This window comes from Phodopus roborovskii, unplaced genomic scaffold, assembly GCF_943737965.1.
Source record: "Phodopus roborovskii unplaced genomic scaffold, PHOROB, whole genome shotgun sequence".
NCBI lineage: Eukaryota > Metazoa > Chordata > Mammalia > Rodentia > Cricetidae > Phodopus > Phodopus roborovskii.
In genome coordinates this window covers 1-144179 of record NW_026126072.1, presented here as the reverse complement: position 1 = coordinate 144179, position 144179 = coordinate 1, and the positions used below count along the sequence as shown (strand labels likewise).

The following is a 144179-nucleotide window of genomic DNA, read 5'->3' as shown; positions in this document are numbered from 1 at the left end:
TTCCTTTTAACTCTGGGAGGCAAACAAGGGAAACAGCATAACTTATAATGCTTTGGGAGTCCCTTGGACAACCCTGACCAACAATGCAAAAGAGGGATTCCCATGCCTAAATTTCTATGTGCATTCTCATTACCTTTTCTCTGGTTCCCATGCTCATGCTGAAGGCATTTTACACATTAAGATATTTTCCTCCTGTTTTGTTTCTTTTAGACTAGAAGATCAACCTTTATTTGTACTTCAGTTTTAAATTCTGTCCTTCTTTTTGCCCACCTGTTAAACTTTCCAGCCTATAGCAATTAATGATATGCACTTTCATCAAAGAAATTTAAAACAATGTACATGTAACAGAAAACATGTAGTATATGTTTGTCTATGCCTGGTCTGTGACAATTAACAAGTTTAACTTTCTAGGTACTCTACTTTAGTCTAGTCATTCATCTATCCATTCTACATAAATCTCATTTTCTTTTGAATATAACAGCTTTGGAATGTGTTTTGAAATCCAGTACTATGATGTTCTTTTTTATATTTGCTCAGAATGACTTTGGGTATTCAGGAGTTTTTATTGTTTTGTATATTTAGTATTAATACTACATGTTTTCTCAGTATTTGAAGAACATGTTTGGAATTTCAATAATAATTGTATTGATTTTCTTTAACACTGTGTAACAAATATTTTGATTCTTCAAATATATGAACATGGGTTTTTTATGTGGTGTTTCCTCATAATATTACAAGTAGTTCTATAATTTTTTCATTGCTACTGCTTTCTCTGATTTTTATTAGTTTTTTGATAATTTTGTACAATATATTTTGCTCATATTTACCCATCTTCTGCACTCCTCCCTATCCACTCTCCATGTCCTCCTTTTTATTTTATTTTTGGTTAATCCCACAAAGTTTAGTTCATAGTGCTCGAATACTCCTCTATGTATGGCCTTCATTGATGGATGGTTAATCTACCACAGACTACATATTAAAGAAAACTGACTATTCCCCTCTCAATAGTGATCAACTAACAATAGTTCCTTAACTAGGGGTAGAAGACTATTTCATAAAAGGGTGAGATAGATTATGAGGAATAGATGAAGGATGACTAAAAGGCAACAGCATTATTGATCATATGAATTAATAGCACTTTGATGGAAAATGTACCGTATATCCACAGAATAAGGCCAGAAAAAATCCCAGCAGGGAAAAAGAAGTGAGCATGAGATCCATTCTCTAATTTTCATTGCAAGATATGTCAACTCCTTGCAATATTTGTTCTTACTTATTTCAAATTTTGTAGCTATTTTAGATAAGATTACTTTCTTCATTCCCAACTCACAGAGGTCACTGTTTTACATGCATCAGTAGTATTACTTTTGTGAGTTTTTTAGTACCTCTTTGGGGAATATGTGTATATAATCTTGTCATCTACAAAGAGTCAAATCTTAAATTTTTTTTAACTTGATTGACCTACATTATTGTTATTTGCATGACTCTTCTGGATTGGACATTGAACAATGTGTTTACTAAAAATATTGATATATTTTTCTTTCATTTTATTGGTATGATATACTATTTTTATTGACATCCACATTGATTTATCCTTATAATCCTAGAAAAAAAAGTCACTTAGTGATGACAAATAATCTTTTTTTTTCTAATGTTCTAATTAGGAATTTCTGCATTTGTTCCTTAATGAAACTTACATGCAATTTTCTTGTTTTGATCAATTATTATCTAATTTTAGTACCAGGGTAATAGTATCATTATACAATTTTTTTGGAAGAATTTCTTTCTTTCCAATTATGGAAAACCTTATTTGACTTCTTCATTCTGTTTATTACTTTTCTTATTGGTGAAACTAGATAAATATCTTATGTAACTTAAAGTCAGTAATGATTTGTTTTACCTCATTGGCTTAGTGACACCAGCCTATGGCTCTTTAGCTAGATATGATTAGATAGAATGCTCTAGTGACATAAAGATGTGATGAAAATGTTGACAGTGTGATTGGTTGCCTAAGCATTACTTGTAAAGTGACAATACCAGTTAACAACATGTCATGATAAATGATGGAGATTTTACAACAACCACAGCTGTAAAATGATACATACATGCAATCAGTGATACTGAAAGAGGCAGACTCAGTTTCCCCCAGAATCAGACACTGATAGGTTATTAAATCACAAATATCCGATCAGAAATGTATGCATATATAAACACACAAGCTATAAGTGGACACAGTAGGAAATACATATGAAATCACAGAACAGTAAATAAATGTGAGAAGGAGTGAAAGAGGTTTATGAGAGGAGTTACATTGGGGAAAGGAATGGGTGAAAATGAGATAAGTACAATACCTATGGAAGCAATTATGAAAAAACAGAAAGAAAATTACTAAAAATTATATAAAAATGAAGCCTGAATCCAAAGCCTTGTTTTTATTGATAGTATAATTATAAACATGGCTGTCTTCTAACATTTCTTCTCAGGGAAAATGCTTACCATATATTCCTTGTAGAAATAAGAAGAGAAAGTTACATACATCAAAAATATAATAGCACAGACTTTGCATTCTCATTCCAAAGCAAAAGATAGAATGTAAAGGAACATTGAGACCAACAAAACAAAACAAAGACTGAATTCTGTTGATGCATTTCTGAGACCAGGCTGGCAGGAAAATTGCTCGTAACAAAATGGAGCTTACAATGTGGGTCTGGAGAACTTTCACTTAAAACTTGAAAAAAGCTTAAAAAGTTGTCTTAGAAACAAAAGAATCCAGACAAGCAAGGCTCCTTGGTAGCAGAATTTTTCTCAGTTGGACTCTGTTGTGCTAGAGACAGAGACTTGACTTGAGCGGCTGCTTTTCAAGGAGCTTTCCTAACTCAACATAAGCCACACCAAAAAGAAAAAAAAAAAAAAAAAAAAAAAAAAAAAAAAAAAAAAAAACAAAAACAAAAAACCTCACAGCATTTAAGAAGCCCTGCTAACAATTGAATGGTGTGTATGAGAGCTGGCAATGGCAGTGACCACATTTCCAAGATGGCAGCATGCTGCTGGGGGATAGTGTAGACCAAGGCAGTGAGCATAAGCTCTCAGTTCTGGCAGTAAATGTAACCCCCACCATGTTTAATAGAGACAGCTAATACAGATGTGGCTTTCATTTTCGCAATGTTGTTGTTTACCAGATAAAAGATTTGTGGCCAAAAAAGATAAAGATTTACAGTAAAGACTCTAAAGGTTTAGCTTACAGTGGGTTTGAAAATACAAGCAGGTTTGGGAGAGAAAAAAAAAAAAAAACAGGATAAAGCAGATTAAACAATAGAAATAGAGTAGCTGGGTGTGATAGCACATGCTTTTAATTCCAGCACTTAGGAGACAGAGCCAAGCAGAAACTTTGTGATTTCAAAGCAAGCTGGTATACGGAGTTAATTCCAGGACATGCAAAACTTACACAGAGAAACCATGTCTCAATAAATGAAAAAATTACAAGTAAAAAAAATAGAGAAATAAAAAAGCCAAGTAAAGATGGAAAGTACACAGAGAGTCTGGATACTGTATGTTATTGTGTTGTCTTTCTATTGTTTGACTCCTGAGGCAGTAACAACAACTGTTTTTAAAATGCTGCTGGATTATTCCAATTTATATATTTGAAAAATGCTTTGACTTCCAAATTTAAGTCTAAGGACAAGTTAATGGGGAAAATAATTTCTGCTTTTGTTTCCACAGAAAATGGAAAGCTGTCGATTCCTTCCAGACTAACATGGATTGATCAAGCAAGACCCCCTAACACAGTGTCTCAGGTTTTCCAACATTCAAAACACCTGAGACAAGGCAGCTTTACAGAATACCACATCCAAGATTTTTACATCTTTTTAGGATCCCCATGACAGTCCTCCCTACTAGCTGAAAGCAGCTTAGAAAGAACGATGCCCAAATTCCCAAATATTGTCTATAAATGTTTGTTTTCATTTAAATGGGCTTGGTTATAAATGGTTAATATTCACAACCAATCTCTTTTTAAGGTAAAAAGGGAATTATGATATAAAAATAAATACTTTGTTTTAAAATAGATTTTCATTTATTTTTTATTATTTTTTTCATATTTTACATATTGACCCCAGTTTCCTCTCCCTTCCTCCCTCCCTGCCTCTCTCCCTCCCATGCCCCTGGAACACCCTTCTATCCCACCCTACCCACTCCACAGGGAAGATGATGCCTTCCAGGAGGTATCAACAAAATCTGTCAAGGCATTTGGAGTAGGGACTAGGTCGTCCCTCCTGCCTCTAGGTTAGGGGAGTATCCCTCCATGGGGAATGTGCTCCCAAAGTCCTTTCATGCACCACGGATACATCCTGACTTTCATTTATTGATACAAATTTAAGGTCAATTTGTGATAAGTATATTTCTCCTCTTGTTTAGGTGTGCTTATATAGCTTATTTTAAAATGTAATATATGATTAAGTACACATTGTAGATAGTTACCTATGATAGTCAAAACTTCTTACAGTTAAATTAGTTAGGTTTTCTAGATATAAAAAATATATTTCAAATGGATAGATATTCTTCAAACCTTTTAAAGACCTACAGAACATGGTTTAGGATATTTCTTAACTGTAAGACATAATTGCTCCTGACAACACCACTTTTGTCAAAAAGGAAGATGGACATCAAAAAAAATTCGTTATGGAGTTTACTTTCAATATGACAAAACTAGCCATTTAAGCACAATACTGCTCTTGTCTGAAATGTTTGACCTGATGCTATATAAATTGAATATGCAGGGACTACAAAAAGTGACTTATGAATCAAGATGAACAATGCTACAGGGTTCCTGTTTCAAGGAAGAGTCTGCCAGACATTCTACAGGACACGTACAAAAAAGTGTCTATCAAACTTCCAACACAGGTGAGACAGTTAAAACTTTCCTGCTTTGCTAATGAGTGTGCCAAGCACACTGTGGCCTATAGGCTAAAGATGGAATATTACAGAAAAACTTCAGGTGACTGACCAGGTAGCAAGATGTCTCTGTTAAATACAGATAATTATGGTTATACTTTTCCTTAGTTAGGATTAAATATAAGCTACACATAAGACTTTAGACTCACAAAGATAGGATAGATGATAAAATATTTCCTTAATTCTTGGTAATGTTAATAGATTAAATATTATGAACTGTAGTTCTTATTTGATAACTGTTTTGTTATATATTTTACTATGTTATAGGTAAAACCCTTCTTTTTATTTGGACAAAAAAGAAGAGATGATGGGAGATATCATTCTGTAAATATTCTGTAAATATTTTTCTCTTATTGGTTAATAAATAAGGCACTCTTGGCAAATAGCCAAGCAAGATAGGTGGGACTAGGAGGCAAGGAGAATTCTGGGAGTTGTAGTAAGGACAGTCAAGATATAGAGACTGGGGAGAGAAGAAGTCTGGACCACATGGAAATATGTAGATTAATAGAAAAGAGTTAATATTTAAGACAAAGCTAGCTAATAAGAAATGCTAGTAACTGGCCGACAGCGTTATATCTAACTCAGTATTTCTCTGTGTTATTTGGGGCTGATGTGGCTCTGGGAACAGGCTGTCAGGAAAATTGCCAATAACAGTCCATATCTAGCATTAAGAGTACACAGTGATGAGCTTTCAGCATCCTCACTTTTGCAGTCTTGGTATCTTCAGTGGAATAGTCCGTTTCTTCTTCTGGGTTCACTTATCTTCTATACTCTGTATTTCACCAATTGTGTTGGTTTGAAAATGAATGGCCCCATAGACTCATGTAGTTGAATCTTTGGCCCAATGGGAAGTGACATTATTAGGAGTGATGGTAGTTTTGGAGTAGGTATGGCCTTTTTAGAGGATGTATGTCACTACGGAGTTTGGCTATGAGGTCTCATATGCTCAAGCTAGTTCTAATGTGGCAGTCTCTTTTTTTCTGGCTGTATATCAAGATGTAGAACTCTCAGCTCCTTCTCCTCCACCATGTCTTCTTTCATGCTGCCATGATAATTGAAAAATCCTCTGAAACTGTAAGCCAGCCTCAATTGAATGTTTTCCTTTATAAAACCTGTCATGGTCATGATGTGTCATCACAGCACTGGAAACCCTATGATAGCACCAGTCTGGTATTTATATTGAAGCATAAACATATTCTGCATCATCATTTCTTCACTTATCAGACTTTCAGATACTCCTTAAAGGGAATTGAATCCTACTACATATTGATATAAGTCCAAGGCCTTCCTAAATATATGACGATGGAAGCTTCTTTAATACCTTAACTCTTGTGTTCTTCATGCCTTCAAAACCAACATCATCAGGGTAATAGCAAGTGCAGCTCCTTGTAGATTGTCATCCTGAGATCATAGCTGAAATGGTTTCTAAATATGTTTGTAATTAAGAGCAGATTAACAGTTCCTTAAGTGTGCCTGTAGAAATTAATGGATATAGAATGGGATGCAAAACAGGAGTAGTGTTATGTCTCTCCTCAAGAGAAAGCATTTCAGTTGTCTTTATAATTTTACACTTCAGAGCTGTGCTGAGTGTGGTCTGACAAAAGAATGAATTGCCTTCAGGGCATCTTTTTTAATGTCCCAGTGCAAAATGACTTCCTTTTTTCAAAGGTAATAAGCTCTTTAATAATCTTATTCTAAGTAAAAATTTCTTCTGAATCAAAACATCTCTTACTGAATGGAGGAGAGAGACCTAAGGCTCAGGAAATAATTGCATCTTCCAAGCTTTGGCAAAGCTCAAACTAGCAAGAATCACTCAACCAAAACATTGTAAAAATAATAAGTCACTTCAGCAAAGAGGAGACTGACCTGTCTAGCATCCTGAAAATGACTTTGTGATTGGCTGAACTATCTGTAAATTGTGTAAAGTTGGGTAGCTGTAACACAGCTTTTGTGAATTGTCATCCAGTCTGGTGTAGGTTTTTGGTAATGCACTGTCTTTGACTATCCTGCTAAAGCCCTAATCTCATTGGTTCATGAAGGTGGGCTTTGGCATAACCTTTAATTTTGTCTACTGTTGATACACTCACTGGAGTGAGTATATGTTTACTCACATATGTCCACAGAAACATGAAACATTTAATGTCTGATCAGGAAAAATAATTTAACCAATAATGAGTTGGGGTGAAATGGTTCCACAGTGGGTGCTGAGATGTACAACTGAAGCTGATCTATGTGGTTGTTAGCCTCTACATTGGTTTCTGTTTCAGATAATAGGGAAAAGGGGGAATTAGACAGATTATTTTCTTGCCATTTATTATAGTTGACAGGATACAATGTAAAAATATTATAAGTAAGATAAGTGCTAAATAGCCTGACCTGGGTTCCAAAGTCTTGGAATTTGTTGGAAGAATCAAATAATGAGAAATAACTGAAAAAAGAAAAGGTTCCACCTCATATCTAAGTTTTAATACAGAGAATGAGAAAAATCCATTATTTATTATTCTGATGATAGCTTTACTATTATTAGCCTAGCACAATAATCAATGATATTCAGCAAACTCTCATCACCTGACTAACTTGAGATAGGAAAGACTTTAAAGATTTATTTATATATTTAACTGTGCATATGTGGTAGTACTAATGCAATTGGTCCCCATTATCACAAAGGGAGTGGTTCTATTAGGAGGTGTTGCCTTGTTGAAGTAGGTGTATCCTTGTTGGAGGAAGTTTGTCACTTTAAGGCTTTTTTTTTTTTTTTTTTTTTTTTTGATCAAGCTTCCCTACTTGTGACTTTCTGTCAATTTCCTGTTTCCTGTACCTACTCCAGCAGCAGGACAGATGCTCCCATCATAATGATAATGAACTGAACTTCTGAAACTGTAAGCAAGCCACCCCAAATACATGTTTACATTTATAAGAGTTGCCAAGGTCATGATGTTTTTGTATTGCAATAAAAACTCTAAGACACCATGCATGTGTTTATTTATTAGTTTATATACATGTGTGCTTGCCTGAGTACATGAATGCATGCTACAGTGTTAAGGTGCCATTGGAGAGTGGAAGACCTATCTGGATCCTTCTGTTGTTACAAGTTGTCATGAGTCATCAGATGTGGATCCTTGGAATTGAACCTAGGTGCTCTATATGAGCAGCAAATACTCTTACCTTCTAAGCTACTTCCTTAGATCAAGTGGCTAAATTACTTAAGGAAAACTCCTGTCGAACCTGACTCATGAGCCCAGCGGACATGAACACACATAGATATTCTGAGTGCTGGGAATGCAGAGAAATTGAGTAGAATTCCCTTCCCCTCTTGGAGACACAGGATACACAGAAACAGCCTAAGGCAATATTATCTACATCAGCACCAAATGAATTGGCTTCTATAAGCCATTAGGGACATGTAATTATCACCATCTGAGGTCCCCATAAATACTTGAGGCTCAACAACAATAGATGAGGAACATTCACTGCTGAGGAAAATGGAGATGAGAAAGTTAGTGTTATTTGATGCCTTATTCTCTGGGCCAGATTCGGTGTGTTTACAGGACACTTAAAAAAAAAAAAAAAGAGACTAATTCAACATGGGACCCAAAAATAATTTGGAGCTTTAAGAGCTTTGCTGAGACCCATAGTAGAATATAATCTTTATGATTTAGGAGATGCTCTGTAAAATCTGAATGATTTTGATTGACATGGAAATGGGGTTCATAAAGTATAAATATAATCAAGTTAGAGAGCAGAAAAGAAAGCAGAAAAGGGGGTAAATCTACAGTTCCTTAAAAAATGTTAACAGAGATTCCCTGGAAACCCAAAGCTACATTGACAAGGAAAGCAGATGAGCAAGTCTCTGTCTCTTAACGGTTCTACAATTTTCCCAAACTGTGCCACTCTCTGAGGACAGTGAGCTTATAGGTGCTATTTTACAATCAAACCAAAACAAAAGTCTTTTGATAAAGCCTGTTTTAGAGGTGACATAAAATAACTACCTGTATTGGTGGTGCAGTGTCTGTACATCCAGTCATCAATGACATATAGGCTGTCCTTGGGCCAGTACCTTTTAAAAATTAAATTTATTTATTTTACACACTGAGTGAAGTTTCCTCTCCTTGCTCTCCTTCCATTCATTCTACTTACCTCCCCTCTGCTACCCCTTCAATCCATTCATACTTTTTCCATTTAGAAAGGTACAGGCCTCCCGTAGGTATCAACAAAGCAAGGCATATCAAATTGCAGTAGGAATAAGCTCCTTTCCTTGAATTAAGGCTGAGAAAGGCAACCCAGTATGAGGAATAGATTCCCCAAAGCCAGCCAAACCATTACAGATAGCCCCTGTTTCCACTGTTAGGAGTTCCACAAGTAGACCAAGCTACACACATATCACATATAAAGAGAGAGAGGGCCTAAGGCAGCCCAATGCAGCCTCCTTGATGTCGGTTCATTGTTTCTATGGGGTTTCTTGTGATGTCCTTGGCAGCCCTGGATCCTACAGTTTTTCTTCCCTCCCTCTCTGCAGCAGGATTTCCCAAATTCTCCCTAATATTTGTTTGTGGGTTTCTGTACCTGTGTTTTTCAGTTCCTGGATGAAGACTCTCTGATGACAACTAGGGTTGTCATCAACCTGTGAGTACAACAGAATGTTTTCAGGCATCATTTTGTTAACATTTTTTTCTCCAATCATGTTTTCTTATATACCAGGTCTGTGGGCTATCAGCCTCTGTGTCCTGACACTGTAGGCCATGTCACAGGTAAGTCACTCCCACAATCTCTGGGCCACCCTTACCCCAGCACATCCCACAAGTAGGGCAGACTGTAAGACAAATGTTGTATAGCTAGGTTGATGTTTCAATTCCTCTATTCGAAATCTTTCCTGTTAACAACAGATTGATAGTCCAGGCTATGTATCTGCTATTTCTTGGAGTCTTATTTGGAGTCATCCTTGTAGATTTCTGGGAATTTCTCTTGCACAGATTTTATATCTGTGCCCTGAAATACCCACATTTCCAACTATCTCTTTCAGTACTGTTCTCTAACCTTGTCTCTCATGCTCTCATCTCCACCTGCCCTCAGTCCATCCATAAGGTATCTTCTATTCTCCTTTCCCAAGGAGATCTATGCATCCTTGCCTTGGGTCTTCCTTGTAACCTAGCCCCTCTGGATATGTGAACTGTAGTATGGTTATCCTTTACAGATAATACCCACTTACAAGTGAGTACATATTATTTTTATCATTCTGGGACTGGGTTTCCTCACTCAGGATGATTTTTTTAAAGTTCATTCCATTTAGCTTCAAATTTTATTATATCCTTGATTTTAACCCCTGAGTAATGTCCCACTGTGTAATTCCACCACATTTTCTTTATCTAGGTTGTTCCCATGTTCTGGCTATTATTGAAAAAAAAAGCTGCTACAACCATAGTTGAACAAGTGTCCTTGTGATTGAGCATTTTTTAGGTTTATGTCCAAGAGCGGATAGTTGAGTCTTGAGGTAGATTGATTACCCATTTTCTGAGAAACTGACACATTCATCTCTAAAGTGGCTATACAAGTTTTCATTCCCACCAACAGTGGAGGAGTGTTCCCCTTGCTCTACATCCTCTCCAGAATAAGCTGTCATCAGTGTCCTTTGAGTTGTTTTGATTTGCATTTCCCTGATAAACCAGTGAGTTTTAGAGCCACTGAGTACCCTCCAGTGATTGGGTCAATAGGTAAAGCAGATAGCCTATTAAAAGAAGATACTTCCCGTCCCTGAAGACGACCTAAACATAGGTGATACAAGTAAGATCACTAAAGGGAATGGGTAGCCATAACAATGCAAGTAACCACCGACACCATGTTGCTGTAAAAAATAGAGTAGCTTAGCTTTCATGATGCTGGAAGTTGCGAGGTAGTCTGATGGGTAAAAGTTTGTTACCAAAGATCCTGCCTGGCTATAAGTCTTATGTGCTATAGTGTTAACATGATAGACAAACCAACCTCGCTAACAAAAGTGTGGCGGGTTTTATAGTCACAATCACCATTTTTTCTCTTTTAAATTCCTGGTTTATATAAGGGAATTAATATCTGGTAATATAAACAAATGCAAAAATGTCTGGCTAGCCATTCACAGACCCCAGTGGAGAAGACAACAAGAAGTGTTTTTTTTTTTTTTTTTTTTTTTTTTTTTTTTTTTTATAGTGGATTGATGGATGTGTTATTCTTATCAAATGGTCTTCTAAATACATGTGTTTATATTCATAGATTACTGATTCTGTCAGTCTCAACAGATCATAGAAATAAACCTCATTTTCCAATCAGAACTGTGACATAGAGATTCATGAACATCTTTTTCTGCTTCTGTGATATTGGCTACATGATTAGCCATAATTGGACACCTATATTACCACTCCAAGGCTAAAGAACATCACAAAAGAAAAGGGGATATAAGAAACAGAAGTTGTAGTCTGTAATAATTTCTTCCAAATTGAAAATATTCCTTCCTTAAAGGAGGGAGAATCCTCATAAAACCCAGCAAGTAAATCTTACAGATCCTAAAAATCTGAAGCTAATGAGATTTATAAGCATCTCTCCAAAGTCATGAATGCAGGAAAACACTGTTAGAAACAGATCTTCTAACAGTGTAGCTGTTTGGATGATTGTTCTTTTTAATCTTATAAGCTTCATACAAGGGACTTTCCATTCAAATTGAAGAACTCCTTGCAAGTCATGGGGATAAGTCCAAGGATATGTCTCTTGTAAATCATCTCTGATGTATGTTTTGTGGTTGATTTTCAGGCAAGATTACAACATTAAAGTGATTCTGCTGCCATAAATAATCCTTCCCCATATGCCTTTCAACAGCTCTAGCAAACTCATTGATTCACTAAGTTGGAATTTAGATGATTTATTAACTAGTTTGATTTGGCTGTCTGTTTCCTAGGTAGGATGAATAAATATTTGATCATATCTTCAGAAAATATGATATCACTTACAGTCTGTCTTAGATACTTTTCTTATTGCTGTGACAAAAAAAAAAAAAACCTCAAAAATGTCACCTCTAAGGAGAATTGTTTTATTCTGGATCAGTGTTGAACACATTCTATTGCAGTGGGAAAATGAACATCACCTCCATAATTAGTAGGTAGAGAAAAATTACTAATGAATGCTATTGCTCAGGAATCTAATTCTTCCTTTCTCAGCAGTTATTGTTTGCTGGTTGTTGTTTGTCTGGAGTGGTACATGAAATTTCACCTTCACAATTTACTGTGTTTATTGGTGTTATTTTGTTAGGTAGCTATATAATTGACATATGGTGTAGCATCCTTTTTTTTTTCTAGGGGACACAGTCTCACAGCAGACTTCCTGGTCCTGTAGAACTTCCAAACTTTCCATTATATATTCTGTGATATTCCCTTAGCTTCAGGTGCCAGAGATTGTGTACTAGATGTATCAGTTAGTCTTTGCATTTTGTGCAGTTGTGGTTTTCTGTGAAGTCTCCATGTGCTTCCAAGAGAAGTTTCCTTGAGACTATAATTATCTGTGGATATAAGGATAAATATTTAGAATATAATTAGAAATTATACTAATATACCAAAGTTCTGATAGTAAGTGCTCCTATAAGATCCATGATATTTCTAGTCCAGATACTTGGCTATATTTCCACTACCAGGCATGATTTAAGCCTAACTAGACAGCCATTAGTTACCAAGATAGAAAGGCCACTATAGCATCATTAGAGCTGTCTTGCTAAGATGATCTTAGTTGTACATTATAGCTGTCACTGCTAGGTAGGAGTATTGCTTAATTTTCTCCTTCAGCAGCTTCTATAGTAACCTCTAGTATTGTAAAGACACCAAGAATTAGGTTTTTAGGACAGATCCAGCTCTAGTCTTTCTAATTCTCTCTCAAAAGGTTAGCAATGCCTTGAATAATAGAGCCCCAAATTCATTTTCCAGGAAGCAAATTTATTTCTTGAGCCTATCATATAAACTATGGCTCTTTATTGTGGGGGGACCATTCTCAGTGTGTGGTAGGAGACCTGCACAGTTTTGAAGACACTGGTACCAGATGATAGTCACCAAAAATACCAGCTACAATGAAATTTAGCTTGCTAAAATATATACAACAGGCTGTGTTTGCTGCCTAGAGCAAGGCCAGAGAATGACCCAAGCTGCTTGGAAAAGCCCTAGAGGAATCCCAGATATTGATCATTGACTTGATAATAGTGTTGGAACTTGGTTTCACATTATGCAGATTATAGTTGTGCCCTGTATTTTCATTATTGAAATAAACAAGGTACTTTAATTTAATATTTCAGGATGACCCAGTTGAGAGATTTTAAACTTCTTTAAGAAGAAAATTTGGAATTTTACAGAAAATTTAAGTGAAATCAAACCTGGATTTTTTTTCAAAGAAACAATATATAAATATTTAAATTTATAAGGCTGTGTGGTATTTTCAACTTTTAAGAGAGCCTATTATGATGTTTTTATAATCTTCATAAAGAGGCAAATAAAAGGCAAATTTTAGGGCCACAGCTATGAGAACCAAACACTACACAGCAGAGACTAGGGTATTTTAATCTTATGATGCAGCAAGATAATGGCCTAAGCAATCTGTCAAAAGGTCTCCCCTTACCTTAGGTCTATTCAGGGTAACAGAGACTGACTAAATGATGTCTAACATCTTTGTAATTGCTAACATTTTAAGATGTAGCTATTTTGAACCTGAGTCAAAGAAAAACAAACCAGAAAACCCAACTGTGATGTTCTGTAATGGTGCACTATTTAACGGACCAGAAAAGTAAAGTTGCCAGTGTTTCTATGGACTATACTCTTTTTCATTTTTATTATTTTACATGTCGATCCAAGTTCCCCCTTCCTCCCTCCCTCCATCCCTCCCTTTTACCCTCTCTGCCCTCTCACATGCACCCTAATCACCCTCCCCTTCCATCCCCCACCCCAATTCCATATATAGGGCAATGCCATACAGTTGCAATCATGTAGATCTGACAGATCATTTGAAGTAGGGACTGGGACTTGTCTCCTGTCTCTAGGTTAAGGCAGATATCCTTCCATGGGGGATGTGCTCACAAGGTCCTTTTGTGTACCAGAGATACATCTTGGTTCCACTGTCTGAGGTCCTTTAGACTGCTCAGTCCTTCTGGCTGAGACCCATATTCAGGGGGGCCTGAGTCATTCCCAGGCTGGCTACCCAGCTATCAGTCTGGGGTCCCGTTAGCTCCTTTTTGTTCAGGTCAGCTGTCTCTATGTATTTGTGAAGCCTGGTCTTGTCCTCTCCATCTGCATCTGGGTTCTAGTTCAACTCAGTGTTTATGTATAGGTGTTTGCTTCTGTTTCCAACAGGTATTAGATGAGGGCTCCATGGATAAGTTAGTTGTTGATCTCAATATTCAGGAAGGGCATTTATGGTAGCTGTTCCACAGAAGCTCAAATTGTTAGTTGGCAGCAGTCATGTAGGTCTCTAGACCCTTCTTTGGGTTGAAGTTACTCTTCAAACCAGTATTGGCTCCCTCTTTTATGTTCTCTCTCTCTCTCTCTCTCTCTCTCTCTCTCTCTCTCTCTCTCTCTCTCTCTCTCTCTCGTCTTCTATTCCTACCCGGACTCAATCTTCCTAGTCTCATGTGTTTTCCTCTCCTCCCCCTCTCTTTCTCCTACTTCTTTCTTCATTCATTGCCCCCCCACTTCACCTGTGCTCTGGGGAACTTGTCCCTTCCGGCTTCTGTGAGGGACTTCATAAGAATCTCTTAGAATACACATTGTATCCTAGTTCCTCTGGTGGTGTGAATTATAGGCTGGTGATCGTTTGCTCTAGGTCTAAAATCCATATATGAGTGAGTACACACTATGATCCTCTTTTTGTGACTGGGTTACCTCATTTAGGATGGTTTCTTCAAGTGCCATCCACTTGCCTGTGAATTTCAAGATACCATTATTTTTTTCTGCAGAGTAGTATTCCATTGTGTAGATGTGCCACATCGTCATTAACCATTCTTCAGTTGAGGGGCATCTAGGTTGCTTCCAGGTTCTTGCTATTACAAATAGTGCTGCTATGAACATAGTTGAACAGATGTCTTTGTTACATGGATGTGGATCCTTTGGGTACATGCCTAAGAGGGGGATTTCTGGGTCCTGTGGTAAACTAATTCCCATTTTCCTGAGGAACTGCCATACTGATCTCTAAAATGGCTGTACAACTTTGCACTCCCATCAGCAGTGGAGGAGTGCTCCCCTTTCTCTACATCCTCTCCAGTATGAGTTGTCACTGGTGTTTCTAATTTTAGCCATTCTGGTAGGAGTAAGATGGTATCTCAAAGTTGTTTTGATTTGCATTTCCCTGATAGCTAAGGATGTTGAGCACTTTCTTAAGTGTCTTTCAGCATTTTTGATTTCCTCTATTGAGAATTCTCCCTTCAGTTCTGTACCCCATTTTTTAATAGGGTTATTTGGTGTTTTGTTGACTAGTTTCTTGAGTTCTTTGTGTATTTTGGAGATCAGCTCTTTGTCGGATATAGGATTAGTGAAAATCTTTTCCCAGTCTGTGGGCTGCCGTTTGGTCTTGTCCACTGTGTCCTTTGCCTTACAGAAGCTTCTAAGTTTGGAGAGGTCCCATTTATTAATTGTTGCTCCCAGTGTCTGTGCCCCTGGAGTTATGTTCTGGAAGTGGTCTCCTATACCAATTTGTTCAAGGGTACCTCCTACTTCCTCTTCTAAGAGGTTCAATGTAGCTGGATTTATGTTGAGGTCTTTGATCCATTTGGACTTGAGTTTTGTGCATGGAGATAGACATGGGTCTATCTGCACACTTCTACCCACCATCATCGAATTGTGCCAGCACCATTTGTTGAAGAGGCTGCCTTTGCCCCATTGTATAATTTTAGCTGTTTTGTCAAAAATCAGGTATTCACAGGTGAGTGGGTTAATATCAGGATTTTCATTTCGATTCCATTGGTCTACCTGTCTATTTTCGTGCCAATACTAGGCTGTTTTCAGAACTATAGCTCTGTAGTAGAGCTTAAAGTCGGGAATGGTGATGCCTCCTGAAGTTCTTTCATTGTATAGGGTTGTTTTGGCTATCCTGGGTCTTTTTTTTTCATATAAAGTTGATTATTATCCTTTCAAGGTCAGTGAAGAATTGTGGTGGGATTTTAATGGGGATTGCATTGAATCTGTATATTGTTTTTGGCAAGATTGCCATTTTTACTATGTTTATCCTACCTATCAAAGAGCATGGGAGATCTTTCCATTTTCTGGTGTCTTCTTTAATTTCTTTCTTTAGAGCCACAAAGTTCTTATTGTATAGGTCTTTTTCTTGTTTGGTAAGTGTTACCCCAAGATACTTTATGTTTTTTGTGGCAATTGTAAACGGTGAGGTTTCTATGAATTCTTTCTTTGTCTTTTTGTCATCTGAAAAAAGTAGGGTTTCTGATTTTTTTTTTTTTTAGTTTATCTTGTATCCTGCTAGTTTGCTGAAGGTGTTTATCAACTGTATGAGTTCCTTGGTAGAGTTTATTGGGTCACTTATATAAACTATTATATTTGCAAATAGAGACAGTTTGACTTCTTCCTTTCCAATTTGGATCCCCTTGATCTCCTTTTGCTGTCTTATAGATTTAGCTAGAACTTCAAGCACAATATTGAAGAGATATGGAAATGGCAGCCTTGTCTTGTTCCTGATTTTAGAGGGATGACCTTAAGCTTCTCTCCAATCAGTTTGATGTTGGCTGTATTTTTTTTTTTGCTGTATATTGTTCTTATTATATTTAGGTATGTTCCTGTTATCCATGATCTCTCCAAGAACTTTGGCATTAAAGAGAGATCCAATACAGAATTATCTTTTATTATAAACTGTTAAAGTTTATATATAATTATCAAGTTCATAATAAAAGATATTTAAGCCTTAATATGTTCAGAATTATAAGTGTACTCATGGTAAGTACTAATTCAATTCATTACAGGAAACATCCTTATTTTGATTCCTGTATATGTTTTCAAATTTAAGTCTAAAGCAAGCAATAAAAATAAGCAAAGTTTATCTCAGATATTCTTAATAGATAATGTTCCTCAAATTTGTCAAATAGCTGCTTAATATATGGCATTTAGAATGTTTAACAGAAAAAGTTACTATGACAGAGACACACCCTCCTGCCCCAGTTCCTAGCAGTGACTCCAATGTCTTCAATAAGATGATGGGTGCACAATGACAACTCCACCTGGATTGTGGTAATGCTAACCACTGGGACAGTCTGATCTAATGCCTTGCCTGCCTCCAGGATTTAATGCAATCTGTTTGACCAGGACACTGAAGTGTTGATTGCCCTGCTTTTTCTAGGCAAAGTAAAGTTAACCTCTCCAATGTACCTCCTCCATAGGAAAACTTCTCATTTTTTGAACTTCATTCATGAAGACTGATGCTGCCCTGGTACCCCTGCCTCCACAAGAAAGCCATGGAAACCACAGGAGCCTGGCATGAAAGTCTAGGTAATGGAACAATCTCTGCCATTTTAATTACTATGTAGGCCATTTGGATTATACTTTTTGCTATAACTTATCCTTCTCAGATTTCTGATGGTACTGACAGCTAGATAAACTGTAGCTTTGTCAACTTGTCAGCAACAGCCACCCAGCTCTTTCCCCCAGGATGCAGCCACATTGATATTTCATCTAGAGTTACCAGTTCTCTTCTTAGAAAAGGAAAACAGGGTTGCTTTACTAATAGGCTTCATATTTGAAAGGATAAACAGGTTTCAAGTATGGCTTTTTACTGAAGGAATACGCCTTGCAATGGCTTCTCTCAATAATAACTACTCATGCATCTTATAAGTGATTAGATGGAAATAAAAAGGTCTAAAGTCTATTGAAATGCTGAAGGTATAAGAAAATTATCTAAGGTATACAAATAATGGGAGATGGTTTATATTCTTTTTCCCCTCTATAGTATTGTTATACTGTGTCTTCTTACAGACAACTTTTAGCTATTTCTGCAATGTGAATTTTAGTACAGATTACAAACTGAGGTAAAGCTAATAAATATAAAGCTTTTTCCCTTTTTGTAAACAGAAGAAAATTCATGTAAGCTTCAGGGAAACAAATGCGTTGGAAAAATTGGCTCTCACAGGTCAAAGGTATTGCAGATAAGTACAACCTAAGTTTCCCCAACTGCCTGTTCCCAAGAATGGGATCTCTCCCCTAGTCCTGGGACTCCTCCTGTTCCCCAATTCCTAGGACTAGGTCTGAAAGTTCCAATGTAAAATTTTCTTTTAAATTTCTAAATAAAACTTTTGTCCCTAGTCTGTATTTGTCTCAGCATATTTCTACATGGCTGACAGACACTACCCAGGAATCATCTGTGGACTGCAAACTGCTGAGCCATGTACTTGGTGAAAGCTACTGTGAACCAGTCCAGCCAACATGATTGCTCCCTGTCTCCTCAGCTGGGTCAGCTAAACAACTGCTTCTGATGAATGCCCCATTGTTGAGCCTTTGACTAGCCTTCCTAGGCCTGACAATATCATCCTAGTTTTAATTAGAAGAAGTTATAGAAGAAAATACTTCATCCCTTGTCCCCCAATAGGTTGAAATTTTAAGTCTAAGTCAAAAGTAAACTCCCTGGCATAGGGTACAAAACGGCTACCTATAATGGCAATTGGCATGCCAGGTATGTGGGCCCAGATTTATCAATAGGTAGATTCACTGACTAAAACAGTTCTATAATATGATTGGCACATGACCTGCTTTTTGCAGAAAAAAAGAGGTATTATATAACATTAAGGGAAAATTGTTTCTATATAAACCATGTGGACTTAAACTCTGGTTGTACTCAAAAAAATTGCAAAAAAGGGGACATGAGATTAATTACTGGTGCCCCATCCATTTCCAGGCCCTACTTGATAGTAACTATGATGTCATCCACCACAGGGCCTTTGACCCTTCTCTTTCTACTAATTACTGTTGACTTTTGCATCTTTTTGATGCCTTAACTAAATGGTATTTCCTATGCTGGACCCATTAAGTTGATGGTTATTAGGTCCTAATATAAACAGATACCCATCACAGAGTCAAGGATTTAACTCAGGATACAACTGAGGGTAGGGATGGGGACAGGTTGTAAGAGAGACAAAGTTAACTGTAAGTTCCACTTGCCCAAGGACAAGGTAACTTTATGGAATCCTGGGAGTTGTAATTCTTGGGACATAACAAGGCACATGTTTTCACTCCATTAAACAAGTTTGTTTGACCCACTGTACTCTACATGTTTGAACACATGTTGGTTGGAGGTATATAGACGGGAAATACATTAGGGTATGTGCTTGTTCCTGATTGGACCTGATGATAAATGAAATTAATTGTGGGTTTTGCCTTTTATAACCCCTGGAAAATGTGCCTTAGGGACATTTCCTAGGAACACAGATGTAGACTTGGCCAGAGACTATTTTTTTTCTGGTTATTGTTTAATTAATGCTTGCTTCATATTTGGCTCAAAATTTTGGAACTGGGTTTTCTTTTGCAAATTTCAGGATTAGCAGCTCCAGATTTTTTGTCATAGTTTATATTATTTATGTTTCCATATGCAATTATTTTAGGAATTTTTAAATATCCAGTTTCTTTATATCATGATTGAACTGTTACTACCTATATATGCCATTACGATATATAGAGTATTAGTGAACAAAATGTTTTCTATTCTTCCTTTATGACATATTATATAATTGATCTCAGAAAAAAGTCCTCTATATGTTAACAGGAAAAATTTTCATTCTTTGGTCATTGAATATGATGCTGTATACTATTCTTATGATGTTTTTTATATACACTGTATCTAGGATGAACGTTTATCAGGCTGTTTCTTTGTGGAATTTCTATTTAGATTATTTGTCAATTTCTCAAAATGTGAATTAAAGATTCCAATTATTTTTGCATCAGCTTATACCTATCTTTTTAGGTCTTTTAAAATTTTCTTCATATATACCTGTGTTATGATATTGGGTATATGTATATTTAGACTTGTTATTTCATTTGTTGAGATGTATACTTTATCATATGATAACCCTTGGATCCTTTGACTGCTTTTGATTTAAAGATTATTTAACATTTATCTAAGAGAAGTGTGACTAATCTCGCTTTCATTTATCTTGTATTTGTGGAGACTATCTTATTCTTGAACTTACTTTCACACTATGTATTCTGAGAGGTAAAGTGTACTTGAATCTTGAGTTTTATACTTGAGTTTTAAATTTTTATATGTTTGTGAAAATTAATGGCATTTCCTTGTAAACTGTAATATTTATTCCAAAATGAAGAAAAAATTTGTGCACTCCTACATGCTATGTGTTTATTTTTCCTCATAAAATGGAAATATTTTCTTTATCTTGTACTTTTGTGAATTTGTGTCTATGTTATAATGGAAATGTGAAAGTATTTTATTTTAAAAACTTGTAGGATGCCTTCATTATTTATCTTAATTTGCTTCCAAATTCCTATTTTCAAACATTGAATTTGAGTTCACTGATTCTTTAGTTTGACTTATCCCACAATGATTGTTAACACTGTCAACTTGACACATCTGGAATCATTTAGGAAACAAGTATCTGGATATGTGTGTGAGGAGTCTTAGATGCTGTTAATTCCTGGGAAAACTATACAATTGTGGGGTTTGGAAATTTTGAAGACCATCAAAAATCATGAAATTGAACTCAATGTATTTTGCCCTAATAATTGGCTATAAGCCTATTTGTAAAGATTATTATATATATATTGATGTGTTTTGATGTTGAGAAGGGGTGGACTTCTGATTAATTTGATTGTCCAAGTGACAGGGTCTAGAAGCATCTAGGAGACAAGCCTGTGAGAATGTCTGTGAAAGATTTTCTAGATTGGGTCAATTGAGTTGGGAAGACAGACACATAAACACACACACTATGGTAGTCCCATTCTTTGGACTGGATTTCCAGCCTGCATAAAAAAAGAAAATGAGTTAAGCACTAGCAATCATCTCTCTTCTTCCAATATGTAATTTTCATGTGATCCTGACTTATATTCCTACTACAAGCAACATAAACTTCATGGATTATATCCTCCAATTTTGAGCCTAAATAAACCTTCCCCTCCTTCAGTTGCCTTAGTGTGATTTTTGGCACAGAAATGTGAAAAGTAATGATGTATCAAATGTTACTTTTGCCAAGTACAGCGTGCAGCTAAAGAATTTCTTCTTGATTTTTAAAAAAAAATTTAAAAAATCCCTCTAAATTTGCTTTGTGGATACCAAAACATTATTCTGTTTCATTCAAACTCATTGAATTTCATTAAGTAGCAGTTTTAAACTTACCAAGAGTTATCCTATACTAATTACCATCAGATAAGTTTGTTACATGACCAGGTGGTGTTTTATTAGTTTTCTGAACATACCCAATGCTTTATGATATCACCTATTAATTAAAGGTCATTTTTGACTGATTTTCTTCTTGCTGAGATAAAATACCTAATAGAAGAAATGTTAAAAAGAGAAAGGACTTGTTTTACTATATAATTTGAGAGTGTCCATAATACTGGGGAAGACATCGTAGCAAGAGCACAAAGCTATTTGCTCACACCTGGGTAAATGGTAAAGCAGAGAAAAAAATAAACGTGGTTATTCATCTGTCTTTGCCCTTTGTCTCTTTTCTTTCAGTCTGAGCATCCAGCAGATAGGATATTATTGTTTCTCACTCAAAGGTGAGTCATCCCTTTTCAGTTAATTGTGTCTTGTAAACACCCTGGCAGACATGCTCACAGGTGTGATACATCAATGCCCAAGGCATTTCTTCATCTAATTAAACTGCCAATCAAAGTTAACTGTCCCCAAGTGTTAGGCATTTATTTCAGTCTTCTTAATATAGATTTCTTTGTACTTGTTTTCTAGAAATATAAGCAAACTCTTAACTTTCTCTGAACCTATATTCACTCCCACTATGACAACACTGAATACTAGGTAACAATTAGCAGTGATTCTCTTCAAAGGCAAGCTGTCATGGACAAACTTCCAACAGGGTTTCACTAAGTCCTAATAATCTTTCAAAAGTTTAAAAATCAATAGTTACATCTATTGATTAACTAAGATCATTCATTCATAATGTAACCCTGTCTAGAAATATACCCAAAGGTCTCTCAATTACACACCTTCCAGTACAGTCAAGTGTCAAATTATGATGAACAACTATGGGTTATTTCTGCTTTTATTCTCTTGTCAGAAAAGCTATATAGATCCATGGTATGTAGAAGTTTAAATTTGTTCTATGGCCAGTTTGTAGTCTTTTCCAGGAAGCATTTTATGTGATCTTCACATGGATTTTTGTATTTGTAAATATTCTCCTAGTGCTTGCTTCCTTTAATTTTTTCTGTATGTAGGACTCTCAATCGTGTTTTCCAGCAACTTTTTGCTGAAACTGCCCCCTCCCATTAAGAAACATAGTTAATTATTTGAATATTCATCAGATATATAGTTATTAACATAAAGACACATATTAATAGTAAGAAAACACTAAGGTAAATTATAATTTAAATAAAAGAATAGATAAGCCTTCAGTTAATATATTGATACAATAACTTAAAAACTACTAAGAAAATGAATAAAATACTTAGGAGACTAAGAAACCTACTTGATATTGAGAGAACTATGGATAGAAAAGGCAATGAGTAAAAGAGCAATTGTGCTTAAAGTGCAGCTGGATACTTTGTAGGGATTGGTTTGGTAATACTGACTGATTAATGGAGATTTGTAAAAGTTTAGAAATTCAGGTATTTTACAGTGATTAAGATGCCACTGTAAAAGATATCAAAAAGAAAAAATAAGCATCATATAGTTAAAATGTCTACTTTTTAAAGGAATGAATAGTTAAGCTTCTTTAGCTAAGGTCCTCTCTTTCCTGCCAAATATGTTCACAGAAAAATACATATTCTATTATGATCAACATTTTCATATCTAGATTTTATTCCATTTCATACATTTACCCATTTTCTGTCTTGAATACAATCATTTGCATATGCATTATTTTTTAATTGTGAATTATTCCAAATCTGTATGATTAGCAATATAATTGTTGGAAAAATGACTAGTATGAACAAAGAATAATGATTTAGGGGTACACAACAGGTGCATAATCAATGAAAAATACTATTCTAATTAATCAACAAAGCACGATCAAAAACTCAAATCATTTATACATGTTAAAATATGACTTCATAATTTGCTTCAGACAATACATTGCATACAGCTCTACACATACTTTCTGTGTTCTGTAGGAATTTAAAATCTCTCTGAAATATTAAAACCTACACATCTAAAACATAATATCACTAAATAAAGGACCCATGTAATAACTAAAAATTCAGAGAATCCAAGATACTTTGGACGGTGTTGGCTATGGGGCAAAATGGGTATTTATTGACTATCTGATATGAAATCTAAATCAACAGAGTTTCAGAGGAAGAGGAAGTATATGTGAACAATATCAAATTGGTGCTTGGCACTGCATGGAGTAAATGAAATTGGTGGTTAATAACATTGTGCTTTATTATTATACAAACTTTTTAATCTAACTATTACTGTTGTATATAGGACATATTCATATATTATAATATGAATTATCTAATTTAGTATTCATGAAGACTATAAATGAAAAGGAATTGTGAGTTTCATTTTATAGATGGGATAAATGTCAAAATAGAACTTTTAAAAATCAGTGAAATGTAGCACAGCTGTGGTAGAACACTGACCATTGGTCCTCTGAATCCAAAGTTCACAGTTGTAACCTCTTGATTTTACTGGCATTTAACATTAAGACTTTAAATTTAAAATTTCAAAAAAAAAAAAAAAACAGGTTTTCTAAGGACACATTTCTAGAAAATCCTCTTACACTGAAATTCAAAATTGTCTCTTTTCAAAATTAAACATTTTTAGATACTTGAGTGATACCTATTTTTACTATTTTTATCATAGTACCAAGGAATATATATCACTTTTCTATGTCTGTTTTTATTATGTAAAATGGGATTAAAATTAGAATTTGAATCCTAAAGTAGCTGTGAAAGTAAAATGAGAGGACATGGAGAAAGGTTAACACTGTATTTGATATATAATAATGCATTTGTAATTACATTATGGTAATTTGTTATTATAAAATAATCATATGTTAAATATGTACATGCAAATATTCATATACCCTTTTGGGCTCGTTTATAATTCTTACTAGGAGGAGACTGAATTTTTACATTTTCCTTTTTGACTGCAATTATTTTTACAAATTATTTGTGTAGTCAAAGGGTGAATCAAACTGTATAATACTGAAAATTGAATGATTAAGGGTGAGAGTAAAGATAAATAAATTCATGAAAAACAATTAGGTATTTCAACAGAAGACTCAATACCAATAAATACCACTATTCATAGAAATGAAGAATATTTCTATTTGTCTAAAGTCACATGTTTCTATAAAACTCCTTACATCAAGAATGAAAGCTTATTGAAATAATATCTATTAACATTGCTGTGTTTCATGTAGAAACAGAAAACTTTCCTCATTCTTATATAATGTATTTCCCCTCATCAATAGTTATTCTTCTAGAGGTCTTAACAGTATTGATAAACATATTCCATAGTTAAGCCATAATAATACATGATATTTTCAAACATGAGTACTTAAATTTTAAATTTTTATTTTCAGTGTCTAATCACCATTACCATTTTTATTAATCCTCTTTTAGTTGTCCAGTCAGATGAATCTAAGATTTATTATTAAGAATAGCATAATTTCTGAATAGAAATCACATTCCAATAGTCAGAATATTGCTAGATAATTGACCTTAGAATGGAAAAAGGAGCACATATTTTCATAGATTATGGTCACTTTAGTGTATGCTATAAAAGTATCTTTTGGCCAATTTTATATACATTGAACCTTATTTACAGTTAGCTTACTGTTTCTCTTCTTAGAATTACATTTTTTACTGCAATAACCAAGAAAATAAAGCAATATCACAGTATAGATCAGGAATTAATATTTTTGACACAAAAGAATTGTCTTTTGAGTCATTAAAATCTGATTAATATCTGGGAATAAGCATATGTTGATTATATATATATATTCTTGATTGAACATTGAAGATATGTGAACCAGTAATAGATATAAATGATTATTACCAAGCATATCAAAAACAAGCATATTGTAATTTTATCACTAACTTTCAGGAAGATGTTTTTAATAATAGAACTTATACAACAAATAATACTAGGTTACAATATTTAACTGTCTGTAGAATACAGCTAGCACCCAGGAGGCTAATTTGTTTGCATTAGTTGGTCAGGTCAACTGCTTAAAAAACGCAGATTGTAGAACTATTGGTAGATTGCATTACACCATTTAAATAAATAGTGGCAATTTGTCAATGTCATCTTAACTTCAACATTTCCTTTGAAACATCAGGAAACAGTAATTCCTACTAAACTGGCCTCCTATTTTTTTTAATGTGATGACCTAGAGCTTGTTCTTTGTAGATCATGCTTGTAAGTCTGTTAAAATTTATTTTCAATAAGCATCCTTTTGAAAAGTAGAGTAAAAAAGCAATGGAAAGGGTTTTGGTGGCACCTAAATAAATTAAATGTTGGATTAAAAATGAATTATTTTGCTGATGTACTTTCAAAAGAATTGTATGTATGCATGTATGTTTGTATCAACATTCCTTTTCCTGAACAAAGTTGTTTTTTTTGTGTGTGTGTTTAGTATAATTTTAGTTTTGGTATCCTCTATTATCTATAAACTTTATTGTGAATAGTATGTACCCAAAATACTAGTGTAGATATTTAGTTCATTCATTAATGTAATCTAAAATAACATCACAGGAGGAAGAAAAGTATGATATTCTTCCATCTGCTGATACAGAAAGTAAAAAGAGGGAATTTTTACAAGAAACATTACCTTAACCAAATCCTGCTTAAGTAGAAAGGGTTCTTTTGTTACTTGGAAATAGGAAACCCAGAAAAATTAAAATGTGCCCTATTTTATGTAATAGGAAAATTGAGTGAGTCACTTCTTGAGAAATAATCAGGTTAAGAATTTAATTTTTGTAGAATTCTCAGTTAAACAGTAGTACTCAAGAATCAGAAATCCAATTTGGTTTAAGACTTCATTTTATTTATTACTTTTGTCATGTGTTTTCTGAATGCCTACTATTTACTAAGCACTATATATAAGACGGCCAATGAGATACCTGGAACTCATCATGTTAAAGTCTACGATCTAAGAAAATGGAAATATATTTATAAAGTTAACAAACATTATCAATTGATAATTTTCAAGTTAATGTCTTTTGAAAGAAAGTACAAGTACCTAATTGTGAGAGTTAAGTAGCTATGATAACCTGGTGAAAAGTTCTGAGCAAAAGCCAAGAAAATTCTCTGTGAGAAAACATTTAAGCTATGTCTTTTAAAAGTGTGTCAAAGTAAAGTTGAGTAGGCAGGAAAGCATTATAGCAATATAAAAACTATGGGAAAAGCCCCAAAGTAGAAAGGACATAGGTTTGTGACCCTAAAGAAGGCCATTGTAATGTTTACTTTCAGTTGTTCTTTCAGTAATGTGGAAAATTTACTCAAACACATTTATCATTCCTTTTCATTGTTTTGAGAATTTCATACATACATCCAAAGCATGTGGGTCAAATCCACCCCTATTCTATCCCTCTAATTCTTCACCTATTGCACCACCAGTTTTTTCTAAGTTTATTTAATAGACTTTGAAGTTACATTGATAATGTTCAAATGTTCATTTTCCTTCCTGGTAAACTGAAGCCTCTATTTTTATACAGTGTTTCATTGTCTCCAGAAAAAAAAAGCCCATTGAATTTAAAAATAATTAATTTTTCTTTTTCTTACGTGGTGTATTAACTATTCTAGTTGTTCTATACACTAGTATCAGCATTATCTACATTTTCGTCCTTTTTACTTTCAGCATTCTGTTCTTCATTGCTAAAGATATAACTTTTGATCCAGTATACCATTTTTAATGTGTTTTGATATGGATTATTGATAGTTAACATAGTTTTTATATATTTACCATTTGCTTGAACCTGTTCAAATCCTTCTTTTTCCTTCCTTTCTCTTTTCCCATTTTAATTAGTGTTTGTTCAATCTATTTTTATTAATATATATTCCTAGCTTTTATTTGTATTCTTTATGCTATTATCATCATGAATTTTATTTACACACTTTTGTAATATGTAAAATATACAGGACATTGCATTTAATTATCAACATATTAATTTATATTTATAAATTAATAAACATTTTCAATAATCTTCATTAATCCCTCTTTGTATTATTCAATCTCATATACCTTTTTAGAGTTTGAAGACTTTTTTTTATGTATAAGTCTATACATGCCTCAGTTTTTATCTTTAAGAAGCTTTCTTTTGTTTCTTTATCACTCTTATTTTTCTTTTTTATAGTATGTGTAATTCTTCAATCCCTTTGTTATTTTAAATTCACTGTTCCATAACTGAGGAGCAGGCTCATTGAGTAAACTTGTCTACCAAGTACCTGACTTCATGTATTTACTTCCCCCAAAAGTTGCATGTACCCAATGCATATGACTAAAGCCAAGACCTGTGAGGTACAGAAATAGGAGGATCATTATAGATGGTAACCTAGATCTAGGTCAGTGACAGAGCAGTTCACACAATGCTTCCACCGTGTGATCATATACCACATAATTGCTCAAAAATCTGGTATTTTGTCTGCATGCATTTTTGTGTATCACCTCTGTGCCTGGTCCCCATAGACCTAGAAGAGTGTGTTGGACCCTGTGGAACTAGAATGCTGACAATTAAATCCAAGTTTTATCGAGGGAGCTACCAGTGCCCATAACCACTGAGCAGTCTTTCCATCCCCAAACTACTTTGTTTTAAATAAGCACATTTGAACTTTGTTTCTTTTGTGCAACAAATATTTTTATATATAATTATTTAAAATGTTAATTTGCCCAGGTTGCATAAAATATTTATATCTGTTCCACTTGCTCAAGAAATATGCTAAGATATATTTCTTGAAAAAGACAGACAAAACTAAACACTCATTTGGGTTGAATTTTATAACTAAAAAAATATTGTTACTTGGCAATTGCCCATACGTTTTTATTCATCCTATTTCAAAATGATTAACAAATTTTGTCCATGTAGTCAAGAAAGAAATCCAGTGGTTAAAAAGCAATATGTTTATTTACATGTCTGATTATATATATGTATTCTGATTGCATGTATATATCACTTTTATTCCTGGTCAAATTGATCACAGAATTATTTATACTAGTTTGGGTATGTAGATGCAACCTTGACTAAAAACTTGGTGGCAATGTGTTGTTGTAGTGCATTTCTTTAATTCCAACACTCCATGGAGGGCAGCAAGCATATCTCTGTGACTTTGAGGCTAGCCTGGTCTACATAGAGGGAGAGCTCCATGATGACCAGTGCTACATAGCAAGGCCATATCTCAAAACAATAACAACAACAAAAATTCATTAGCTGTAAGTATATATCAAAGAATAAACCTAGTTTGTTTTATATTATTTTTAATTTTTGTATTTTAATTTTATATTATTTTAATTTTACATCTAGTTGACTATGTTAATATACATGATGTTATTACATATATTTCCCTGAATTTCTGCAAAGACTTGCTTTTCTCTATTTATCATTTAACCCTTATTTTCAACTTAGGCTGTATATAGAGCAAGTGACTGAATACAGAGTAAATAGCAGTCATGGATAATTTAATTCAAAGTCTTCTGTAGTGGTTAGAAAATGGAAATTAATCCATGATATTATATCTCTATCTCTCTACCTCTGACCAGAAAATGATCAGCTTCTTCCTGTGATTGTCACTCTATTCAAACAGTGAATGCTTTAATAAATTTTCACATGGAGCAAGAATTACAGAGAGGGCAGTTTTTCCCCAGCAAATCCATACACATCTGCATATAACCTCTGAATGTCAGAGTAGTTGCAAAAGACACATCTAGATAAACACCACTCTAGGCACAGTTGGTGAAATAATGAAGCTATCTTATATAATTTGCGGTTATATTACATGATTATTAATTACATTGTTATGGCTAGACTAAAATTCAGCATGTAAATGATATCTCAAAAAGAAAATGAAGGCTATAAATCATATTTTGAGAAATTTTATTATAAAGAAGAAAATCAGCTAACTGGGTGTGCTAACAGGTTGAAACAGATGGATGTTATATATCATATTAAAACATTTAGCATTTTGTATCTTATAATTTCTTCATCCAATGAGAGAAAATTTATGTAGAAAGGAAAGATAAAAAATGATATTCTTGAGCAATACACATCTCAAGAAATTTGACTACAGCAAGAAATAAAAATAGAGAATTTCAACTTCATTCAGCATCCCCAGAATTCAGTGTGTCCTTTTTCTGAATGATGTTTGTCAAAACTTCAAAATATATCTCAGATATGTTAGGGAATATTAGGTTAAGATTTGTTGTATTTGTTTTTGCTGTAGAACATTTGTTTAGTGATGCAACTATGTGTTGCATTCTGTCATATTGCATTTGCTAACTTTATAAAGCTTTGCCTAAAACTTTGTTTGGTTGGTCTAATAAAGAGATGAATGGTCAGTAGCTAGGCAGAAAAGAGTAATAGTTGTGGCTGTCAGACAGAGAAAATTAATAGGTGAAGAAATCTAGGTCCAATAGAGAAGAACAAGGAATGAAAAATGAGGAGAGGAAGATGCCAGGGTCAGCCACCCATTCACATAGACAGCCATGGAGTAAGATGGATAAAAGATATGTAAAATAATGAAGGGTAAAAAGCACAGAGCAAAACATAGTTAAAGAGAAACAGGATAATTTAAGTTAGAAACAAGTCAAACCAAGACCAGACATTCATAAGGCATAAGTCCTCTGCCCTCTGCTGGAGACCTCCAAGAGAGCTTGGGTCACCAAGACATCAAACTTCTGGAGAGCAGGGAGAGAAAGAGAGAGAGAGACTCCAATTATACCCATATGACGAAGCAATGGGACTACAACAACACAAGAAAACACTCAACAATAGAAAGACCCGTATGACATCATCAGAATCTAGGAACACTACACAAACTAGACCTGAACACACCAAAGCAGATGAAGCAGAAGATATCCATTTAAAAAATAACTCCATCAAAATGATAGAGGCCCTCAAAAGATGATATGAGAAAACCCCTTTAAGAAATGGGAAAAAATAGCAGAAATAGAGGGAATAACCAAGCAATAAATGCAAGAAATGAACAAATCTCATAAAGAAAGTAAGGAAAGCCAAGAAAAAACAATCAAACAGATGAAGGAAATAATTCAAACTGAAAACTGAAACAGGGAAAATAAAGAAACACAAACTAAGGGAATGCTGGAAATAGAAAATCTGGGCAAATAATCAGGAACTACAGATGCAAGCATAACCAAGAGAATACAAGAGATTGAAGAGAAAATCTCAGGCACTGCAGATAAACTAGAGGAAATAGACTCATTAACCAAAGAAAATCTTAAATCCAACAAATCCTTAACATAAAACAGTCAGGGAATTTGGAATGCCATGAAAAGATCAAACCTACGAATAATAGGTATAGAAGAAGGCGAAGAAGCCCAACACAAAAGTACAGAAAACATATCAACAAAATCATTGAAGAAAATGTTTCCAATCTACAGGACATGCTTATGAAAGTACAAGAAGAATACTGAACACCAAATAGACTGGAACAAAAAAAGTCCACTTGCCACATAATAATTAAAACACCTAACAAACAGAATAAAGAAAGAATATTAAGAGCAGCGAAGGAAAAATCCAGGTAACATATAAAAGCAGACCTATTAAAATTACGCCTGATTTCTCCATGGAAAATCTGAAGGCCAGAAGGTCCTGGATATACATTCTACAAATATTAAGTGTCCACAGATGCCAACACAGGCTACTATACCCAGCAAAACTCTCAATCACTATAGACAGAGAAAACAAGATATTCAATGACAAAGCCAGATTTTCACAATATGTATCTACAAAACCAGCTCTACAGAAAGTTCTGGAAGGAAAACTCCAACCCAAGGTAGTTTAATGCAAGATGTCATTCTGTAAATATGTTTCTCTTATGGGTTAATGGAAAAGGCACTATTGCCCAATAATAAAGCAAGATATGTAGGAGGGGTTTCAAAATGCAGGACTGAGAGAGCACAACTCCAGATCCTCTTTTAAGATAATACTATGTGAAAATACTTACATTAATAGAAATGGGTTAATATTTAAGACAGAAGTGTTAGTAACAGGCCAACAGCATTATATCTAATACAGCATCTGTGTGTTATTTGGGGCTAGCATGGCACTGGGATCAGGCCAGTGGCAAAACAAATTGTAACAAAATGGCACTGCAACATAGACCTGAGAACTTCCACTTAAAACTTAACAAAAGTTTGTAAAAGCATTTTAGAAACAAAAGAACAAAAACAAGCAAGGCTTCTTGGTAGCAGCATTTTTCTCAGTTGAACTCTGTTTTGCTAGAGACAAGCAGAGATTTGCATGGCTCCTTTAAGGGAGGTTTCCTGACTCAGCATAGTAGCAAAAGCACTGCTAACTCTTCAGTGGTGTGTATGAGGAGGTGAATTAAAAAAAAATCAATAGACCAACATGACCATTGTAGTCCCTAATAGTGACAAAAGCCTTGAACCTGGTCCGCTAGCCAGCCCTTGTCTGCTTCTGTACTGGCATGATCTTTAGAACCTCATCCTTAAGAGATGCCCCCAAGAAAAAGTCAATAATCTTGAATTCCTTAATGGGCAGAGAGAAAAGATAGACATCCTACAGGGACGTGTTCTTTATGTCCTTAACCAGGCAGCCCAGCTTGGTGACAGGGATCCACTCCTTGTCTTTGGTTTTACTTCCACAAGCCCCGCAGCCTCGACGTGCTTCAAGGACGTAGCCACAGCTATCCACTATCTAAGGGGCCATCATCTTGGCCAAGCTTTCCATAGATCCTGTGAGGAGAGGCTACTGGAGGAACAAGATTGGCAAGCCCCAAACAGTTCCATGCAAAGTGACAGGCGACTGTGTCTCTGTGTTGGTGCCTTTCATCCCTGCCCCCAGAGGCACTGGCATCATGTCTGCTCCTGTGCGTAAGAAGCTACAGGTGATGGCTGGTATTTATGACTGCTACACATCAGCCATAGGATGCACTGCCACCCTGGGCAACATTGCCAAGGCCACCTTTGATGACATTGCTAAGACCTAGAGCTACCTGAACACTGACCTCTGGAAAGAGACTGTGTTCACCAACTCTTCTTATCAGGAATTCATTGACCATCTTGTGAAAGCCCATACCAGAGTCTCTGTTGAGAGGACCCAGGCTCCAGTTTTTGCCATCATATAAGGGGTTTTATATAAGAAAAATAAAGTGAATTAAGTCTGTTAAAAAATAAAATCAATAGGAAGAGTGTAGCTGCAGCATTGGTGGCACATGCCTTTAGTACCAGCACTTGGGAGGCAGACAAGCAGATCTCTGTGATTGCAAAGTAAACCAGCTATACAGCATGAATTCCAGGATAGCCAAAGTTACACAGAGAAACCCTGTCTCAAAAACTGGCTATGGAACCAGGCAGGCAGGAAAATCTGCTTGTAACAGAAGTTAAGTACACTCACAAAGACATAGGCAATAGATAATTCCAATCTACCAGAACCCAAAAGGAAAAAAAAAAAAAAAAACAGAACAAATATACTCACAATACCACTGCCAACAACAAATCAAAAACAAACAAGAATTAAAAATCAATGGTCCTTACTCTCCCTCAACATTAATGGTCTTACCTCGCCTATAAAAAAGACACAGGCTAACAGAATGGATACGAAGACAGAATCCATCCTTCTGCTGCATACAAAAAAAAAAAAAAACACATCTAAGCTTCAAAGATAGACATTACCTCAGGGTAAAGGGCTGGGAAAAGATCTTCCAATCAAATAGACCCAAGAAGCAAGCAGGTGTAGCTATCCCAATAGCTAATAAGTTAAACTTCAAACCAAAATCAATCAAAAGATATGAAGGTCATTTCATATTCATCACAGTAGAAAGCCATCAGTACAAAGTCTAAATTGAGTGTCTATGCCTCAAATAAAATGTCACCCACATTCGTAAAAGAAACACTACTAAAACGCATACCTCACATGAAACCTCACAGACTCATAGTGGGAGACTTCAACACCCTACTCTCACCAATAGACGGGCCCAACAGGCAGAAACTTAACAAGGAAACCAAAGAACTAACAGAAGTTATGTCCCAATTGGGTTTAATAGACATCTATAGAACATTCCATCCAAACACAAGAATATTCCTTATTCTCATCTCCACATGGAACCTCCTCTAAAATAGACCACATAATAGGCAACATAAGAAACCTCAACAGATTAAAAAAAAAATTGGAGAAGCCCCCTGTACCTTATAAGACTACCATGCTTTAAAGTAGGAATTCAACAACAACAAAAATTGCAGAAAATTTGCAGAAAGCCTATAAACTCATGGAAACTGAACAATGCACACTTGTGCCATTCCTGGGTCAAGGAAGAAATAAGGAAAGAAATTAAAGATTTCCTACAATTCAATGAAAATGATGACAGAACATACCCAAACTTATGGAATACTTTGAAAGTAGTGCTACAGTAAAGTTCATTGCATTAAGTGCCCATATGAAGACAATAGAAGACAGTCACATTAGAGAATTAACAGCACAACTGAAAGCCCTAAAACAAAAAGAAGTAAACTCACCCCAGAGTAGACACAAGGAAATAATCAATCTGAGGGCTGAAACCAATAAAGTAGAAACTAGAAAAACAATACAAAGAATAAATGTACCAAAGAGTTGGTTGTTTGAGGAAATAAACAAGATAGAAAAACCTTTATCTAAACTAACAAAAAGCAGAGAGAGAACATGGAAATCAACAAAATCAGAAATGAAAAGGGGGACATAACAGACACTGATGAAATCCAGAGAATTTTCAGGACATACTTTAAAAACCTTTACTCCACAAAATTCGAAAACTCAAAAGAAATGAACAAATTTCTGTATAGATATCACTTACCAAAACAAAATCAAGAACAAATAAGCAATTTAAATAGACCTATAATCCATAATGAAATAAAAGCAGTCAGCAAAATTCCTCCCCCAAAAAACAAAACATAACAAAACAAAACAAACTAAAACAAAACAAAAACAAACAAACAAACAAAAAAAAAACCCATGGACAGATGGCTTCAGAGCAGAATTCTACCAGAAATTGAAAGAAGAGCTAATAATAAAACTCCTCAAATATTCCACATAATAGAAGGATTAGGTTCATTACCAAAATGATTTAAAGAGGTTACTATTAACCTGGTACCCAAGCCACACAAAGACGCAACTAAGAAAGAGAACTACCGACCAATATCCATCATGAACATTGATGCAAAACTACTCAATAAAATACTGGCAAATAGAATCCAATAACACATCAGAAAATCATCCACCATGACCAAATAGGCTTCATCCCATGATGCAGGGATGGTTTGACATATGAAAATCTGTCAATGTGATCTACCACATAAAAAAAAAACTGAAAATGAAAAAGCATATGATCAACTCACTAGATGCTGAAAAAGCCTTTGACAAAATCTAACACCATTTCATTATACAGGTCTCAGAGAGATCAGGAATAACAGGAACATACCTAAACATAATAAAATCAATACACAGTAAACCAACAGCCAACATCAAACTGAACGGAAAGAAACTTTAGGCAATCTTTTTAAATACGGAACAAGACAATCCACTCTCTCCATATCTCTTCAATATTGTACTTGAAGTTCTAGCTAACAACAAAAGTCAATCAAGGGGATACAAATTAGAAAGGAAGAAGTCACATTGTAACTATTTGCAGATGATAAGATAGTTTACATAAGTGACCTGAAAAACTCTATCAGGGAACTCCTACAGCTGATTAGCACCTTCAGCAAATAAGCAGGATACACGATTAACTCAAAATAATCAGTACCCTCACTATAAACAGATGATAAAGAGGCTTAGAGAGAAATCAGAAAAACATCACCCTTTATAGTAGTCACCAATAATATAAAGTATCTTGGGGTAACACTAACCAAATTAGTGAAAAACCTATATAGCAAGAACTTTGTGTCTTTAAAAAATTAAGTAGATACCAGAAAATGGAAAGATCTCCCATGCTCTTGGATAGGTAGGATAAGCATAGTAAAAATGACAATCTTACCTAAACCAATCTAAAGATACAATGAAATCCCCATCAAAATTCCAGCACAATTCTTCACTGACCTTGAAAGGATAATACTCAACTTTATATGGAGAAGCAAAAGACCCACGATAGCCAAAACAACCCTGTACAATGAAGGCATCACCATCCCTGACTTCAAGTTCTAATAGAGAGCTATAGTCCTAAAAACAGCTTGGCATTGGCACAAGAATAGACAGGTAGACCAAAGGAATGGAATTGAAAATCATGATGTTAACCCACACACCTATGAACAACTAATTTTTTAAAAAACAGCTAGAATTATACAATGGAAGGAGGAAAGCATCTTCAAGAAATGTTGCTGGCACAGCTGGATGGTATAGTGTAGAAGACTGCAGATAGACCAGTGTCTATCACCATGCACAAAACAAGTTCAAATGGATCAAAGACCTCAATATAAATCCAGCCACACTGCTCATCTTAGAAGAGAAATTGGTAAGTACCCTTGAATGAATTCATATGGGAGACCACTTCCTGAATATTCCTCCAGTAGCACAGACACTGAGAATGACAATTAATAAATAGAACCTCCTGAAACTGAGAATCTTCTGTAAGGCAAAGGACACTGTTGACAAGTCTAAATAGCAGCCCTCAGACTGGGAAAAGATCTTCACCAATCCTACTTCTGACAGAGGGCTTATCTCCAAAAAAAAAAAAGAACTCAAGAAACTAGTCATCAAAACACCAAATAACCCTATTAAAAAGTGGAGTACAGAACTGAATAAAGAATTCTCAATAGAAGAATCCAAAATGGCTGAAAGACACTTAAGAAAGTGCTCAACATCCTTAGCCATCAGGGAAATGCAAATCAAGGCAACTCTGAAATACTCTCTTAGTCCTTTCAGAATGGCAGGAGAGGATGTGGAGAAAGGGGATCAGTCCTTCACTACTGTTGGGTGTGCAAACTGGTACAGCCATGTTGGAGATAAATATGGCAGTTCTTCAGGAAAAGGGGAATCAGTCTATCACGGGACTACGCAATTCCACCATTTGGCATATACCCAAATAATCCACATCCACATAACAGAGGCATCTGTTCAACTATGTCCATAGCAACATTATTTGTAATAGCAAGAACCTGGAATGAACCTAGATGTCCCTCAACTGAAGAATGGATGAAGAAGATGTACATTTACACAATGTAATGCTACTCAGCAGAAGAAAACAATGGAATCTTGAAATTCACAGGCAAATGGATGGAACTTGAAGAAAACATACTGAGTGTGGTAACACAGTTTGAAAAAGAGGAACATGTTATGAACTCACTCATATATAGATTTTAGACATAGAGCAGCCTATAATTCACACCATCAGATAAACTAGGATACAAGGAGGAACCTAAGAGATTCTTACAAGGTCCCTCATAGAAGGGGAAAGGAACAAGATCTCCTGAGTTTAATGGGAGTGGGGGCAGGCAGTGAGTGGAGATGGAGTTAAGAGTATTGAAGGGGAGGAGATGAGAACATGTGGGACCAGGAAGACTGAGTCAGGGGATGAATTCCCTGATAACTAATTTCTATGCCATCACAGAGCCCTCATCTAGTAGCTGATGGAAACAGAGGCAGACACCCACAGCTGAACACTGATCCTAACTCCTGGAATCTATTTCAGAGAGGGAGGGGTGATAAGTAAATGGGTCAATACCAGGCTATAGAAACCCACAGAGACAGCTGACCTGAACAAAGGGGAACTGATGGACCCCCAGACTGATAGCTGGGAAGCCAGTATTGGACCGACTCAGACCCACCTGAAAGTGGGTCTCACTTAGATCTCCTGGGAAGTCTAAGGGACCTCTGACAGTGGAACCTGGATGTATCCCTGGTGCGCGAAAGGACTTGGGAAGCACGTTCCCCCATGAAGGGATGCTTCCTCAGCCTAGAGACAGGATGGAGGGATCAGATCCTGCTTTAAATGACTTCCCAGATTTTGATAATCCTTCCTGGAAGGCATCACCCTCCTTGTGGAGTGGGGGGTATGAGACAGAAGGGGGATGTCAGGGGAGCATGGGAGGGAGGGAAAGAGAGTGAATTGAGATCGGTATGTAAAACTATATATATACACTTATGTACACATAAGTTTGAAAATAAGCATGTGAATATTTCATAAAAATACTGTGGGTACTTTTGTCAAATTATGTAGGCTTCCTGATGTACAAGTTTCACCTGTTATATGAGGTTTTAGGCCTGGGGCCTTACTATCTGTCCATAGGTCTCTCACTAATTGTTAAGCTATAGTATGTTTAAGCAATTATCCCTTTGATTTATATGCATGTGCAAGTGTGAAAATATTTTATATCTAAGATTCCTTTGTAATATTTGGAATATTCTCTCTATGTGAAAACATAAATATACATGAAGGAACAAGTTATAGAACACAGAGGCATTTTCTGAACAACTGAGTTCTCTATACTAACTATAATCTTAATAACTGGTTCTATAAATTATTTCCTCTACAAAATCCTGCTGAGATTCCCATTTAGATAAGTAGGCAAGAATAAATTAGCAAGGTTCAGGAACTATGTAACATAGTGGATAAATGAAATATATGGGTAAAGAAATGGCTCACCAGGTAAAGTTCCTGCCTGCCACCAAGTCTGAAAGGCAGTGTCAGTTAGATCCACAGGCCCCACATGTTGGAAGATGAGAACAAACTCTGGAAAGTTGTCTTCTGACTTGCATGTGCACATGTACTCACATGAGCACAAATTGAATAAATAAAAATGTGATAATTTAGAAATATGAAATCCGTTATAATAGAAGCCAACCAAACTCATTCTGTATAAATTGAATTTTGACTGTACATGTGTGTAGTTTTTGAAACTCTTACTGCCATTTAAAAATTATATTTGTGTGTATGTGTGTGTGTGAGTCTGTGTGTGTATGTATATATGAGTCTGTGTTTGTGCATGTGCATATATAGGCTTATTCTCTGATGTGCTTGAAATCAGAAAACAACTTGTGTGAATAAGTTCTGTCCCTCTACCACATGGATCCCAAGGATTTTGCTCAGGTTGTCAGGCTTGGAAACAAGTGCCTTTACCCACTGAGCGATCTTAACATGTTTCTTATCGCCAATTTTAATTGCATCAGTTGAAACTAAGCTATGTTAATACAGAGACAACTCAAATTTTAAACTTCATGAAATATTAGACTTGTTTGAGAAGAATTTACTTTAACCATCAAATGTCTATTTTTATACTTGTTTTGATTTCTATTACTGTGATAAATGCCATGGCCAAACAAAACTTGGGGAGAAGTAGTTTAGTTCACCTTCAAATGTATAGTCTCTCATGAGGGAAGTCAGGGCATAGAAGTCAAGTAGAAACCTGGAAGCAGAAATCATGTAAGAACACTATTTTCTGCCTAGATCCTTGTGACTTATTCAGTTCGCTTTCTTTTCTTTTTTGAAACACCTAGATGAATATTTTATTAAATCTCTTTTAAAATTAATTTCATTTAAATTAAAAACAATCTTATTTTACTCACCAATCCCAGTTCCCTCTCCCTCCTATCCTCTCATTCCCCTCACTTTCCCCCCATCCCACCCCCAATCCACTCCTCAGAGATGGTGAGGCTTTCAATGGTCTAATGGGAGATAATAAAAGTCTGACACATCATTTTGGGGAGGACTGAGGCCCTCCCACTTTGTTTTCTTAAACACCTCAGTATCACTTGCCAAGAGATGTTACCACCTACAGTGGGCCCTCCCACATCAGTCATTAAATCAAGAAAATATCTCAGACTTGCATACAGGAAATGTGATAGCAACATTTCTTTTTTTCATTTGAGGTTCCTCATCCCAGATAACTCTAGCTTTTATCTAGTTGACAAAAACAAAACAACACAATAAATGAATCATTTGCATTTGTTTTCACAACCGTTTATATAGTCTTATTGTGAACATCCTGAATGGGGAAATATTCTCAAAGTCTATAACTTAGTATTTTGCAAAATAATCTGTAGCCATGTCTTTAGTTAGTTCCAAAGATATTAATGTTATGTGATATGGACATGCAACAGACATATTATCAGCCTGAAGCAGAGTCTAGATGAATTGGTAACAGAATTTTCCTGCTGTATGAATTGGTAAGGCTACATGTTGTATGAATGGATAGGTAGAAGCACTGGCAAACTATATGAATGAATACTGACAATTACCTGATCTTTCTCCAAGATTGTGAAATGAAGGCATTTGAATTTTATTTGTCCTTTCACACATCTATAAAGGGTTTTCTGAACTCTTCATCACACAGTCATTTCATCTTACCATATAGACAAACACATTTTAATATATTATCATCTTACGTACCTTTTCCATAATGTAATTGAAAGTAATATTATCTTCTTCATACTTCATTTATTAGTAAGAAAGATCACAAAGAACACACTGAGGACTTTAGGTTCATATTATTCCTAGGTTTGTCTTCAAGTATTTGACAAGAATGTAAAATAAAATATGAAAATAGAACTAGAATTATCATGTTTGATTTTTCTTACATAGGCAGGTGATTAAAGATAATGACAATTATATATGTATATATAAACATATTTTTAAAAATAATGTATATATACATTTGTTATCTGTGCAGCATAAGAGATAAAGGAAAGTATTTTGAATATTTTCAGTGGAATAAAGCATGTTTAAGAAGACAAGAAGACAAGAAAACTCCTAGGAATCTATAGGGATGACAATATCTTAAACTTAGCAACAGGAAACATTATATATATATATTTTTTGAACTGGCTTTCTCCCCTAACCAGGCAATACTTCCAGTGGAGGGATTGGTACACTCACCTCACCAAGCCACATAACTTTTGACCTACAATATTTCCTGCCAAAGATAGTTTGAAATCCCATGCATATGACTATAGTAGAGGTGTTTAATAGGCTCTAGAAGAAGAAATCTTAAGAGTGGTGTGATCAATTCCAACAATAATCCACATGTTTCCTGTATTATAACTGGCTACCATTAGAGTTTCGTGTTTTGTCTGTACCAATGCATTTTCTAGTGTCCTGGTGTAATTATGGGGTGATTTAGAGAGAAGCTCTTGGGGAAACCATTATTTCTCTTTCAAAGTTTTCTATCTTATGATGCTGGTTTGTGTTTTATATAGTAGCTCTCAATGAGTTCATTCACAGTTGTGCTTTTTTTTCTCAAAAAGTAATACTCATGTCCATTTAAATTTCAATTCAAGTTTTGAATTTTATAACATTAAGTTCAAACTAATCAAACACAACCACTGACATTCAGATTGATTAATTTAATAAATTAAGCATAATATAAAAAACAGTCACAAAATAGAATAATATGTAGATTACAATAATACATTTTGGAAGATTTATGAGGCATTGATTCCACTTAGAAAATAATTATGGGTAGTAAAATGTAAATAAGCTTACTTCTTCATTGCTTTGTAACCTAACTATACCTTCTACTGGTTTATGAAACTGAGCACATTCCTTTACTTATTCTTCTTAAAGAAGCCCTCAAGGCCAATTGTAGTAACAAGGTTTGTAGCCTAAAACATTTTCAATAAATGTTTGCTATACTAACACCTAGAAAACAGCAAAATTCTACTGTATTTGATAGTCTCTGAATCTTTGCATAGGGACATTTGGTAAGCTCTTTAAAAAATCATTTTCAAAGATTTAATGTTTATTGTATCTGTGGGAGTGTTTTGCCTGTGTGTATGCAAGTAAACCAGGAGCATGCAATTCTCTGAAGGCTATAAGAGATAATGTGATCTTCTGGAGCTAGTGTGAGAAATAGTTCTGAGCCTCAATGAGAGTGTTGTGAACTGAAACATGGTTTTATACAAGACAAGCCAGTGCTCTTAATTGCTGAGTTCTCTCAAATTCCTGTTTTTAATTAATTTCTAACTTCTAACTACTTATGCATATTCATCTTATTTTTTTAACTAGATTGCCAAAACAATCTATATATCCTCACTATCCATCCCATAGATTCTACTACTATGCTTTGAGTGGGATGAATAAGTCAATAAGCCCATGTTAACTTCATTGAAGACATACCATGGATATGGTTTTCAATATGTGTAAGTCATTAAATTATCAGAAAAGATGAAAATGGTACAAGTATATTTATGAATGGGAATTTATAGATGTATGATCTTCAAATGGAAAATTGTCTCCTTTTAAGAAGAAGTAAGCGTCCAAGAATTTTACCTTCAAACTGGCATGGAGTGACAAAATCACTACATTTTAACACCAGATGCAAGGCATTTTAGGTTATAATTGTCTTCAGTTTAATGATTGGATTCAGAATAATTCATCACTCATTTTCTTTATTATTTTTGTCAACCATCCTCTAAGTTGAAGTTTTGCATATTAAGAGGCATACTTCTTTGAATATGAATAGTGATTCAGGGAAGGTGTTTAAAAGTAGAATTCCCTGTATACCAGGTAGATACAATAGAACAGTTACTCCTAGAAGGGGCTTTTAATATAATCCACGAAATTCTGACATTGAGACTTTTTACTGTGAATACATATTAAGTTTCGTAGTAGAAGCTAAAACTGTTTTCTTGATGTGAGTTGTAATACATAAGTTGAATCCAAAATAAATCAAACAATGATATTTTCTTAACAAGTTGCTTTCTAAATTCATCCATATAAAGCAAAAAATAAAGCAATTATTGTTGAGGCAAAAAGATTATGTTTTATAACTTTCTCCTCTTTTGGGCCATAAAATGAAAAAGGAGGGGGAAAAGCCTCCTTTATTGTGTATAAAACCTTTTGCACTTTGACATAAGTCCTTCCAGACAAACTCTTTTTGATTGAAACAAACTTAAACCATATTTCATTTCACAAAAGCAAAATGTGCTGAACATGTGGCTTTTAAAATAGAAGCATGTGAATCAACTATTCTTCATGAAGATCCTTTCTGAGAAAAATCTCTAGGGAAAGTTCATTACCCAAAGCCAGGGAGCACAGGAAAAGGGTGAAACAGAATGAGATCAAGCCTTCCCAAAGTGGATAGTCCAGACAGAGCCATAAGTGATATTTAATATGCATGCCCAAGGGCTCCTGTTGAGTGCCCTGTTTGGTAACCCGGATCAGGATGCTTGTTTAGTGGATAAAAGTGTAACTTTAGAAATTGGCAGGAACTCTTGTGCGTGGCCACCTGTATGCTCAGCCAGAGATGGTGGAAGGGAGTTTTAAACAAGCACACATTTTCAACTTTGTAGTATTTTGCTTTCTCAAAACTTTCCAGTTTCAAAAGAGCCATTTATGAAAGTTCAAGCTTAAGGATGCATAGACAGCACACAGTGGGAATTATGATAAACTTTATATTTTATCTTTCCCTTACTAAAATAACAATTTTATAAAGCTGTAAGTGTAAACCCAAGCAAAAGTATACACTAAATTTGATGCAATAGCCTGGGTGAATTGCCAAATGAATAGATATCATTGTTACAGGCTTCTGGCTATCAGTAATACTATTTGTATCTAAAGTAAATACTGTGAACTCTGAAAGTAGTCTGCAGAGTCAATCAACAGCGGATATTATCACTTCAAAAAAGTCATCCCTTCCAACCTGAAAAAAGAAAAAGAGATTGTGTTGTGAATTCTGACCTAAGAATATAATAATGTCTTCCTAGATTTCATTATTCTTTATGCCCATTTAAGGCCATCTGGGGCCCAGAATGATGGAAGACTGGTGTAAATTCATGACCCCCAGATCTAGCAATAGCCTTTTGGATATTAGGTTGGATTAGTAGATTTACTGCTAATCCAAACACTGTGGGCCAAATTCTGCCTGACACATCTGCACTGTGGTTCTCAAAAAAATTGTAGCAAGTTGAGCTTTTGAAGGGCTGACAGCAGCCTTTATGCTGCAGGCACAGGCTGCATGAATTTTGCCATCAAATGTAGTTCTTCAGATCTACATTCTCTTCACATTTGCAATGACAGCTTTCCACCCCCACTTCATGGTAATGGTCATTGTCAGCAAGTAAGTTTAGACTGGTCATATGTTCCTTTCTCAACTAAGCAGAAATTTAACCTATTTTATGTGCACAGATATGCATGACTTTTTAAAGGAGCTTACATTCCTGATGCTTCTTGAAAGTGTAGCCATAAGGAAGCTATGTAAAAACATTTTGCATCCAGTCTTGCTAAATCATATTCATCTGCAAGTTTGCATCCCATAAATCATTATCTCGGAACACTCTTTGGAGTTTCAGACTGTTTCAAGTTATTGAGTCTATAATAGCAAACTACCTGTCACTGCACTCAACTCTGATATAATAAGCTGCATTATGTAATACAATAATATGGAGGAATCAGAAAAGAAATAATGTCAGCAAGCATTAGGTAAAACATAAAATAATTCAGAAAATACACATGTCATTTAAATTGGATGACATTAATCCGACTGTATGTTAGCTAATCTGAAATTTACTTAAATAAAATTTATAATAATATTGATAACATTTACATGCTTTGAATCCTCTACTATGTGCTTTTTACACACATTAGGACTTATTCTTAAATTTAATCTTTTTTTAGACATGAACATTTTTGTTGATATTTTTTGAGGCATGTTTTCATTATATATTCCAGGGCTGGCAGTAGAGATAAATGTTGTCATGCCTGGCTGGAGACAAATATACTTATAAACATAATTTTCTTGTTATGTTGATGTTTATGAAACTTGTAAAAGAAGTTAATGATATATAAGACATTTTAAAAATGGAAACATCTTAAAGTCAATATAATCTTTAGCCCAAACATGCTTTTGATTTATACACAGTTCAAATGTTACATGTGATATACTGAAATTTGATAAGTTTTCAAGAAAGAAACTTGAACAGAATTTTTAAACATGTGTAAGGTAACTCTATATGATGGTAAAAAAGTTTTACAATATGTTTAGAAAGATACTGAGAATATAATTTCATAAAAATGCAATATAAGAAAATATAAACTTTCAAGTATTAATGTGCAAACAGAAGAGATTGGTAAAATTATGTCTTGTGGAAGAAACTTTGAATTCATTATATTCTTTTTTTATGTAGTTTCTGTTTATGAAACTTGTGATTGACACAAGAAAATTATTTTTTTTATTCCTGAATCATATTCACTTTTATTATTAACATATTATATTAAATGTAAACTACAATAAAATAGATTTGATTACTATACTAAGAAGTGACTAACATTATTAAATATAAAATACATCATATTTAAATGCCCTCCATGTTGTCTTCTGGGGTGATTTCACCCTTTTGCATTTGGACCAACAGCATCAAATATCACCATTATTTCTATATCTTCACTATAACAGTTATTATTATTTTATAGGCAGATATTTGTGAGGTGCAAGTTGATATATAATTACAGCTTGGTTTTTTACTTCCATTCTGAATGTGGTATTGAACATTTTTATATGCCTGTTGTCCTATAAGTCATTCAGAGAAAGAAAAACACAGCATGATTGCCCCTATGTGAGTTATATAGTATAGAGGGTTATAGAATGACACAGTTAACAGTTTGCTGTCAGTGATTGACACTTCAAGGGATAGTCTAAAAAACAACAAAAAAAGTCTCTAGACACATGCTATGCAATACCATACACTTACATATTTAAAGGGTTGATAATTTTCTTGTTCCTCTGCAATATATTATTTAAGTAAAATAAAAATTGGTTTAAATAAGAATTAACAATATTTTATCAATAAGTAGATAAATAGTGCTGAGGTATTTTTTAAAGCTAAGGCATATCAGCTTAATTCAAAAAATGTAGACATTCTAGTATTGCTGCTTCTCAGATTTACAATTAAACTTTTTAATTTAAAATATTCAAATTAAATTGTTGTGAGACACATAAACTATGTCACTTTGGATATATAGTCCAGTTTGTATTCTTTTTGTTATTTTTAAATAACATTATTTTGAGTATATTTTATTTATTGATGAACTACATGTTATATTTTGTCATGTATTTACCATGGCTTACATAGGACTATCTTAACTGATAGTCCATAATTTACTGATGATGAGTTGGACAATAACAACAGCCAATTCACTGTTTATCAAATTCCAGTTAAGCCTATTACCAAGTACTACTTTACATGAATGTCCGTAGTTAACATCTATTAAACATTATAATGTGTCTTATGTAAAACCTTAATGTAAGTCCAGTAGACTCCTTGAAAGTATGCAAATTTTATAAAGCAATTATAAATGTTCTTTTAGTACTTTTAAGATGTTTTATGAAAATATCTAGCATAAAGTGATTTATAAGTAACAGAAATTTGTTTGACACCATGCTAGACACATGGAATTGTAATATCAAGTTAACAGTAGGCTCAGTGTATAGGGAGGATCTGCTCATTGTTTTTAAGATAGTTCCTTGAACTCTGTCTTCAAATGGCAGAAGATAGAAAGGTAATTCCAAAAAGGACCCATCTGGTTCCCTGAAGCTCTTTTATGAGCTACTAATCCAGTTGAGGAGGAAGAGCCCTCATGGTCTAATCACCTTCTAAATTTACCAACTATTATTACTGTTGCATTAGGGATTATGTTTTAATAAATTTTTTGGGAGTTTAAGAAATTTGAGAAAATTCCAAACCATTCAACTACCACCTTATAGTATCTTATATTTCTAAAACATCAGTGACATATTCATATATGTAACATTGGTATACTTTGTTGAAGATTATAAAATATATTTATTTGTATGTAGCATTGGTATACTTTGTCGAAGATTAGAAAATATATTTATTTGTAAATGTAAGTTAAACAAAAAGTATAGATTGACGTATCTTAAACTCTACAGCTCATTTGTTTAGTATTTATGTTGTATCAAACACTTACTAGAAGAAAACACTTCTAACACTTCAAGACATTAGTACAAGCAGGGATTTTCTTTATAGAAGACTGAGAAACACAGGTAAAAAGAAAATGCTGAAAAATGATATTATATAAAAACAAGCAAGCTTCTCTTTTTTTGTAGTACTCTTACAATACCCAAAATTTGGAACCATATTAATTGTGCATTAACAAATGGATATATAAATTGTTAATTGTAATGTAAGTCCACCATAACATAATTTAAAAAAACAGTATTTATACTAATATTTATTAATTCCATTGATTAACTAATAGTTTGTTATACTTTATGCAATTATGTATCTCTTTATTTACATTTTTAGTCTCATTATTACCTATGCTGGCTGCAGACTCATTATTAAGTTCAGGATGGCCTTAGCCTCCCATATACTGGGAATACAGGACTATGTCATCATATATGCTTCAGTTATCTCCTGGGTAATGTGAATCTTGATTTTTTAATCTCTTTTGTGTTCATTTGTAATGTAAACATTTTTGTGAATTTTTTCAAAATCATTTGTTTAGTATTTTCACTGTATCATCTCTAGCTGTGGTGATACATTCCTTATGATCTAATAAAGCTTGCCTGAAGATGAGAATGCAAAGCTAGTCACAGCCATAGAATTCAGACAGCAGCGGCCACACCTTTAATCCTAGGACTCAGGAGACAAAGGCAGATGGATTTCTCTAGCTTCAAGGCCATCCTGGGCTCCAAAATAGTGAATCTGTCTAAAAGAGAAACATAGCTTACACTTTAATCCCATTCCTATTGAGGTAGAGACAGGAATGATATGGCAGGGCAGAGAGAGGAATATAAGGCAATAGGAGACGGGAATTTAGAGTATTGCAGTCTGATAATTTGTGGATAAAGATTCTCTTCTTTCAAACTGAAGATCAGGCAGAGGTAAGAATTTTCTGGTGGTTTGGCTGTTTTGCTTTTCTGATCTTCAACTTGAGTCTTAATACCTGTCTCTCAGTTTATATTATTCATACTGAAAGTTGCTGTCCATAGTCACTATGCCATGAATGAACACCCAGGGTTTCTTCCTTGTATCTATTTATTATTACCCATAAGTCAATCTTTCCCATTTCTACACCCAATGCCCTCATTCTCTCAAACTAACCTTCTATTTTCAGTGTCTATGGCATCACCATGTCATATTTCACATTTGTGAAAGATTAAAACACAACTAATCTTTCTGGAGCTTTATCTGGAGCATAGCTCCATGAAGAAAGCTCTTGCTTTACAGCATAGGGACCTGTATTTGTATATAGAGTACTTGTAAATACTGGATGTTGTAGTATGTAATTATACCCCAAGATCTGAAATCGAAGGAGACAGGAAGATTCAGGAAACTTTTGCCTCAAATAGTTTGTCTGAAATGGCCAGCTATAGGTTCAATAAAAGGAACTGTGGATTATAGAAGAGTAAAATAGTTGGCATAAGTCCCTAGATTCCATGTGTACACACATAAACAAACACACCAAAATTGTAGAATGATAAAATTCTAGATTTATTGCTCTTAGATAATTCCTTACCTGCATAATGCAGTGCTATGTCTGGCATGCTTTCTTGAAAAGCTGCAATTGTAGTACATTTATTTTCCTAGTTCTTTGATTCATTTTGTAGGGAATTTTATATATACAAGATCACTTGTTCTGCAAACTATGACAATTAAAATCTTTTCAAACTTGGGTAGCCTTTATTTTTTTCTAATAGTGGATTATTCTATCTTGGAATTTCAGATAATAATTTAGGTATTGGAAATATGGGTTAGTGGTTAAGAACACCTACTGTTCTCAATGTGGTTCCCAGCACTCACTTTTTTTCCAATGAAGCAGGCCATAACATATATACAGAGGACCCAGCACAGACTCATTCAGTCCCCATGCTTGCTGATCCCTACTTAGTTGAGTCAGTGGGCCATGGTCTCCTGGTATTCTCTATCCATCCCCTCTGACTCCTAGAATCTTCGCTTCTACTCTTCTGCTGAATTCCCAAAGTGGTGAAGGGAGGGACCAAATGAAGACCTCTGATTTAGACTCTGTCCTCATAATGTCTGGCTTTGGGTCTCTGCTTTCACTCTCATCTGCTACCACACAAAGCCTCTCTGATGACAGTTAGATAAACCATCAGTCTATGAGTATAAGAAAATGTCATCAAGACTTATTTCATTGCACGTTTTTTGACCAATCGTATATCATTCTACCTTAGGTATCTGTCCATCCAAGTAACATTGGGCAAAAGGATGGAACTAGAATAAATTATCCTGAGAAAGGTTATTCACATGCAGAAAGACAAATATAGTATGCATGCCCTTATAAGTGTATATTAGCCATTAAGGAAATAATAACCAAGCTACAATCTATAAACCCAGAGGGTGTAAGTGAAAAAAAATGGTGGGAGGTCTAGGGATGACACATGGATCTCCCTGGGAAGGGGAAATAGAATAGATTTTACAGGTGGACTGCGACAGGTGGGGACTGAGCAGGAGAAATCAGATGGGGGGACAAAATGAAAGGAGAAAATGTGGAGAGAGACAACTGGATTTGGGGTATTTGGAGGATAGTGTGAAAACCTAGTTCAGTGGAAACTTCCTGGGATCTACGAGAATGACCTAAGTGAAGACTGCTAGTAATGAGGGATATAGAGTCTCAACTGCCCATCTCTTGGCTTCCAGTAGCAGAACTGGATTGGACTGCATTGTTTTCAATTGAATCATTGACCAAGGGTGGGTTCCATGGAAATTCCTAAACAACCTAGGCTGATGCTAGGACAGAGAGTTCACAAACTGAGATAGAGAGGTTGAGCTAGTGCCTGCATGGATACTTCACCCCCACATTCTCAACTCTTTGGTGTTTTGCAAGCTACTGAAAAAAAAATCTAGTCTTAAAACATGTGGCTAACAATTTGTCCAGCTTGCAAGATTCACTGGGGCAATTGTGGACCAGAATCAGTGAAAATGACAGACCAATACCTTGTTTAACTTGTGTCCCACACCATGAGAGGGAGCTCATGTGCAACACTCTTTGGATGGCCAGGAACCGGACATTACATAGCCCAGAGACCTAGGGCAGAATCAAACATGCAAACATGACTCCTCTATATAATCTCACTTTCCTCCATCTATACCCTCCCATATACCTCCATTTTCTTTGTTTTCATTATCATTACATTTCTGTTAGAAACTTGAAATATTTCTATTTTCTTCAAGCTTAAGGGTTTTCCATGAAAGGACAGTTTTTTGTTTTGTTTTTTTGTTTGGTTCGTTGGTTGGTTTTGTTGTTTTTGTTTTGTTTTTTAATTCTTTTTAGTCTTTCAAGACAGGGTCTTTCTGTGTAAGAGCCCTGGATGTCCCAGAACTCACTTTGTAGAATAGGATGGCTTAGAGGATGGCCCCAAACTCACAGAGATTCACCTGCCTCTGCCTCCTGAGTGCTAGGATTAAAGGAAGGCTGGTGCCACCGCCATCCAGCTCAGTCTTACATTCTTGATCACAGATGTCACCTATAATGATTGATTCCTGGTCAGTCTCTTTGTTTTCCAGTTTTAAATTTTTTGATTTCACTTTATATTCCAACAACAGTTCTCTCTCCCACCCCTCTTTCCACCCTCCGTTACCTTCTCCCTATGGTCAATCTCTTATAATGTAGTTTTAATACTAAATAAAGTTTTAAGGTCCACTACTAGCCTTTTACACTGGAGTAATTAGGCCCTAGATTCAGGCTAGCTCTTAGAGACAAAGCCTCAAGACTAGTTCTGGTATCAGGTATAGGTCAAGAAGATAACACAGTTCATGCTCCTTCAAGTTGCTCTCTGAAATGTGCATTTGGGTCGTTTATCTGTTTTGTGACTGTGTTCATGACCCTGAAAGCATGTCACTCAGATGTCACTCAGTTTAGCAGCAGTCTTTCTGACAAATGGGTTATCTTCACTATAAACTGTACCGTAGTGCATTTGCTAATTCATTAGCAGAGGGTAAAAAGGTCCAAATTTACTAATCATGTGCAACTACTATATTGCTACTCTTTCCGTAAAGGAGGACAATATAAGATTAGCCTAGTTCTAAATATTCTTTTAGGATGTTACTATGAAACAAAGAGAAGAATGCTTAGAAAAAAGGCCCACAAAACTTTCTATGGGGCCAAGATAGACCCTAATAATTCTCATGAACTCATTGGCTTCTGGTTAATCACAAAAAAAGTTCTACATGCTTGTGAGCAGTATCCTCATGAAAGATAGATGACATTCATTGAAAATTATGCAAGATGTAGAATCATCTGGATTATTGATGAGACACATTTATGAATACATCTCTGAAGTTCTTTCCAGTGATACCTAACTAAAGGGGAACACACAATTTGAATATGAGAATAATCATAATACACTAGAAATCTATGTATAATGAAAGGGGAAAGAGGAAAAGGGAGATTCATGCCACTCTTCTTCCTTTTCTGCTTCATGGTCCTACCTTAGTGACATGAGTCTTCTTTGCCATAATTAACTGAATCCTCTGAGACTGTGTGTCAAAAGAAGTCTTCATACTTAAGTTGAATTGTCATATCTTTCTTACTTTGATAAGGAAAGTAACTAATAGATCATGTTTGAGCTATATCCAGCCTCCTTTACCATATCTATAACAGCACTCCCAAGTTATGTCACATTCTAAGTTCGCAGCCACTAAAATTAACACAACATTGGAGTAGATTAAATGTACACATTTTCATGGGTAACATATTTCTGATGGGATATTCTGTCTTAATCAAACTATAGCTGCCACAGGTATTATTAGCCGGGATAAAAGTAATACAGACCAGAGATATTTCTTTTGTTATTAGAGCTATTCCAAAAATGCCATCCAAAGGAGAATTTAGAATTTAGGCAATTGTTAACCTGTTTTAAATCAAATGCAGTCTTGTGTTATGCTGCCCAAGCTTGAAGTAGTGTTTTTAAGGCAGACCTTTAGCTATCTGGAACATGTTTGAGTCTCATAGAGCAAATCTTAGCAATAACAAAACACATCCTGAAACCTGTGTTCATATAAGCTAAAACATATGCCTATCTTGGTACAAAATTATACCTGATGCAGAGAAGTTCTACAGCTCCATTTTGACCACAGGATATTTTTATACCACCCAAGGCTTGATAGTTTATAGTGAAGATAACCCATTGGTCAGAAACACTACTGCTACACTGATCTATACCTAGGTTACGTACTTTCAAGGGCAGGAACACAGTCACAAAACAGATAAATGATCTATAGGCACATTACAGCAATCAACTTAAAGGAGCATAAACTGAGATATCTTATTGTCCTACACCTGATACCAGAACTAGTCTTGAGTCTTTGTCTCTAAGGTCTGGCCTGCTTCTGGGGTCTTAAGACTCCAGCATAAAAGGCCTGGCAGTGAACCTTAGGAAAACTACCTTCTCTGGTGTTTGTACTTAATTTTCTAATGTGTGGAATATTTCAACTCTTCTCTTGAGGTGGAAGTGAGCTTATAGAGATAATAATTCACATGTCCTAAAGTGGTTCTAGTGACAATGTTTAGGCTAGCAGAATGGGCCCTTAGATATTGTCAAGCATCTCTTTAAAATATGGCATGCTTAGTATTGAATTTCAGTTCTAGAGTGTAGAGTTAATCTGCTTACTTTTCTTCTTCTAACAAAAGATCATCTCTTTCAGAATAGTTATGCTTGGATTTTGGGTGGAAGGATTATTTACAGCTCCTTTTGTCTTTGTTTCTTTAATATGTGGTATCATAAGCAGATACCATGGAATCTTCCATTATTTATTTATTTTAATTTTATTAGGTTTTTTTGAGACTTATATGCAATGTGTTTTGATCACATTCATCCACTTCCCGGTCTTACATGATCCACATCCCCTTCACTATTCATCCTAGACTGAATCCTATTTCTTTTCTTTATCCACAAAGTCGTTTTTCTAGCTCATATATTTTTGGATGTTTTACTTTCTATTGGAAAATGCTTCAGTTAAAGAGGGGCAATTTATTTAAAGAAAACAGGATCCTTGTCTATAAACAGGTATCAATCACCAGCATTTCTAAGACAGCAGTGGTATTTAATGTCCATCCTTCCCCTCCATGCTGGAATTTTTTGTGACTTGTTTACATGGAGATTTTACATATACTCACAAAGTGCTATAAGTTTGTATATGTAGTTGCTGTTGGAATGTAGCTTTTCAACTGGTTGCTAAATATGCATACTCCCAGCCTAGAGTCTTACTTCATAGGATGTTTGTAAGATTCATTATCTTCTTTATGGTTAATGTCATTTTATCTACTTTGTAGACATAATTGCCATTTTTATATTAATCCATTGAAAATAACTTGGCTGCTCACATTTGTTGGAAATTAAATAGAGCTGTTTTCAAGATTCATGTGCAATTTATTTTTTGAGTGGGAGAAAAAAATTAATTATTTGCATGAATAATACCAGTGATAGCTAGACCATGTATATGACCAGGTAACAGAAGATCTCACACACTCCCGCCCTTAACAGAAACTGTTGATTGTTGACAGCTTCTAGTCAGATTTCTTAAGTAAGTGACCCTGATAGATAGAATTTCCACCACTGTATGGCCCCATATTCTTGTATTTGTGGTAAGCACTTACAAAAGTTTGGAAAGGCAGTGGGAGTTTTAGGTTTTAGACTAGAAGAGATGAGTGAAGGGTGGATATGTTCAAAGTGTCTGTATTTAACAGCTACTGAGTTATGCAAGAACAGCTCAAAGTATGTTTTCTCTGTTTGAAAACAGAAAAATTTATTTGAGAATGGTAACATATGAGTTAAGAATAACCTTTTTTCAATAGATTTCACCTTATAAAACTGCTTGTAAATGCACTCAAATTTCTATAAATTTCCTCACAAGCTTTCTAAATGTGAGAAGGCAAACATAGTGCTGACGTAAAGTGATTTCATTCAGCCTTTATAAATGAATACTCTCCCTCCCTCCCTCCCTCCCTCTCTCTCTCTCTCTCTCTCTTTCTCTCTCTCTCTCTCTCTCTCTCTCTCTCTCTCACACACACACACACACATACAAACACAATCACTATTGGTTTGCTACTAATTGCTACCCTATCATTAATTATCATACTTCTATTTCCTATTTTTAACACTTAAATAATCTAAATTTATTTTAAGCACTAGGTGTTTTGAACTTTGCAGTAGTCTCAGTTTCATAGAAAAATGTCATAACCAATGGTGTTTCATTATGAAATTGTCATGGTCAACATTTAGGGTAGTTGTGAGGACTTTGTTTTAATTATTATTATGGGAAAACTTGAAAAGTATTATTTTTGCATACTTGTTTGAGAAAATATTCAGTTCTAAAGTAAACATCGTACTACACATGGGAAAATGTCAACATACCCATTTTTTTAATCTCATCAGTCTTGCAGGAGAATTGTTCACACTGACCCTCTGCTGCTCTGCCAATAAAGCCACCTTGAGTTGGTACAATGCTGGTTTCCCTGCTATCAGTCTCGGGGTTCATGTGCTCTCCCTTGTTCAGATCAGCTCTCTCTGTGGGTTTCTGTAGCCTGGTCTTGACCCCTTTACTTATCACTCCTCCCTCTCTGCAACTGGATTCCAGGAATTCGGCTCAGTGTTTAGCTGTGGGTGTCTGCTTCTGTTGTTATCAGCTACTAGATGAGGATTCTATGATGGCATACAAGTTAGGTATTGATCTCATTATCAGGGAAGAGCATTTAAGGTAGCTTTTCCACTGTTGCTCAGATTGTTAGTGTGGGTAATCCTTGTAGGTCTCTGGACAATTCTCTAGAGTCAGTTTTCTCTTCAAACTTATAATGACTCCCTCTATTATAGTATCTCTAATGTCTGTCTCAGTTAGAAGGCCTGGGCAGTCTAAGGGACCTCTGAGAGTGGAACCAGTTGTATTCCTGATGCGCAAAAGGACTTTGAGAACACATTCCCCATGGACGGATACTCCCTTTGCCTAGAGGCAGGAGGGAGGGCCTAGACCCTACTCCAAATCACTTGACAGATTTTGATGATCCCTCCTAGAAGGCATTATACACCCTATGGAATGGGGGGGAAATGGGATGGGAGAGGGTCGGGGGGCATGGGAGGGAGGCAGGGAGAGGGAACTATATGTAAACTATATATAAAATAAGATATATATATATATATATATATATATATTGAATCAAAGTAAGAAACTGGATGACCTAAATTAGTTCTAGAGATGCTGGAGGACTGAGGAAGTAGGATAGAGAGGGATAGGAAGATAGAAGGAGGGGTTTGGGGAGACTTCACAGGCTTTTGAAATTGGAACACATGGAGAATAGGGTGGGCCTATCATCCCTCCATTATCTCTTGGATTTATCAGGAATTTTTAAATCTTAATTTCTGAGTCCTAGTTTTAATTAACACTAGGACAATTAAGGTAAGTGCTATACATGAGAGTATGTGGAGCACTAATATAAATGGAATACCAATTTTGTAATAGGTTATATTCATATAGCTATAATAATGAAGGAATGTAAGATTTGTTCTCAACAAGTTTCTATTCGTGGTGGAAACTATAGGAAATAGCTTTAGTTTTTACAAAAAAAAAAAAAAAAAAAAAAAAAAAAGACAAAATAAAAGCCATGCACAAAAGTCAAGTCCAAATGGATCAAAGACCTCAACATCAATCCAGCCACACTAAACTTATTAGAAGAGAAAGTAGGAGGTGCCCTTGAACAAATTGGTACAGGAGACTGCTTCCTGAACACAAGTTCATCAGTAACATAGACACTGAGATAGACAGTTTATAAATGGGACCTCCTCAAACTAAGAAGCTTCTGTAAGGCTAAGGACACTGTTGACAAGACCAAATGGCAGTCCACAGACTTGGAAATATCTTCACCAAATCTATTCTGACAGAGGGCTTATACCCAAAATAAACAAAGAACTCAAGTAACTAGTCAACAAAACACCAAATAACCCTATTAAAAATGTGGTACAGAACTGAAGAGAGAATTCTCAATAGAGGAAATCAAAAAGGCTGAAAGACATTTAAGAAAGTGCTTAACATCCTTATCTATCAGGGAAATGTAAATCAAAACAACTCTGAGATACCATCTTACTCCTGCCAGAATGGCTGAAATTAGGAACACCAATGACAACTCATGCTGGAGAGAATGTGGAGAAAGGGGAATACTCCTCCACTGCTGGTGGGAGTGCAAAGTTGTACAGCCATTTTGGAGATCTTTATGGCAGTTCCTCAGGAAAATGGGAATCAGTCTACCATAGGACCCGGCAATCTCCACTCTTAGGCATACACCCAAATGATCCAAGTCCATGCAACAAAAGCATCTGTTCAACTATGTTCGTAGCAGCATTATTTGTAATAGCAAGACTCTGGAAGAAACCTAGATGGCCCTCAACTGAAGAATTAATAAAGAAGATGTGGCACATTTACACAATGTAATACTACTGTGCAGGGAGAAAATGGAATCTTGAGGCAAATGGATGGAACTTGAGGAAACCATCCTGAATGAGACCTACAATGATGACTCCAATTAACAATCTAATAGTGGAGAGACTACCTTAATTACCCTTTGCCAATAATTAGATTTATGACTAACTTATTCACCATCACAGAACCCTCATCTAGTAGCTGATGGAAACAGAAGCAGACACCCACAGCTAATCACTGAGCCAAATTGGAATCCGGATGCAGAGAAGGAGGACAAGAAGAGGCTTAAGAAACCCACAGACACAGCTGACCTGAACATGGATGAGTTAATGGGCCCCCAGACTGATAGTTTGGAATATAGCTTGGAGTAACTCAGACCCCCTGAACATGGTCTCAGTTAGAAGGCCTGGGCAGTCTATGGGACCTCTGACAGTGGAACCAGGATGTATCCCTGGTGCACAAAAGGATTTTGGGAGCACATTCCCCATGGAGGGATATTCCCTTAACCTAGAGGCAGGAGGGAAGGCTTAGTCCCTACTCCAAATGATATGACAGATTTAGATGACCCCTCCTGGAAGGCATCACCCCACATGTGGAGTTGGGGGGAGGAATGGGATGGGAGTGCTTGGGGGACATAGGAGGGTGGGAGAAAAGAAGGGAGGGGGGAAGGAGGGAGGGGGAAGAAGGGAGAGGGAACTGGAATAGATAGGTAAAATAAGAAAAATAAATAAAAACATGGTGAGGCAAAAATATCTTACAATTTATAATAATGCACAAAAGATCAAGAGTAACCAGAAAGAATTGTGTAATGTATCAATAGGCCTACTTTCAAGTTACAGTACAGGGTCATTTAAATTTAAAAAATAAGAACTGGCAGAAACCAGACTTGTAGATTAATGAAAGAGAGTAGAGGGACCCGGTAGATATCTATACAACTGCAACTAGCACTGCTAGTGTTAAAACAATTAGATTCCCTCACTAATCCTCTCAGTTGTTTATCAAACTACTACCCTTGCATGGTTCACTAGGTTATGTTAGATGAAAACTCAGTTTCTCTGGCCTGTAATACAGAATCATAGAAAATATGATTCCTGCTCTCTTCTGTGTATATTAGTTTCTCTTCAGACAGGCTCACTCTTATTTTTATTTATTGTCCATTTCATAGTAATTATTATTGATTTCATAATTTGTTCATATGCCTATATAATCCTAACTTCAAAGATGACTTTGACTGTTTTCTTTTGCTAGAAAATTTCAACTATTTCCTTTTTCCATATACTATATTTCCAGAGTTTTCCCCAACTCTATAAATCTTTTTACTGAAAGTCTTCCCTCAACTTTCAGAGTATATTGCTATTTTCACTTTTTACAATGTTTAAATTGTTAGTTTGTATGACTGTCTACTGCACTAGATTGTGAAATACTAGGACAAATTGAATGATCTGGTTATGCATTTCTATATTTACAATATCTGCTCTAGAGTAGGTGTTCAATGTCAACTTCAATGTTTAATGTGAAAGAATTCTCATTTATATCGTATCTTTCAGTAACTATTAAATAAACACCTACTGATGTCACTCTAGTTGAGGTAAACAAAATGTATTTGCCATCAAATTCAGACCTTTAAAGAACATATAATATTTAATTAGGACTCATTAAAAAGATATTTATGTTCTTAACCACCCAGAACAAAAATAAGTTTTATATATGGGCTAAGTTTATAAAATTTTCATTTTAAAATAATTTGAGATTCATATGATTCATAATTTATAAAATAGGGAGGTTGTATTAGTTTATTATTTATTATTAGTAAATATAATATTAGTAAATTATATTTATAATATAATATTATATTATTATTTGTATATAAAATTATGTGTGAATATATTTTTATTGCTACATGATGATCAAAAGTAGAGATCCTGAGTTGCATGGTAATTATGTTCTTTGTTTTAATTGATAACACTCAATATGTATTCTAAAATAAAACATGTCACTTTATATTCTCATCATTATTCCATCAGTAGACAATTTTTTCTGCATGCTTGGCCTTTGGCATCAATACTTTAAAAATGTCAGTCAGTTTTAAATATGTGAGGTGATATCATATAATACGTGTGGTAGTTTTTTATTGGCTCCTATAAGCTCATAGGGAATGGAAATATTAAGAGGTGTGGCTTTGTTAGAGGAAGTGTCACTGTGGAGGCAGACTGTGAGGTTCCATATATGCTGAAGCCATTTACCATCTCAGTTCACTTCCTGTTGCTGTAGGGTCAAGATATAGGACTCTCAGCTCCTTCTCCATGACCGTGTCTGCCTGCTTGCCACCTCTTTGCACCATGATGATAATGACTTAATCCTCTGAACTGTAACCTACCTCAAATTAAATGTTTTCCATCATAAAAATTCCTGTGGTCATGGTGTCTCTTCATAGCAATAGAGACACTAAGACAATTGGAATTTGTATTTTAATGTACCTATTTTCAATAATTTTATGTTTTTACTTTGAATTTGTATAGCATTTTCAGTAAAATGTTTATTATTCAGCTTTCCCTTTTTGTATAATTTGGTTTAGAATATTTTTACTAGATCATGAGTATATATTTTAGTTTTCATGATGTTACTTTTAAAAAGCAGAATTGTACTTTATCAAAATTTGATGTTATAACATTTTTCTTTGCTTGCTAAAAAGATTCATTTTTTTTATGCTTGTGTGTTTGTTTGTATATGAGAGGGGGATTAGCGGTACCATGGCACCTCTGGAGGTAAGAAGAAGACTTTGTGAAATTGATTATTTCACCCTTACATGGGTTCCAGGAATTGAACTCAGGTCACCAGTCTTGAATGACAAGTACCTTCAAAAAATTGGTTATACATTTGTGGAAGACATGTTTAGCTCCTGAAGATTTTAACTTCTAAATTTGTTATCAATATATTATGTACACTTATTCTTGACTATTTTCAGATGATTTTGTATAAGAGGTAAGAATTAGATTGAAAATACTTTTAAACTTATAAATCTTAATTATTCTAGCATCATTAAAAATCTAATTTCATTGAATTGCTTCCATATATTTGTCACAATAAAGTAGATAATTATTTATTTCCTAGTTTTTATTCTTTTTTATTAACCTATGTGTGTGTGCTTTCACTGACATCTTTATAATAAACTTTTTCAAAACTCTATGCCAATACTTTATGAAAAAAAATCTCTATTACATTCTAAAAAACTGGAGGTTGTATAGTACTTTTCAGCCAAATTTAGTAATAGATGCTGAGGTCACTTAAGAGACTGGAGGTTGTGTAGAACTTCACGTCTAATATTAGTAATAGATTTTGAGGTCACTTAAGACCTGGGTGGTGGTATACACTTTTAATCCCAGATAGGCAGAGTTTGAGGCTGTCCTGGTCTATAAAGCAAGTTCCTGGACAGCTAGGGCTGTTAAACAGAGAAAAATCTGTCTGGAAAAAACAAGATTTAAGACTGTTGTTCTATTGTGTACACAGCCTGCTTATTTAATCTGCCTTTAAGAGAACAATCTAGTTGCCTTGAATTTCCCATAAAATCATTTTTAAAGTCTAAGCTAATATATAGTTGTAATTTTAAATTATATACTCTTCAATTTCACTAACCCAAGAATAATGCATGTTTGTCTGTGTTTTTGCTATGATAATTGTATGGTGAAAATAGCAAATATAGGTTGAAAGCAATCTTATAAAATGAATATCCATAAAGGCTGAAAGTGGCATTTGGATATTACGTGGCAGTTTTTGTTTGTTTGTTGTCTGAGTCAGTTGTGATCAGTTGGAGCCTGGGGATTTAATACCTTGCAAAACTCTGTTAAAGATTTCTTCATTCCATTCTGTCCCAGTGTAATACTTTCTGTGCTGAACAAAAGAAAGACAGCAAAGCCCTTTGTTAAGGACAGTGCAGACTCAGGGGCAGATTTGAAAGTCAGACTTCATGCAGGCACAGATGCAGACAGGTACATACACGGGTGTGAAATAGAAATTCAAATTGAGGTTAACTCGTGGTTCAATGACAAGAGGAAGAACTTTAATTTACTTCTTTAATGTGACATTGACTCATTATTGGTGACTGTGAGTTTATTACTAATGCCCTCAAACTGATGCAAAACTAGTTATGTGCTGGCATCATCGCTCCAGTTTGTTCTTGTTTAGAAAGTTCTTTTAGCTCTTCTAAATTTTGTGCACTTCCATATTAATTTTATAATCTTTTCAATGTCTACATTTTTTGAAATTTTCATATGAAAACTGCAATCCTTTTTATTTCAGTTCTATAGTCAAAAAGGGTTTATTATTAAATTGTCTGTTTTTTAAATTATTGCTTTCAACACAATTATTAATATAGTACAGAGATCCTGTACCTACATCTTGTGTATGTATGTACATTGCTATTATAGATTTCTAAAATAATGAAAATCTTACTAATGTATTGGGAATTTCTTAGTTAAGATTTCTATCTCTGCAATAAACAGCATGACAAAAAGGCACGTTGGGGAGGAAAGGGTTTATTGAACTTACACTCTCACATTTTTGCTCATTAGTGAAAGAAGTCAAGTGATGAACTCAAGCAGGGCAGCATCCTTGAGGGAGGAGCTAATGCAGAAGCCATAGAGTGATGCTACTTACTGGCTTTCTTTTCATTCCTTTCTAGGCCTGCTCTGTTATAGAACCCAGAGCCACCAGCTCAGGGATGGAACTACCCATAATGGTCTGGGTCCTCCCACTGAAATCACTAACAAAGAAAATGCCCTATAGTAAGATTTTATGGAGGCATCTTCTCATCTGAGGCTTCCTCCTTTCAAATAACTCTAGTTTGTGTGTTAAGTTGACATAAAATTAGTTAGGAAAAGTAAACCATACTACCATGAATAAAGTTAGTTTTTGGCTCATTATCGCTATATGTAATTTCTTTTCCTTTCATTCCTCCTCACTCTATCTTTCGTCCTTCCTTTCTTTTCTTCTTTCCTGCCTTTTTTCTTCCTTTCTCCTTCCTTCTTTTTTCTTACCTTCCTTTCCCTTTTCCTCTCTCCCTTTCTCTCCCTTTTTACTTTGTTTCCCTTGTTGATATTCCAGAAATTCAGGTTGCACATTTCAAAATCATGATACAACTGAATGTTTCTACTGCTCCCAGTCTTGAAAAAAGTTTTTGCCAGAATAATATCCTGCAAAAACTAGTTGTCAACTTGAAGATGCTATAGCCCAAATTCTAAATTATCTCAGGTTTGAACAAAGAAATATACCATAGATCCTATAAATAAAGTGGGAAGGATAAACATAATAAAAACCCATGGTACATAATACCTATAGAAATATATATATATATATATATATATATATATATATATATATATATATGTGTGTGTGTGTGTGTGTGTGTGGTGAATATATATATATATATAATATATTTATATTATATATGGTGAACATTATATATATACACACATATATATATACATATATGTATGTATATGTATATATATGTGTGTATATATATAATGTTGTTTGTGTTGTGTTGGTTAACTACTTTTGTGTATGAAGCCTATCCTGCAATATGTTTAATATACTCTGTGTCACTCCACAGAAGCAAACTGTTTTTTCCCTCTCTGTTTGGTTTAGTTTCTGGGTTAGGGGTTTGACTTTGTACCCACTTCTTTGTGCTGGAATTTTGTCTGGCAAACTTGTGCAGGTCTTAGGTATACTATCAAGGTCCCAGTTAGTTCATATTTGTATCAACTCTGTTGTTTCTGAAATACACTGTTTCCTTGGAGTTATCCTCCACCTCTTACTAGCATAGTTTTTCTATATCCATTTCTATGAGGTGAGGAGTTTGATAAATATACTTCATTTACTGTTGTGTGCACCAAGGTCCCTTGCTCTTTGTACATTGTTGATTTCCATGTTTCTATGTTGTAATGAGTAAGGTTTTTCCGCCCGCAGCTGGTCTTGTCCTACCACCGCGCCAGCCCCAATTAACACATAGAGACTCTGTATTTGATAAAATGCCGTTGGCCAGTTACTAGTTTCTTATTGGCTAGCTCTCTTAATTATTAACCCATTTCTATTAATTTAAATATTTCCACGTGGTCTTACCTTACTGGAGAGCAGCTGGTGTCCTGCTCTCTCCAGACTTTCCATCTTGACTCCTCCTTACTATTTCCTTGAATCCCCCTTGTCTCCTAGTCCCGCCTATCTTGCTTTCCTATTGGCCAACAGTGTTTTATTCATTAACCAGTATGAGAAATATATTTACAGAATGACATCTCCCATCATTGTGTTAATTATTAATGTGGGCAAGGAAAATCTTCTTTGAAATATGCTTAATAATGCATTGACCTACTGATATACCAATATGTCTTTAGCATTCATTTCATTAGAGGACTTTTTCTTTTCTTTCTTTCTTTTTTTTCTTTTTTTTTTTTTTTTTTTTTTTTTTTTGCTTAGTTGTTTTAAGTGACAAAAGAGCATGAATTTAGTCAGAGGAAGTCTGGTAATAGCTAGTGCAGGAGAAAGAATAGGAACAAAATATATTATATGAAAAAGTTTAAAAAGTCAATAAATAAAATTATTTAAGATATATACTACACAAATACTCATAAACAAGGAGCATCTACATTGATAACATGTAAAACAGAAAACAAACAAAATTAGTAGAGTCAAGATACTGTGTTATATAATTATAAAATTATCAAGTTACAGAGATCATATGTAACTGAAGTTCTATAAAGGGAAACAGAGTCTGAGAATAAACATTAAATTGAAAGATATGAAGATAAAACATAAAATCATAATAATATTGAATTATTTCTTTTCTACTAACAAGCTAATAAAACTTTTAGAGTGAAAATGAGAGCCCACGTTGAATAAAAAAATGAGCTAACAGTATAAAAATTGCTTCTAGAACATTCTGTATAATACCTATCACTATGTATTCATGCAGTATTTATGAATCTCAATTTTTCTTGAGGCTATAATATAAATCTCTAAAATTTTCAAAATAACTAAAGCTATATCTTTTTTTCTTATATTAGAAACAATCTTATTTTATGTATCAACCCCGTTCCCTCTCCCTCCCATTCTCCCATGCCCCCAAACTATCCCCATCCAATCTCGTTCTGTTCCATATAAAGGGTGAGGCCTTCTGTGGGGGATCATCAAAGTCTGTCACATTATTTGGGGCAGGGCCTAGGCCCTCCCTCATGTATCTGGTCTGAGCAAATATCCCTCTATGGGAAGTGGGCTTCCAATGTCCATTAGTACACTATGTATAAATGATGTTCCATCACCAGGGGCCCCATAGACTCCCAGGTGTCCTAACTGACAACCACATGCAGGGGGCCTGGTTTGAACCTGTGCTGATTTCCAAGCTCTCAATCTGGGGTTCATGAGCTCCCCCTTTTTCAGGACAGCTGTCTCTATGGGTTTCCCCAGTATGATCTTAACATGTTTGCTCATCCCTCCTCTGTCTCTACAACTAGATTCCATGAGTTTAGTTCAATGCTTAGCCATGAGTCTCTCCTGCTGTTTCCATCAGCTATTGGATGAGGATCTATGATGACATATAAGGTAGCAATCAATCTCATTATAGAGGAAGGTAATTTAAGATAGTCTCTCCCCTATTGCTTAGATTCTTAGTTGACGGTCATCCTAGTATATCTCTGGACATTTCCCTACTGTCAGATTTCTCTCTAAATCCATAATGGCTCCCTATATTAAAGATATCTCTTTTTCTTGCTATCCTCTATTCTACCTGCCTCAATCTTCCTGGTCCCTCATGTCTTCCCTCCCCCTCCTCTTCTCCGTTTCTCTTTCTCCTAAATCCCTTTGCCCCACCCCATGTTTTCATTTGCTTAGGAGATCTTGTCCTTTACCCCTTCTCCAGGGTTCTCTTTGATTCCTAACTTCTCTGGAGGTGTGGATTGTAGCTGGTAATCCTTTGCTCTATGTCTAATATTCATGTATGAGTGAGTACATACCATGTTTGTCTTTTCGTGACTGGGTTACTTCACTCAGGATGGTTTCTTTTACTTCCATACATTTCTTTACCCATTCTTCAGTTGAGGAGCATTTTGGTTGCTTCCAGGTTCTGGCAATTAAAAATAATGTTTCTATAAACATATTTGAACACATGTCCTTGTTGTATGAATGTGTATCCTTTAGGTATATGCCTAAGAGTGGAATTGCTGCATCTTGAGGTAGACTGATTCCCATTTTCCTGAGGAATGACCATACAGATTTCTAAAGCATCTGTATGAGTTTCCACTCCCACCAGCAGTGGAAGGGTGTGCCCCTTTCTCCACATCCTCTCCAGCATAAACTGTCCTTGGTGTTTTTGATTTTAGCCATTTTGACAGGATTAAGATTGTATCTCAGAGTTGTTTTGATTTGCATTTCCCTCATGGCTAAGGATATTGAAAACTTTATTAAGTTTCTTTCAACTATTTTAGATTTCTTTATTGAGAATTCTCTATTTAGTTCTGTTCCCTACTTTTTAATTGGATTGTTTAGTGTTTTGGTGACTAGCTTCTTGAGTTCTTTGTGTATATTGGAGATGAGAGTTTTGTCAGAAGTAGAGTTGGAGAAGAACTTTTCCCATTCTAAGGGCTGCAATTTTGTCTTGTTGACTATGTCCTTTGCTTTACCAAAGAACACAGTCCTGGACACAGTTTCAGGAGGTCCCATTTATTAATTGTCAATCTCAGTTTCCCTGGCACTGATGTTATGTTCAGGAAGCTGTCTCCTGTACTAATTCATTTGAGGGTACCTCCCACTTTCTCTTCTAAGAGATTTGGGGTGGTTAGATTTATATTGTGTTCTTTAGTACATTTGAACTTAAGTTTTGTTCATGGTAATAGATCTGGATCTATCTTCAGTCTTCTACATGTCAGCATCAAGTTATTCCAGCACCATTTGTTGAAGATGCTTTAGAGCACCTGATTTTTTGCAAAGAAGCTAAAATTATACAATGGAAAGAAGCTGTATCTTTTATTAATATTTGTGACATAATACAACTGCAAATTGTTCAGAAAAACAATAGAAAAAAGTATAAACCTTTAAAAACAAAATAAAACATTTGAAGTAATTCAAATTAAGTAAATATTCACATAGAAAACAAAACTAAACCTAATCCTTCTAAAAGCTATTCTGAGAAGGGAAATCAAACATGAAATGATCATATTTTAGAGTGTAATATTCTCTATGATTTTTCTGAACATAGCGGTCTTAGTTGAACAGATTCCTTAGAGATAACTTTTCCACTTGGCTGTGTTATATATTAAAGAGAAAACATAAGCAACATATGTTGTTAAAGCATCTTATTCTGGCAGCAGCCTTAAAAGATGGACAGCAGGAACAGACGATTGCCACATAATGTAGATTATTCATGCATCAGATAACTACTTGACTAGTACAGTTTGCATTATACTCTATTCTAAAAGTTTGGGAGAAAGCTTTATTATTTTCTTGTATGTGATTCTAGTCATTAGCAGGAATGCCTTTGATAAAGGTACAATATATAATAGTAATATTTATTTTAAAATTTATAAAATTTAATTTGTCATAAGTGACAGTCAATCTCGATAAATTGGGTTTATTTTCCTTTTATTAACCAGGGAGTCTTAGACATGAGACTGGAACTCCAAGTTGTTTCAGTGACCATTAGGTAATAATTATATTCAATTATATTTACAATACGCCATACATTACACTAAAAACTTGAGTCAGTAATCTAAACTAGAAATCTAGAAAAATAACTAAAGAAAACAAATGAAACAAAAAACAAAAATCAATGAAATTGAAAGAAAAATCACAGCAATGATACAAAGCAATGGCACAGAAATTTTGCTTGCAAAGTTGTCAATAAAACCGATGGACAAAATTTATTTAGAAAATGGACTGAATATTTATTCACCAAAACTCCTTTTCCTATTTTTCATATAAGAAACAAAGAATAAAACCAGAATAAAAATTTGCTCAAAGTGTGAAAAACACAGAAGGAATCGATTCTAGGTCTAGCTGATATTTTTAATTTATTTATTGTTTACATTCCAATCCCAGCTCCCCCTAACTCCTCTCCTCCTGCTCCCCATACTTCCTCTGCACTATACCTCTTACTTAAAACTGAACACAGTGAAATCCTAAAGAAAGCCTCAGTAGCATTATGACAGCACACAAATGCTAACCTACTAAAAGCCTAAAGGCCAGATTAGTGATAACAATACCACCATTCTTCCATCATGGACTGTAATAGAATAGAACAATTATCTAGTTGATTGGTCACATGGATCAAGACAACAATATTTTATATTGAAAGCTGGGGCCATGTCTACAGAGATTCAGAGATTCAGCATCCTTTTGAAAGATAAGGTCCATATGCAAGCCAAAGATGGAACAGTTAAACTGACAATTAAATCAAGGGGATACCCATGCACTAACAGGTCAGAATCAAGTTGCATCATTACCTCAGGGTAGGTTCTTGGAATACTTCTTCTTTTCCTGAGAGATATTGAAGATCCCTGAGGCTCAAGTACAACCTAGCTTATCACCACCTCTGATGGAAAAAAAAAATAGGGTCCCCATACTCTGTTCTCTATCTGATTGTAGAAAGTCAATGCAAGAAGAGAGAAATGTAGAAAAGTCCTAGAATGAGTCAAACATTTGGATCCCACTGGGATACACCCATGTGTTAGGCAGTACCACTACCAGCTACTGCACAGATCTTGGTATATTATCATACAAGCCAGCTACTTGCTTCTGTCACTTAGGGTTAACACAGCTTGATACTAGTACAAAAGATGCAGAAGATACTTCTTTCATTAAGATGAGTGAAAAGGCATGCATCATAGTACAGTGACAAATGCTATTGAGACCAGTTAGCCATGAAAAGACTTTTACATACAATCATATGTTGTAAAGAGAGAAATAAATATGAAAGCTTTAGTTTCTTATATGTCCATTTCTGTCTTTGGCTAAAATCTCTTGTGGAATTCAAGGGTCAGCAGAATACAGACAGGCCTAGTCTAAGAGTTCTATTTCAACCAGCACAACCTATCAATATTGAGAGCATATTTCAGCAATAAGTCAATTTTCATTATCTAAATGTTGAAATAATGGGAGCAACTATAAGCTCAGAGACATGCACAACCACCTTAGATTTTTTCAAGAAATGGGCAGAAACTAACAAGTACTCAGAAGATTAGCATACATAACTAAAACTTTCATTTCACAGTCAGTCCAATAAGACAAAAAATGCTTTAAAAATGTCCACATCTAATAAAGTGGCAGATAATGGTGAATGTTTCATGCAGGAGAACACACAGACAGAATTTCAAATGGTTATTTAAGGAAATTAAATAAACTGGGAAGAAAAGAGGGAGATTATGTTTTTATGTTTTCCAAAAGAAATCAGAAAAATGGGAAGAAATAATCAAACAGAAATCTTTTAGACAAAATGATGTACTTAGTGAAAGAAACAATGTCTTTGAACACAAGAGTAGCAGAGTAAATTAATAAGGATAAACACATCTCCACAATTGGGTGAGAAAGAACAATAATGATGAATGCGCAGAGTTTTAAAAGAGCAAGCATGTAGGTTACTGAGCTTTGATATGGAACTAAAAATGCTGGGGTAATGTGATCTTATTCTAGGAAATGAATAACTCCCCAAGCCCAAAGAAAGATGCAAATACCAAGGTATATCAAGGTAAAACAACACATGTTAAATTTCATTAAAATAAGCCTCTCTGTGGTTGGAGAGATAAGTGGCTTAGAGGTTATGACTTGCTGGTCTTTCAGAGGACTGGTGTTTCACCCAAATAGTGGGCTCACAACCACCTGTGGCCACAGCTCCCTCTTTTGGCCTCTATGGTCACAGGAGTACATGTGCTCATATATGCATACAGACCCAAACACATACACATAAATAAACAATAAGGTTAAACTTTTAAAAAATTATGGAAATTTTCTAATGAAATTACAAATAGTTTGGCTTCTCATTTAGAAATTAAAGAAATTTAATTATTAAAAGTGCCCCAAATATGTTTTTCAGATCTTCATGGATTTATTGGATAGCTATATCAAACAGTTCTGGGAGAAGTATCATGTATAGCACAAAATTTATTACTTGAATAAAGTAGAAGAAAAAAGACTATAAGCCATATATTTTATTAGAGTAGTATTATTATAATATGTAAACAGTAAAAAATATTAGTAAACATTGAATGTAAGGCCCTTCAACAAGAAGTAAATCATGTCTGGTAATAGAAACCTAACCAAAAATCAGGGAGTAGTGAATTCATGGATCTTGAAAGAGAACCTACTACTGCTGTTTTCATTTACCAGCATAATCCTTAACTACATTTTAAATATTTATCTTTATATAGAAAATTAAGTACATTCCTATCCCCAATCAAAGAAGCATCTTGCAGCAGAGACCATTACAGAAATTTACTATCAATCAAAATATAGAAAACATGATCATGTGGAGCCTAGCCCAAAATGATACATCTTCAACATTACCCTTGCACCTAGGTTTAAAGAATCATAATGGAAGAACAGAAAGATTATAAGAGCCAGAGGAAAATGGAGTTTGCTTTTAGATTATGTCTTCTAGAATTGTCAGAGAGCTACTATAATCATGAACTCTCATCAACATGACTGGCTAAACAAGACCAGAGCAAGGATGATACAAATAGACATGTTAACAAGGAGTGGGGAAAATCCTTCACAGGACCGTAATCTTAGACAAAAAACTGCAGGCAAATAAAGGATTATTAGAGTGGGAGAGTTTTTTTTTCTCCCAGAATTTTGTTATCTAATACCAAGGAGGCAGTCCTGAAATAATATTTATACAAGACTGGCCTGATTAAATATATATATATATATATATATATATATATATATATATTCATATATATATAATATATCACATATATATTATATATATCTATACAATCTATACATATTATATATATACATGATATACACACATATATGTGTATATATATATACACATATATGCCAAGAATTTGATAGAAAGCAAAAGGGAAGTACAGAAATAGTTGGAGAAAGGAAGGGGAAGTGGGAATTTACATAATTATATTATAATTTCAAAACTATTTAAAGATTAAAAAAATAATACTAGCATATATGATTTCCACCTTAGAATTTTTATTAACAAAATATTAGAGAACAGAATATTGTCATGTGGTCATGTATTCAAATCTACTAGCATATATGATTTCCTTATTGTAATTATTAATAACAAAATATTAGGCAACAGAATTATAAGAATGTATAAATCATAGCCCAATTGCATTTAAATCATGTTTTTAACATTTGAACATCACTTAAACTCTTGGCAAACATTACTCTCTCTCTCCCATGTGTATGTGCTCTTAAAGAGAACTAGATATTCAGCCATATCAGTGTGGGTAGTACTCATAACTACTTGTAACTCCAGCTCCAAGGTAGCTGACACCCTCTTAGCCTCTTTGGTTACCTTCACAGTTGTGTATGACTTGAGTATGGAATGTTCTTGTAGGATCTTGTGTTTGCTACTTGGGTCTCAAGTATTAGACCTCTTTTGGAAGACGATGGAAGCTTTAGGAGGTGGAACATAAAACAAATAGATGGGACAATGGGCAACACCTTTGAGGGTCATATCAGACCTTGGCTGCTTTCTATTTGCAACTTGTCTACCAAGAGGTGAATATTCTCTGCCACATGTTCCCATTATCATTTTTTTATTTTCTGTCTTACCAACAAGCCACAATTCGTGGGAAAAAGAAAGAAAGAAAAAAAAAAAAGAATTAAGTAATGAAACCTCTGAAATGGTACAACATCAACAAAACTATCCTTATTCCTTTAAGTTGTTTGTATCAGGTATTCTGCCTTAGCAGTAAGAAAGGTCACAAACACAGAAAACAGGCACCAAGTCAATTAGGTCATTTATTGTAGCTGACTGAACATAAGAGCAAAAGCCTTTGATATTTGTGCGTGTGATAGATATGGAAAAGTTTAGGGAAACATAATAGATAAAGGCTGAAACAGTCTTAACTGGAGTTGAATGAATGGTTCTGGTGCCGGTTCAGAAGACTAAATTTTCTATATTCCTTTGGATTCAGACTGCAACAAGGACTCTATTGGAAAATATACAGAAGCCATTCATGTTACAGTCAAGGGAAGATTTGTACATGGACTCTATTGGAAAATATACAGAAACCATTCATGTTACAGTCAAGGGAAGATTTGTACGTTCTCTTAATGATATGAGGCAGTATACAAGGCTGGGTTAAAGGAGATAGACTAATTTATCTAGCAAAAAATTGTATTAGCTGCTTAACCAACATTCATGTTTTTCTGTGTTTATTGTTGACCATAAGAAGACAAGCTTACGGTGAGAATCAGAAACATAATCCAGAGAAGAAAGACTAAATTTTTACAGTTTGGTCAGAAAAGCTAGAATGAACTTCGGTTTATGGAAAACACAGTTTGTAAATACATTAGGACAGTTAAAAAGAAGCCAACATTTTTTTTGCATTAGGGCAATAGGGAAGATGCCATGAGGGTATCTAAAAAGTTGATCAGACTCCACCAGTCACAGATGCTAGGGTATGGAAGAGCAAATGCTGTTCACAAAGAAAATTGATTTTGTAGGATTCATTTCAATGTGTTAAGTTGCCCAGACACTTAAGTGCAAATACAATGGTAGGCTAAGGTGGTCCAGTTGTAGCTCAGATTGACCCCAAACTTTAATGTCTAACACATGAAGAATGAAAAATTGATAAGGTCATAGAGACTTAGAAGGAGGCATCAATGAAGGTCCAGGATCTGAAATTTAAAGTCATATATGACAAGTATATGATACCAGAGATTCATATGTGAATCTGAAAGGAAGAATGTGAACATGCAGTGAATTCCACAGGTTATTGAATATGCCTGGAACATGAATTTTTCTGCTGAGAAAAGCCTAAAGCAACAGGAAAAACTAGAACAAGAATTCATATGGAAAGGTATAGGAAAAAGGAGAAACATATGTTTCTCGTACCTCACGAGAAATTATAGGGATTTTTGTCTTCTGCAGTCCCAACTATTGTTGTTGATGTTATTATTATTATTATTATTATTATTATTATTATTATTATTGATACATGAAACTCTAGGGAATTTTTGTCTTCTGTAAGTCCAATTTTTTTGGCTATTTTCATATTTGTTCATTTTGAAATGAGAATATTTATATATAAGATGTACTTAATTTTTTTGTGATTTCTTAAGGAATTACAACTAAAGCATTCCTTGGGTATTGGAACACACTTGGCTTTTGACTTTGAGTGCTTTTGGAAATGTAGTAGATGATTTTGAACTAGTATGTTGACATAAGTCTTTTAATACCAGAAGCAGAATATTGTATTTTGAACACAGAATAGTCCAACAGCATCCTACTTGATCCCTGGCTTGATGTGCTATTTAGAGAGGTAGTTGAAAATTTAGGAGGCTTTCTAAAGGATATAGGTTATTTGCCTAGCCTTTGGAGGACATACATGCCCCTCCCCACAAGATTCTCTGTGCCTTCTTTTGGTCATGAAATATATAGGCTACACCAAGTGCTTCCATCAGCATAATGTTCTATTTCACAATAGGTTCAGATTCAGTGGAAGAATATGAATGCAGACTAGAACTTTGGAAGCTAGGATATAGTTAGATTTTTTTATGGTAGATATTCAGCTAGCTAGCACATATATAAAGCACCAGTCATATTTACATTTAAAATGGTATCACAGTTAAAATGCATACAATATGCAAGTCACCATTTTAATAATTTTGAACCTATAATTCAGTTGAATTAAGTATGTTTACAATGTGTATAGCCACCATCGAAATCTAATTTTAGATATTACCCCCAAAGGAAACAAAACCACCTAAACAGCCATTTTCCATTCTCATTTATAGTAGAGCCTGGAAACATTTTACTGTTTTGTGTTTGTGAGGATTTATCACTGATGGGAGATGTCATTCTGTAAATATGTTTCTCATACTGGTTAATGAATAAAGCACTGTTGGCCAATAGGAAAGCAAGATAGGCAGGACTAGGAGACAAGGAGGAAAGAGAAAGTAAGAAGGGAGAGTCAAGATGGAGAGACTGAGGAGACGAGACGCCTGCCCCATTCCCTGGTAAGATTAGAGCACATGGAAGTTCTTATATTTAACAGAAATGGGTTAAAACTTAAGACAGAGCTAGCCGATAAGAAACAAGTAACTGGCGAACAGCATTATATCAAATACAGAGTCTCAGTGTGTTAATTGGGGCTGGCGCAGTGGTGGGACAAGACCAGCAGCAAGAGGAAAAACCTTACTCGTTACATATCACTTATGGATATGATAGAGAATATGCAGCCATTTTATGCATGGCTTCTTTTAAAGTCCATCTACAGTAGGCTATGTATCAGTATTCTATTCCTTTTCACAGCTAAACATTCTCTAGTATATGGGTAAATGATATTTTACTTATCTAATCCTATACATTAAAAGTCAATTTAATTTTATCAACATTTTAAATGTTATAAACAAAGCTTTTATGAATTTGTATATACAAAATTTTTAACTACTTTGCTATCAGGTAATATTTCTTCTTTGATTTTTGCAAATCTCACTGTATATCTAAGGGTTGACAGAAATTTTTGAATATTCTGCTCCATCTCCTGAGTTCTACGACTATAACCATGTGCCACCAAGCCTGGGAATAATAATTTCTTTTAAATATATTTAGATATATAAGCAGAAATGGAACTACTGGGTCATATGGTAATTATAGGTTTAACTTGATTACTGTCAAACTATTTTTCACAGCTATACCATTTTGCATGCCCACTAGCAATGTATAAGGCATCAGAACTTTAATGACAATGTCATACCAAAACAGTTAAAAATACAGGTCAAAATATCAGGCATAATTGCTGTTTCATTGTCCTATAGCCTTAAAAGTTGAGAAACATAATATGATATAGCCTAAAATGTTGAGAATCATAATGCCTGTAGCTTTATCTTAGAAATTCCTATGAACTAAGAAGTAAATATGATGTTTTGTATGTTGCATTTCAGAACTTGGCAAATGAAGAAAATAAGAACACAATTTTGATGCTGGTGGCATAAGATACACAATAACATAACTTCCAAAGAAAAATTAACCAATTGCAAAATTAGTAGAAGGAAACAAATAATAAATATATTAGCAGAAATAAATGAGGAGAGTGTAAAGATCATTAAAATCATTAATGGAGTAAATAGTCAATTATTTGAATAGTATTTACAAAATTTACAACCTCATAAGTATGTCAATATCACAGAAAACTGACCAAAATTTAAAATCATTGTAGAAAGTGACATCATACATTAGAAAATGGACAAATTTCTGAATACAGGGGTCATATTCTAAGCCATAATGATATAAAAATCCTCAAATATCTCATTAGTAAGAAATTATAATAATTAAAATAATAAAAAAAACTCCCATCAAAGTAAACTTAAGTCAAAGTCGTTTTATTGATGCATTTTTAATAGTTTAATGGTAGATGTAGGATAATATCCTTATGAACATATGTCACAAAACCTAAACAAAATACTGGCAAGAAAAATGAAAGAATATACTAAACATGCAGGAAGTTTAATACCACATGCATAAAAACTGTACAACATCAATTCATAAACATACTACCTGAAATAAATGTAATGAATAATAATTATATGATCATTTTGATAGAGACAAAAACATATTTGATAAAATTCTACAAACATTCATGACAAAAGTAATGAATCACCAAAAATACAAGAAATAAAGCAATATGATAAAAATGTATATGTAACAAAACCAGAACCAACATCTTACTAAAAGAATAAAAGACGCTTTCAATGAAGCAAATGGCAACCATGTTAAATTTCACTATCTGAGTTTGACAGCTCAAAGTTTAGTCACAATACTTGCACAAGTGTCAAATAGGAATAAGAATATTCCTATTTATATTAGGGAAAAGGGACATCAAAATAGCTCTGTTTTCTTTTATGGTTGAGATTATAATATAATCACATCCTCCTTCTCTTTTTCCCCCCAAACCCTTCCATATATGCCTCCATGTTCTCTTTTAAATACATAGCCTCCTTTTTTTTAAAGGAACAAATTCCTTAATTTTCTTATTCTTGGAATCACTACCACAATTTACAGGGTAATATACCTGATGTAATGGAAAGAAAAAGAAAAAGCAACAACAGATAAAAGACCTCAGGAATGTACATCTAATTGACACTACACTGAATAAATCAATAGCTACACTTTTTGAAAACTGTGGCTATGACAGTCCTGAATAAGAAGAGTTTTCCTGTTTAAGCTGATGTAACTTTTCTGACTCTGGATTTCGTTCCTCCTGTGGCAGGTTTTTATAGTTCCTCTAATGCATTTAGGAAGTCTGTCTCAAAGTAACCTGCAGTGTTCCTGACAACTTCTTACTCTCTCTCTCCTTCTAGGAACTGTAACCATTTTCTGCTGTATTTTTTTTTTTAAATATTCTGCTTCCATATCTACTACTTCCACCACCAGATCCACAGCCACCACCATGGGGTACCTAAGCTTCTTCCACCATGACTGTCCCTTTTCATGGGTCCATAATTTGATTTCTGTTGTCCACTATAATTTCCAAAGTCATTATAGTTTCCACTACCATAGTTACTCCACCAAAATTTTATCCTTCATTGTAACCACTATATCCTCCTCCACCACCATATCCATCACCTTGGTCTACCACCATCATAGCCTCCTATACTACTGCAACCAGGAATACCACCATAGTTGCCACCATCACCTCCAAATCCATTCTATCTACCATCACCACCTCCATAACTACCTCTGCTGCCAACACCTCCACAGCCATAACCTCTTCATTCACCAGTTTCCACCATGACCAAAATTACCTCCACCACCTCCAAAGTTCCCTTCACGCCCCATAAAGTTGCTCTCTCCACCTCCACGACCTCTCTTTGATCCAGGGGACTACATTTATTGTTTAAAAAAGGGCCTTTTTCACTTCACAATTATGCCCATTAATAGTGTGGTATTTCTGAACAACAATTTTATCAACGGTGTCATGATCATCAAAAGTTACAAAAGCAAATCCTCTCTTTTTTTCACTCTGCCTATCTTCCATCACTTCTATGGTTTCAATCTTGCCATACTTTTCAAACTAGTCTCTCAGATTATATTCTTCTGTATCTTCTTCAATGCCACCAACAAAAATTTTCTTCACTGTTAATTGGGCACTAGAAACAGCTCTCTTTGGTTTCACCACATGCCCATCAACCTTGCATGGTCAAACACACATTGAAGCGTCTACCTATTTGTCACAAGAGTAGGTCACAAAACCAAAGCCCTTGGAATGTTTTGTTTTGGGGGTCTCTCATCACCACAAAGTCTATTAAGTGTGCCCCATTTCTCAAATATTCTCTTAAGCTATCATCTGTAGTTTTGAAGCTCAGAGGACCAATAAACAGCTTCCTCAACTCTTCAGATTCCTTTTGATCATGGCCCTCAATTTTTGAGACTGGACTCGCCTCTTCCAATATCCATAACCTCTTTTTCTTTCATTAATTGTTGTTGCATAAACATACACACACACACACACACACACACACACACACACACACACACACACACATCTATTCCTATCTATAACCTGATCAATCTGTTCTTATGTTTTCAGCGCTGACCATTTTGCATTGGTGTGTTCTTCCCCAAATAAGACAATTTATTTCTCTTAGTATCGTATTTCCTAGCTACAATTTAAGATGAAGTCTCTCTGCATATAAAATCCTAAAGAATCTGCTTAAAGACTGATAGATAAATTCAGTAAGTAGCAATAACAATACAAAATTCAATTTAAAATGTCATAAGATTCATCCCAATATTTTTTCTTTTATTGAAAATGGATTTTTTTTCACACAGTATATTCTAATTATAATTTCCATTCAACTTACTCCTCCCAGTTCTTCCCCACTTCTCTTTCCACTGAGATTTCTGTCTTTCTTTGAAAAACAACAGCTACAGGTAGATATGGTGGCAACAGGCAGGCTGATCACTGTGAGTTCAATGCCAGGTTGGCCTATATAGTGAGTTGTTCCAGACAGCCAGGGCTAGATACAGAGACATTTGCACACATAATAACTTCATGAAAATACCAAACCAGAAATATATATATATGTGTGTGTGTGTGTGTACATACATATTAGACCTGTACAGTTTAATAAAATAATAAAATAATGATCTGACAAAACATTATGACACAAACAACTGCTGGGCCTGAGGTCTGTCTTTATGAGTGGTTTGATTTTCCAATGATAATCCTTTGGAGAAATCTAATTTTTCATGTGGAAGTGGTTATAAATTGGAACAAAATGTAACTGTGTTTACTTGCACCAATGAAGCAAAAGGCAACCATGGGTGCTTAAGAAGGGTTAGAAGTGGGGACTCAGGTCAACTTCTCCTCTCAGTGTGGGGATCCATTCTGGCTTAGACGTTTGCAGGCCTTGTGCATGCTGCCTCAGTCTCTAAGGTAATATGAGCTTTGATCAAGTTGATTTAGAGGCCTTGTTGCCTTGTTGCTTATTATCCTCCACACCCTCTGGCTCTTACATTGTTTCTGCTTCTTCATCTGTGGAGCTCCCTGGATTCTGAGAAGAGGGATTTTTTTTTTTGAGATCTCTGAGTTAGGGTTGAAGGTTCTAAGATTTCTCATCTCTACACACTGACTCACTCCCATTTTTAACAGCTAATAAATTGAAAGATTTAGGATTAAATTTAGGTTAATGAAAGTGGAAACTGCTGTACACTGAAATAAATTAAAAGATATTATTGCAGTTTAATAAGGATCAGGATAAACAAATAGATGTTTATTCAGGAAGAAATAACTTACAACCTAGACAGATGAACACCAGCAGGTTCCACCGGATGCTCTCCTCTCCAGGTCACTTATTCCCCTGGCTCCACCCCTAATGGTCATGGTCAGTGCCACAAAAGGAGACAAAGTGAATATCCCAACACAAGATATACTAAAAAGATGGAAAGAATTCCCATGTTCTTAAAATGGAAAACGTAGCAATATTACACTGTCTTTAACGTCCAAAGTGATCTACAAATTCAACATAATACTTACCAAAATACTAAAGTTCTTAAAATTCTTATGAAATCATAGAGCTATATAAACAATTGATGTTATTTCAAGTATGCTTAGCAAAACCAGAGGAATAAAAACAGATTATTTCAAAAAATACTGCAGATACACTCTACCAATATGATGTGTATCTTGTTTACTCTTCTATCTTTGTGAAGAGACATTATGACCATGACAACTCTTATAAAAGAAAGCATTTATTTGGGGTTCACTTAAATTTTTCGAGGTGTAGTCCATTGTAGGTACTAGGTAAGTTAAAATGTTAAGATAAAAAAACAGAATAATGAAAAGAAAAACATGAATCAAAGGTGACTTGGAGTTTGGCAACTTGATTGGATAATAATAATGTGGTATTTGAAAGGAAATTTTATTGTTAAAACTGAAATTTGATTCCAAATTATTAAAGTGCTATAAATGTAGATTATTTCTGAAGTAATATCCAAGTTACAACTACTTTTTATATTCTACCAAGATATTTTATGTGAATGCATTCTTTGGTTAGAAAAAGAGACAGGTAGAAAAATCAAATAATAGAATTGCAGAAAGCAATGACAATATCAAGTATTAGGTTTTGTGTGAGATTAATTAGATGTAGAATGGTGCAAAAAAAAAGGTCATATTTTCTACACCGACTTAGTCTCATCAGTAGCATTTACAGTGACCTGAAAAAAAATGTACTTATCTCAAAAATTACCTTAGCATATGTAAAATTGTTGTCATTTTACTAGTGTAACAATATGAAAGTTCAGAGTAAAAGGCATGTTTAAAAGCCAAACAATATTAAGTAAACATAAAGAATAATTCCAGTTAACTAAATGTTTCTAGAATACTTTACAATTAATAAAGTAGTTTTAAACAAATTACTCACTGCAGTTCTTACGTGCTAATTAAAAGAATACATAATTTTGTGTTAATTGGTCACCTTTACCTACAAGTTATTTTTGAAAAAATAATCATGCTGAAACAGTTTTGCATTTTGTATTAATGAAAGTAATAAAAATTTGAAGACATTTTGGAAGATGATTTTAATCTTTATTATACCACTTCAACATGCACAAAAATAATTTTGTTTTTTATTTGGTTTGTGAAAAGGTGGATTAGCTTATACCAAAAAAAATTTTGACTGTTCATAAGTTCTTTATTTCTCCTTTAAGAGATTGCTGCCTGTGTATGTAAAGATAACCAGCTAGAAAGCAAACCATATATGTACAACATTATCTTAATATCAAATAAAAACACCCATTTAATATTTTGGAGTATTATTCAAAATGTTAGCATTATTTTATTCTAACATTGACTAAAATCAACTCCAAACACTATTTTTAATAGCTTAGTCAAAGAAATAGATGTCGTTTGCAGTTTATTAGTAGAAGTCTGTGAAGAGGCAGCAGGGCATATCACTTAGAGGGATTTGGAAGTTTAATGCCTGACTTTGGATCTCTCCCTCCATGTAAAGATTGCCCCTGGGTCTTTAGACATGTTATTACACTTCTTTGTATCTTGGATAATTCACCTGTTGAGCAGAGGTACTAATAGATATGTCAAAATTTTATATGTGTATTTTATATGAGTACATTTTAAATTTATGACTATAAAATGCTTATAATAGAGATTGTTATGAGTCCTTTGATGATTACATTGAATTCTCAGATTTTACAGGCAGTAATACTTAGATTTTTAAAAAGTTTGACTTGTCAGCTTATTGGATAGAGTGAATAATTGAGAATATTGTTGTCCTTCATTTAGGAGGACTTAAAATATGAAGAGTGTCCTTCTTAGACTACAGAAGGATGTTGGACATTAGATTCCCCCAAGGGGAAAAAACCTAAATAATGTATGTCTTTAAAATAATAATTCAGCAACTGTTTCTCTGTTAATGAACAAATAAAAAGAGAAAACTGATTAGACTCTTTTTTCCCTGATACTAGGGGTCAAAAAGACTGATTTCTAGGATCTCCATAATCCTCCAGGCATATGAAATTGCTGGAATTACAGAACAAGATCTGAATCTCAGTATGTATAAAACCTGGAAAAATTTTAGATGAAAATAAGGCTTTCCTTTACTTCTCAATTCAAGGATACATGAACACTACACAAACACCAATGTGTTTCCATCTGTCATTATACTTCTTTCTGATTTTCAAAATTTAATTACCTAATGCCACAACATTCTTCTATTGAGCCAAATCAGTGTCTGGCTAAGGAAAGCAAGTCAAATTGTTCCTCTCATGTCAGTTTTAAACTAGGCATAGGGTGGTTATCTAGTGGATAAGAAAAACATCCTAAACATAAAATTTAAGTGTCTACAAGGAAGATACAAATTATCCCTCTTTACTGATCCAAAATGTCTGTGATAGTATTTACAAACTGCACCATTACACTCTGTCCAGCTCTCTGTACTTTAAGCTGAAGAAACAGCTTGTACAGTGTTTATTCTGAGATGCACATTAACCCAGCAAGATCTTGTACTCCTTGCTTCTCTCACACTGCTACCTGTTTCACCCTTAGCATTGCAAGAATCATTATCATTTCATTTAGGAAGATCATTTCGTTGCTTAGTTTCCTCTGCATAGCAACCAGTTTTACAGAGTTTAATCTGAACATTAAATATAAAATTCCTTTTAAGGGATGGAAAACGGTTGTACGGAGGAGGATGTTCTGAGGCTTCTTTTGTATTAACGAAACCAGTATCGCAAAGGAGCTTATGTTAATAACCTATTTATGCTGCTAGGAAGGAACATGTAGAACTGTGTCCCTATTTCCATCTATTTATGAACAAATATTTCATTTTATTAACGATGTTTTAAAATGTGCATCATTTGCTACAAGTCTGACAAATGAAGAAATCAGCTCTGGCCATTCTATGGAGACTTCCCAGTCAAGAAAGTACTTAAGTCTACTTTATTATAAATTTCCCAAGCAAAATAATGTGTTGCTTTTTATTATATTTTCTCTTGAGTGATCCTTATAGCTTAGCGTTAACTTTGTACCACTAATTTTAATTTGCTATTTTTTTCAGATGCTATCATATCAAATATACAGAACATTGGGAATATAAACACACCCAGGAAGTTGTTATTTCTTGGTAAAAGATAAAATCGTTTTAAGTATCATAAGGTTTTTTAAAGGTCCTATAAAGAATTTTAACAGGCTTACAAGAACAATATGTATTTCTATTTTAAACCATTGTACATATGATGAACAAAATATTAAAAGACCATTAGTATTTTTCTTTTATATTAACAAAAGTGAAAATCACAATGAAGTTGCAACTTTCAGATCATCAGCTAGGAAAACTTCTTGGAAATTATCAGGAGCACAACAAAGATCAGAGAAAAGGTTGCCCTTTAAATGATAAGGGCAAGTTCATAATACATGATTCCCAAAAGTAAATGGATTGTAGTATTGTTTTTAATCTCTGTCTTTACAGAGAAGAAAGAAAAACAACTATAAACTATAAGAGACAACTCAAAGCACAGGCAAAAAGAAAGGCAGAGACACAAAAGTCAAGGAGAAAATATTTTGATATGTTGAATAAAGGAAAATGAACTGTAATCAATCTATACCAACTTTAAGAAAATAACCAAGTACTTGCAGATACAATTTGCATATCTGCAAAAATGTTAGGGGAAAATTCATGAAATTAACTAGATAGAAAAAAAGGCAAATATTTTTGGTCAAGGTCATCAAAATGAAATTGTACCAAATTGATTAGGGACAAAGGAAGGTTATTTTATTTATGTATAGAAATTCATGATTAACACAAATTTTAGAATCAAATGTGATATCCTTTTTTAGAAAAGAATGAACTTTCTATGTACTATCTTTGCTGCTAGCTTAAGTAATTTTGTGGATGTTTGATTTTAATTTAGTTTTAGATTGTGTACATCTGCCATATAAGCACTGACCTAAGTGAATCTTTAGGTTATTATTAGTGGCTGCTGTACTGATAGTTTTGCATGCATTATTTATGTTCATTCATCAAGGAAGCTTTTGGCTTCCTATTATGTGCAGGCTCTCACACTAGCAACTGACAGTCAGGAAAGGACCTCATAAATGTTCTGTCTTCGAGTTTCGTAAAATGTTGTTAATGAAAGGATACATAAGTAATCCAATTGCAATACCCACAAATCCACACAAAAGTGAGTAGAAACAAGACAATCTGAAATATTGATCGCAAAAGAAGGTATAGAGAAGTTTTGATATCTCATGTATGATGTTCATGATGATTCAGAAAGTTTGTTCAATAAGCTAATCCAGTATTTCACTATAATTTATGTGGAGGAAGATATGTGATTTATGTGCCCTAGTGCAAATGTGGCAATTTTTTATATACAACCATATCATTTCATGTTGAGTTACAAAATTTTAATTTCTCTTTATATGCATATTATTTGCAATAATATGGAATAAATTATCTAGGGATTCTGTCCATATAACTTTAAAACCATATGAGAAAATGATGGAAACCAATTAGAAAAACAGCATTGTATCTTAGGTACTCCAATACCATTTTTTTGCAGTCTTCAATAAATGAATATACATGTGGACAGCAGAAAACTAATTGCAGCCATTAAAGATAGTTTTTGAACTTTTAAAAAACATTGCAAATACAGGTGCATTTTGCAGGACTTTTTTTTTTGTAAAAAAAAAAAAAAAAAACTGTATTCATTTCTAATTTCACCAGAAAAACAGAACATCACTAATTTCAACAACAAATACAAAAATAAAATGAAACCATTCCAACAAGATGTGACTGTAATGACACTTGTCTCATTTTCAGATGTGCCATATAAATGATTATCAGGGAAAATTTGCAGGACCACCTCCTAAATAGTATAGATTGTGGTAGTCACCTCACTGGGATAAGTGGTATCCTCCTAAAGCTGCTATTCTGAAGGTGGCAGTGCTCATTTGCATGTCAGAAATCAGCTTTACCTCTTTATAATCACATCTTTTATATGTGCCATTTATACACACATCCATAAATATACACAGTCATGCACATCATTTACATATTCAAGGTTAGCATTGTAAGTATTTACCACATGCCTCATGGAATATGGATTTGAATGTGTTCAGTAATGTTCAGTTCAGTTAGTTGTTTTAAGCTTAAGGCTGTGTATGAAGACACTACCACCCTGGTGCCGTGCTGTCGCATAAATATTCTCTCTTACCTCTGAAGTTTTCCTCATCTACAGCAGCAGTGCTAGGGGTCAAACTCACAAAGGTGCTGTCCCTCAATTGCAGCAAACACCGCCATGTGTTGTATGTTTGATGAATTAAAAGGATGCTGCCAACTTAATTACACTGTAACCCTTCAATAAAGGAAGGGCAGAGCTGATTAACTAGTGAATAATTGGGGGCTGATTGATGGCTCTCTCCCTCACTGCTGAAGGCTGTATATATAATTATTTTGCCTTTGGGCCTAATTTTGCCACTGTTAGCTTCCACTTTTGCCATCAGTTGTAATTTATAGTTGAGGCCTGAAGCCTTAAAAAAAAGGATAGAAAATGAAATAGCTCTGATCCCTAGATATGTCACCTGCAAAAGGCCAGCGGGCAGCCTTGAACATCAACACTTGCAGTCATTTGACAGAATTAACACTCCATGCTTAGCTAGAAAATAATATTGTAATTTGCTAATAATCATAATATCAGATTTTTTCAGCTCAAAATCATACTGTATCACTGAGTGCTTTTGAATATACTTTATTACAAGCTTGTAAGTTTAACAATGTTAATGTTTGTTTCCTATCAAAGATTCATGCTTTTAGTGCACTAACAAAATCTGTAAATATTCCCCTTTAAAGGCAACATCATATACTTTCTTCAAAGAATATTCTTAAAATTAATTCTTTTTTTTAACATACCCATCAAGTGAGTACTGGAACTGTTAATATGGTTTCAGAAAAACAGAGTATATAATAAATACCACAGACTACACAGCTGTGTGTGTGTGTGTGTGTGTGTGTGTGTGTGTGTGTGTGTGTGTGTGAGTGTGTGTGTGTAGATGTATATGCTATTCACAATAACCTGGATATAGCCAAGCCTCAACTTCAGATATTATGTACAATATTTATCTTGTAGCAGTAATGAAAAATAAACTGTGGAAAATAAAGCAAATTAATTACAATAGAGGATCTGCTCTGCATCATGGTCTAAGATATATTTTTTTTAAACTAGTTCCTTATGTTAAGGTTAACAAACATTTTAATGATTGCTCCTCTCTAAACCATGCTAAAATAATGAAAGTGACTTTTCAAATATTTTTCTTCAATGGTAACATCTTGGATGCAGACAATACTGCATGCTCACAGCCTCTCACTTCTAATCCAAAGTATACAAAATTTGTTTCCCACATTTCCTTTGTTATTTTTTTCCTTCCTGAGAGCTCCCTAGCTTATGAATCACAGGATGATTTGAAGAACCTTTCAGTCAAAGCTCAATAGTGTGCCAGTGGGCACAGGCCAGAAGAAAAAAAATAAAGATTGATATTTGCCCTCTCTTCTTATCTGCACTTGATTTATAAGTCACTGTGAGTATGCAGGAGAAATAAAGGCAAAGACCTTGATGCTTCCCCATGGAGAATATTCACCGTTTGGATTGAAGGCATGAAAGAGGGGAAATTAATGGTAAGCTGTTCATCTGTCACTACTGCCAGCCTGATGGCTTTGCAGAGAAGGCGAGGACTATATGACATGCCCTCCAGTGAAGGGCAAGTCTGTCCGCTGTTCTCCTATTATAAACACACTGCTCTAGGTTTCAGAGGGATTTAAATTTAAAATAAGACCATCCTTTAGATAGATGAACATTTACACTAAAATACCTTACTATTTTTAAATATTAACTTCTAGAATTCTGCTTGTTTTAGGATACAGGAATATTTTCCATTTCCCTCTCTTCCTCTCATTTCTTCTCTCCTTTTTCTTTTTTTCTTTTCTTTTAAGTGTAAGTCAAACCTTCTGCTTGACAATGTGACTGAACCTTTTTACATCTGGCTGCATTCTTCCCCCGCTGTCACATTGCAATGAAATGTAAATAGGCCCTGAAGATTAGGCACATGAAAAGTAGGAAGGCCTTGGTTTAATTTCACTGTGCAAAATGCAGAAAGTGACTGCAAACTAGAAATGATAAGGTGGAGTCTTTACTTCTATTGGAGTTTACAATGAAAATATTATGAAGTACACAGTTGACAAGAAAGAAACATCATAAAAATGTTTTATCTTCTTTGGAAGTTCTCAGAAGCTGTGTATTCTTATTATGAAATGAATAATGATGCTAAGGACCTGATATATTGACAGAATACTATGTACTTTAATGGGGAAAAGAGTTCATGAATAGATGACTAATATTAAACTTTCACATTTCTCATTCAACTTCCCTATGTAAGTAAAAGCTTCATATTTTCTTGTGACAGAAAGGAAGTTTTATGTACATTACTAATTTTGCAATTGAGATTCCCAGACTGAGGTGAACATTTTTTGTAGGAAACAATGTAAAAATTAAAAATAAGATATGGATGTTTTAAGTAGAGAACAAAACAAATTAGTAAGAAAATTTATAGTATTTATGTGTTATTTAAAGAAACTTTTCAATCCAGAAAGAAAAAATAATTTATCTGAAGTAGGATTTTAGTTAAGAAAACTACAATCCAGAAAGAAAAGATACTGTATCTTTGCCACAAATGCATAAAAGAATATTTATAACAAAAATATTAAAATATGTTTATTAAACCAGGCACCAAAATATTATATTTTAAATATAAAAAACTACTTTCTGTATTTTAATATACAAAGATGCATGGTATCATGTCTGTTTCTCTGAGGCATGTACATTCTAGTAGCATAGTAGACTAGAACAAATAGTTGAATAACTACATTAATAAGAAATAGTAACTTTTATAAAATTTATAAAATTCATATCAAACACTTAAAAATTCAACAGATCCAAAAATGGTTCCAAAAAATAAATTCTTCTTATACAAGTATATGATGAGCAAACTGAAAATTTTGGTGGATTTAGATATAAGTAATGGGAAATATACATTTATTTTCACAAGAATAACACAGATACAGAGTTGTTCAAAAAATAGCTAGAAACAAAATTTAACCAAATTAGGAGAATGATAAAGGAGAACACTATAAGATAAAAGGGAAGGCAAGTGTGTTTTACAGAAGTTAAAGGTTTTAATTCCATGAAAATAATATGACATTATTGAGTAAGATGAAGATTGCACAAGCATTTTAGAACAAAAGTAAATATAGCACCTTTCATCACTATGAAAGATAGCCAGTGGGGCTGAAGATTTCAAGGTAATACTAGCTTGAACACATTCTATAATTCAACTATGTGGTGACTTTGACATAATGTAGTGCTATCATGTTCTAAATGACAACCAAGAACCAGAATTTTTCATCTTTGTATACGTCTGAAAAAGTAGTTAATCAAAGTTTTGAACACTGAGAGTTACAATAACAAAAGGCCACGCAAGTCATAATAGTGGCATGATTGTCATGGGAGTAACCAACACTGTTTGTTAGCTATAAAATCCACTCCTTAACATGAAAACTTTGCCTGCATTGTTATCAAAAACAAAAAACTATAACTAAGAAGCCATAAACCATAAGTGAGAACCACCTACTACTATTCTGCTAAATAGATATAGTATTAAATAAATTCTAGATTGGTACATATTTCAACCTTCATCCAAGAAGCTTCTTTCTATATTAGATACTAATTTACATAGAGACCCATAACTGGTCAAAAGAATAAGAGACTATGGAATGTTCAACTCTAAATGGGTCATCTACATCACCATTCTCCTTTTATGGCTCAGGTATCATTGTGGAGAGACAATAGAATGGTTGTAAGAGCCACAGGTGATGGATGAGTAAAAAGAAACAGTGTTTTCTAGACATATCCGGGAAGTTGCACAATAAACTCATAGTGATTTTTACAGATGTTCAAGGCCTGTACAAGCTCAAGCCAGAACCAAAACCCAGGAAAGAGAGAGGACACAGGTAGGAATTCTCACTTCCTGATAAGGAGCTATTTGCAAGTGATTACTTCTGAGAAAGGTAATATCAGTTTTCATTAAGGCTCTGGCTACTTGTAGGTTGACCATATTTCAGTGGAAGGCCCACATTCAAACATATATGAACAAAACAAGTGGGACTTGAAGTGATTTTAAAAATTGAAAAGAAGACGATGAAATATTGGGTGAATAGGCAAGTAGAGGGTATCTGGGAGAAATTGGGAGACAGTGGTAAAAGTATCAAAATAATTTCTATAAAATAATTAGAAAACTGAGAAATGAAAAAAATGTAAAAATGATAAAAAGGTGTTATTTTCTTAGACTTACTTAGTGGCATGCAATGGCATATAATAAAGATACAGACATATGTCAAGACATTTTGAACTTAATTTTGTTTATGGATATAACTGGCAATAATTATCTGAAAAAAGTAAGGAGCAAGAAGAATGGGCTCGTTTAGATGGAGGATAAATCCACAGAGATTTCTAAAGCAGAACAGTGACTTGCAGTATTGAGCTTTGATGATAAAAGTGTGGTAATACGCATAAAAAAGGGAAAAATAACAGGAGTAAATATTTTAGAAGGTATCTAAAATTCAGGAATGGTTAAGAGAATCTGAGATTAGGTATTCATCTTTAGGAGTTATCCTAGTTACTGTTCTACTGGGGTGAAAAGACATTATGACCAAGGAAACTCTTATAACAGACAGCATTTAATGTAGGGCTAGCTTAGTTTCAGAGAGTAAGTCCATTACCATCATTGCCAGAAGCAGACAAACAGAAGCTGAGAGCTTTCCATACTGATCCATAGATAGCAGGAAGCAAAAAAGAAATATTAAACATGGCATGTTTTTTTTTTTTTTGAAAACTCAAAGTACACTCTTAGTGAAACACTACCTACAATAAGGCCACATCTTCTCCAACTAGACCACACATCCTAATTATTCCCAAGTCATCAACTGAGGACTAAGCCTGCAAATATATGAGTTCATAAGGACCATTTTCATCCACCCCATCAAAAGAATCCGGATGTAACACAAATTGAATAATCACATCATTACTTTTATAAAAAAAATTCTAATTCTATTTATTAATTTTTATCTCAGTTCTCTCTCCCTCCCTCCCTTCCTCCCTCCCCCTGCCCTTTTACCCTCTCTGCCCCCTCACATGAACCCTGACCACCCTCCCCTCCCATCCCCCACCCGATGTTAGGCAATGCCATCCAGATTGGGTCATGTAGATCTGTCAGGTCATTTGAAGTAGGGACTAGGAATTCCCTCCTGTCTCTAGGTTAAGGCAGTATCCCTCCATGGGGGATATGTTTATTCACAAGGTCCTTTTATACACCAGGGATTTACCCTGGTTCCCTGTCTGAGGTCCCTTAGACTGCTCAGTTTTATTGTCTGAGACCCATATTCAGGGGCCCTGAGTCAGTCCAATGCTGGCTTCCCAGCTATCAGCCTGGGGTCCCATTAGCTCCTCCTTGTTAAGGTCAGCTGTCTCTGTGTTTCTGCAACCTAGTCTTGTCCTCCCTGTCTACATCTGGATTCTAGTTCGACTCAGTGTTTAGGAATGGGTGTTTGTTTCTGTTTCCAACAGGTATTAGATGAAGGCTCCATGGATAAGGTACTTGTTGCTCTCACTATCCAGGAAGGGCATTTATGGTAGCCTTTCCATGGTTGCTCACATTGTTAGTTGGCAATAGTCTTGTAGGTTTCTAGACCTTTCTTAAGGTTCAGTTTTCTCTTCAAACCAATATTGGCTTCTTCTTTTATGTTCTCTCTCTCTCTCTCTCTCTCTCTCTCTCTCTCTCTCTCTCTCTCTCTCCTGTCTTCTATTCATACCTGACTCAATCTTCCTAGTCACACGTATTTTCCTCTCCTCCCCCTCTCTTTCTCTTACTTCTCTCTCCATTCACTGTCTCCGCACTTCCCCTGTGCTCTGGGGAACTTGTCCCTTCCCCCTTCTGTGAGGGAGTGACTTTATATGCATCTCATAGAGTACAACTTGCATCCTAGTTCCTCTGGTGGTGTGAATTATAGGCTGGTGATCCTCTGCTCTAGGTCTAAAATCCATATATGAGCAAATACATACCATGTTCCTCTTTTTGTGACTGGGTTACCTCATTCAGGATGGTTTCTTCAAGTTCCATCCACTTGCCTGTGAATTTCAAGATTCCTGTAGTGAGATAGTCCGTCTGTGTCACTGACCACGCCCATTGGGGGTGGAGCCATGGGCGGAGTGACCTGTGGAAGGAGGTCAGAGGGGAGCGAGGAAAGGCTCTCTTTCTGGCGTGACTCGGACAGGAGAGGATCGGATTGAATTTCCTGGTGTTCATCTGTCTAGGTTGTAAGTTATTTCTCCCTGAATAAACATCTATTCGGCCTATTTGTTTATCCTGATCCTTATTTAACCGCGATAGATTCCATTATTTTTTTTCTTCAGAGTAGCATTCCATTGTATAGATGTGCCATGTCTTTTTTATCCATTCTTCAATTGAGGGACATCTATGTTGCTTCCAGGTTCTTGCTATTAGAAATAATGCTGCTATGTTATGGGAGATGTGATTCTGTAAATATGTTTCTCAACTGGTTAATGAATAAAGCACTATTGGCCAATAGGAAAGCAAGATAGGAGGGACTAGGAGACAAGGAGGACTGGAGGAAGTAGGAAAGAGGAGTCAAGATGGAGAGTCTGGAGAAAGCAGAACCGCCCGCTGCCTCTCCCTGGTAAGACCACTTGGAAATACATAGAAATGGGTTAATAATTAAGACAGAGCTAGCTAATAAAAAAACAGTACCTGGCCAACAGCATTATATCAAATACAGAGTCTCAGTGTGTTAATTGCAGCTGGCGTGGTGGCAGGACAAGCCCAGGTGGCAGGGAGAAAAACCCTACTACTTACAGCTATGAACATATTTGAGCAGATGTCTTTGTGGCATGAATGTGGATCATTTGGGTATATGCCTAAGAGGGGGATTGCTGGGTCGTGTGGTAAACTAATTCCCATTTTCCTGAGGAACCGCCATACTGATATCCAAAATGGCTGTATGAGTTTGCACTCCCACTTTTAACATTTAAAAGAAACTCTAGAAATACACATACAGTTTATGGTACTGTATATTACAGACAACTATAGAAAATAGCTACATTGGAACCTTTGGGGCATCCCTTCCTGCAATATTGACAAATTAACCCCTTTGTCAAAAATCTCCATAGGTTTCTTAAACTGCTGATCTCTCCTGAAACTTAACTTTATTTGAAATATTTGAATGTATAATGAATTTCTCCAGGAGGAATCTATTACTTCTTTGGTGTTTTTAAAGTTTTATTTAAAAAAAAAAACTTATCAGTTTCTGATGATGACTGTTCATGTGCCTCTATGTACCTATGCCACCCCTCTCTCTGTGTAGGTGGTGTGTGTGTGTGTGTGTGTGTGTGTGTGTGTGTGTGTGTGTGTGTGTGTGAGTGTGTGTGCCTGCCAGAGAGAATTAGGAAGGAATGAAGCTAGGGATAGGGAGATGCTTTGGAAGAGAAGGAAGAAAAAAGTGAAGGAGTGCAAAATAAAAATACATATTACTGTGAAGACATGGCCAGAAATGAAACTGTTTGGGACACATACTTTCTAGTACAGTGTTCTTCTGGAGAATACTTTGTTAGCTATTAAGAAAATGCTTGACATAACAGGCATATAAAGTGGTATGGCTTATTTAGAGGTTTATGAGCTGATTGTGTTGTAGTTTGCATTTTGTCAGAAGGTACTGCTTCCTATATGTAGTGCATGGCAAGACAAAAATATACATATTATGATCACAAAAACATATTTACTGCATCTACATTTATAAGGAGACTCCAAGTTGTAGCAACTCAGTCTCCCATAAACACATGTACCTAATGGCTTAAAACATACTACCAAACTCTACATTGTCAATGATATAACAGATTCCAATAACATCAAGATAGAAAAAGATAGACATTTTGTTATGAGGAGTTTTCGAAAGCCTGGTCTCACAGCAATGTCAGTCCCAAATAACACACAGAGACAATGTAGTATGAAACTGTTGGCCAATGGCTAGAAATTCTTATTGGATACCTGTCTTAAATGTTAACCCTTTTCTATCAAACTGTTTCCATGTGGTTTTATATTACCAGAGAGAGGGTTCTGACCTCTTCTCTTGGTCTTACATTTTGATTCTGACTTCCTTCTACTACATCTCCCAGAATCTACCTTGTCCTCTATTCCCACCTATTTTGCTTTCCTATTGGCCAACTGGGTTTTTATTCATTAACCAATAAGAGAAACATATATACGGAATAACATCCCCCAATGTCTCCTTTTTTTCTGTAAAAAATAAAAGGGTTTTAACTTTAACATAGTAAAATATATAACAAGACAATTATCTAATAAGAATGATTGTTAACAATATTTAATCCATCAACATTTAGGAAGATTTAAAGAACATATTCCATCATATATCCTATCTTTGTGAGTCTAAAGTCCTATATGTAAATTATCTTTAATCCTGAGAAAAACTATAACCATAACTGTCTTCAACTCCATCAAAGACCACAGAAGGATAGTACATAAAGTCTACAAATGACAGAGAAGAAGACTCCTCAGCAAAGCAGGAAACTTTAAACTGTCCACCTGTATTGGCTGTTTTTCAGTCACTTTTCTCTATGTTCTGCAGAATGTCTTCAGACTCTACCATGTAGCAGAAACCCTGTAGCAATGTCCATCGTGTTTCAGCAGTCACTTTTCTGAGGGTCCTGCATGTGCAGTTTATACACCATAAAGTCAAGCAGTCCAGACAAGAGCAGTTTCTTGCCCAAATTGCTAGTCCTGCCATATTGGAAGCAAACTCCATAAAGAGTTTCTTCGATGTCTATCTTGCTTTCTGACATAGGTGGTGTTGCCATGAGCAGTTATGCCTCACTGTTAAGAAAAATTCTAAACCATTTTAAATGTCATATTCTGTAGGTTTTTGAAAGGTTTGAAGAATATTTACCCATCTCTGTATATCTAGAAGACTTACTTAACTATACGTTTTGACTATTATAGGTAATTATCTATAATCTGTACTAAATTTTACATTACATTTTTTAATGAGCTATATAAACACAATACCTAAACAAAAGGAGAAATATACATATCACAACATTGACCTTAAATTTTTATCAATAATTAAAAATCCATTCCACAACAAAGTATTCATATCTATACCATAATCCCCTGCTTACCATTAAAGAGATTGGTTGTGGTCATTAACCATTTATAATCAACCCCTTAATTGAAAACAAATATTTATAGATAATATTTGGGAATTTGGGCATTGTTCTTTCCAAACTGCTTCAAATTTTTAGGGGTCACTGTCTTAGGGATCCTAAATAGACACAGAAATCCTGGCTGCAGTGGTCTGCAATACTACCTTGTCCCATCTGTTTTGAATGTTGGAATACCTGGAACACTGCTTCAGGAGGTCTTGCTTGATCAAACCATGTTAGTCTGGGAGGAATCCATAGCTTTTCATTTTTTGTGGAAATGAGAATAGAAATAATTTTCCCAGTAACCTGTCCTTAGACATAAATTATGAAGTCAAAACATTTATTATTTTTTCTTATATAACATAGTTCCATCTCGCTTCCATCCCCCGATTCCCCTCCCATCCCATTCCCCATCCACTTTACACAGAGAGTGAGGACTTCCAGGAGGAACCATCAAAATCTGCCAACTCATTTGGAGTAGGGCCTAGGCCCTCCCTCCTGTCTCTAAGTTAAGGGAACATTCCTCTATGGGAAATAGGCTCCCAAAGACCTTTCATGAACCAGGGACACATCCTGATTCCACTGTCAGAGGTTCCTTAGACTGACCAGGCCATCTAACTTAGACACACATTCAGAGGTTCTGGGTCGGTCCAATCCTGTTTTCCAATGGCCAGAGAAAGGCTCAGCCATTAAAGGCTAGGTTCACAATGAAAAATACAAGCAGTCAAAGCATTTTTAAAATATATAAATGGGATTAATTGTTGTTCCTTCCATATAATTGAGCAATTCAAAGACAACACAATAGCATACATTTTCCAGACTCATTGTATATTTTCCATTTTTATGTGGCTATTTTATTACTCTATTTCTGTTACTTCTATTTTTTCATTTAATGATATAGGGTTTCTCTGTGTAACTTTGACTGCCCTGGAATTCTCTCTGCACACTAGGTTTACTTTGAAATCACAGAGATCTGCTTCCCTCTGCCCCCTGAGTGCCGGAATTAAAGGCATGTGCCACCATATCTACCTACTCTCTTTGTTGCTATTTTTTAAACCACTTTATTCTTCTTCTTTTTCTCTCCCAAGTGTACATATATTTTGAAATATACTGTAAACCTTTAGAGGATTTTCTTTATCAGAATCTGTCTTTACTATAAATCTTTACATTTTTCTAGCCACGAGTCTTTTATGTGCTAAACAACATTGACAAAATTAAAGCTACAGCTGGTTGGCAGTTGGCTTTCCAATATGGTTGGGGTACATTTACAGCCAGCACTGAGAGGTGTGCTCACCACCTTGGTCTATGCTGCCATCCAGCAACATGCTACTTACTTGGAGATGTCATCACTGCCAGCTCTTGTACACACCATAGGATTGTTAGCAGGGCCTTGCAGTCTTTTTGCAGCTTATTTTGAGTCAGGAAACCTCCCTTAAAGGAACCACGAGAGTCTCTGCTTCTCTCTCGCAAAACAGAGCCTGACCTAAAAAATGCTACCACCAAGAAGCCTTGCTTGTCTCTGTTCTTTTGTTTTTTAAACTCTCTTTTTTAGCTTTTGACACGTTTTAAGTGGAAGTTCTTAGTATTCACATTGTAGTCACCATTTTGTTATGAGCAGTTTTCCTGCCAGCCTGATCCAAGAACTGCATCAACCCCAAATAACACACTCAAACACTGTATTAGTTATGAAACTGTTGGCCAGTGGATAGAGATCTATCAATCTAAGTTTTTCCACATGGTCTTGGCAAATATGTTGAGCACTGATGTCATTCCTTCTTGAGTCCATCCTTTCCTAAGCTACTGGCCTCTTGAGCAAAAGACCATCCCCACCTGGACCACTAACCTTGGACATGCTGTCCTACTGTGTTTGTAGGAGACAACAATAGAAGTCTGCTGAACATTGCCAAGGTAGGGTAAGGCAGCCTTTCTATTTCCCTGCTTCTGCAGTGGTCTGTCAGATACCCTAGGCCTTAGCCAAAAGTGGTTGCACCAATGTTGCTGTGAGACTTTAGGTGATTGTCCAGGTAGCCTGATGTTTCTGTCTTTGCTGCGCCATTTGAAAACTACCTGCCTGCACTTCCTGTCTACCCTGGTATTGTTATCTTCCTTCTCAGGTCTTTGATGAGGTTGAATATTAGATTGTCACAATTATTGTTCTGTCTTGCTAGATAGAAATATTAGGTACTAGACTTAAAATTTTCAGGTTATATACTAATCCCTGTTATGCATTCACCCTAGGAATGGATATGTAGGTCTCAATTTTGTATGTTCATAATTTTCCTTTTCTTAGAGAATACTTGATATTTACTGTCTTTGTATATAGTTTTGTATCAAGCCCAAATCTTTTCTTTAGACTAAAAGGGGATTGTAGTGAGATGTTTACCCTGCCTGCACCTGTTGCACTGACCTTGCCCACTGGAGGTAGGGACAGGTGCAGACATGACCTGGGGGAACTAGGTCTGGGGTTCAAGACCCCAGTATTCTCTCTTGCTTCCTGATTAGAGACAGAGAGCATCTGGAGGCATCCTTGGGACAGAAACCTGCTGGTGGCCATCTGTTTCTGCTGTAAGTGATTTTTTCCCTGAATAAAAATCAATCAGCCTATTCATTTTCCCAGATTCTTATTAATCTACAATACCATTTACATATGGGAATTTTAGGTTCATTGAAAATCCCAAATATCACCATACAAAACAAATTCAATTGTCTAAATATTTTAACTGTTCCAGTATTTCTCAAAAGTCCAATGCACAAATCCCTCTGTGATCCAAAGAATATTCTTAATAACATAAAATATATATAAAAAACTGTAATATACTTCTAGACATGTACTCCAAGAAGACCACAAAATCTTTTATTATTTTCTGCTCTCCAATTATATAAATACTAATAAACGTTTTGTTTATATTGATTTATTTACTTTTTATCATTGTTCATCTGTTTAACTCGCATAGAAAGATGGGTAGCCAAGCAGGTTTCTTAGAGAGAAATACAGAGTTTTTTCATGAAACTCTGGGAAGAACTTTGGAAAGTTATTGGCAGATAAGAACTTAGAACTTTTGATACGAAAGGCTAGCTTGTCCTGAATATAGAGTATAAGCTAGACAATTACCAAACTTATCTATGTTTATTTAGGAGATTATTTTATATCTTTTCATTTTGGGGCAACATCAGATGCTTTCAATTAGTATGCACTGAAGAAGAATAGAGCTGCCTTTAGATTATGTTTACTGGTAGATGCTCTTCAACAGGCTTAATTGGAACTTCATAAGAGTATGTTGAATCTTACTTTTCCTTGTATGTTATTTCAGCACTTGTGATCTATTCAATTTGATGAGAATATTTGAAATTCTGTTAGAATTGTTATATCAAATAGCAAGAAAACACATAATGTGTTTAGAAAAACAAGGGAGCGCTGTAATTTTTTTTATTGTACTTTGTATACTAAGGCAATGGCAAATACTAAGTCTACTCCATCAAGAAACCTTGTAAGAATTCTTGATGACTTGAGCAACCGTGGAAAGGCTACCATAAATGCCCTTCCAAGATAGTGAGATCAACAACTAACTTATCTACCATCATGGAGCCTTCATCTACTACATGTTGGAAAAAGAAGCAAACACTTATAACTAAACACTGAGTCAAATTAGAACTAGAATTGAGATGCAGAGGGAGAGGACAAGACCAGGTTTCAAAAACAATAGAGACAGCTGACCTGAACAAGGAGGAGCTAATGGGCCCCCAGCCTGATAGCTGGGAAGCCAGCATGGGACTGACTCAGGCCCCCCTGAATATGGGTCTCAGCTAGAAGGACTGAGCAGTCTAAGGGACCTCAGACAGGGGAACCAGGATGTATTCCTGCTGCCCAAAAGGACCTTGTAAACACATCCCCCATGGAGGGATACTGCCTTAACCTAGAGACAGGAGGGAAGTCCTAGTCCCTACTTCATATGACTTGACAGATTTACATGACCCCACCTGGATGGCATTGTCCTACATGTGTAATTGATGTGGGGGATGGGAGGGGAGGGTGGTCAGTGTGCATGTGAGGGGACAGAGAGGGTAAAAGGGTGGTAGGGAGAGGGAACTGGGATCCACACATAAAATAAATAAATAAATAAATAAGTAAATAAATAAATAAATAAATAAATGAATTCTTGATGAGTGACCAAACTACATCTATGATAAAAAATGATTTACTATTGTAATATAATATAATTCATGTATGCACTAAACATGAAAGAAATATGGCTCAAATAAATCACTGAAGTATTTTTCTATTTTACAGATAAATTTGTTTTGTGAAAGATCAGAAAATTAGGAAACAAGCCTGGTACTTTAATATTTTGTACAATCAATTTTTTTCTAAGTAATGTAACAAACTTATGATAAAAGGAAACCAGATATCAAAGCAAAACGATAGTCAGATGGTTAAAAAAATGTTGAATGGGTAGAGAGGATATTATTACTTTAAACTAAGTCACCCTTGCTCTAGTAGGTTTTCTACACTCTTGCAACCCAGTCATTTCCTTTCCTAGTCAATACAGTTTATACAATATCAAGAAAAATATTCCTCCTCAATATTCTAGCGAGTCAGAAAAAGGTCACTTTTCACACTTATGTAGGCATCCAATTTTGTGGGCACATTCATGTAGTAGATACAGTAAGGAAATTTTCAGGTAAGGAGATAGCAATAGGGATGGCTATCAAAGACCTACTGATAAGCTACTTTTGAACTTAAGACTCATTTTTTTGTTATTTATTTAAATTAAAAAGAAAGCTTATTTTACATGTCAATCCCAGTTACAGCACCATCCCATCCTTCCCTGTTCACCCCACAAACCCCCATCCCAGGGAGGATGAGGCCTTCCATGGGATGTCTTTCAAAGTCTGTTATATCACTTGGAGCAGGGCCTAAGCCCTCCCCCATGTGTCAAGGCTGAGAAATTATCCCTCTATGTGAGATGGGCTCCTAAATTCCCTTTGTATACTATGGATAAATACTGATCCATTACCAGAGGCTCCATAGACTGCCTAGCCCTCCTAACTAACATCCACTTTCAGGGAGTCTGGGTTTGTCCAATGCTGGTTTCCCAGCTCTCAGACTGGAGTCCATGAGCTCCCCTTTGTTCATGTCAGCATATTCTCTGGGTTTCTCTGCCATGGTCTTGACCCCTTTGCTCATCACTCCTCACTCCCTGCAACTGGAGTCTCATTTCTTAGTGTGATTTTTTAACTTAGGAAAATTGTAAGCCTTCCTATTGTAACAATTATCAATAGGGGGTGGAATATTTTACCAGCATTTTTCACCCTGTTAACCACTGAGAATAACACAGGAATGAGGAATACTAAATAATTCACCAGGTTGACCCCTGAATTCACCTGAATCCAAGAGTAGCTATACAGAAGACAACCGGTAACTGAAACCTAAATTACAACAACGAAAGACAGTTACTTTGTCATTATGATAATTTATCTATCCTATAAGAGCTGCAATCAGAGTTACCTAAGAAAAGAAAGCTAAATAAGGAACAACAAACATCAATGGCAATGAAGGATCATTCAATCTGATTAGAAATACAATAGTAAATTTCGGGCAATATAGTGCCTTTCACCTTTTACTTATCTTTTACAATAAGTCCTGCCATTGTTAGGAGTGCTTGAAATCTCAATAATTCAAATACGTTAAAGGAATAAAATTAGAAAATAAAAGAAAAATAACTACAAAATATATATAAACTTATGGATACTGAAAAATAGACTCTTGAACATTCACTCACTGAAGAAGAAATTTTAAACCTAAGAATGATGTGAAAATAAAAGTATAAAATATCATGTGTGGAATATGGGAATGACATATCTAAGAAGGATGATTATAGCTTCAGTTCTATGTAAGAAAATTAGAGAGATCTCAAAGATTTAAAGATGTAGAACCATCTCTTACAAAAGAAAACCAATGGGGCTGCAGACGTGACAACCAGCTGTTAACCATGCATCCGGCTCTTGCGGAGGATTCAAGTTTGCTTCTAAGAATCCAGGTTGGGATGTTCACAAGTAGTTGTGTGTCCAACTTCAGGGTATACCACACCCTCTTCTGAACTTCACAGTTGCCAATACTCACACTTGTACATAACAACATTGACACACAATATACTATTAAGAAATAAAAAAAACCCAAAAATTTGAAGGAAGTCTAATAAATAATTAAATGGCAATTAAAAGAAAACAGAAAGGATCAATGATATAAATATTTAGGCCTTTGAAAAGATAAATAATATTCACACAATTTTAGTCAAAATGACCAAAAGATGGAAGTGCTGATTTGAATGAGAAACACCTATACCCCATGCACAACCTAATGAAGCTGAATACTTTGTCTCCAGCTGGTGACAGTGTTCTAGGAGATTGTCAAATTTTTACAAGGCACAGCCTTGTGCAGGTAGGGCAGGGGCCAGATATCTCCGCATTTATATCTTTAAGTGCCCTCTTGCTCACTCTCTCTGCTCCCTGTGGGTAACTAAGTCATAATCTCTGTTTCCTGCTCATGACATCATGCCATGCATTCCTGCCATGATGGACTCTGCATCCTTCTAAAATTTTAAGCCAAATGCATTCTTCCTGCTTTAAGTTGCTTTTGGTCAAAGGACTATACCACTGTAATGGAAATGCAACTAATACAAGGGAGAAAAGTAAAATTAATAAAATTAAACAAAAAAGGGGGGCATTACTATCAATATCAGTGAAAGTCATAGGCTCATTAAAGGGTGCTTTTAAAACATATATTCCAATAAAATGGAAAAGAGAAGAAATAAACAAAATTTTAGATATATATTTAAATGAGTCATGATAGTATAAAAATATTTAAGCTGATAAATTGTAAACAAGACCTCTGAATTAATACTAAATATTCCTCCTTTCTCTACTAAAAATCTTAATTCTATATTGACTTAATGATTAATTTACTTAGAGATAACATCAATTTCTTCAAAGTAGCATACAAAATAAACAGGAGAGGATCACTCTAAACTCACACTAAACAGTCATTGTTAATCTAACACTAAACATAATTAAGGATATCACAGAACTAAAAATATACAAATAAATTTCAAACACTAGCACAAATGCCAAAGTTCTCAAAAAATCCTTTCAGATGAAATGCAGCATCCTATTAAAAAGATTGTATACTATGACCAAGACGTTTTCATTCCAGGAATAAGAAGAATATTCAACATACACCAATCGTTAAACCTTATATGAGACACTTACAGAATAATTGATAAAAGTCACATGATCATCAGATTCAGATAGAAAACTTTGGAGAAACTTAATATTCTTTCATGATCAAAATACCAAGCTAGATATAAAATTAATGAATAATGAATAAAGTATGATATGTCATTGTATGACAAAATTATATTCTCTATCATACTAATTTATACTCTATGTTATACTAAATGGGAAGTTATAAAAATGTTCTCACATAAATATCAATGCAAGGGTTTTCTCTTTTACCTCTCTTATTTGACATAAAGCTTGAAATCATAGCTATAACATTAAGGTAACATAAAAATATCAATATATTAATAAATAAAGTCAAATCACCCTTGTTTGAATATGGTATAATACTATAATTAAAATATAGTAACAGTTATTCCAGACTATCGTATCAGAAAAAAACTTTCAACAAACCTGAATGTTATGGTCAGTTTCCATTTTTAACTTGCCTAAATCTAGAATGAATTGGAAAGAATCTTAAATTTTGGTTGGCCTGTGGGATTACCAGTGGGGAATTTTCTTATTGAATGGATTGAGGTGGGAGGACAGTATAAATGTGGGTAGTACCATACCTTGGATTTGCCTCTTAGAATATATAACAAAGCAAAAATATGGCTGAGCAGGACCATATATGAATACTTTGTTCTCTGTTCTTAATTATGAGTGCAATTTAATCAGTTTAAAAAAGATTTTGCTGCTGTGATCTCCTTCCTATGATGTAATAATTCCTAGAACTTTCAACAAAAGTAAACATTTTCTTCTTCAAGTTGCTTTTGTCTGGATATATAATCACATAAATAGGAAATAGAATTAGGAAAGTGCAAAAAACAAAATTAAGCTCATTTCCTCTTAGACATTAATAATATATTTAAAAAATATTCATGAACATAATTTTTTTCAAAATAATCTTTAAAATAACTGGAATTCTATCAAAGTCATCTACAAGGAAAACTGAAAAAAATCACGTGAAGAGTGAATATTGCTATAATGGCCATAGAAAATTATGTGCCAAATCTGTACAACTATCCTTAAAAACTCATTGACATTCATGAGGCAAAGCCAGAAAAATGGGGACCACAAGGCCTGTTTGAGATGGTCCCTGGCTCCTGTGAATAATATTTGCAGTAGTTTTATATGCTATTGCTTTGCTGGAGCAAAACTGCCTTTCTTCAGGCCTTTTCACAATTCGTAAGTTTAGTTGGGTCTTGACTGAGGGCACCCCTATCTTTATTCTACTACAGACAGATCAGTCATCAACATGATCTTATTTCTTTTAGAACAGGCATTGGTTCTAACTTAAAATTTTCTGGTGCCCTTTTTCATTTCAAATTGTACATTTTTTATTTCCTTTTGTCCCAGTTGCCCTTTTTCATTGTAGACCTGTATAAAAGTGATTACATATAACTTTGCCTTAGAGTCACTATTAAGCTGCCTAGAAATATCCACTACCAAAGAAATTGGTCCATTATTATTTTAAATTAGCTTCAGGTAAATTCTTAGGACAAGAACAGAAGGCACACAAGTTAATTACCAAATGTCACAATCTATATTCTGTCAGCACTACTGTCTTTCTTCCAATTTCCAACTAGAATAGCCCATTAAACTACACTTATACATTCCACCCACTTTTCTAGTCTAAGGCCCAAAAGTCATCCAGATTCCTCTAAAAAGCATGATTAATGTTCTTTGCATCAATATCAGACTCTTAGTACCAACTTATGTGTTAGTTAGTTTTCTATTGCTGTTATAAAACACAATAACCAAGGCAAACTTTTAAAAGAAACTATGTAATTGGGCTGATGGTTTCAGAGGATTAGAGTCTGTGATTGTAGAAGCATGACAGCAGGAAAAGCTGAGTGCTCATACTTGATCTGAAAACTAAAGTCAGAAAAATACTGGGAATAGCAAATGCATTTTTTTTAAAAATCTGAATGCCCTGATCCAAATGATGTGACAGACTTTGAAGACTCCTCATGGAAGGCCTCACCATCACTGAGAAGCTGAATGAGGATGGGGGAAATAGGGGAGGACAGGAAGGTGTGGGAACTGGGACTGACATGTAAAACAAGCTTTTTCTCAAATGTAAATAAAAAAATTATGAAAAAATCTCAATGCCTGTCCTTAGTGATACACCTCCAACAAGGCCATAACTGTTAAGTCTAGCCAAATAGTCCACCAACTGGAAGACAGGTTTCCATGTATGAGTTTATGGGAATTGTTTTCATTCAAACCATCACATTTTGGAAAAAATTTCACTTTATTTTGTCTATATATTTACTTTTCACGTACATAACTTATTTAGGAAAAAGACTTACCAACCCAAGACAATTTTTAGTCATCCAATTATTACAGTCATTTAATAATGTATGTTAATGCCTTACCAGACATATAACATTAAGGTTTCCTACAATTTTGGTTACCATTTAATTTCATTTTTAGTATTATTTTATTGGAAATGTGTGTATTTTTATATATTAATTATGTGTGTGTATATTTATGAATACAGACATGTGTATCTAAGTATAGGTATTCCATGCATATTTTGGAGGTAAAAGGATAATTTGCGCAAGTTAGTTCTTTTCTTCTACTTTGTGGATCATGGTTATTAAAATAAAGAGGGTAAAGATTTCTACCAGCTGGTAGAAATTTTAAGCCATTAAATCATTTGTTCTCAACCTGTGGGTCTTGAAGACTTTGGAAGTCACACATCAGACATCTTGCATATCAGATGTTTATATTATAATTTAAATATCATATGCAATAAAAATATGCATTCATTGTTTATCGCTTGGATATCCCAAGTTTTTGTTTGTTTGTTTGTTTTAAACACAATATTCCCTTCATTGAATGTTATTCTCACCTTCATTAAATGTTATCTGACAAAATCTGTGTTTCTTTCTGGACTTTATATATAAGTAAAATGACTATTTTATGTTTGTATTATGATTTACTACAGTCTTTGAATTATAATTGCTTTTATAAAATGTTAATATAGTTAAAGCTAAACTCCTAAAATTTTTATTTTGTCTTTTTTGAGATTCTTCTTCTTCACTTTGAATATATTTATACATAAACTTCATCAGATTTTAAAAGATATTTCATTTATTTTGTAAATATGCTAGGGTAACCTTTAAAATTCTATAACACTAATTTTCAGTTATATCAGAGAATATATTTTCCAATAATTTAGTAGAAATATATTTCTATTATTCTTTGTGAGCCTTTATTAATAATCAGTCAAATTATTCTGGTGTAACTGTATTTTCTGATTTGTTTCAATTTTTTAGGATTGTAGAAATAAAATTAATTTTGACCTTGCTTTTACTCTTTGAAGTATTGATGAATTTGTTACTTCAAATATAATTTTTTGTGTGCATGGAATTTCATCTTGGTCAAATGATCAGATTTTGAGGTCACTTACAAGAGGATGCGTGATTCAATGGTAACAACAATACAAGTTATTCCTTGTACAACTTAGAGCAGCTATACCACTGAAAATCATTCCACCAATTATTTACCATTTATGAAATCTTGTAGAGGTGAGAATATTTGTATACATGTCAAGAGCCATGTGAACATTTGGAACTCATGAGTTCAATGACTTCTTTTTAATTAATTTTATTTTATATTTTCTTCAAAATACGTAGTAAAATTATTGTTTTATTTTCTTTTTTATAATTTTTTCTTATTTTACATATTGATCCCAGTTTCCTCTACTTCCCCCCTCCCAGGCCATTTCCCACCCTCTTTCCAGGGAGGGTGAGGCATTCCAGGAAGGATCAACAAATTCTGTCAAGTCAATCGGGGTAAGGCCTAGCTCCTCCCTCCTGTCTCTAGGCTAAGGAAGTATTCCTCCATGGGGAATGTACTCCCAAAGTCCTTTTGTACAAAATGGATACATCCTGGTTCCACTGTGGGAAGTATGATAGACTCCACAGGCCTTCTAACTGAGACCCATGTTCATGGGGTCTGAGTAAATACTATACTGGTTTCCCAGCTATCACTCTGTTGTACATGAGCTCCCCCTTGTTCAGGTCAGCTGTGTCTGTGGGTTTCTGTAGCCTGGTCTTGACCCCTGTGCTTATCACTCCTCCCTCTCTGCAACTGGATTCCAGAAGTTAAGTTCAGTGTTTAGCTGTGTGTGTCTGCTTCTGTTTACATCAGATACTGGATGAGGGCTCTAGGATGGTATATAAGGTACTTCTCAATTTCATTATCAGGGAAGGGCATTTAAGGTAGCCTCTCCACTTTTGCTCTAATTGTTAGTTGTGGTATGCCGTGTAGGTCACTGGATATTACTCTAGTGTCAGTGTTCTCTTCAAACCTATAATGGATCCCTCTATTATGGTATATCTTTTCTTACTCTGGTCTATTCTTCCCCCAACTGTTTCTCACATTCACCTCTCTTCTCCTCTCCTCCTTTTCTCTTCCTTCTAACTCCTTCTCTACTCACTGACCCCCCAAACACACACTCCTAATTTGGTCAGGAGATCTTGTCCTTTCTGTGGGGGACCTTGTATGACTTTCCTAGGGTCCTCCTTGTATCCTAGCTTCTCTGGCAGTATGAATTGTAGGCTGGTGATCCTTTGTTCATTTAAAAATCTATATATAAATGAGTACATACCATGTTCCTCTTTTTCTGACTGGGTTGCCTCACTCAGCATGGTTTCCTCTACTTCTATTAGCCTTTGAATTTCAAGATTCCATTGTTTGTTCGTTTGTTTTTCCTTGCTGAGTACTACTCCACTGTGTAAATATACCACATCTTCTTTATTAATTCTTCAGTTGGGGGGCATATAGGTTGTTTCCAGGTTCTAGCTACTCATAAGCCTGAGCAATAGGGCAAACATTTTGTAATTAATGTAAGCTTTTATGTGATTATTTGGAACTGGGCATTCAGGACATAGGAAAAATTCCCCTCTGTTTACTCTCTGTTCTTTGTCCAGCCTGACTTTGTAGAAACATTTCCTCACTATGTTCTATATGTGTAGGGAATTCCATAAGGTGCAAGCATTCTCTTTTCAAATAAATTAGAATTTTCACATGTTGGAATATAAAGTAAGAGGGAGTCCTTACCTGCTGTACAGTGCATAATAAATGGGAGATTTTAACAACTACAGATGTTTTATTGCATGCACTCATCTTGTCCACAAATTTCAATTTATACAATGTGCTTCACCAATATTCATGTTTTTTCTTATGCTTTCATTCTCTCTCACTATGAATCTTATTAACAGTACTAAGAAATAACCACAATATAGTTCAAATGCTATACTGTCTTCAGATTTTCTCTGTGAAAGAAATCATTTCATTGTTCCTGAGTTCATCTTTTTTCCCGATGATCATTTTTGCCAACCTTATATAAGCTAGAATAATCGAAGAAAAGGTCAATATAGGAATTACTTCCATCACATTGTCCTGGGGGTAACTATGTGGGGTGTTTTCTTTATTAATGATTGATGTGGGATCACCCAACCTACTGTGTTAGATTCTACTCCTAGGTAGATAGGCCTGGATTATACAGAAAAAGAAAGCTGGATATGCCATAAAATGCAAGGTAGTAAAAAACATTCCTCCTAGGTCTTTGCTTCAGTCCCTCATTTGAAGTTCTTACCTTCTGTTCCTTCCCCGAATTTCCTTCATACTGGACTATATGATATAAAGGTAAAGAAACAAGTTCTTCCGAAGATGCTTTTGGTCATGATGTTGTATCACAATAATAGAGTTTAAAGGATAATAGTCCTCATTGAAATTCTTAGGACATGTCCAGAATCTTGCCCAAATATGCCAGAATATCAGACTCCAACCAAGTTACTAACAGATTCCTTGTTCCCCTCCAAAACCTTATAAAATAGCTTTTCTATATCAGTATTTACCTTAGGATTCTTCTCCTCCAGGTTTCCAAAACTATAAAAACTTCTACATTCCTCCTATAAAAGAGTTTCAAAGATCTAGGGACATTATTATTAGGTTTATCATATATTGGTCCCTCTTCTCAGTACCAATTGTTTTGGATTAGTTACTTGTTTCATTGTTGAGACAGAGTAATTGATAAAAAACTTAAGAGGGCTTATTTTGGCTCATTATTTAATTGTTAAACCCATCATAACATAAAAACCACAGTGCCTAGATCTTAAGGCAACTGGCTATATTGCATTTACAATCAGGAATGAGAGAGCAATGAATGTCAGTCCCCAGAATCCTTTATCCTTTCTAACTTATTTTTTAGCAGTTAGTGTTCACCTCAATTAATGTAATACTTATAGTCTATCACAGATATGTCCAGAGGGTCATCTCCTAGGGGATTATTAATTTTGTCAAAATGACAATCATTATTGACCATCACATCTTCCCATGTCTATGTGGTATCACAACAAAACATCCATTTTGCAAATTAAACAATGAACTTAATAAAAATGTCCTACAGATATCTGGGGAATAATATATAGCATATACTTAGAAAACCAAACCTGAACGAGAAAAATACATAATTAAAATTTTAAAATGTGGAAATTCTCCACAAGCTCTTTTTAATATATGTCCTACAAGTGACTAAAATGTTTTGGAAAAATCCAGTACTATTAGACATGAAAATCACTGTAAAATGACCCACCACATAATTAAATTAGAGTAGTTGTTATCAAAAGTATGAAAAGGATTTTTTAAAATATGTACTGATCAGTGTGAGAAAGAAATAGAATTCTAAAATAACACTATTGGGAAGGTAAATTAGTAGACACAATGGTGCAAAAAGTGTTTTCTCACAAGGTAAAAAGAATCAACATGTGTTTTACCTATGTTATTCATTTGTATATGTCCAAAGTAAATTAAGTCTGAATGCCAGAAATACTTGGACATGCAACATGTTGTTGCCTTATTCATAATAACAAACTAATATATTCAGCTAAGTGCTTTTTGTCAAGATTTACATTATTTTGGATTAAGAACTTTAATTAGTGTTTATTACTAAAGACACTACAGTTATAAGAAAACATTTATGTACATATATATAGAAATATGAAATGGGAAACTTAAAAGTATGAGTATTGTTTTTTATTTTACTTTTTTGAATATGGATAAAGAAAGCTTTGTCTTAAAGTAGAGTTACTGGATTATTTTAGAGTATGGAGAGATAATATCCAGGGCAGAACTGAACAGTTAAGAAATGTGGACAAGGTCTGTGAAAGGTGAACTTTTGAAAAAAAAATTAATATAATCACACTGTCTTACTATAGGGGAAAAAACACTAAATTTCCCTGGAAAGCTGAAAAGAAATATTGAACATACAATGATGATTATGAATTTCTTTTAGCTCTGTTTATATAATCACTCAATTAGGTAAGAAGTATAAGTAATTTAATGAAAAATATCTTGTGTGGAAAATGCCTCAAATTCATCATAGTGTAGTTGGCTATTTCCATAAAGTCATTCCTCTATCATACCTCTATGTATAGATTCCCTAGAATATTGATATTATAGTTCATAAAATTCACAACTATGTAATTATTTGGATGCCTTCTCTACTTGAGAATTTTGTATAGCACCGTCAGGCCCTATGAAACCTGGCAGGAAGGAATAGGCTTCCCTCTCCAATCCAGCTTAATTCCATCACATATTGCAATGAAAGTGTATAGCATCTTTATAAACAGGGTATTATGAACTAGTTCTATTGGGCAACCAAGAATAATGGTAAAAGCCTACATAGACACTAATCTAATGTTTTGAGACCACTGGGGTTTCTTTGACTGGTAATTCTTAGGAAGGTATCCAACATCTGACATTGAACCTCTATTTTAAAATTTATGGCTTTCAGAAGCAGTAGGACAACTTTTTTTCTTCCTTCTTTCCTTTTTGGTTGTGGTTGTTTGACTTCACATTTTAAATTGAATTACATGTCCTTTCATAACCCTTCGTCATTTGTTTTGGTTACCTCATTCCTTTTTCCTTTTCCCATTAAGCCTTTCTACACCTACTACCCTTGCCCCTCTATGTTCATATTACCTGTTTTCTTTGGCTTCTTTGGGTACTTCAAATGGAACATACAGAATTAGAAATTAAAAGTTAAGATACATTGGACCAACTCGGACCAACCTGGTAGTCATTCCTTCCCAGAACTTTTGGGGCACAAGTCATTGTTCCAGGGATGCCATGGCTGAATTTTAAAACTTTCTCCATTGTCCACTTTATGTCTAAGACTTGACTTAAATACACCAAGAAATGAGGTGGTGGGGGTTGTCAAGAAGATACCTCAGTTTGAAAAAAATACATTTGTCATTCTGAGTTGAGTCTAAATTAACACACTAATTGTAATCTTTTCCAGAGGCAGTTGGCTCTTGAGTTAGTGAGATTCCAAGGTCATAGTGGCAGAGCATAGGCAGTTCCAGGTCCCCTAACAGCTCAGTCCATATGGGAAAATGCCTAGACAAGGTCTTTTAGTGGACAGGATACTGATGAAAGAAGTACAGACTTTCTTGCCATGAATGTGTTTGTATGATGGGCATTTGGAGTAGGTCCTAGGGCCCATCCTCTCTTTCTTTTTGATGTTATCTGTATTCTTCACTTTTCTTCGTCAGAAAATCTAAGTGAATATATATTGTACTAGCAACATTTTGTTCTTCTGTAAGTAACCAAGGATCCTACGTAGGGTTTGTGGGAAATTTAATTTTGTTCTACCTCTGAAACCTTGTTGATATTGAGCCTAGACCATTATTGCTTTCTGAATAAATTTGCTGAATATTTTAATATTTTTTTCACTAATTGGAGGTAAAATTATTTGCAACTAAATTCATATTCATCTTAAAGTACATAATGATAAACTGATTTCCATTTATAAAATTTCTAATGGAGCTCCTGTTGAATCACTTTGGTGACAGACAGGGCTTGTTTGTATGGAATTTAAAGATAATATATAAGTTGAGAAACATATTCTGATTTGTCCCTGATAAGATTTCTCATTGCTACAAAAATGTATGGTTTTCCTTTCAACAATTACACAGGAAAATTGAGGTTCATTAAAACCACTTAACAGAATATCATTCTGTTCTTTTTTTTTTCCAAGGTGGAGGCTTGTGTATGGTGCTGAACATAATAAAATGTGGCACTTACTATTTTTTCCTTATTTTATTATCACTGAGAACTTGATTAAAACAGAGATGGTGCTGCCAATTCTCAACACATGGTCACTGAATACATTAAGTAAATTACTCAGTGAAAAGGAACACATGATGTGCTCATAAGAATATCTAACAATTGATTTGCAGAAATACTGCATATATGGCAAGCCTGAGTGTTTGCAAGCTTTATGCTCATTAGATTTTGTTGTTGTTTGCTTTCCAGATGAATATGAGTTGTGGCACCAGGCTAATTTCAAAGTTGAATACATCTGTAAATCATAACATTTTTTTGTCTATTTACACTAGTTGTTAATAGTTATAATACCCCAAGCAAGGACTATGATCAATGAAGCTAAAATGTTACTGAAGGTTTTAGTTATTGAATTTTCAATTTGATTTAATTTATATAGACTTCTATTGTAAAGCATATTTCAGGTTCATGGTGTTTGGTAATCATAAAATTTCAAAGGCTACTTTATATCTATTATTTGTAGATCAAGTAGATTTTAATAGTTAGATTAGCAAATGTAAAGATACAAATTATTTAGTAATACTTGAAGTTTATAAGCAGTTGTAAAGTTTTCTTTTCAACATAATGATTGATAAACATGCTGGTTTTTATGACCACGACCTTGGTAAGTATCTAGATATTTAAAATTATTGACAGGAGACTTAAATTTTTAAAACAAGTTGTTCTAAGGTTATAATTGTCTTAAAATAACCTATTTATTGAACTGATAAATTTGTCCCAAAGTGACCTTTGAATGAAGTTGACTGTAATCTAGCTTTCAATAAAATCAAATGATAACCTAATAATTTGAATTTATTTCTCATTATGATGATAAATATCTGACAAAAGTAACGTAAGGAAGGGTTTGATTTAAGTTTCAGCATAAGGATACAATCTATCATGTTGGGAAACCAGTAGGCTCCTGAGGAAGCTGGTCATTTTGCACACACAGTCATGAAGCAGATGGGAGGAATGCTTTGCTACACTTGCTTTCTTCTTTTTGTTTAGTCTGTGACATATACTCATTCTATTATTCCAGTTATGTTCAGGGTAAGTCTTCTCTCTTCATTTAAATATCTCTACAAATACCCTAGTAGATATACCCAGAACATTGTTTCCTATATGTGTTGATATATTTATAATTTATTAAAACTTGCCTGAGGATTCAGAAAGCAAAGTCAGGCTCAAACTATAGAAGTCAGGTGGTAGTTGTACATACTTTTAATCCCACCACTTAGGAGACAGAGGTAGATGGATATCTCTTAGGCCACACTGAGCTACACAAAATGTATACAGTCTTAAAGAGAAACATCTCATAAAAGTTGATCTCAGCACTTGGTATCACACAGCTTTAATTCAAGACTCATGAGAGCTATTTAAGACAGGAACAGCGTCTCAGAGATGGAATTCATTCTCTAGCCATATGGAAGATAGGAAGATACTCAGTCTCAGGGTTCTCCAGCCACACTAAGGAGATCCTAATAGTCTTGGATTACAGTCTGAGATCTAGTGTAGTAAGCATCACCTTCATCATGAGGTAGACGTAAGGATTAGTGACCAGCTGCTTTGCTTTGCTTTTCTTCTGCTTGAAGCTTGAACCCCAATATCAGTCTCTGGGTCATTTCTTTTTCCATAATACACCTATATGTTTATAAATGTCACCAAGATGACAATCACAAGTTCACCCTATGTAAATTTGATACAAAAATATATCACTCAAAAATATTCCAACACTAGTCTCTAAACTCTCACCATGTCATAATGCAAAATGCATTTAGTCCATCTCTAATAGTCCAATTCTTCTAATGGTTGAATATTGCACAAGTGCACAAATTTTGACTGAAGAGTCCCTTTTGAAATTTGGATAATTTATTAATTTTATATCTCTATAATTACAATGGCACAAAATAAACACTCCCATTATAAAAACAAAAAATTATAATATAGCTAGAAAAAACATATCAAAGAAAGAACAAACACAACAGAGCTTTCACCACACGCTACATATCCACTTGAGCATATTGGGCTTTTGGTGATAACATCTGGACTCCAGTCTATATCAGTAATCACAGTTCTCCAATTCTGTTTCTTGAAGCATGTATCACTACTTTTCTAGAAGGTCTTGATTCCAAACATGCAGCTATACCTGATAGATAGCTTTCTATCCTTGAATATCCAACATCTTGAGTTCTCTATTGCACATTATACTTTATCTTCCCAACTTAATGTAATGGTCTTTCAATACCTCTTTACTGGGCATCTAAATGTATACTGATTCTATTATTAGGAGTCAGTGTGTTTCTAGCTGCAATGGCTTGGAAAACTTCAAAGCTAAAGCTTAAAAATCAAAAAACAAAAAAACAAAAAACAAAAAACAAAAAAAAAAAAAAAAAAAACCAACTTCCCTAGGTAGGTTTTTTTTTTAACCAGAATTCTGTTTATCAGTTCAGGTTGTCTTGTTACTCTGTTTCTGAGCCCTGGACTCCAAACAGGTAATCTTGTTTATAGTTAACTTAAGTCTCACTACACTAATTATTCTCACCAGGCATGCCCACAGACTCATCTCTCGGGTGATTCTATATGTATCACACCCATAGTCCCCTTAATAAGACCAAATAAATTAATTGTTTCACCAATTTGTACTTGGATGCAATCCTTAGTTAGGTCTCTTCCTTGTGCCTCATGAGGGATGAATAGGCATTTGTTATCATATGTCCAGGAAAAGTAACATCATAAATTTCTGTAAGAAAAAGTAAAATAGGTTGCTTTGTGTTTCTGGAGATTATTATTTGGAATATAGTATATACGTTTTTGGTAACCTTAGAATGCACACATATATAATAACTCAGAAACATATGGTAGATAAAGAATAGCATCAGCCGTATATTGAATATATAATTTTAAAAATGAAAGAGGTTCACTTAGACAAAAATAAAGCATTTTTGATGTTGTATCCTTAGTGAATCAATGTAATTTTTAAAGTTGCACATAATTAAACTGAGACTATTTGCCAAATGCCCATGTACATTTGTGCCCCAGTGATGCAGGTAGTAGAATTAGCCTTCCTATTATATCTTTATTTACATATAGAATTATTAAATTCTCATTTGCTCCCAAATTTTTATTTAAATGTCATCAATGCTATGTGAAAGAAATTTTGCAAGCTATGTGGTAACAAAAAATGCATTCACTAGCCAGATATTTCATTATTCTTCTGTATATCTGATTGAAATGTAAAGAACGATGAGAACTACTTATTTATATACACCTGAGGATACATTACCATTGTCTGACTTATTAAAGATGTGATATACAGTTTACTTTTTAGTCATTATAAGTCTAATAATTTATCTATAAATATAGGAAAATATTATTTCCCTTCACTAAGAAATTTTAAGTACTAAGGACAGTCTATATAAAGCATACTTAATCATTCAATAAAAATTAGATATGGTGACACTAGCAATAATGATGACAATGATGTAAAAAGTAGTTAAGTGTCCTAAAATATATTAAAAAATCTATAAAGAACACATGTCTATCCCATGTCTATCCAAAAAAGATTTGGAATGAGTAGAATATCACTTTATCTGTGTCTCTATTTTTCCCATTACCACCTATCCCAGATGACACAAACACTTAATAAATATATCCACACTCACAAACAGAAGAAGTGTGAGATTTATATTTCAATTTAGCAACTCTCCAAAAGCATAAGGGATGAGTTTTGTTTCAACCGGCCACAAGCATTTCCAGGAAGTAGGATACAATTCCTACAGTTAGCATCTTATGTTATATTTAAACCAGAGCCACCAAAAAAATCAACTATCTTACTGCAAAATCAATAAAATAAAACAAATGCAACATACACAAATGATTTCAGTTGTTTTAAAGTATACTGAGGAATCGTAATCTGAGAAAACAACCAGGAAAAACTCCAAATGTTGTTTCACTCTATTATATATACCGAATGATCTGTCTCTTATAGACTTTATCTTTCTCACTTGGTTTTGTTCTCCTTTTTACAATGTTTTTTAAAAATTTAATTAAACAAGCACTCATAAAAGCAGTTATCAAAACATGCATATGAATCCTTGTTTTTTTGGCACCCTTTCTCTTTGCATAAGAATGAGGATGGAAAAAGTACTTCACTGGTATCTTTTATGCAACAGAAAACTGTTAAATAAATGAATTAATTTTCCTTACATCTTTAAGATATTTGTGTTTGTTTCTTTTTAAGTGTCTGGACAAGGCAAACTTATTTTTGATCAAGACTGTGCTTGGGAAAGTAAACAAACTAAGACAGAAGGTGAATTTGAATTTTATTCTAACACAGGAGGTGTGTCTGTGTCTTTTCCACATTGGCTGATATTGTTTTAAATAGTTATTTATAGAATTCAATGCCTTTATTTCTAGAGTAATACATTCTGAGAAAAATTATTTTGATATTGTCAATTTCAACTTAAATACTTGTGCTTCTGTAGACTTTATCAAGACCTACGAAACAAATGCTTCTTCAAACTTCTGCGTACTTTTCATATGACTCAATGTCTCCATCTGTTTCTGTCAGATTTCCACGCATCTTCAATGCAGAAGGTAACCACGTTTTACTTATCTGACTGTCCCTATCTATGGAATTTATTCTGGCTTTGAAAATATTTGCAATGTTATATAATAAACTAGTCTGACAATTTTACACGTTGTTACAGATAACACTAGCTAATAGTGAACCAAGTACTGTGTCAACCCAGATACGGTTAAAAAAGTACTTCATAAAATAGCTTCAAAAATAATAAATATTGGAGTCTGGAGAGATGACTCAGCAATTACAAGCACTGGCTGTCCTTACAGATGACACAGGTTTGATTCCCAGCACCCATATGGTGGCTCATAATAATTTTTAACTCATGTTACAGGGATTTAATGCAATCCACTGACCTTGATTGGCACCAGACATATACATAATGTAAAAATAAATGCAAATAAAACACCAACACATACAAAATTTTAAAAATTGAAAAATGCCTTTAATTTTCTTATAGTTCTACACTTGATGCAGAAGTTCTCTACTTCACATTATAGATCATGTGAGGACCTCAAAGTTTCTGTTCAATTTTAGATATGTTTTCTTTTAGTTGTTATAGTTGCACTGTGTGTGTGTGTGTGTGTGTGTGTGTGTGTGTGTGTGTGTCTGTGTGTGTGTGTGCCAGTGTATATCATGTATATCAAGGTCAGAGGACAACACTGTGAACTCAGTTATTTCTTTTACTAACAAACTGGAATGTTCTAAGAATTTAATTCAGGCCGGTCATAATGCTTAATGCTTATATCATCTGTGACCAGTATCTTTACCTGCTAAACAACCTCTGTGCCAAATTTTAGGTTTTGTTTCATTTTGATTTTCTATACATTTTTTTGGTTATTTTCCACCTTGAACTCCACTCCTACTCATTTCCCAGTCCCTCCATATCTGCCCTTCACCCTTATAGTGTTCCCCAAAAGTAAAATGAAAATAATAATTAAAAATATAAAACCACTTAGTTCTTCCATCTGTAACACCTCTCCATCATCTCTTCATTAATCTCAGTGTCACTAGGTGCTACAGTGTGTCACGAAGTATATCATTTTGTTCAAACAGCTTTACTTGTAAATATTAATTGTAATGTGTTGCTGGTTTGATTCAGGACCTCTGACCTTTGGCTTTTGATTCCATCAATACTGCATCATCACCAAAATTTCTCTTCCATATCCTGTTGAGTCATGGAGATCCTGTGGCTATGATTCCACAGGACCAGTCCCTTCACATTGTAAGGAGTAGGTTTTTCCACCTGCCGCTGGTCTTGTCCTGCTGCCTTTCCAGCCCCAATTAACACAGAGAGAACCTGTATATGATATAATGCTGTTGGCCAGGTACTACTTCCTTATCAGCTAGCTCTGTCTTAACTGTTAACCCATTTCTGTTAATTTAAGTATTTCCATGTGGTTTCATCTTACCAGGGAATGGGGCTGGCGTCTGGTCTCCCCATTCTCTCCATGCTCACTCCTCCTTACTACTTCCTGGAATCCTCCTTGTCCTAGTCCTGCCTGTCTTGCTTTCCTATTGGTCAACAGTGCTTTATTCTTTAACCAGTATGAGAAACATATTTACAGAATGACATCTCCCATCATCACATGCTCCAGCAAGTCATAGATTGGGTAGATGTTGGGGTGAGCCAACTCAAAGAACTAAATGTAGGTATGGGTCATAGCTGTGTTGGTCAGTCAGGGCCTCTGCTGAGACTGTACCCCTCAGGCCAGATTTCCCACTGCACTGGCAATGAAGGGCAGAACAAGACCACTTATGAGGGGAAAGGCCAACTCTTACAGGACCAGCAAAGAGCAGGGCTGGCTTTGCATGGCCTTCAGATTTCAACACACTTGGTTCACATGGACCTAAGCAGCAGTTTGGGACCAGATGTCACCATGATCATGGGTGACCACATAAGCCAGGCAGAACACAGTGGTGCCAGTGGCAGCATGGCCCTTGGACACCAACATGGCCTTAATTGGTAGCCCACACCCCAGGCATCCACATGGTCTTTGATGATAGCAGGAACGATGGACACCTACACAGACTCTAGCTGTGATATGGCCACAGACCCAGACATGGCCCTTAGCACCATGCCTCTGGGTAATATCAGAGGTCTCTCACATCTTCCAATTCCTCAACATCTTTACTGCTTCAGTTCTGCCTCTCTGCATAGCACATGCATTGCTTGGCTTCTCTTTCTCTTCCATTTATCCACCATACAGTTGCTCATTGTATTGGGGCCCTCCTGCCTGCTTATGGGTGTTTTCCACCTGCCCAGGTGAAGCAGCGCTGGGTCGGTCTGTGTCCCAATTTTGGATTTGTTTCACATGTTTTATTATGGAATACAGGTTGAGGAAGCAACAGATAATAAGCAACACTCTTTTCACAAAAATCACAACCCAGTATTTAAAAAAAAAAAAGTCTGCAGGATAATGCATAATTTCCTAAAGTCTGGCTTAAGAACTAGGATTGTGCTTTCAATATCACACTGCCTACAAGCAAACCACACAGACAAGATCAATTATGTGCCAGGCACAACACCAAATTTATTTAATTCTATCAAGCATCTCATAAAATTGGCATAATTCTGCTGATTGTTTACACAGCAAGATTGAAAATCATGTAGAAATTGTTTTATCTAAAATTATGCAGGACTGTGGTTTAAATGTGTCTCCCAAATTTGGAAACGTGATTCCCTAAACACTTTTGGCATGAGATTTCATCATGAATGGTCTGTACTAATGAATGGATTAATCTCTTTGTAGATTAATGGATTAAGGGGTTATGGGAGTGAATGATGTAATGGCTCTTAGTCTTCATGTGATGCCCTCTGAGGAAATAAAACTTCAGAGATTTAGGCTGGTGAGATGGCTCAGTGGCAAAGAACACTTGCATAAGGACTGTGTGTCACTACTTGGTATTTAATGAAAGATTATAGGTAAGACACTACAGATTTTGAGGATAAATTTTAATGAAGTGAGCCACATAACTATCTTACAAATGATTTCATGGAAAAAAATTTATCAGTGCAATTTAAGGTGATACATTGAAGTTTTTTGAAACACACCTATATATTTCAGTTCAATAGGTTTCTAGTGGTGAAAAATTGGGGATTCCAGAAAAACAAATGTTTGGGGTATAAATTAAAACTTGATTCACCTGGAAAAATGAGACTCTTACATTTAATATACTCCATGTTTTTTATAAACTCTTTTCTATTAAAGCCTATGTTTTTCTGAATTTATCTCTGTATCTTACATATACTCTAATTTATTCTAAATATATTTACTTGCAGATAAACTATGAAATGGCTTCTTAAGCACTCTATTCATTTCTAACTTCACAATGCTATCACAGTTGCATTTTCAAAATAACTTAAACCATGACATTTCTTCTAAAACCTTCAGTGATTTTTATGTTGACTCAATAATAAATTCTTAATCCTAATGTAACATCTAAGGCACTCCAAATTCTACTCTCAAACTACTTGCCCTCATTTATATTCCTGTAAATCCCTTTATATTTGTTACCTTGCACTCATTTGCCCTTCCCCAAGTACAGTCACTCAGCATAGGTATTTTATCAGATATCAGACAACTTTTTCTATGTCCTTTTACATAATCGCTGTGTTACTTGGCTTCCAAATATGCAAGGAATTAAATTTAAAATTTACTCAAATTTTTAAAATTAGATAAATATTTCACATTACTAAATGGAGAATATCATTAAACTTAGAAAAGATATTTTATTATAGATGAAAACTGTTCAATGATTTAATGCGAGGAAATAATACATCTTAAATGTGTCTCATTTAAAACGTTGAGTGTGATGAAGCAAGCCTATGTTCCTAACACTTTGGAGCAATAAAAACAGAAGGGCACCTAGAGCTCAGTAGCCCATCAGTCTAGCAGAAAAGAGGACTCTTTGGTTCAGTGAAAGACCTTACATTTATAAATCATAAAGGAGACAGTGACACAGGAAAAATACCTAACATTAAGCTCTGGCTTCTACATGTGCATGCACAGGTGAACACACACTTGCACACACAAAGAAAATTAACAATCAACACTCTTTGATGCTTCTATACAACTTTTCTTAGATGTTTGCCAATGTATCACTTTGAAAAGTTATTTATTTAATTTATTACTTTGTATGTGATAGTATGTGAGTTTTCTTTGTGGTATAGGAAAAGGGGAATTTTAAAACCAGCCCACCTTAATTTACTTTGATTAGATAAATATATTTGCAGTCAATGCCTTTTATCTTATGATAACTATTCTGGAGTTCTGTGACTTGTTTTGATTTACATGGCCTTGTAAATTATTAGCACTAATGAGCACTAATGCATGCCTATAATCCAAGTATTTGTATACTGAAGTGGGTTTTCAAAACTTCAAGGTCACTCTTAGCTATGCAGTGATTTTGAAGCCACTTTGTGACTCATGAGATCCTATCTAAATTAATTAAATGCACACATAAATAAATTTTTTAAAAGATAATACTTAGCCAGGCATGATAGTGTATATCTATAACCCTTGCATTCGAGAGAATCACAAATTTGAGGAAAGCCTGGGCTACATGGAAATATGCCTCAAAATTCTCCATCTTCATAAAAGAGGACCTAAAAATATCATTTTATATAGTCAGAGGCTAGGTATTCAGCAATGGCACTCTGGATGCAACAGAGCCAAGGAACTCACTACTTTCTCAATCTAAGAATCTGGAAGCCTGTGACCTAGAAAAATTAATTATACGGTTCAAGTTAGTAGACAAAGGCTTGAAAGCTCTCTGGAGATAAATTGCTATAAACCCATGTTAAATAGCTAAAGGACCTAGAGTCTGATATCTAGGAAGGATGGCAGCAGCAACACAGTCCTTAACTCTGGAAATAAAACTTTCACATACTATTGAGCCTCTTCTAAAAATTATTTTTTCCATATGGACTCATATCTATTGCATGGTGCTAATCATATTCAAGGCTGTCTTTGCCCTTGCCACTGTTTTCCTGCATTGTCAATAATCTCTACAAATGTCCTCATAGACAAACTGTAATGTTAGCAAGATTACACGTAATACTGCTCAATGAAAAAACTCTGGTTTCTATCTTTCTCTTCCCAAATCTGTCAGCTATTCACTAGTAGGGTTTAAAATGGTTCTTGAGTTCTTTATATATTTTGTAGATCATCCCCATGCCAGATGTGGGGCTGGTAAAGATCTTTTCCCATTCTGTAGGCTGTTGTTTTGTCTTATTGACTGTGTCCTCTGCCTTACAGAAGCTTTTCAGTTTCAAGAGGTCCCATTTTTGATTGTTCCTTTCAGTTTCTGTGCTCCTAGTGTTATATTTAGACTTACTCTGGAATATTGCCCAGGTACTCCCAGGCATCCACAGTCAGATTAACTCTTCATCTCTGTTCCTCAAGAGGTTTCTGTGACCTTTTCATATAGGACAGATGTTGACTGACTGACAATTCATTGCATGAATGTGTTCCTAATATTTTTGTGCTAATGGAAGGCAGAGAGGAAACAAAAACTTTCTTTAGTGAGGACCTCGTGATGATTCAACACTGTCCAGCAATGCAATGTGGGTTGAAACAAAAAGGTACAATATTCTGTATATATAACCTTTAAAATGAATTTATTACTAAAATGGGTGTTTGTATGAGTGTATGCACATGTGCATACATTTGTATATGTGCATGCACATGTCACAGTACCCATGCAGAGTTCAGAGAACAATTTCATAGAATTGAATTTTTCATTCTCTACATGGCTTTGGGTAGTTAAAATCAGGTCATCACTGCCATGCATTTATCACTGAGGTATCCTGTGGACCCTCACATAAAATTTAATAGTAGTTTGAATCATAATAAACAATTGATGCATAAGTAAATGTCAAGAGTATTATTTTTTATTTCTATAGTCAAATTCATTAAATGAGTATTTTACTCTTTTTGAAAAGATTTATTTATATAAATCATGTATATGAGTATTCTTTCTGCATATATGTCTATACACCATATGTATGCATGTAGTGTCTGTGGTGACAAGAAGAGAGTGCTGCATCTCTTGGATATAGTCATATAGCCATATAGTCGGTGGGTATTGAAACTAGGACAATTGGAAAAGCATCCAGTGCTCTTAAATACTGAGCCATCTCTCTAACCCTCAATAATATTCTAAATTGTATAAAACACTATTTTAAAGTGTATTCTTCAAATATTTTATGATGTAGTTACAAATATTAATCTCAAATTTCAGCAATTTTTCATCTGTTTAGACTGTTAAAAGATGCAGTAGAGCGAAAAAGCAGAAACTATTCAGGTGTTAATATTTATAAGTTGATTAATATTACTCATCTCTTCTGACTCCATTCCTATCTCCTTTGTTTGTTAGCTCTTCCAGCTAAGAACTGAAATCTTAGCTTTTGGTCTACAGCCAGAAACCAAAAACTAATAGGGAGAGGAAAGGATATTTGAAATTCATATATTTAAATTATATGAATTTAGGTCTTTTTCTTACTTGTTTAATTAAAATCTGTTAGAATAATTTATACAAGTAGTCTTTCTTATATTCTATAAGCACCACATTTACTTTTATAAATTCTGTGTCCAACTATATGTTATATACTTTAAGACTGCATAAAAATCGTATCTACTATGTTTTATGAGCAATCTAAAGTAATTTCAAAACTAATTTTAGATAAATATGATATTTAACTTGATTATAACATAACCCAATTCTATAAGATACTGCTGTGATTTAGTAGGAATCAGAAACCAATATTCTTGAACAAAATTCTTACCTCTGGCTTTGATCAGCCAGCTACCAGGGCCTGGCACCTTTTGAAGTATTACAAGGAAGATCATTTCTCACTAGTGGTTTAATGTTGGATGAAGAGATAGCTAGACTGATTAACACTGTTAGCCAATTGGCAAAACTTCAACAGACATTATTAAAACTTCTAGCAGGATTATTTTGGGAAAAGAAGAAGAGTGCTCCTCTCTTCTGGGGTCTTAATCTTGGTCTTAGTAAAGACTTGTGATCAAATTAGAGGCTGAACTCAACTCCAGGAGGGAATGTACGTTCAGTTAGTTTATCCGCTTACAGAACTGTGCATAACAGGAATAGACAAGTAAATCTATCATACCTGTTTCAAGACATGAACTATTCTTGATTCTCTTAAGCCACCAGTGGGTACCAAGGTGAAGAACCAACCCCCTCTAATTACTTCTGTGAGCCACTAGAGTACCTCAAACTGTTTTACACATTACTTCCCTCCAACTAAGGATATGTCTGTGTACTTTACCCTAAACTAGTAGCCGGCATAGGTATTGCCATGACAATGGCTATAACTATTTATGTCTCTTTTTGTGCTTATATCAATTTTCTTAGAGTGGCATCTTCATCATAGTTTGTGGATTACTTACACTAATCTGAGGACTAAAAATGCCTTTTCCTATAGGGATTCCTCCCAGGCCACCTTGGATCTCTCTAATGCTAATTCTGACTCACTCAACCTACAGTCCTATGTCCAACTAGTAGGCCTCATTTCTTTGAACTTTGTAAACAGGAATGAGAGATTTGCTGTGGTGTTATTCCTCTACCTCTCACAGAGAGGAATCCTTTGTCATTAAGATCATACCAATCACCAAGAAAATTCAATCACTTAGATTTAGGGGGTATCTGTTTTACACTTACATAAGGAGGTCTACTTTTCAGGTTTCCTGTATTTAAATCATATATCTATAAATATTGGAGACTCCCCTGGTAGAATTATAGCATATCAATCTACTTTCTGTAGTAGTTAGGTATATATTAATGCCTCTAGGGTTGATTTCCAAAGTTCTGCAATACTATGTATGCCTCACTATTGTGCCATTGAGTATATAGCAAGCCATGCACTGTGCAAGTGCAGCTGAATAATCCAAGACACATGGATTGATGATATCTAATTTTTTAGGGATACATGATGAACATAATGATATAATTAAGCAAGAAAAATGTCTCATTAACAACTCTCTTAGGCATGAAAAAATATGAAAGCCCCTATATTGAATTCAAGCTAATAAGCTAGTTTGGATACTGAAACAATCAAATATGGCCTATTGAGTTAAAATTAGGTTGGCATACTACAAGAGCCCTTATCAGAGATTTGGGTCTGCTAGGACTTATAGGACAAACACAGTACACAGCAAACAAAGAAAAGTACTTGATCCCTAGACCCATGGAAGAAGATACAACATCACCGTGTATGTGCCAATAATGAATATATTGAAAAAGAAATCAGAAAAATTCTTATTCAAAACTCTCAAGAATATTAAGGATTAAATCTTTGTAAGAAACAAGTCAATGGAGGAAATGAAATATACTAACTGTTCAACTGAGAGTAGAATTTATTGGTCTGAAAATTTGGCACTCTCACACCCTGTGGCTCAGCATGTGAGGATAGAAGAAACTCCAAGTGCAGGGTCTGAGAAGAAATTCTTATATGGAGGGTAGAGAAGGTGAGGGACCTGCCTTCTCCATGCCTGAAAAAAAAACCCTTCTTTTCTGAATAAAATGTAGTCTTGAAATTGCACAATGGAAGATAAGCCAGAGTGTATGTTTCTTTCAAACTCCAGGCTTCAGGCTAAGAGATCAGTCAGTTACATTGTCGTTTTGTGTGTGATTTCTGGGCTCCAGGACATATGGGGTTTGGTTGAATTTTGGAATTCCATGGCCTCCATGTTTCTTGAAGCCTTGGGCCTGTTTTATAGCCCTGGTTTAGAGTTGGTGTATTTTATTTATTCCAGACCCTTTATGTGCAAAAGAGAGGGATGCAGTTTATTCTTGTTGGCAGAAGGGCTGTTATTTGGAAGTTTAAGTGTCAGGAGTGGAGTGACTCTAAGAGAAACCTTGTTCTTATTTCATCCTGTCTTGTGGATCAAAATATAGTGGTAATTTAGACCAGTCTAACTTGGTGAGAGAAATGAATACATTGGAATTTCTTGTAGCCCATAGATGATAAGATATTTACAGGAGCTTGGGTGAACCTTAAATAGGAGTGTCACTACAAAGTTCCATCATGAACGAAAATCCATTTTAAAGTATATCATGGAGTTCCACTTACAACTAATCTTTTATTTTTTATGTATGTTAGCCTACCCCTAAGATGTTTTGAAACAGGAGGAGGGAACAACTAGAATCCCAGGTGAGGATCTCCTGACTATCCATATAGAGTGTCAAGATTTCCATTGCAGCTATCATAGACCTGGATATCACTGCACTGCACTGCACTGCTCTGCTGTAGTTGCTGTAGATGCCAAGACAAAGTCCAAAATTACATCCTGCCCAGACTATGACCAGAGGAAGTTGTGTCATACAATACTTCCTTGGGACATAGAAATAGGCTACAACAATATTATTATGACTCCAAATTTAAGAAAAAAATATCAAAACTACCTCTTTTTCAATTGACAAAAGATGATTACAGTACATATAAAGAACTTCCATTGTTAAAGAATACAAAGTACTCCAATTATTCAACCATCAAAAAAGTCGATTTGGCTGTTCTAAAAAAGAGTAAGTTGAAAGTTCAAATGCTTACATTAAAATTATTCAGTGTTCTTAGCCATAAAGCATATACAAGTCAAACTATATTGGAATTCTCTCTTATCCCAGTCAGAATGTCTATCTTCAAGGAAACAAACATCAAATGCTTTGGGGATGTGGTGCAAAGGATTTCTTTTATTCTTTTGATATGAATGTAAGTTATTGTTAACTGTCATTGAAATAAGAGTGGAGGTTTCTACAAAAGTAAATATGAAACTATCAAAGAGCCTAGCTATATCTGTACTTTTATAGACCTGAAAGTATCAAAGTCAGAACACAACAGAGACACCAGTATACCCATGTTCATCAGAACACAATTCACAAAAATCATGATTTTTGTCAGCCTAGGTGACAACCAAATGAATGAAGAGATAAAGATAATACAGTAACACAAACAATAGAATATAAGTCACTAATAAAAATGAAATTATTTCATTTGAAGGAAATTAGATGAGACTGGAGATTATCATGTTAAATTAAATAAACAAGACTCAAAAAATAATATACCTTTTTTTAAAAAAAAGACATGAGTAAAAGAGAACTATTTTCAGGGGATGGTATGACAGCAAAGAAGGGAGGGGGACAAGTAAGGGTAATGAAGGATGTGAATATGATCAAGCACATTTTGCACATGAATGAAAATATAATGCAAACCATTATTTTGTGCAATTGAACACATATTTTTAAAGAAGTAAATAGATACAGCACTGCACAGAATAGAATTTATTGTGGTATTTATTGACAGGAGTGTCTTCTAGATTGCAGCAAGAGCAAGCACATGGATGATGTTTTTGGTGAAATGGAAAGTGTGAATGCTGATTACAGCAAATGTGACTACATGATGGCCAAACATTTTTAATGACACAGTAAGGCACATTGATGGTTACTGTTTCTTATAAAACTCCAAACAATTCTGCAATCATCTTGTGCACATATAATTTGCTAAGAAACAATGGAAATACAAGCTGTTGTTACTCTGGGGCAATCATTGTTCAATATGACAGTGTTCAGCTTACATTAAGCTTAATCCATATGGCAAGGTTAAGTCTGAAACTGTCTAGTGTTCTTTCATTGCTTTGAATTTTTCAAAATGAGCACTTTCAAAATTCATGTTTTAATGACTTTTACATCTTGAATTTTAAGGATAAGTGGTATAAATTATTAAATAAAACCATTAAGTGTTTTTCCCTTAGAAAGGCTTATTAAAGTTATAAATCTTAAAGTAAAGTCACAGTTTATATATTTTAATTTAATATCATGACAATCATCACTGTGGAAACTAATCACATTTTTCTTCAAATAAGCATCAGAAGCCATATTGGTGCCACTTGCTTGTAGTCCCAACATTAAGGAGGTTAATACCAGAGAGATCACAAATTTGAAATCATTCTGGGAATTATAGGAAGTACAAGTCCAAATTGAGCTACATAGAAAAGCTCTGTGTCTAACAAATACTTCAGAACATTATGTAGCATGTATTTTGTAATATTAAAATGCTTAGATTTAATAATATATTAATAGGAAATATTAGTGAATCATTCTAGATAAGGGTATCTTCATAAGCAATAATAAAGATTTCTATTCCTTCAGAGAAAAGTATCAAAAAGGGCATAATTTATACTTCTCACTCTAATTAATTTTACTTTATGATCAATTCAGGGCAAAAATGACATTATAATGAGTGTAGTCATAAAAGGAAGTAAGACATACTTTTCAGCCCTTTCAGTGATTTTGCTGTGTAATAATGCATTCTTGCTAACACAATATCCTCCAAATACCAACCTCTCCATCCCCATATCTCTCAGGTACTTTCCCACAAATTACTGGATATTATGACATTACTCATACAACAGAAATGAGAGAAACTCCACAATCCATATTGAGTCAAAGGATTGTTGAAAAAACATGTATATGTCCTTAGGAGTTTGGATCCCCAGGATTTACATAAAAGCCAGGCAGGCTAGGCAGCCTTTTGTAACATCAGTCCTTGGGAAGTTGAGACAAAAGATCATTCACTAGTCAGAAAGCAAGCTAAGTAGATAAAACAGAATTGGTCAGTTTAGTGAGAGACCCTGCCTCAGTAAGTAAATTGTAAAGTGATAAAGGAAGAAACATGACACCATGTATACAGACACAGGAGTGTGCCCCATGCACATGTAAACACCCCCATGCAGACATGTACAGACCACACACACACACACAATGGAAAATACAGAGTTTTAGTGATTCATATACTATACTCTTTCTCATGCTCTCTCTCTGTATGTGTGTGTGTGTGTGTGTGTGTGTTGTTCTTTTTAAATTTCACTGAGGGTTCTTAAGTACAGGGGAAAAAAATGGAAGGGATTGATATTGCTTGACATTCTTCTCCTCTGACAAGAGGGCAATCATTATATGTGTAGATATATAATTTTTAAAAAATTATCCTTAAGTCATTCTAAATAAATGCTAACCAGGACTTATGGTTGACAAATACAGATACGTTGGTAAAAATAAAAAAAAAAGGCAATTACATTAGTTCTCTGATTCCTCACACACTTATTTTGAACAATTCCTATTCCTTATGCTGTATTCAAACACATTTTCGGGCCCCTCCATCTTATACTAGAAATTATTATACTTTGGATTAAGCTCCCTTATCTTTCTTAGTCTTAGCTTCAGTTATAAGCTCTGTTTTCAATATATCTCAGCTTACTCTCCATATTTTGTTTATCTTGAGAATGCTGAAACTACATCATAGTGAGTTTCAAAGTTCATATTAGCTACATATTTGACTTCATTGAGTGGTGGAATAAGTGAAGTATGCAGTAATAACCACCTGAAACTGGAAATGGGAAAGGGAAGATATGACTTTGGAAAGCTGAAGCAAGTGATATAAGATTGTAATACAAGAATGAGAATAATCAACAATAAGTGTCAGATATTTCAAAGTAGCTGGAAGAATTTTTATTATTCTCATCAAGAAAACTGATAAATGGTTTATGTGATGGATGTGAATGCTAAATACATTTGCTTAATTGTAATATACTCTATACATGTATCAAAACAATAATTGTACTCCATAAATATTTATAAATATTGTACATCATTTTTAAAGGAAGCATGACAGTGAAATATCAGGGAGATTAGAATGGATTGTGTATTTCTTATTTATCAGGCAAATGCATAGAAAATATGAATGTGCAAAAACATATGCCCAAATATACATATACATATATCTCATATAAGAGATCACATTAATCATATTATGAAAATTTGTAGGCTCTTTACTATGCAGTAACTCAGAAGATTATTCTAATAATATTATGAATTAATATTTTGATAGAATATTATTCATCTAGGAGAATTATTAAAAACTTCCTTAGGCATTCTTTTTTAAACTTTTAATTTATTTGTGTGGATATGATTCTAGTGTGTGTAAAACTATACCACATGTGTGCCTGATAACATCAGAGAAAAAGATATAGGATTGGAGGTAACTGAACCCATAGATGGTTTTGAGACACCATGAGCATCTACTCTTTAAGCTCTGATCCATTTCTCCATCCCCATTGACTAATTATTCTTTGAAAGAATATTTCTTACATTTAGTTTTAAATATATCATTTTCTCCTTTTCTTCCCTCCATGTCATCCTATATACCCATTTATTGTTGTGAGATATATATATATATATATATATATATATATATATATATATATATATACACATATATATGTGTGTGTGTATGTATATATATATGTATATATGAATATATATTTCTAAATACATAAATGCAGCCTTATCAACCTTCATGTTACATGTATGTAAGTATGTTTTCAGGTGACCATTTGGTATTTGATAATTTATTGGTGTGCTTTTCCCTGGGGAAGACTGTTTCTCCCACTCTCAGTATTCCTTAGTTGCCTGTGGTTCTTTTGTAGGGTTGAGGTCCTTGGGCTTTCTCCTAATCATCTTGGTTTGTTTATTTAGGCAGTTACATTGTTGAGAGCTTATGAATGTAGTTTTTTACACTCCTAGGAGATGTAGTTGCACAGAAAATTCCCTGATCCTCTGACTCACACAATCCTTCTATCTTCTTTTTTCTCAGTGATCCACAGGCCTTATGTGTGAGAGTTATACTTTAGATTTATCAATCAAGACTATGTTTGAACTAGCATCTCTGTTAAAAGAACACACCATGCTAGCTTCCAAAGGATGGAATCAACCAGTAGACCTAACCAGCCATAGTGCCTATGGATCTCAATAATGGCCAACATGTCACTACACCTAAGAGTGGAGTAGTGGAGCATATACCTTGGCAATCATCAACAATTCTGTAATTTGCTTAATGTTCATGTAACAATAGGGGAATCATGCCTGATGCTGAAAACCTAGCCATAGATAATGAAGATGTGAATCTTGGAAGAGAATTTACAATCACTTTGCTAAACCATCATAATTCCTAAATGTATTCTAAATATATGTCATTCTACCCACAGATAAGTACACTCATGTCTCATCAAGGAAATTTCTCTGTGCAACAGAGACCATTATAGGAACAATAAGAATTGTTAATTAGAACTAGCATGCCATACAAACACCAAAATTTCAGGTTTAATTTTTACTTCAAACTGTTTTAGTCAAAAAGCCTGGAATCTATTTGCTTCCATACAGTTTCTGTTTTCCTTATAAAATTTTATCTTATAAGTAAAAAATAGTCTTTTATTATAAAGATAAGCTAGTCGACATTATGAAAATCAAAGGTAAATGGGTGAAACTAGACTATATCATCCCGAGTGAGGTAACTAAGACCCCAAAAGACAAACATGGTATGAACTCGCTTATGAGGGGGTATTAACTGTAAAGTAAAACATAATCATACTACAATCTCCAGCACTAGAGAGGCTAGGAAACAAGGAGGGGAATACTCAGATCTCCCTGGGGAGGGGAAATAGAAGAGATTCTTTGGGTAGACTGGTGGCAGGTGGGTGTGAGAAAATGAGGTATCAGGTGGATTGAGGCAAGAGGAGAGTACTGAAAGAGATGACTGGAAAGGAGGTCATTGAAGGGTCAAGTAGAAAACTGGTACAAGGGACACTCCAAGGAATCTTCAAAGATGACCCCAACTAAGATTTCTAGCAATAGGGGATACATAGCCTGAACTGTCCATCTCCTGTGATCAGGCAAGACTACCAGTGAGGGACTGGGATACTAATCAGTCACATAATCTTCAACCTACTGTCTGTCCTTCCTATTATGGAATATGCTGCAGTAAACATGGCATATGGATTTTTTTAAGTGGCCAACCAGTAACTTGTCTAGCCTCAGATCTTTGCCACCAAAGTAAACTCACATCTTACACTGACTACAGTGCCAGGACCCAGAGGCTAGATGGATCAGAGACCTAGGATAGAACCAAACATGACTGGAGAAAACAAACAAACAAACAAAATAAATGTAATGATGCCTAACAGTATTTTTGCTATACTCAAAGATTGGTGCCTAACAAAATTGTCATCAGAAAGGTTTCATCTGGCACCTGATGGAAGCATACAGAGACCCAAATCCAGACATTAGGCTGAATTTAGGGAATCCTGAAAGACTGTAGAAGCCAGAGGGGTCAAGGGCATCATAAAGAATCCCACAGAATCAATTAACCTAGACTCATGAGTCTGACCTAGGCACTCTGCATATATGTACATTTGTCTTCTTGTGAGACTCCTAACAGTTGGATCAGGGGTGTCTCTAACTTTCTTTTGGTTTTGGATCCCTATTCCTCTTACTGGGTTGCCTTGCCGAGCTTTAATACAATGGGAGATTCTTAGTATTATTGCAACTTGATATGTTGTCATTATCCATGTAAGGCCTTCCCTTTCTGAATAGAAATAGATGAGTCAGGGCGGGGGAGGGATAGAGTAGAGTGGGGGAAAGGACTGGGATGAAATCAGGGAGGGGAGAAACAAACAAAAACAAAAGCAAAAATATACCATCAAAAAGATAAGATAATCTAGTAAGAAATAATTCTTGCAATACAACTAAGATAGCCTTAGGAAAGGTCATTGATTCATTTCAATGTTGTTAAAATGTTCATTGTGTCAAAAATATGTAAACACATTTCCATGGTTCTCCCTATGAAATTCTTAGATTATGATTTGTTAGCATGCCAGCATGAATTTATGGAGTATAACAGGTCAGCAGAATCTCTTGGTTTATGCCTTAAATCTGGCCTGTTTACTTAATTTTAAATATTGCAAATTTAAATTGTAACACTCTTGTTACAGGCAATTGCCTGAAATATAAAAACAAATTATTTTGTTTCACTTAAAATTATCTGTGTGCTACAAGACTGACTCCAACTAACAATTTGAGCAACAGTGAAAAGGTTACCATAAATACCCCTCCCTAATAATGAGATCAACAACTAACTCATCCACCATTATGGAGCCCTCATCTAGTACCTGTTGGAAACAGAAGCAAACACCCATAACTATACACTGAGTTGAACTAGAATCCAGATGCAGAGAGAGAGAGACAAGACCAGGTTACAGAAACACATAGGCAGCTGACCTGAACAAGGAGGAGCTAATGGGCCCCCATAGTGATAGCTGGGAATCCTTCATGGGACTGACTCAGACCCCTTGAATATGGGGCTCAGTTAGAAGGACTGAGCAGTCTAAGGGACCTCAGACAGTGGAACCAGGATGTAATCCTGGTGCTCAAAAGGACCTTAGGAACACATGCCCCCAAGGAGAGATACTCCCTTAACCTAGAGACAGGAGAGAAGTCCTAGTCCCTACTTCAAATGACTTCTCAGATTTACATGACCCTACCTGGATGGCATAGCCCTATATGTGCAGTGGAGGAGGGTGGGAGGGTAGGGTGGTCAGGGTTCATGTGAGGGGGAGAGAGGGTAAGAGGGAAGGAGGAAGGGAGGGAGAGGGAACTGGGATATACATGTAAAATAAAAAATAAATGAATTAAAATTTTTTTCTGTGTGATTTATACTGTATTAAGGTTGATTGGTAAAATACATATGATAATCTTAACAAAACCAGAATATAGTAATGAATTTTTATGAACTTCACAGTTAGGTTCAAGTCAATCTCTTTGAACTTACACATTTATTGAAAGGGCAAAGGAACAAAAACTAACTTAAAGATTCTCTTTTATTTTAGAGAAAATTGTGAATTTTGCTGATAAATGCTTCTCTTGCAAACAGTAGATACTGTTAGAATAGGAAGGGGATTGATTTTTAATTGGTAGTCAGAAATAAGTGATTCTTGAAATTATAAGATGAGGCAGTTTGCATTCTATAAATTACAGCTAAAATCAAACTTTCGAGAGAATGAACTAAAATAAATCTCATTTTACTAATGTGGATATTGAATGTCCTCAGAAGTTAACTTCTAGCAGGATAAGTGGCAGACATAAGACCACTGAATTCATATTCTTCCCATTACTGTAGTCTATTTTACCTTAAAAATCCCTAATTTTTCATGTAGTAAATAGTGTTTATTCCATGTACTTTTAGCCTCAGGTTATTTTTATCTACTTTAAAATAAGTAAAAATTAGGAGAAACATTTCACTTTCCTTAAACTGAAACTTTACCTTTCCTATCACAATAAAGTTCTCTCTATATTTTATATGACTTTTAAAAAAATATGTTTGGGATAGTCACTTAAATAATTAACCCTCCATTCAGGTTTTTAGTCAGCTCTAGATTGAAGTAGCCCTATATTGATAAAATTGAATCAGACTTTGTGGAATTTAGCATCTTTTGAATGTTTATGTAGAACATTCTGAAGCAGCAATTAAAATAATTAAGGAGGGTGAAAAATCTTTAGCATGCAACAAAGATTTCTGCAAAATGTTAATTTCTGTCAAATAAGTGAATCTATGCACAGATGCCTCCTGACAGAGGCTGTGATTTCAAAATGCTTTGCATGCCAAATAACTTGTTTACCCCTTCAATGTTTGCCAAGTTTACTGTCAATTTACAAATAATTTCCATTTTGCTGTTTATTCCACTGCCTTTTGATGGATATGTCTTGCAGACTCTTATCTAGCATGTAGACAAACTAATTAATATTTTCCCTTCAGGCAAAAATTTTTTTCTTCCATCTAAATGTGGGTTAGATTCTTATTCGTTTCCATATGCTTTGTTCTGTCAATCATGTATGTTTCTGAGTTGCTAAAAATGTACCTCAATGGATGTCAACATTCATATTTATACTACATGCACACAGACACACACATGCACATACGGGCAACAGAGAACAAGACAGAGCAAAAGAGACAGAGGCAGACACAAAGAGACAGATACAGTAAAATATATGGAGGCATAAAACACAGATATAATTGTAAAATACCTCTGTGCTAGTAAGTAGATTTGATAAATCACTTTCATAGTAAGTATATCATACAAGAAATTATTGTTTTGTTCTGTATTATGTTTGTCTTTACTATATTTGAATACTGATATTTATGAAACATAAATTTTTTACACTACTAATGATAAGATTTTGGGCCAAATCTATTAGCTCAATATCATAATATAGAGAAGCACATTGTGAAGATATCCAAAGATATTTTCTATGAGTAAAATTCTATTATATTTAAAATTATTATGATTTTCATATTTATATGTAGAGGCTTACATAATAAATATAACTATGGTTAAATTTTAATGAATGATAGAAATGTCTAAGCAAGAATTTTCACATAAGTCTACATGAAAAATCAGATCTTAAGTAATATTTTAAAAATAGGTCATATTGTTATATTGAAAAACATGAGAAATGAGGCAGCAAGATATATGACAAAAATCTTGACTAAAATAAATTCTCCTAAAACAAATAAATAAGGAATATCTTCTTTTGCACAATCTATATTTGTTAGTGGTTTATGGGCTTTAACTTTAACATAGTAAAATATATAGCAATACAGTTATTAAATAAGAACTATTGTTAACACTATTTTAATCCATTAACATTTAGCAAGATTTAAAGAAAATATTCCATCATCTATCCTATCTTTGTGAGTCTAAAGTCTTTTTTTCAGTTTGCCAAGATGTGACTGTTATTAACTCACCAGATTACAAAAGTAACATGGACAACACCTTAGTTCATCTGTCTAATAAGCCTGTTTATCTAGTCTTCCCTGTTGCCAGCGTCACCACCTTCCACAAAGTGAGTCTTATTTTGTTCATGGAGAAGACAATTTGAAGGGACACAGGCCGTTGTTGTCTTCATTGAAGCATTTTCCCACTGTGTAGATCTCATGTATCAGGTCCTCCATGCAGATAATGCCGTATTTACCAAGAAATGGAGCAGTCAAGGCATTGTCGGTCAAGGCAATTCCCTTATTGATTTTGTCATAGCAACGTTTGTAGATGAGCTCATTTACTAATTTAGTTGGGGTACCCCCATGTAATATATGGTTCCACAATCCTCAGCATGGTAATTGAATCCTTGTTGAGCTTAACAAAGGTGGCATTGAAGATCTGACGAAGACGGAGCAGCTGAAACACCTTGAGGACCTTTGGGCTTACAACATTGATACCTCGGATTCGGATGACAAATGCCAGCTTGGGTTCTGCAGGCACATATAATTTCCGGGCTTTCCTTGCCATCCTAGCCATGCAAATCTCTATTCTGTACATCTGCCTGTATTCCTTGTGGTGATGCTTTGCCTTTTCATCGATGAGCTTCCAAAGTGTCTTCAGTACAAACTTCTTCCTAAAGCCCTTCAACTTGAAATCTGCGAAATTCCTTCACTTTTTCTTAAGGGTTTATGGCACAGAAGGAACCTTCTTTTTCTTCTTCAGCACAGCCTCCATGGTTCCAGTTGGAAAAAAAAAGAGAGAGAGGGCAAGTCTGAAGTCTTACATGTAAGTTACAACGTTTCTTTTTATTTTAGACAGAAAAGAGGAGATGATGGGAGATGTAATTCTGTAAATGTTTCTCATATTGGTTAATGAATAAAGCCCTGTTGGCCAACAGGAAAGCAAGATAGGTGGGACTAGGAGACAAGGAGGTTTCTGGGAGATGTAGTAGGGAGGAGTCAAGATGTAGGCCATGAGGGGAATAAGATATCCAGACTCTTTCTCTGGTAAGACCACATGGAAACATTTATTGATAGATATGAGTTAATAGCTAAGACAGACCTAGTCAATAAGAAGCTCTAGCAATTGGCTAACAGCTTTATAACTAATAGAGTTATTAAGAGTTATTTTGGAACTGATGTGGCTGTGGAAACAGGTTGAAAGAAAACAGTTCATAACACAATGGTGCCTGCAATGTGGGTACTAAGAACTTCCAGTTAAAACTTGACAAAAGCTTAAAAGGGAATTATATAAATAAGAGAGACAAGCAAGGCTTCTTGGTAGCATCATTTTTCTCAGGTGGTCTCTGTTTTGCTAGAGAGAAACAGAGACATGTGTGGCTCCTTTAAGGGAGGGTTCCTGACTCGGCATAAGCAGCAAAAAACTTCAGGGCAATTTTTAAGAGGCCCTGCTAGTAATTGAATGGTGTGCATTAACAGCTGGCTTTAATTTTAGCTATGTTGTTGTTTAGCCGATAAAAGACTCGTGGCCAGAAAAAGATAAAGATTTACAGTAGAGACAGATTCAGATTAAGAAAAACCTCTAAAGGTTTACAGTGTGTTTTAAAATATACATAGGCTTAGGAGAGAAAAAGAAACAAGGTAAAAAAATAATTTTTGCACATTGAGATAGGGTGCACTGAAAAGTCACAAGAAAACATTTTCTAGCCTTATCCATAACATTTAAACTAAGTTATATGATTTCATATGCACTGCAAAGTTTCAACTGTAATGAATAATAGAAATAATTCTTTATGAAGTTTAGGTATGTACAATGCTGCAGCTTCTAATTATTGAGACATGAATAGTAATAAATGCACATCCCATTATTAAAATGGATAATGAGTAATTAAAATAATTATAGATGATGTTGATGCTATGATGATGTCAAAAGAATGAAATATTGGAAGCAAAGTTGGAGTTATGAGTTTTTCTGTATTTCTATTCCTTATACAAATTTTATTATACTATACATTTTAACATACTAAATTAGTTAACTCTGATAAAGTCATGAGTGTATATAAATTAAATACCTGTATACCTTGGCACTTTATCTAACAAGTCATATAAAAAATAAGGCATAATAGTTCATTTTATAAATTTTAATGTCCGTATCATATTATTGAATGTTAATATTGAGAAAATAAATTTGTAAAATTTATCATAATGTTCTTTAATTTCATATATGGTTATATGAAACATGAGAAATATATTTCTGCTATGTATTTGCAGTTTTTGGAAAACATAAGTTATTCTGTATGTCCCTGAATCTCCAACATCATCCTGCCACTTCATTTAAAATATTCCATTATACTAACATAACTTCAAATATCCTTTTATTATATAATTAAATAAAGCCAATTTTGTTTAAGGTATAATAGTATTAATGAAATTAGCACATATTTTTACAATTTTAGTAGCAGATGTAATTTGATGTATTGAAAATTGTTATAAATCCAAGTGCTAACATCCTTTGTGCTCAAAAAATTTAAAATATAAAAATGCTCATTTGAAACAGCACCCTGTATCTATTAGTCCATTCAAGAGACAAAAAATTGGTATATTGTTTTCTAAACAAACATTGAGAAGTGTCAGCATTTTCACATCAAATTAGTGGTATTTAAAGTTCAAGCAATTCCTGGCCAAGTATTTCTTTTTTCTATTAATAAATTTTATAATTCCAGTTCCCTCTCCCTCTCATCCTCCCATGGCTCCCACTGACACCCCCATCCCATTCCACATCTACTCCCCAGGGAGGGTGAGGCATTCCATGAGGGATCATTGAAATCTGTCAAGTTATTTGGAGTAGGGGCTAGGCCCTCTCCAATGTCTTTAGGCTAAGGGGGAGTATATCTCCATGGGCAGTGGGATCCCAAACTCCATTTGTGCACAAGGGTTACATCCTGGTTCCACTGCCAGAGGCCCCACAGACTGCCCAGTCCTCCTAGCTGACACCCACATTCATGGGGTCTTCTTTGTTCTTACATTGGTTCCCCAGCTGTCAGGCTGGGGTCCATGAGTACGCAGTTACTCAGGTCAGTTTTTTCTGTGAATTTTCTCAGTGTGGTTTTGACTCCTTTGTTCCTCACTCCTCCCTCTCTGAAACTGGATTCAGTGCTTCTCTTCTTCTGCTTCTGTAAGCTACTGGATGAAGGTTCTAGAATGGGATTTAAGGTAGTCATCAATCTCATTATAGGGGAAGGGCATTTAAGGTAGCCTCTCCACTATTGCTTAAATTCTTAGTTGGTGTCACCCTTGTAGATATCTTTACAATTGCTAGTGACAGATTTCTATTTAAACCTATAATGGCTCACTCAAACTATTTCTTGTTGAAATATTTGTGACACACTGAAAATATAAAAGCAAGAGAGGAATTGTTAAATTAGTATAAAGACAAAGTATCTAATAATTGAAAAGTTTTTAATGACCCAGATGAAGTAAATGTTAATGTATAATGTCAAGGTATGCAGCAAATGCTTAAATAAACCCTAATTTATAAATTTTACTACTATATGTAGTTAAACTGAAAAACACACTAAAAGGGAATCTATCAAAATGTTAACAGGTTATTTTATAGTTGTGAGACTCCAATAACATTGTTATTTTCCCCTTATGCTTAGTTAGATTTTTCAAAATGAATATTTGTAATTATAAAATATGTTAATATAAAATTCACCATTATAAGAGCATACGTTTTATTTTTGGTTGGGAGCCTAGGCTTTAATGGCTGAACCATCTCTCTAGCCCAAGAGTATACTTTAATAACAGAAAATAGCATTAGAGAGTGTTTGAGCCAGTCATAATCCAAAAATTTGCTTTTATTTTCATTGTGTTATTTATTAAAATTATTTTATGTTTTTATTTTTATTACTTTTATACAACTACTATGGGTTGTAACAGGTTTAATCACAGCATTTTCTTATGATAATCCGCCTCTCTTACTCCTTTTTCCCATTCCATGCTCTTCTCGGGAACCATCCCTTCCTTCTCACAGTATTCCCTGTTTTGCTTTCATGACACATGCATTCTCCTACCTGAACTGCCACTTGATGACTGTATTAGCTACAGTGGTAATCTTATTGATAACTATATGTAGGACAGATATTTTGGTATATACTTATGAGGTAATTTATATAAACCAGAAAAAGATGATAAGATATGGGCTATGCACAAAGGTAAAAGATCAAGAAATTGAGTTTTCAAAGAGTTTTAAAATGTGTGTTGATCTAAATTTCAGAGATACAATTGAAAGTATGCATGGGATGCAATAGAGTTTCTATGAAGAGGAGAAAATGTTGCAGGCCACCTCATGCCAAATATTTCTCTGCCTCCAATAAACATTCCAGCCAAGCATGACAGTAGAGTCATTTTAAAACAAGGAGATAACCGTTAATGCTTTATTGAATGCATATCGAAGGACTGCTACTGACAGTGAATGCAAATGTACCCATTTATTCCTGTTTACAATACATGTAAATATGCACATAAAGAGTAATTTGTTCAATTGAAGATGTTTTGGCACATAATGTAAAATTACAAATACTGGCTCTCAGAAGGCTATTATTTTATAAGAGAAGTAGGTATTACAAATGACCACATTATAGTATTGTAGCACATACTATGTTATTCAAGAATAGTGAAGAAGTAGGTGTATATTGTAGGCTGTATATATATAGAAATGTTTAACAAATAATTTGGATGTTTTATCTTATCTTAGTTTAAATAAACTTTAAATTTGTAAAGAAGGATGGGTAGATTTACAGAGAGAATTGCTGCAAAGAAATGTAATAAAATTCACAGTTTTAAGCCCCCCCCCGAACTCCCTGGGTTGGCCCCTGATCCCGCCACTCCTGTATCCTGTCACCATTGAGCGTACCCTTGGAGCTCTGATACATGCCCACCCATCCCCAACGCGAACCTGACCCCCCTACCCTGTGCCCTACCCTGCCCACTGTCTAGCCACTCAGATTGAGCATTGGGACAGAGGGTGGAGCCAACAGTCCACCCTACTTCGGGAACTTCTCAGAGCAACTCTGAACAAAGGAGACCTACATGTCCACACAGGACCACCTGTAATTTCCACCTGCTTGGTCTCTGACCCCCACCTCCAGTACTATGCTGGAGTCGCGGGCCCCTCCCAGAGATCTGCCTATCTCTGCTGGTCCACTATGAGTTCCCACTAGCAAGATACTTGGCCCAAAAAGCAGGGCCTCTGCTAAAGAAAGAGGCCTCAGCTGGAGAGTTCCCAGTGAGATCTGACTATCTGTGCAGAAACATCCCGAGTATCAGCCCAGCCACTGTCCTCTTCTACTAGCCTTTGGCTAGAGCCATTGGCTAGAGTCCACACTACTTTGAGGGACTTCTCAGAGCAAATCTGAACACAGAAGACCTGTCTATCCACACGAGACCACCCGTAATTCCCACCTGCTTGGTCTCTGACCCCCACCTCCAGTCCTCTGCTGGAGTCCCGGGCCCCTACCAGAGACCTGTCTATCTCTGCTGGACCACTCTGAGTTTCTGCAGGCATATTTTACTGGATCCTCATCCCTGACCCCACCCCTGAGTCCCTGTCTGCAGAGAGACCTCCTATAGAGCTTGGACGACACAGAGCTAGAGATATTGAACCTCTGACCCCTATAAACCCACCGGAGAAGTACCATAAAGAGAGGGAGAGACCCTACAAACACCTACTGGAAGAAGCTATGGGAAGACGGCAATACAAGAAAACACCTAACAACAGAAAAACAAGCATGACACCACCAGAATCTAGGGAATCTACCCCAACTAGAACAGAACACAACAAAGCAGAGGAAGCAGAAGTAAATGACTTAAAAATTACTGTCATAAAAATGATAGGGGCCCTCAAAGAAGATTTGAGAAAATCCCTTAAAGAAATGGAGGAAAAAACAAACAAAAAAGTGGAAGAAATGAACAAATTCCTTAAGGAAAGTAAACAAAGTACAGAAAGCCAAGAAAAAACAATTAAGCAGGTGAAGGAAATGGTTCAAGACTTGAAAACTGAAATAGAGAAAATAAAGGCAACACAAACTGAAGGAAAGATGGAAATAGAAAAACTGGGCAAAAAATCGGCAACTACAGACACAATCATAACCAACATTAATTCAAGAGATGGAAGAGAGAATCTCAGGCACAGAAAATAAACTAGAAGAAATAGATTCATCGACCAAAGAAAATCATATATCCAACAAATCCTTAACACAAAACACCCAGGAAATTTGGGACACCGTGAAAAAGCCAAACCTAAGAATAATAGGCATAGAGGAAGGTGAGGAAGCCCAGCTCAAAGGTGCTGAAAACATATTCAACACAATCATCGAGGAAAAGGTTGCCAATCTGAAGAAGGACATGCCAATGAAAGTACAAGAAGCATATTGAACCCCAAATAGGCTGGACAAAAGAAAAAAAAATACCCCTCGACATATAATAATCAAAACACCTAGCATACAGAATAAAGAAAGAATATTCAGAGCAGTGAAGGAAAAAGGACAGGTAACATATAAAGACAGACCTATCAAAATTACACCTGACTTCTCCATGGAAACCCTCAAAACTAGAAGGTCCTGGATAGATATTCTACAAGTATTAAAAAAACATGGATGGCAGCCTAAGCTACTATACCCAGCAAAACTCTCAATCACTATAGAAGGAGAAAACAAGATCTTTAGTGACAAAACCAGATTTTCCCAATATGTATCTGCAAATCCAGCCCTACAGAAAGTATTGGAAGGAAAACTCCACCCAAGGAAGGTAACTACGCCCACAAAAATGTAGGTAACAGATAATCTAACTACACCAGAAACCAAGGGTAAAGCAAAACAAATATATTCAAAATACTACTGCCAACAAGAAACCTAAAACAAACAAGCATCAACAATCAATGGTCCTTACTCACCCTCACATTAATGGTCATAACTCACTTATAAAAAGACACAGGCTAACAGAATGTATACGAAGACAGAATCCATCCTTCTGCTGCATACAAGGAACATATCTAATCTTCAAAGATAGACATTTCCTCAGGGTAAAGGGTTGGGAAAAGATTTTCCAATCAAATGAAACCAAGAAGCAAGCAGCCATGGCTATCCTAATATCTAACAAATTAGACTTCAAATCAAAATTGAACAAAAGAGATGAAGACAGTCATTTCGTATTCATAGCAGAAGAAATCCATCAACACAAAGTCACAGATCTGAACATCTATGATCCTAATACAAAGGCACCCACATTCGTTAAAAAACACTACTAAAACTCATAGCTCATATAAAACCTCACACACTTATAGTGGGAGACTTCAATACACCACTCTCAATGCTAGACAGGACCACAAATCAGAAACTCAACAAAGAAACAAAGGAACTAACAGAAGTTATGTCTCAACTGGGGTTAACAGACATCTATAGAACATTCCATCTGAACACAAAAGAATATACCTTCTTCTCTGCTCCACATGGAACCTTCTCTAAAATCAACCACATACTAGGTGGTATAACAAACCTTAACAGATACAAGAGAATAGGAATAGTCCCCTGTATCTTATCAGTCCACCATGCTTTAAAATTGTAATTCAACAACACAAATAGCAGAAAACCTGCAAACTCATGGAAACTGAACAGTGAGAAATTGGACCACACTTGGGTCAAAGTAGGAATAAGGAAAGAAATTAAGGACTTTCTAATATTCAACGAGAATGAGGACACAACATACCCGAACTTATGGGACACCTTGAAAGCAGTGCTACGAGGGAAGTTCATTGCACTAAGTGTCCATATGAAGAAAACAGAGGATAGTCACATAAAAGAATTAACAGTGCAACTGAAAGCCTTAGAACAGAAAGAAACGAACTCACCCCATAGGAGTAGATGCCAGGAAATAATCAACTTGAGGGCTGAAATCAAGAAAATAGAAACCAGGAAAACAATACAAAAAATCAATTCAACAAAGAGTTGGTTTTTTACAAAAATCAACAAGATAGACAAACCTTTATCCAAACTAACAAAAAAGCAGAGAGAGACCATGCAAATTAACAAAATAAGAAACGAAAAGGGGAACATAACAACGGACACAGAGGAAATCCAGTCAATTTTCAGGTCATACTTTGAAAACCTGTATTCCACAAAAATTGAAAATTCAAAGGAAATGATCAAATTTCTGGATAACTATCACTTACCATAATTAAATCAAGAACAGAAAAAAACTTAAATAGACCTATAACCCGCAATGAAATAGAAGCAGTCATCGAAAGCCTTCCAACCAAAAGAAGTCCAGAGCCAGAAGGATTCAGCGCAGAATTCTACCAGACATTCAAGGAAGAACTAATACCACTACTCCTCAAACTGTTCCACAAGACAGAAACAGAAGGTTCATTGCCAAACTCTTTTTATCAAGCCACAATAACTTTGGTACCCAAACCTCACAAAGACACAACTAAGAAAGAAAACTACAGACCAATATGGCTGATGAACATCGATGCAAAAATACTCAACAAAATACTGGCAAACCGAATTCAAGAATACATCAGAAAAATCATCCACCATGACCAAGTAGACTTCATCCCTGGTTTGCAGGGATGGTTTAACGTACAAAAAAAAAAAATCTATCAACGTGATACACCATATAAAAAAACTGAAAAAGAAAAACCATATGATTATCTCCCTAGATGCTGAAAAAGCCTTCAACAAAATTCAATACCCTTTCTTGATAAAGGTTTTGGAGAGATCATGGATAACAGGAACGTATCTAAACATAATAAGTGCAATATACAGCAAAATTCACAGTGTTAATTAGGCTACAAAACTGTTAAAAACTGAAAGAGATTATGGAAATTAATTCATGACTTCTTTTTATTTTTAGCAACTTTCTACCTTACTACAACACATATATACACCAAGTATAACTATTTCTTAACAGATTCCAAAGAATATCTCTTATAGTAAACAAATTTGTACATAAATAAAATCTGTGCCCAGATGGTCAATCTTTTATAAAAACATAGTGCTTTAGGATTGAGGTGGTTATACCTATTCCTTTTCTGATTCAATGTTGTATGTGAATATATTATCAGCACTTTACCTCCCATCTTTAGAAAATTTACATCCTAAGAAAGGAGGTTATTTAACATTGTGATATATATCAGTTTTAACTGAAAATTTTGTTACTGAATATCCTATTTTAGTTTGCAAATTAATTGAGGCTTTAAATATACTTTGTAATAAATCAAAACAGGAAACCAGATGAAGGTAGTACTAAGTATTATGCAACCAAGCAGGCATATTCATAATCAAATAAATGAGCTCTTTTGCTTAATACAAACCCAGTAACCACAATACGAAGATTAAAGCAATGATGAAAAAAGAATTAATTGAATCATGTGAAGAGAGATCTGGAGTTATAACAAAATCAGTGCCTTTCTGCTACCAAGAAATCATGCAAATTTATCCATGAGGCAGATACTTATTTACATAGGAAAAAGTTGATTAAGGGGCACATGCTTGAGCATGTTAGGATTAAGGTTTTCATTACTATATTTGCATGGTTTAAGATCAATGATAGACAGAGCAAAGAATTACCTGCCTATAATCCATACCACCAGTAAAGCTAGAAAACAAAGAGGACCCTAAGAGAGATATATATGGTCCCATGAAGAAGGGGAAAGGGACAAGATCTCCCAAGCAAATTAAGAGCATGAGGAGAGGGGAGATGGAGTGAGATGGAAGGGGAGGGGATAGTTTGGCATGAGAGCAGGAAGATTGAGTTAGTGGAAGAATAAAGGAAAGCAAGAAAAGAGATACCATAGTATAAGGAACCATTCTAGGCTTTAAGAGAAAGCTGGCATGAGGTAAATGTCCAAATACCCTCAAGGATGACCCCAACTAATTATCTAAGCAATACTAGAGAGTAGATCTTAAATGCCCTTCCCCGATAATGAGATTGATGACTACCTTATATGCCACCTTAGAGCCTTCATCTAGTAACTGATGGAAGCAGAAGCAGACACTCATAGCTAAACACTGAGCTGAACTCCTGGAATCCAGTTGCAGACAGAGAGGAGTAATGAGCAAAGGGGTCAAGATTAGGCTGGAGAAAATCACAGAAACTGCTGACCTGAACAAGGGGGAGCTCATGGACTCCAGTCTGATAGCTGGGAAACCAACACAGGACTGACCCAGACTCTCTGAATGTGGGTGTTAGTTAGGAGGCCTAGGCAGTCTATGGGACCTCTGGTAGTAGATCAGTATTTATTCCTATTATACGAGTGCATCCCAAATAGGATACTCTGTCAGCCTAGACATATAGGGGAGGGCCTGGACCCTCCTCCAAATTATATAAAAGACTTTGAAGACTCCTGATGGAAGGCCTGACTCTCCCTGGAAAGCAGAAAGAGGATGGGATGGGGGTTGGTAGGGGGAAGGGAGAAGGATGGGAGGGTGCGGGAACAGGCACTGACATGAAAATCACACTTGATTCAAATTTAAAAAAAATATTAAAAAAAGAAGAAAAGAAAAATAAGATCATGGATAAAGAGGAGAAGATGCTGTGTACCTTCCTGGGTATGCTTTTCTCAAGGTCATGAAATACTTGTTGGAAAGCTTAAAATAGAAGACAGAAACACTCTGGAACTAGGCATGGATCTTTAATCAAAATGATGACATTTGGGAACTTTCTGGGATTACTCACTTGCTTCCCAAAGATTTCACAAAGGAATATTGGGCATGTTCAGACTTCTTCCAAATGTGTTAGCTGAAATGACTTTTGATGGTACATTGATATAGGTGTCCATTCCTATTTGTGCTTGCCATAAGAAGCTATTGGCATTAACATCTATTATCTAATGGATATCAATCAAAACGACTGCTCATATTATAGTTCCATAAGAGAGAATTGTCATATGAAATTCACAAGTCATATAATACTCGAGAAATATAATCTTTGAAGTTGACTACATGTTAACCTTTCATAAAGTGCTTTATTATTGATTTAGCTGAAAAGGAAAATAAAGTTTTTAGTTTGTCCTTATGATTCCCTGCATTTCCTCAGGATCTGTTGTTATGGCACCATATTTGTTTCTAATTTTGTTATTTTGAATATTCTCTGTTTATCTTTTAGTTAATTTGTTAAGTGTTTGTCAGTCCAGATTTTGATGATTCCTCATGGAAGGCCTCACCCTTCCATGGATGGGAAATGGGATGGAGGGGGGTTGGTGTGGAGCATGGGAGGATGGGGGAGAGGGAATTGGGATCAATATGTAAAATAAGAAAAAATATTTTAAAAAGAGAATATAGGGAAAAACATTTGTCTGTCTTACTGATTTTTTTGAAGAACTAAATCTTTATTTAATTGATTATTTATATTGCTTTTTGTTTCCACTTTGTTCATCTCAGTCCTAAGTTTGATTGTTCCTTGCCATACACTCCTTTGAAGCATTATTTCTTCTTTTTTGTTCTAGAGCTTTCAGGTGTGCCATTAAGTTACTAATATGAGATCTGTCTAGTGTTCTTATGTAGGCTCTTGTTGCTATGAACTTGACTCTGAGACCCACTTTCATTGTGTCCTATAGTTTGAGTATGTTGAGTTTTTATTTTCACTTAATTCTAAACCAAACCAAAACAAAACAAAGCAAAAAAAAAAAAAAAACTTTGACCTTTTTTTTGTTGTTGTTTGTTTTTTAATTTATTCAGGAGTGAGTTGTTCTGTTGCCATCTGTTTGAAAAGTTTATGTTGTTTCTGTTTCTGTTGATATCCAGGTTTAATCCATGATGGTTAGATAAGATATAGCATGTTTTTTCATTATAAATGTATCTATTGAGACTTGCTTAGTGTTCCAGTATGTGGCCTACTTTGGGGAAAGTTCCATGAACTTCTACGAAGAAAGTGTTTGAGTGATATGCTTTGAAATATCTGTTAGTCCCATTTGGTTTATAATATCAAATAGCTACAGCATGTCTCTATGTAGTTGTTTTTTGGTGAACCTGTCTATTGGCAAGAGTTGGATATTAAAGTAAGCCATTATAAATATAGCATCAACATGAGATTTAAGTTGTAATAGTGTTACTTCTGTGATCTTGGATGCCTTTGTATTTAGTGCATAAATGTTAAGAATTGTTATATCCTCTTGGTAGATTTTTTTCTTTCATTATCATGTAGTATTTTCCCTATATATTCTTATTTGTTTTGGGTCAAAGTCTATTTTGTCAGACCTTAAATAGACTATACTAGCTTGCTTCTTGTGTCCATTTGCTTGGAATATCTTTTTCCATTATTTACCCAAGGCGATATTTATTCTTGATGTTATCCTTGGAAACAGGAGAAGAATATATTGTCATTTTGAATCTAATATGTTAGTCTATTTTTTTTAAGTTGGCAAACTGAGAGCATTTCATTTGAGAGTGACTAATGAACACTGTTGATTTCCATTCGTTTGTTGTTATGGTGTAGGTTTTTTGTTTATCCCATTTTTGATTTACTGGGTTGAGATAATTTCTTCCTAGTATTTTACTGAGTGTAGGTAACGCCTTTAGGTTGCTGTTTTCATTCTAGTAACTTCTGTAGGGCTGGGTTTGTAGATAAACTTTGTTGTCCTAGAGTTTCTATTGCTGCTATGAAATAACTAAAAAGCAAGTTGGGGAAGAAAGAGTTTATTCTGCTTAAACTTACACAGTACTGTTCATCATTGAAGGAAGTCAGGACAGGAACTCAGCAGTGAAGATAATGGAGGCAGCAGTGGATGCAAAAGTCAGGAAGTGGTGCTGTTTACTGGCTTCCTTCACATGGTTTTGCTCAGTCTTCTTTCTTATAAAGCTCAGGACAAGTGGCACAATTAGAAGGTGTAGATTTGTGGGACTGGTGTGGCCTTGTTGGAGGAAGTGTGTAAATATGAGGGCCTGGCTTTGAAGTCTCCTATGCTCAGTTTGTGGCACAACATTGCTTCTGCTACCTGTGAATCATGATGCAGAACTCTCAGCTCCTTTGCCAGCACCATATCTGCCTGCATGCCACCATGAAGATAATTGTCTGAAACTGTAAGTTGGCACCAGTTAATTTTTTTAAGAGTTACTGTGGTCATGATGTCTCTTCACAGCAATAGAAATCTTAACTAGGACAACCACCAATTGCTACTATGCTTTCTATGCTTGCTTCAATAGTAAAAGCACAGAGTTTCTCATCTCCGATACTTCTGAAATCTGGATTAAGTATACTGAGGATTCAAATGTCTTTGAGATATTGATACTGTTAAAATATTGTTTGGAAGCAGCCTCTGGGGTTATCTATGGGACCCCCACTTAAGACTCAAAAATGTTTGTTTAAAGTTCCTGGCTGATGTCAAGTGAGCCACCTCAGCTTGTGACAGGGTAAAACCAGCAAAGCAGATTT

General features: G+C 34.9%; 1 pseudogene; it reads right to left on the bottom strand.

Moving 5' to 3' along the window:
• Nucleotides 1-74146: 74146 nt before the first annotated feature.
• LOC127218385 (heterogeneous nuclear ribonucleoprotein A3-like) lies at nucleotides 74147-131319 on the bottom strand (annotated as a pseudogene).
• Nucleotides 131320-144179: the final 12860 nt, after the last annotated feature.